The sequence below is a fragment of the Akebia trifoliata genome, chromosome 7 (genome assembly GCF_017979445.1).
Source record: "Akebia trifoliata isolate Shusen 1 chromosome 7, ASM1797944v1, whole genome shotgun sequence".
Classification (NCBI taxonomy): domain Eukaryota; kingdom Viridiplantae; phylum Streptophyta; class Magnoliopsida; order Ranunculales; family Lardizabalaceae; genus Akebia; species Akebia trifoliata.
The window spans coordinates 32176663-32283438 of NC_141381.1; the positions used below are offsets into that span (position 1 = coordinate 32176663).

General features: G+C 35.3%; 9 protein-coding genes, 1 non-coding gene and 1 pseudogene across 16 annotated transcripts; 8 read left to right on the forward strand and 3 right to left on the reverse strand.

Moving 5' to 3' along the window:
* The first annotated feature begins 12581 nt into the window (after window positions 1–12581).
* Window positions 12582–17307, forward strand: LOC147399129 (26S proteasome non-ATPase regulatory subunit 11 homolog). Of its 3 annotated transcripts, none has more exons than XM_086448569.1 (2): window positions 12582–12743; window positions 15850–17307. In XM_086448569.1, exon 2 carries the CDS (start codon window positions 15872–15874, stop codon window positions 17138–17140), a length of 1269 nt encoding a protein of 422 aa, XP_086304695.1. In that variant the 5' UTR covers window positions 12582–12743; window positions 15850–15871; the 3' UTR covers window positions 17141–17307. The 3 variants fall into 3 exon arrangements, with proteins under 3 accessions (XP_086304695.1, XP_086304696.1, XP_086304694.1); XM_086448570.1 differs by having other exon boundaries at window positions 12591–12743; window positions 15847–17307; XM_086448568.1 differs by lacking the exon at window positions 12582–12743 and adding an exon at window positions 13005–13024.
* Window positions 17308–18784: 1477 nt separating this feature from the next.
* Window positions 18785–27515, reverse strand: LOC147399130 (uncharacterized). 2 transcript variants are annotated; one of them, XM_086448572.1, is made up of 9 exons: window positions 27371–27510; window positions 26316–26431; window positions 22261–23798; window positions 21960–22050; window positions 21698–21855; window positions 21430–21481; window positions 20553–20635; window positions 20358–20451; window positions 18785–19694 (listed from the first exon to the last, which is right to left on the reverse strand). In XM_086448572.1, the coding sequence occupies exons 3-9, from the start codon at window positions 23785–23787 to the stop codon at window positions 18979–18981; spliced, it is 2721 nt and encodes a 906-aa protein (XP_086304698.1). In that variant the 5' UTR covers window positions 23788–23798; window positions 26316–26431; window positions 27371–27510; the 3' UTR covers window positions 18785–18978. The 2 variants fall into 2 exon arrangements, with proteins under 2 accessions (XP_086304698.1, XP_086304697.1); XM_086448571.1 differs by lacking the exon at window positions 26316–26431 and having other exon boundaries at window positions 27371–27515.
* On the reverse strand, window positions 27079–33325 carry TOC1 (CCT motif -containing response regulator protein). Of its 3 annotated transcripts, none has more exons than XM_086448576.1 (7): window positions 33045–33325; window positions 32449–32672; window positions 31019–31180; window positions 30813–30946; window positions 30533–30700; window positions 29388–29472; window positions 27079–28549 (listed from the first exon to the last, which is right to left on the reverse strand). In XM_086448576.1, the coding sequence occupies exons 2-7, from the start codon at window positions 32633–32635 to the stop codon at window positions 27609–27611; spliced, it is 1677 nt and encodes a 558-aa protein (XP_086304702.1). In that variant the 5' UTR covers window positions 32636–32672; window positions 33045–33325; the 3' UTR covers window positions 27079–27608. The 3 variants fall into 3 exon arrangements, with proteins under 3 accessions (XP_086304702.1, XP_086304701.1, XP_086304700.1); XM_086448575.1 differs by having other exon boundaries at window positions 32449–32701; XM_086448574.1 differs by having other exon boundaries at window positions 32449–32708.
* Window positions 33326–36681: 3356 nt separating this feature from the next.
* TRNAA-UGC (transfer RNA alanine (anticodon UGC)) lies at window positions 36682–36754 on the forward strand. Its single transcript has one exon. It is a non-coding gene; the product is annotated as a tRNA-Ala (tRNA).
* A 4504-nt stretch (window positions 36755–41258) lies between these two features.
* Window positions 41259–53197, forward strand: VIK (VH1-interacting kinase). The gene is made up of 11 exons (XM_086448577.1): window positions 41259–42014; window positions 48007–48081; window positions 48942–49058; window positions 50185–50279; window positions 50473–50593; window positions 50686–50765; window positions 51420–51479; window positions 51785–51906; window positions 52024–52109; window positions 52208–52323; window positions 52547–53197. The coding sequence occupies exons 1-11, from the start codon at window positions 41670–41672 to the stop codon at window positions 52671–52673; spliced, it is 1344 nt and encodes a 447-aa protein (XP_086304703.1). The 5' UTR covers window positions 41259–41669; the 3' UTR covers window positions 52674–53197.
* Window positions 53198–56144: 2947 nt separating this feature from the next.
* LOC147399134 (transmembrane emp24 domain-containing protein p24delta8-like) lies at window positions 56145–58436 on the forward strand. Its single transcript, XM_086448578.1, has 4 exons — window positions 56145–56394; window positions 57408–57617; window positions 58060–58136; window positions 58292–58436. Exons 1-4 carry the CDS (start codon window positions 56194–56196, stop codon window positions 58434–58436), a joined length of 633 nt encoding a protein of 210 aa, XP_086304704.1. The 5' UTR covers window positions 56145–56193.
* Window positions 58437–58518: 82 nt separating this feature from the next.
* Window positions 58519–60299, reverse strand: LOC147399135 (Tetratricopeptide repeat (TPR)-like superfamily protein). Its single transcript, XM_086449040.1, has one exon. The coding sequence runs from the start codon at window positions 60035–60037 to the stop codon at window positions 58649–58651; it is 1389 nt and encodes a 462-aa protein (XP_086305166.1). The 5' UTR covers window positions 60038–60299; the 3' UTR covers window positions 58519–58648.
* A 1574-nt stretch (window positions 60300–61873) lies between these two features.
* LOC147399136 (NEP1-interacting protein-like 2) lies at window positions 61874–65536 on the forward strand. Its single transcript, XM_086448580.1, has 5 exons — window positions 61874–62471; window positions 63666–63844; window positions 63947–64030; window positions 64957–65121; window positions 65260–65536. The coding sequence occupies exons 1-5, from the start codon at window positions 62243–62245 to the stop codon at window positions 65380–65382; spliced, it is 780 nt and encodes a 259-aa protein (XP_086304706.1). The 5' UTR covers window positions 61874–62242; the 3' UTR covers window positions 65383–65536.
* Window positions 65537–66808: 1272 nt separating this feature from the next.
* Window positions 66809–68785, forward strand: LOC147399137 (S-adenosyl-L-methionine-dependent methyltransferases superfamily protein). The gene is made up of 2 exons (XM_086448579.1): window positions 66809–67308; window positions 67404–68785. The coding sequence occupies exons 1-2, from the start codon at window positions 66953–66955 to the stop codon at window positions 68056–68058; spliced, it is 1011 nt and encodes a 336-aa protein (XP_086304705.1). The 5' UTR covers window positions 66809–66952; the 3' UTR covers window positions 68059–68785.
* A 9202-nt stretch (window positions 68786–77987) lies between these two features.
* Window positions 77988–84383, forward strand: LOC147399138 (phosphate transporter PHO1 homolog 3-like; annotated as a pseudogene). Its single transcript, XR_015180098.1, has 13 exons — window positions 77988–79013; window positions 80511–80859; window positions 80942–80990; window positions 81110–81181; window positions 81309–81438; window positions 81578–81698; window positions 81894–82152; window positions 82254–82358; window positions 82460–82504; window positions 82917–83066; window positions 83153–83431; window positions 83527–83663; window positions 83896–84383. The product of XR_015180098.1 is annotated as a phosphate transporter PHO1 homolog 3-like (transcript).
* Window positions 84384–95301: 10918 nt separating this feature from the next.
* LOC147399139 (phosphate transporter PHO1 homolog 3-like) lies at window positions 95302–102139 on the forward strand. Its single transcript, XM_086448585.1, has 13 exons — window positions 95302–95963; window positions 98452–98797; window positions 98880–98928; window positions 99045–99116; window positions 99217–99346; window positions 99499–99619; window positions 99812–100070; window positions 100157–100261; window positions 100361–100405; window positions 100835–100984; window positions 101072–101356; window positions 101456–101592; window positions 101862–102139. The coding sequence occupies exons 1-13, from the start codon at window positions 95354–95356 to the stop codon at window positions 101956–101958; spliced, it is 2406 nt and encodes an 801-aa protein (XP_086304711.1). The 5' UTR covers window positions 95302–95353; the 3' UTR covers window positions 101959–102139.
* Window positions 102140–106776: the final 4637 nt, after the last annotated feature.

The window sequence follows — 106776 nt, forward strand, 5'->3', positions numbered from 1 at the left end:
TGAATATATATTAAAGTACGAAATTTTCTTACTTTTATAAAAGGATAAGTTGAAAGATGAAAACCAACAACGATGATTTCGAACAATAAGATATAATAAAAATAATAGATTTTAAAAAGATTGAGGAATTCTCTAAAGATGTGAATACAAGTATTGTGAAATTTTAATATGATACACACAAATTTTTAAAATTTTTCCAAAATGTTGAATTTGAATTTTAGCCAAACCATTCTAGTATTGCATTTTTTGCTATTCTCTGATTTTTGGACCAAAATTTTAAATGAATTGCTAAAGCTATAATCCGAATGGTACATGAATAAATCCCGTAAAAAAAATTTTGGTCGTAAACTAAATTAGTAACTATGTCCACCACCATTGAGGTGTCAAAGGAAGGATTAAAAACCAGTACAATTGATAACCGTATTATTTTCATTGCAAATAAAGTTGTAGTTGGAAGTAGGATTAAATAATTTGATGGTAAGGTATCGAACCGCGAATCAATTCAATCTAAACCAGTTCGATTGATTCGTGTAATGCAGCAAACCAGACGAACTGCATTTGGCCTTATTTTTTTACATCTCCCTCATTATATTTGAGATATTCCCTTAAAATTTTAAAATGATAGCATACCCCTACCACCTTGGTCTTTATTAATAGAATGATGAAAAATGACTAAATACCCTCATCTTCAACTTAAAAATAAAAAGAATTTGATGTTTTTCTTCCTAAAATTTGCTCTCTTCAATCTCTTTCTTAACCTACTCATCACTTCAACCTTTAAATACCCTCATCTCTCTCTACCCCTACGAACTAGGTTCATTTTGAAGTAGCGAACCATGAATCGTGAATCCGAATTTGAACTAAGCGAACCCACAAATCGATAACATGGGTTGAGAGGATTCAATATATTGTGAGATTAGGGCTATAATAAAGCAAATCTTCGAATTGGGACTCACAATTCTGATAATATAGATTCAGAAGAACATTGAACCTTGAACGAGAATGGCATGTAGTCACTGGTACATATATACCCCTTCCCTCCCCTATTAATTAAGAACAAACAAGACTATCCATGGGATGAGTTCGAACCTCAAATTATAGCAAGTTAAAAATATCACGTGTGGATTATCAAACCCTCCAATTTGGTTACTTTTATGGATTGATTGCTAACTTTTCTTAGCTATCAAGAGAATAGAACAATTGAGTTGGTTGTAATTATTTCGTGGATTTTTTATACTAATGGCTTTAGGTGGAGTCACACCATATCCTTAGATAGGGGCCTTATTCCAAAAATTGGGAGCGACAACATGAGTTGTGTTGTTTTCCTCTTATTACATGCATTATTGATCTTCGATGTACACATCCAAAAGACTCTTGACAATATCAATTCATGATCCAATATTTTTACTCCGATTAGTATTTTTCATTAATTCTTTTAAAGTAGACACTTTTGAGTCTTCTTTTTTCCTAATCTTACCACTCGATTATGTATCGACATCATTACTTCTACTATTCTTATTCAATGAATATGTCGATTGTTTGATTACCCCCAACATTCAACAAACACTTGTAACACATGATATTCACCTCTCTCCATCCACATATAACTAGTGTGAAGGGTCACATCCTTGACCATCTTTCCATCTTCATTGTTTTATTGTCCTCAATGCTTCGACAATATATTAGACACTAATTTAAAAGACACAAACTATAATTGATGGCTTTTAACAAGGACTTTAATGTTTCCAGTGTGTGTAAAATGCGGGATGTTGATACGCCAGAAAATGGACTTTAATAAGGTTAAAAGCCCCCCCCCCCCCCCCCCCCCCCCAAACATTTTATTGAATATTTGAGATACCCCCTCCATGTGTTATCAACCACTAACATGTCCTATTGACTTTGGTCAGCTTCAATAGACTAACAAAAATGATCTGCATGGTGGTTCATTTCTCGAAGAGAAACACTTTCCTAACTAACTTAGTAAAGATTTGAGCCTTACCAAGGGTCGTTTTGGTCAAATAGACTATCACCTCAGCAATTTAATTTAAAAATAAAAAATAAAATTTTGAAATATATATATATTTTTAACTTGATCCAAGGTTTTGAAAATAGATGGCTACCAAACTCCCATGTAACTCCCAAACTTAAAATTGGAATTCAACCATGAAAAAAATTTTTTTTTTGGGTTTGTTTTTCAAAGTTCATAAAATTTTAATCCTTACAATCTTAAGCATTGGATCATGTTTTTGGAGGATATAAGTTGAGCCCAAAGAGTAAGGCTAGTAGGATTCTTTCTTGAGAACCTTCTGCATTACTATGAGTAATTCTTTGTGAGTGCACTGTTCGTATTCTTTGGGGCGATGATCAAGACAATGAATAACTCGACAAATTTACAATTAAAATAAAGGATATTGCATCCCTTGATTTATAGTGATCCTTTTATTTATAACTCACTTCCTAGTGTCACCTTTTAATTTGTGTCCTCATTTTTTTTTTTTTTTGTTGAGATTTGTTCTTCTTTTTTAAACATGTGAATTATAACTGTTTTAGTATATTCCTAATCTTGCTAAAGATTCTTCGGGATTTAAGGACACCCTCCCATGACTTAATAGAAAGAGCCAATGCGCGGTCGAGATGATGTTCTGCGCTTGGGTTCATCAATCTTCCCTATTTATCCATTCCTTTACTCATGTATGGGTTCCCTCCCTAGACCTTTGAGTCAGGATTTTTTCATTACCTTGACAACATTTTCTTATTCTTGCCTTTAAATATGAATCCCCTCCAAATTCAATCCATACTCACAAGAAAAATGCTAAAGTAATTATTATATTTTTTTTGTCCTAAGAGAGGAGCCAAATCAAGATACGTGTCCTAAGTTTAAAAATAATGGAGGGTATTTTAAATACTCCCCATATAGTGGAGGGGTGTGTCTATAAATCACCCAAATTTATATGGGCTTAGCCCCAACCACCAATGTTTCTGTTCTCAATTATTTCTTTATTATTATTTTTAAAGTATTTCTTTCATACTTCACTCACTGTTGGTCCCAAGTATAGTTTGCAATTCGGTGGATAGAAAAAAAATGGTATAGAAATAAATCGGATACAATTCGGAATAGTAATGTACCAATTTGATAAAAAATTCGGTGAAAAAATGCAGGACGGTAAAAATACGATACGAAAATAGTTCAAAAATAATTCGGATCCAATAATTTTTAAAACTTTCAAAATTTTGAATATATATAACATATGATAGGACCTAACAATTTTAATCTACTAATCAAATTATCAATATTTAAATTAAAAATATCTTAAGTAAACAAATAAATAATCAACAATCACATTCATCCAATAAAATATATATTTGCAATTAAAGATTTAATTTTAATCCATCTAATAATCAATGTAAATGAAAAGTATAAAATATGATATACTAATTAATGCCAAAATCATTATATCTCATGACCTAATTTAATTTTAAAAAAAAAATTCTTGTCGTTTCTAAAAAGTTATTAATGTGAAGTAGACGAAAATTTCACTGGACAATGGATGGCCAACGAGTAAACTCCACAGTAGGTCGGTAGGGGCGATTTTCCCTTCTCTTGAGTCTTGAGTTTTAAAGTGAGAATAGGGAAATATGACGTATTTTAATAAAATACTTACGGAATATACGTATAAATCATGATTTAGTCGTTGGGATTCAAAGATTTGCGAATTAATTTGAATTTTTGAATCCAACGGCAATTCTGATTCAGAAGAGTAATATACGTCTAATTTGTGTTAAATTCTCGAATCAATCGCGAAATTACTAACAAGGGCCAAAGTCCAAAACTTTAAACTTTGTCATCTCCTAACGTCAATCAATTCCTTACTTCATTTTATTAATAAAGCGAAATAAATATTTGAAAAAAAAGAGTGTAGGTATATTAATAAATAAGATTTAACAGATTAATTTCTTAATTGAAAAATAGGTATTAACGTAATCAATTTCTTATTGACCTCTAATTGGATTAGGAAAAAATATTAATGGACAATTTAATGAAAATAGAGATAAATTCTTGATGAGTGTTCTCTCAAAGAATATTTATTAGGAAATTTTAGCAAGAATAGGATTTCTCCCTTCAAAATCAAACACGAGGTTTCCTCTTATCAGGCTCATATAATTGCAACAAATAATAATGAAAAAAGAGTTTACTTCTTAGTTTTGTTTCGACACATAAATAAAAAAATAGATCTAATTAATTTCTTATTTTGTTCATACTTTATTTTACTCGAATTATTGTCTTTGGAACCGATTTGGAATACTTCAACCATCGATTTTTTATTTTTATTTTTTTCTGTCGTATTATTTGTAGCATTTTTTGAATGATATAATAAATAATTAAAACTTCCATCCAGTTCAACTCTTTGTAAAAATTGGTGACCTTTTAAATTTTTTCGAATTATTCCCAATTTATTCTTTTCCAAATAAACAAATAAAAAATACTTTCTACAATTAGCGGTAAAAATGCAAATTAACCCTATTTTTATAAATAAAAAAAATTATATCTCAATATTTCGTGAGAACATTTTTGTTAATCTTTCTTTACACTTGAAGAATTCACCATTAGACAATCATTAACCATTGTTTATTATCAATCAATAAGTTTGATTTTCACTCCTTTAGAGTTTTTGAACAAGAGTCTTCGTAACTCAATTAAGTAAGAGAGTTTGTGTGTGGCAGCATAAAGATGTGTTAATAGTGCAATCAATCATAAAAAAAAAAAAACATATATATATATATATATATATATATATATATATATATATTATATATATATATATATATTCTTGACTTTTAATTTGTTGTATGTTATTTTAGAATAAGAATTAAAATGTCTAATAAATATGTAAGTAGTATCCACATTTTAATTAATGTGTAGAAGTATCCAATAGGCTTAAATGTTTGATGAATATATATTAAAGTATGAAATTTTCTTAATTTATAAAAGGATAAGTTGAAAGATGAAAGCCAACAATGGTGATTTCAAACAATAAGATACAAAAATAATAAATTTTAAAAAGATTGAGGAGTTCTCTAAAGATGTGAATATGAGTACAGTGAAAATTTTAATATGTATACACACGAATTTTTTAAAGTTTTCTAAAATGTTAAATTCGAATTTTATCCGAACCATTCTCGTATTGCATTTTTTGCTATTCTCTGATTGTTGAACCAAAATTTTAAATGGATTGCTAAATCTATAATCAGAATGGTACATGAATTAAAGATTTTTTTAGTCGTGAACTGAATTGGTAACTATGTCCACTGCCATTGAGATGTCAAAGGAAGGATTAAAAACCAATACAATTGATAACCGTATTATTTTCATCACAAATAAAGTTGTAGTTGGAAGTAGGATTACCTAATCTATTGATTAGGTATCGAACCGTGAATCAATTCAATCTGAACTAGTTTGCTCTTGATTCGTGTAATGCAGCAAACGAAACGAATTGCATTTGGCCTTATTTTTTTACATCTCCTTCCACATGTTGATTATATTTGAGATATTCCCCTCAAATTTTAAAACGATAACATACCCCTTTCACCTTAGTCTTTATTAATAGAATGATGAAAAATGACCAAATACCCTCATCTTCAACCTAAAAATAAAAAGAGTTTGATGTCTTTCTTCCTAAAATTTGCCCTCTTCAATCTCTTTTTTAACCTACTCATCACTTCAACCTTCAAATACCCTATCTCTGTCTACCCCTACGAACTAGCTAGGTTCATTCTGAAGTAGTGAACCATGAATCGGGAACCCGAATTTGAACTAAGCGAACCCACAAATCGATAACATGGGTTGAGAAGATTCAATATATTGTGAGATTAGGGCTATAATAACGTAAATCTTCTAATTGGGACTCACAATTCTGACAATACAGATTGAGAAGAACATTGAACCTTGAACGAGAGTGGCATGTATTCATTGGTACACATCTACCCCCTTCTCTTCCCTATTAATCAAGAACAAACAAGACTATCTATGGGATGAATTCGAACCTCAAATTAGCGAGTTAAAAATATCATGAGTGGATTATCAAACCCTCCAATTTGGTTACTTTTATGGATTGATTACTAACTTTTCTCAACTATCAAGAGAACAGAAAAATTGAGTTGTAATTATTTCATGGATTTTTTATACTAATGGCCTTAAGTGGAGTCACACTATATCCTTAGATGGGGCCTTATTCCAAAAATTGGGGGCGACAACATGAGTCGTGTTGTTTTCCTCTTCTTATTTAACTTATTACATGCATTATTGATCTTCGATGTTCATGTCCAAAAGATTCTTGACAATATCAATAGATGATCCAATATTTTAATTCCGAATAGTATTTTTCATTAATTCTCTTAAACGTAGACACTTTTGCATCTTCTTTTCCTAATCTTACCATTCGATTATATCAACATCCTTATTTCTACTATTCCTATTCAATGAATATGTCGATTGTTTGATTACCCCAACATTCAACAAACACCTGTAACACATGATATTCACCTCTCCATCCACATGTTACTAGTGTTAAGGGTCACATCCTTGACCACTTTTCCATCTTCACTGTTTTATTGTCCTCAATGTTTCGACTATAGATTAGACAGTAATTTAAAATGCACAAACTATAATTAATAGCTTTTAATTCTTTTATTTCTCAAGCAACAAATATGCTAATACTAGGCTCATTTCCAAAAGAGTCGTGATAGTCTAATTCAAAAATTTTCACTCGGTTGATACTTGGTTGACATGACAAGTGCACAGAATCATAGATCTTTTTCTTCAGGATACACAAGGAAAAGATATCCCGAAGAAAAAGATCTATTGTTCTCCGTACTTGCCACGCCCACCGATTGAAAAAAAATTAATCAGATTATCATTAGTGTTTCCAAAATCTGCAAATCCTCCCAGCCATCTCTCTCTCTCTTAAATTGAGGTATTTTCATCAAGATAAAAATCTATGATTCACTTTGCACAATGCCACTTCAACGCAGTGTCGAAAGAAGTTAGTTTAGATCAGCTCTTCCAACCATTTCTAACCACTAAACCGTGTGTGTGTGTGAGAGAGAGAGAGTCCTCTTTGCTGAGGATGTTATGATTACGAAAAAAAATCAATTTCTTGAAAATATATTTTATCAAAAAATGATTGTCAATGTTTGGTTGCACCTAGAACAAATGTGAAAGGGAGAATTGGTTCTTAATTTCCAGTGATGAGGCAATTGTGAAGAATAACATTAATTATTTTCCGGGAAGTCAAACATGAGAATGTTCTCTCATCAGGAATAATCAAAATCATTTTTCTCGTGAAATCAATTGTACAAAGCCTAGGATCTTTACCAGCTTAAATCTACTTAGTTTATTACATCAATCATATTGACTACGTCATATTTACTTTATATATATATAGGGTCCCGTTCGCCACCCTTAGTTTTACCACACACTTTAACAAACGCGTTTTGTCTTACATGGGTTAGAAGTTTCAGAATGAGCTGATTTTTGGTGATGATCTCTATGGTGAGGAGATCATCCTCACGAAAAATCAGCTCATTCCAAAACTTCTAACCCCATCAAAATTGATTTACAAAAAATGGACGGTCCACGATTTTTCAACGTGTAAAACATGGGGCTAAACATTCGGAATGGGCTGATTTTTGGGGAGGATGATCTTCTAATCATAGAGATCATCCTCACCAAAAATCAGCTCATTCCAAAACTTCTAACCCATGTAGGACAAAAAACATTTGTTAAAGTGTGTGGTAAAACTTAGGGTGCTGAACATTTCCCATCTATATATATATATATATATATATAGGGGGGCGTTCAATGGCCAACTTTTTGGCAAACTTTTTGGCAAAACATTTTTCAAAACATGAGTTAGAGGTTTTGGAATGAGCTGATTTTTGGTGAGGATGATCTCTACGGTGAGGAGATCATCCTCACCAAAAATCAGCCCATTCCAAAACTTCTAACCCATGTTTACAAGCTGAAAAATCGTGGACCGTCAATTTTTTGTAAACTGTTTTTTGATGGGGTTAGAAGTTTTGGAATGCGCTGATTTTTGGTGAGGATGATCTCCTCACTGTAGAGATCATCCTCACCAAAAATCAGCCCATTCCAAAAGCTCTAACCCATTTTTTGAAAAATGTTTTGCCAAAAAGTTTGCTAAAAAGTTTGCCCTTGAACGCTACCCATATATATATATATATATATATATATATATATATATATATATATATATATATATATATGGGTGGGTAATTTTGACAAAATCCTACCTAACCTTCTAGACAAAGTTTTGTCTTATATGATTAAAAAATTGGGAATGGACTGATTTTTTGTGAGAGTAATCTCTATAGTGAGTAAATCATCCTCACAAAAAATCTATCAACTCTAAAATTCCTAACCCCAAGAAAAATGATTACAAACTAACAGTAAAAAATTGATGATTCATAATTTTTCAACTTATAAATTAGGGTTAAAATTTTCAGAATTAACTGATATTTTGTGATGATGATTTTCTCACTATAGAGATCATCCTCACAAAAAATCAGCTCATTCCAAAACTTCTAATCCCATAAAAAATGATTTACAAAAAATGGACGGTCCACGATTTTTCAACTTGAAAAACATGGGGCTAGAAATTTCAGAATAGGCTGATTTTTTGTGAGGAGGATCTTCTAACCGTATAGATCATCCTCACCAAAAATCAGCCCATTCCAAAACTTCTAACCCCATCACAAATGCTTTACAAAAAATGGACGGTCCATGATTTTTCAACTTGTAAACATGGGATTAGAAGATTTGGAATGGACTGATTTTTGGTGAGGATGATCATCCTCACCAAAAGTCAGCCCATTCCAAAACTTCTAACCCATGCAAGACAAAAATGATTAGGCAAATTGTTGGATGCCCAAAGGGTCGGACTCATCTATCTATATAAGTCATGTTGGAGTAATAGAAAAATTGACATCATTTGGGATATTGGTGTATACATAACTATAGATACTTTTCACTCGTGTCTTGATGAAAAGCATATTTGGTTATATAGACACATCCACGTCACCAATGTTTAAAATTATGTTAATTTCGATGTTACTTTAACATTTTCCTATTGAAATTGACATCATTTCAGACATTGGTGTGCACAAAATCATAGATGCTTCCCACTCATCTTGATGAAAAGGATCTATGATTCTTTAGACACATCCACGTCAGCAATGTCTGAAATAATGTCAATTTCAATGTTACTTCAGCATTTTCTTATATATATAGACCAAAAAAATGCCATGTGGGGTTGGGGGGGACTCTTTCAAGTCGTTCCACCGACTCGATGATAAGCTGAAATTCCCCCGCGATCATAGATGTAGTTTTGACCCCCACTATACATGTTGATGCACCCCACCTACCATTTAATTTCTCAACACTTGACATTTCTTAGCACGTTTTGTGTCGCTTCTGTTTGATATTTTAATGAACCGGCCCCACAAACAGGCCAACATGTTCGGCAGCACACCATGAGCAGTTTTACCTTGTGCGCCATCCCTTATAGAATATATTACATTAGAACAAATCAGATTGTTTGGAGTAAATTTGGCCTTCCGATCTAGACATAAAACATTGATTATTAGAATTTTTAAGATACGCGTCTGTTAGCTATTGATTTGACAGCTTAACAGCAAATCTAATGCAAGAAAAACTGTCAGATAAATTAAGGTGGGTGAGATTTGGCAGCTAAAGACTCCTAATTCACGGGTGCCACCCAGATTTCATCTACATGAGAAAAAGTTTGGCCCAAATCTCAGAGATCTACTCTTTGATGGGTTTAAGGGATGATCCTTATATAACTTTTGGAATTAAATCATTGATAATAGATACTCTAAGAGTCCGACTAGTCTTACAAAGTTGGTAACGATTTCACCCTTACTAAGGGTCCTTGGACTCATCTTGTGGGGTTCAAAAATATGATCCAATGCTTCAGGGTTGTAGAGAACAAAATGCTATGAACTTTGGAAAAAAAATTAATTTTCACCATTGATTTTCAATTTTAAGTTTGGGAGTTGTGTGGAAATTCGGCAGTGGTCGATTTTCAAAATCTTAGATCAAGTTCAAAAAAAATATTTTTTTAATTTCTTTTTTCTGGATAAGAGTTTTTCGATGTAACTTAGAGGGTTGTGGTGTTGGATTGCTGATGTGGTAATCCATTTGAGAAATGACCCTTTGCTTGCTTAAAATCTTACTATGTAGGTAAGGAAAGTGTTTGGCACACTCTCTTTCAAGGACTAGAATCACCCATCAATCTGATATTTAGCAAGTCCGCATGGGTATTGTGGGTATTTGTGAGTCAGTTTGGCCGCATTAGTGAGCCAAGTGAAATTTATGGACTCACATGGTGAGACTTAATATGGGCTTTTAAGCACATTAAGTCTCACACTTTTGGTTTTGCCATCTGCCTAATCATCAATTCCACAGTTAAGCATGGTACCTATCTTTTTATTTATTATTTATTATTATTATTTATTTATTTTTATTATAGTTAAATTACATTTGAAGTCTTAGAAAATACCCAAAAAATGCAATGTACAATATAGGGTTTGATTTGTCGTTATAGGCCAGGTTCTGAATGTTATCATATCCGTTGTGAAATTATTCACATTCTTCCTCATCATTCACCTTATAATGTGATGGTTTCACTTTGACTTTGTGATCTCCGCAATCCTTTCAATGTCTAGTCAGTGGTGCACCAACGAGGTTGTGACAATCTTCCCACTAAATAGAAAGAGTCATCCTCGACTTTAAAACCATTTGTAACATTCCCAGACCACAATAATACAATTTTGTCAATTTTAATTCAAAGCTCGCACGGATTAAAAATATGTTGTACCATGTAAGGTCTGATTTGTCTTTATAGCTCAAGTTTTAAATGTTTTTCTATCTGATGTGGAACTAATCACTCTCCTTCCTGCTATTCCACCTCACAACCTAACAGTTCCACTTCGACCCTTAGTCTTCGTAGTCATTTCCACCTCTAGTCAATGGTGCATCGATAAGGCTGTGACAAAAAAATGTGTTAAATCACATCATGATTATATTAACAAAGTTTGGTTTGAAAAAAAAAAATTATGAGGGCTTCAATTTTAATTCATATTATTTATTATTTTTTTGTTGTTGTAAAAAATTGAATTTCACTTGGGGAATATGTAAATGATGGTTTCGAGATTCTATTAAAATTCATTATCTTCAACCTCTCTAAAAATAATTCTTGTTCTAGACATCTGCACATTGGAGAAATAAATGGGTTTGGTTTGGACCAATCCAGAACCTAAATAGACCTAGGCCTGTCAATGGGTAGACGAAATCCGAATTCGTATACGAAAAATTTGATATTATCCAAAAATTTCATATTTGAATTCAGATATTACGATATCAAATCTGATAATATCCAATCAGAATAACATATGTTATATTATATTAGTTACTGATTATAAAAATAATATATAATGAGAGAGTTGCTATTAGCAGTCCAACTTTTACTTATTACACCCTAATTAAAAATAAAGAAAACAAGTGAATGGGTGAATAGAAGTAAAAGTAAGCTCTCTATTATCTATTTATTATTATTATTATTATTATTATTATTTTGAATTTAAGATTTTATACGAGACTAATCAATATTGTAAACAACTATTAAAATTGTTAAGTTATAATGTTTTGAAATGTTGAGATTATATTTTGCCACAAAACTTCGTAATATTAGAAGAATGTTTTTTTTAATATCATTATTTGGGTGCGATAGATAATTTAAGAAATTAGGGTGTAATAAATAAAAGTTGGTGTGCCAATTGCAGCTATTTATTGTAAATGAAAGAATCTTCTTCCTCAACACGTTTCTTCTCTCTACATTGCTTCAAGGTTTTGGAATTTGGGGGTGAGGAGAAAACTATTATCTCCATCATCTTCTTCAGTAATGGCGAGGTCGACCTATCAACCCATTTCAAGGTAAGTCCTCTCTCTCTCTCCATTGTATCATAATACTCCACTTTATCAACAAAACTATTCGGATATAGTTGTTTCTAAATCGATAAGTATACATAATAACAAAGTTAGGGTTTGGGAATAGTTCGACAAGAGAAAGCTTTGAAAAAAAATGGCAAAAGTTGAGAAAACATCCGATAAATAAAAAGTAAAAATAATTGTTTTAAGTATAAAAAAATTTATATATTATATATAAAATAAAAATAATATGTAAAAAATTCGAAAAACAAAAAATAATCCGTGATCTTTTAAAAATAAATCAAGACTAAATCACAATTAATAATTATTTTTCGAAAAATCCAATTTTTTTCAAGAACTTCATGATTTAAAAAAAAAAATCATGACTTAATCGATAATTATTAAAATCATGATTTAATCACGAATTTTTTAATAAATCGTAGATTGTTGTCACTATTGTTTGATACTCTAATAATCTATTGTGAAATTTATTCGGATCGATTCCGGATCAGGCTGACCCGCTCCCTACAAGGGCGTGAATCTCGAAGAAAGGACTATAATCCTATATCGCTCAGTTAGTACTTCGCCTTGCCTTGCACCTAAAGAAAGAGACAAGAAAGAAGGCTTCACTTAAAGCTCCCCTCTCTCTCTCTCTCTCGGTCGGTGACCTCGAAACCTACACTAGAGATTTCTCTCGATCTCGATCTCGCCTTCTTAGGTATGTTCTTCGAGTGCTTCCCCACTCTCCTAATCCCCAATCTTTGTTGATGTATTATGCTTTTTTGGTTAGGGTTTTAGATTTCATCCCAACAAAGTTTTATAAATTTCATTCGTTTTTATAGATTTCGTCAGAACTGGTGCACTTTCTTTTAAGTTTCTGCGTCGATCTGTTATCTCTGTTTTGTTCTCTTTAATCGATTCAAATTTCATGTACGCTGTTTAATTTGTGAGATTTATAGCTTTCGATATGATATTGGAATTGTATTGTAATTCACCTAGGTGAGTTGATTTCTAGGGTTAAGTTTATCGCTTGATCTGGAGTTTGATGTCTTGGTTTTTGTTGTTGTTTTGTTTGAGAAGATTAGGGTTTTCAATCTCAGATCTTTAAAATATTCGTTAGAGTACTTGTATGATAAATAATCCATCTAAATTTATGTTTAAACATCTCGTGAAAATGGTATATATCTCGTTTTAAGCTTTCTGGCATGGTTTCAAAACTCGTCGGAGACTGAGATGTATCACGGTAGTTGTCTAATTATCGCCCAGCAAGGAGACGGATGGACAAGTCAATGTATGGGATCAGATTTAAAACCCACGTTCATTTTTCTCATTATTGAACAAGATGTTTCAAATGTATCGGAAAACTCGTCCGAGACGACTTGGTCAATGTCAAAACGAGTTTTAAAACCATGCTTTCTGGGCACGGATTCTCTTGAATCCCTTGCTGCACGTAAGAATCTTTTGGTTGCCTATGTTGTGTGTTTAACCTTACAGTCTTTGTATTAAATGTACATTAGCTGAAAAAAGAATACAGAAATTTAAAAAAAAATGCTTAGGTAAATTTCATGTATAGTGATTTCTAGAGTGGTTTTTGGTCCGAAGCCTAGATGAACGCTGTTTTGACAGGAGTTGAGAAGTTTTGTCGAACTGTGATAAATCCTTATCTATCGTTTCTAGATAGAATTGAATGGAGATATAAGGTTTGTTCAGCTGGCCCTAGATATTTGGAGAAGGGCTTTAATGATGATACTGAAAATTTAGATGGTAAATTTATGTTAGCATTTGTTTGATGTGGATTGACATGATGTCCAACACGACCCTTTTAGAAATTGACGTGTCCTTGCAACACAAGAACTCTACCTAGTTATTTTGTAATGAAATTCTCTTTTCATAATGCTTTTGTAAGTTAATTGCTTGACCATGTATTATTACTGAACATGATTTAGTTAAAGCTGCAATTGAAGCATGCCCAATGTAAGATATTTCAGGAACTTAATATCTTTACTTTGTATGTTTTCTATTTGAATGCTCATTTTCATTAGCTAGCTTCTCTCGGCGATCTCACTGTTGTGTAATTGAAGCATGCCATAATAAGATGTTTGTGGAGTTTGAATACGTATATTCACCTAATTTCTATGTTCTATTAGCAGATAGATAGTATATACATGTATTCGTGTCTTCTCAATGTGAGTGATCAGGATAGGTGGGAATGGACGAGGACAAAGGACATGAGATTCTCTGTAAAATCTTTTCATATATTACTCATCCCTTTGCAGATCGAACCTTCTCGGGAACCATTTTTGTCCAATTCAGTTCCTTCTAAAGTTCATTTTTTATGTGGTTGGCTTTTCTTGGTAAAATTCTAACATTAGATAATTTGATTATTCGGGGGTGGATTACGCCTAACTGTTGTCCGTTGTGTATGAAAGATGGGGAGTCAGTCGATCATATTTTTATCCATTGTTCCTTTTCTCATAATATTTGGTATATTTTCTGGGTTATTTCGTATTCAGTGGGTATTTTGTAAGTTCTCCTCGTTGGTTGAAGGGTGGGCCAATATTGATTTCTCTCACAAAAAAAGATTCCTTTGGGTTATGCTTCCGTCGGCTATTGCTTGGGGGGTGTGGACCGAGGAATAATAGGATTTTCAAAGCAAGATGAATAGTGCTCGTGACAGCTACTGGAGATTTTGGGTTTGTTGTTCTTTGGGCCAACAGAATTTAGATTTCAAAGGGACTACTTTTGATGACTTTGTCTTTAGATGGAGTTCTATTTGTAATCTTTGATGCTTTAGTTTTTGCTTTTTCTTTGTGTTGCTTCTCTTTTGTATAGCTCTTTGTGAGGCTTTCTCGGCCTCTTGTATTCTTTTTCCCCTCTTTTTCAATATATTATACTTATCAAAAAAAAAGTATATACATGTATTCAAGATTGTTTTATGAATGACTGTTCTGCATTTGTCACATAAAAACCTTGTTTCTCACTTGAAGAGAAAAGGAGAGCAAAAACTTGAATGCTTGAAAATTTTCTATCTTTTTTTTTTGTTTGTTTGAGGGAGGGGGGTATTGACAAGTATTTTAGGGTTTCCTGGTCCTCATGACTTCAGGTTAATTTTCCAGTTTAATCCATAGCTGGTCGATTCATACAGAGAAGATTTCTGTATATTTCTCTCTCTCTCTCTCTCTATATATATATATATATTAGGGTCTCTATCTATCTATCTCTTGCTCCGTAGTCTATTCTCCTGTGGATCTCTCTCTCTCTCTCTCTTGACAAATCCTTTCTTCCATCTCCAGCAATTTGGGATAGGCCCCCAACTTCATAAGAAGGGGTCAAGGATGAAGGAGAATCCATTGAGTCCCTAACTCAGCTCCTTTGAACCCTTTGTCTCATGAGTCCTTATGAACTCAATGTCTTCTCTTTCAGACCCTTCATCTCCTTTGAATTTCATTTCCATAATTTGCTAGTTCTGTCAGCTGGGTCAATCAAAGATTCTGTAATTACCTGATTGAATTATTTGGTCTCACTTGTTATCAATGGGATCAGGGATATACTTCCAGCAAGAAATATATTGAAGGGTTGATGTTGGCCTAGCCAAAAATCAAAGTTTGTCAGAAACTTGGTCTAAAATTCCTGAAAAATTAGCTCCTCTAGTAGATATTAATGGGATTTGTGAACCTGTTTCTGGGTCTCTACTTTGTGGGAACAATATCTTTTATGGTGCCATTATTCCTACTTCTGCAGCTATATATTTGCACTTTTATCATATATATGTTGTATTTATGATTTTTTTATATATCAATTATTTGATTATTTTCATTTAGCAGGATTTCAGATTTGATAGTAGCCATGTCTTCATCATATCTCCCAGCGACAACGGATTCAATAGCACAGGCTCTGGAAGCCAAGGACCCCTCTGAGTCCATCTCTATGCTTTACCGTATACTTGAAAATCCCTCATCTTCTTCAGAAGCCCTACGCATAAAAGAACAGGCCATCTCCAATCTTTCAGACCTTCTGAGAGAGGAGAAGAGGGCTGAGGAGCTTCGAAGCCTTCTGACTCAGTTGAGGCCCTTCTTTAACTTGGTCCCTAAGGCTAAAACTGCGAAGATCGTACGGGGGATAATTGATGCTGTAGCCAAGATTCCTGAAACAGATGAGCTCCAGATATCCCTTTGCAAAGAAATGGTGGAGTGGACCCGTGCAGAGAAGCGTACATTTCTCAGACAGCGAGTCGAGGCAAGGCTCGCTGCTCTTTTGATGGAAAACAAGCAGTATTCAGAGGCCTTGACCCTTCTTTCTGGCCTAATCAAGGAAGTGAGGAGATTAGATGACAAGCTTCTTCTTGTGGACATAGACTTGTTAGAAAGCAAGCTTCATTTCTCCCTGAGAAACCTACCCAAGGCAAAAGCTGCGCTGACAGCTGCAAGAACTGCTGCAAACGCTATTTATGTGCCTCCTGCCCAACAGGGAACTATAGATTTGCAGAGTGGAATTCTCCATGCAGAAGAGAAGGATTATAAGACCGCCTACAGCTATTTCTTTGAAGCATTTGAAGCCTTCAATGCTCTAGAAGATCCCCGTGCCGTCTTCAGTCTCAAGTACATGTTATTGTGCAAAATCATGGTAAATCAGCCTGATGATGTGGCAGGGATAATATCTTCCAAAGCAGGCTTGCACTATGTGGGACCAGAACTCGATGCTATGAAAGCTGTTGCCGACGCTCACTCAAAAAGATCCTTAAAGTTTTTTGAGACTGCCCTTCGAGATTACAAGGCCCAGTTAGAGGACGACCCAATTGTCCACAGGCACCTCTCTTCTCTATATGACACTCTCTTGGAGCAGAACCTCTGCAGGTTGATCGAGCCTTTCTCAAGGGTTGAGATCGCTCATGTGGCCGAGCTGATTGAACTGCCTGTTGATCATGTGGAGAAGAAGCTATCTCAGATGATTCTGGACAAGAAGTTTGCTGGGACCTTAGATCAGGGTGCCGGGTGCCTCATCATCTTCGATGATCCCAAAGCTGATGCAATCTTCCCAGCGACGTTGGAAACAATTTCCAACATTGGCAAGGTTGTCGATAGCCTCTACATGAGGTCTGCCAGGATAATGGCATAAGTTTTTGTTGGCAGCCTAGCTCCAACACTTCTTGGCGTGGTTTCTTTGCATACTAGGTTTCACTTTGATTTGGTTTATGGAACAGACGTTAGATGTAAGTTGTTGCAGGTAACAGCTGAGGAACTTTTAAGTTAAATCGGATTATTTGATGATTGATATGCCCTTAATTCCTGTCATAACCCACTGGTTTATTTAAAACCCCTTCATGTTTAGGAGGCTATAAGGGTCTCCAAAGTTTGTGTTTTGTTATAAAATTGAAGTGCCAAAATATTTTAGGCTGGGCAATCAAATTTCGATACCACCATCATAATGTATGGAGCTATATCGCTAAAATTTGTTCTGGGAGATCTGTTTCGCCATCCAATATTGCTGGAAACCATGTTGTCCAATATTTTTGAATATTTGGAGTGGTTAAAATTGTTTCTTTGTCACCACAACCCCACAACCAACATTGACAGAAGTTCATTTGGTGTGCCAAAAGCGGTTGATGGCTTGGTGCACTTCTCTATTTAGTGAGAAACTCAACTCCCCATCTCGCTTGATCTCTTCCATCACCACTCGTGGAAATAGGAAGGCTAATAATCCTGGTCCATGGTACCTTCTGAAGTTCAAGAAATATATTGAATGGATTTTATTTTCGTGATCTTGGGTTCATTATCCATAATAATAGACAACTTGAAGAGGAGGGTGCTTATATGATTGGATGGTTACGGTGGAGTTGTGCTTATGGACTGAAACATGCAAAGCAAAACTGGAGAAAAAAACAGGAAAAAAGAGAATAATAATTTTTTATTTATTTAAAGTAACAATGGAACACCAGAGTTAGCCCTCAGGCTTACATCCTAAACCCCACCTGGAACAAAGTTGTCAAAGAAAAAGCCCTTTGAATTCTAAGAATAAACTTGCACAAAAAGAATTGAAAAATCTATAACGTCAATAATAATCTAATGCAATCCTAACCCTAACTCTCCTTGACAGATCTGACAATGCCATCCTACGAAAAGGGAAAACCCTAAGAAATACAATAGGGGAGGAAGAGATCACTGCCACATAGCGATAGTGTATGAAGTTTACACATCTCCACCAACAATGTTCTCCCAGCTAAATACAAAATCCTATAATCAAATTCATCTAAATGTGTCAAATATATAGAAAATGAAAGAATAACAGAGAATGTGCATTTGAATTATACCCGAAGATCATGACGAGGTTACCGAAAATATTTTCTTCTTTTTTGCTAGATACCCCCATGAACATATTTCCATAATAGTATTCATTAGTACCTTTTTCATAACACACTTTAATTAGCAAAAGACATAACCTAAAGAGGAATTATCTAAACAATTATGTTGATGTTATATTTTTGGCATTAGTATCTGAGTTAATATAATACAACCAAGGAATGGCTTAATGCTTTGGGCACATATGAGATGATACACTGGTCTAGTCCTGCAGACGTTTAAAAGGCTTTCAGTAGGGAAGGTTAGTTTCTGGGACACATTACGAAAACAGTCTGCAACACACTTTTATCAAAGGATTTCTTTTTTTCTTTTTTGAAAGGCTTGGTTTTCATCACCATCATCATCAAAGACTTATTCCAAAAATCTGGGGTGGGTTGAACAAATCCAATTCCTCCATTCAATCGTATCGAAAGCCATGTCGTCTATTAACATAAAATGATTTAGCTTGTAATTTACAATGGAGTCGGGCAACTTTCTCATTTACAATACTAAACCAGCTCAATGGCTTCTCCCAGCATTCTATTTCGCCCGGGCTCTCTCTCTCTCTCTCTCTTTCTCTTTCTTCGGAACTATATCGTACATTAATTACATAAAATTCTATGTATAATCTCTGAAGAGATTGGTTTGGCGGCTAAGCCGGAGTGGCAACCCAAAATTTTGGTATGTCCTTATCTCGCCACCCTGTCCTGCCGTCACAAACACCAGACCCCACGCTGTTGCTGGAGTGCCATTACTCACACCACTGCTATTACCACTATCGAACGACAAAGATGATGATGAAGATGAATTGTCCGAAGAGGAAATAGAAGCCGAATCTCCATACTTGAAAGAAGTACTTGCAGAACTAAACGAGGTGCTATCGCTGATGCCTGAGTCAGTACGAGATGCATTAGCGAGCTCCTCCTCTGGACAGGTATCCATTCTCTCTAATAAGACATTCTTCCTTGGTAAAGGTGGTAAATTTTTCTTATTGTTGATGCTTCTCATGAAGGCATCTTCAAGTGTTGGAGGAGGCCCAGGAGAAGGTTGAGGTTGCGGATTGGAACGTTTAGAGTGTCTCTTAGATTGCAGTAGTGGTAAGAGTGGTGGCTCACACTTGATGCTACCAGGCCAAGGTATTGCAACCGACACGTCTTTACATTGGAAGTGTTCATGAGATCGAGTAGTAATCAAACCTTTGCTTTTTCCACCACCCACATTTCGGATCTCGTCACGCTTCCATATGTATACTTGAGAATCCTCACTAGCGCATACAACATATTTTCCATCTGAAGTAAATGAAGCTGATATTTGGCTGCTGGTGTTCCGGAAACCTGTCGACCAACAGCAAACCCAACATTTAGCAAACGTATTCGTCAACAAAAAAGAATCCCTCCAATCATTAACTTGTTTTTTTTCTGTTAACCAACCAACCACTCCAAAAGATCTATCTTTTGGAGAGGAGGAGAACTATGAATATAAGAGGGTCACAAGAATTAACTTGGGCATGACAAACCTGAGAGTGGAGGAAAATATAATCTCAAACACTCCCCCTCACCCATAAGGGTGCAAAGAATCGAACATGTGACCTATACAAACCTAGTGCTCTGATACCATGTTAACCAACCAACTACTCCAAAAGACCGATTTGTTGGAGAGATGGAGAGCCATGAATATAAGAGTGTAAGGGGGCGTAACTCTGGTATGACACACCCGAGAGTGGAGGAAAATATACACTCAACGTTTTTGCAGAACAATATCAAAGATCAGACGCTTGACATAAGTCATCTGATATGTGAATATGGGTTTGCTATTTCACTGATTTGGTGGAGATGGAAGTGTGAGTCTTGGGGTAGCTACGCTACACTCTCTACCTCCCATGTCACAGATTCACTGATCAGGAGAAGGCGGTATTGGTAGAAGAATTTGGCTACAAGTAGTACTGTCTACCAACAGGTACTGTAAGATTTGGTCCAAAAGATTTACTCTAGTGATACCTGTGAATTTATGAATGACATCAGAACCATCGAAAATCCGTATCCGCGAATCAGCAGAGGTAATTAACACCTCAGAAGGATTCTCTGGTTTAAACTGTTTGAAGAAAAATTAGTCAGCTTAAGTAGTATGCATAAGTGTTCTAACTACAAAAAGAATCAAAATATAATTGCAACGGTTAAAAGAATTTATTTCACCTGAAAGCCTGTAATCTTTTTTTTCGCATGTGACTTACTTCTTTTCTGAACATCTATCTGACCTTTATGATGTAGCTTGCAGTCTGACTCACCATAAAAAAATGGATGTAAGTATAGATTTTATGCATTTGTAAGATTGGTAGAATATGGAGAGTTGGGTCCAAAATTCCAATAGTCTATGAGATTTCCTGTTGGATATTTTTCCGAATATAAACTGTGTGGTTTGGTTTTGGTTTCTTATGTGGAAAGTTGGGAATCTTATGTAAAAGGTTTAGTCCCATGTTGTTCAAGATTTAGTTCCACATTGTTCAAGAATGAGAATGTGGGAGAGCCAATAACAGGGACTCAATTAAGAAATGAGTCTTATTACAAGACACTTTTAGAGTAATGATTCAACCCTTTGGGGTAGTGAAACCGTGTGTCATGCAAAAGGGTGATCATCACCAAATCATTACTCTTAAAGTGTCTCATAATAAGACCTTAATTGAATCCCACTTGCTAGCTCTCCCACATTCTCATTCTTGAGCAATGTGGGACTAAACCTATTACATAGGATTCCTAACTTTCCACTTAAGAAACAAAAACCGAGACCAAACCACACATTTTATATTTTGAAAAATATCGAATATTTCCTAGAGCAATAACAACCCACTTGGATTTATTTAACCATCAATGCCAGATTTGCTTGAATCGGCCGAAAAAAAGACCATATTTTCTGTAAATGTTGATAGCACATAAGAAATGTGCGACGTAGGTGAATGGAAAGCCTTTTTTAAGACTTGAACTATGTGATGGTGATGCTACTACTCAGAAGGGATACAATGAGATAAAAATAAAAACCAGCAAACTTCAATCATGAGTAATGAAGATTTCATACCAGATATGTTGTACAAACGGCAACTCCCTTTATGTGAACCAACTAATGCACCCTTCAATGACAAAAAATGGTCCATCACCAAATTGATTAAAATCATGTTTATGAACTGTTTAAAGTTGAATCATGTTCTCGTAAACTTGCTTAGTCGAAGAACTCAACTCGAAGATTTGGGTAGACTCATTCAGTTTTACTTAAAGGGTTCTTAAATTCAGACAAGTAATTGAGTTTTTCAACCAAAAACTGAACTGTAAAATCAACGTAGCTAGACCTGGCCATCAGGAGTGTAGCAAACAGCAGTGACCATTTCATGCAGATCGGTCCAATCCACAACTTGCCTATCTGGTATACTCCATATGCGAACTTTGGCGTCAAGTGAACCACTGATGAAATAACTATCATCTATTGGGTTGAACTGTATACAAGTTACTGCCCAACCAAACCCAAAAAACAAAAAAAGCACGAGTAGGTAAGTAATGAGGTATGACATGAACATCGAGTTAGCTTAGTAATGACATGGTGAGGCGTCTCACCATAGTCATTGTGTGCAAACAACTTTAAACATGTTTTGCTTTCCATGTCCCATAATCTAACAGTTTTGTCCATTGAAGAGGAAAGCAATTGCTGCAAATACATAGAAATTAGTTACTAAATTGGCCTACAAAAGCCTCTAATCAAATACATCCTCAACACGTCAACAAAAAAAAAATTGAAATTTATTTCTCCAATGAAGGATTGATGATATTCTTTATTTTTATTGCTTTCGTGATTTGATTAAGGGTTTCGTGCTCAAGTAAGTTTTTTTTTTAATAAAAGGAACCTCGAAGATCTGACCTGAGATTTGGACCAAGAGAGGTCTAAGACATCATCAAGATGACCTTGGAAAGAGCACACGGGTTTGTCCATAAGTGAGAAAACAGTCTCTGGCACGACAACATAGTCAGGGATAGAGCTTCCTTTTCTATTGTTTGAAGAAACCTTTCCCCTTCTCTTTCTCTCTGAAGATCGCAATTGAGTCTCGGAGAGAGGTGGACGATCAGAAGAATTGTTCGCCATGGGGTGAAGTGGGGTTGAATTTGCTTCCTCCTGCGGTCTAGACGACAAGACATCACAATCAACAACTTCCCATATATGAATTATGCGATCTTCTCCCGCACTTGCAAGGTATCGAGCATCAAAACTGAATCTAATACTCCAAATTGATCCTTGGTGAGCTTGAATTTCTTGGCACATATATAGACCAGTGAGCTCTTTATAGGATTTCCCGTGCTGATGGACTTTCGTCCATTTGGATGAAGAATTCATGCTGGATTGCTGCGGCATTAATGATTGATGATCCCTCTCCCTATCAACGATGAACCCATTTATAGAACTTGCAACACCCTTTATGTTCTTCAACCAACCAACACCCTTTCTCTTGCTCGATCTAAAGCTCTTACAAGAAGAAGCATCCGAAGAAACCATCTTTTTCTCACTATCTTCAATGTTGTTATCATGAACTCTAGCCACATTTTCTCGACGCATCAACTCCATAACAATGGGGGAATGACCGACACTCTTCTCAAATTCCTCTATCGTTAGTTTCTTCCCGGTTTGAAGATCACTAAGTTCATTCCATATTCCATTTTCGTTGACCTCGCTGACCATGAATTCTTTACCGGTGTCCAAATTTTTTATCAAACATGATGCATCAGAATTGTCATTGGTAGACAACGACAACATCCGTTCTTCCGTGGCATCAAGGGACCCATTTCCAGATTTTGTTTGAAAGGGCTTGATGGTATTAGCCCGTAATCTCAAATTCCGATTACGCGATGAGGTTGGTACCGAGGATGATCTGGTGAGTTGTTCCCTTTTATGTTTGGCATCTATAGAAGCAGTTGATATGCATCCTTCTGATCTAGATCGAACAATCGTAGTCAGAGGTAAGGGTGGCGGTGAAGGTGAAGGCGATGGCGAAGAAGGTTTTTTCTTTGATTCTTCTTTAGAAGCCGAGATCAAGACTGGTATCTTTGAAGGGGTTCGCTTGAATTCGGCACTTGTGAGCCTTTGAAGCTCCTTATCCACCGACAAGCCCATACCTTGGAGGAGACGTTGGCGGCGATCCTTGATGGACCCGGGCTCGGCCATCCAGATATTGTAGTCGTCCGATATTGAACCCGATGTTGACACAAAGGAGTTGTGGAACTCCACAGGGGGAGCAGAGATGGCGGAAGCAAAAGACATGCGACTGTCATCGTAATCTTCGTCATCATCGGATCCCGAGGAGGCCATGTGGATGGTGACAGCAGAGGAGATCCGATCCCTCGATTCGAAGAATTCGTCATCATCCCCTAATCCGTCCCAATTCATCATCATCATTCTCCTGCTTTCTGCCATTCTTGAATATTAGTTAGAACTCAGAATCAGAGGAAGAGAATTACAAATTTGAATTTCTGAGTTTTGTTTTGTGGGAGAGAAGTAAACGGCGGGAAAATGGTACAACGGTCAAAAAGAAGAGAAAGATAACGAGAATAACGGTTTGTTTTTTGTGGTATGAAATTGTTAAACTCAGAGACGTTATTAGCCAATGGAGAGAGAAAAAGTCCAATTTCTCTGTTTCTCATCGTCTTTGCTTTACGCATCAGAACAATGACTAATGGATACCCAATTTAAACCCGAATTAAGATCCGAACTATTTTCGGTTTTCTTTTAAGAGAACTGCTATTGGCACCTCAACTTTTACTTATCTCTCTCATTGAAGATTCAAACAGACTCTTCAAATAGTACAAAGGTTTCACTCAAATTATAATCTCAACGTTATAAAACGCTATAACACTATGTTCAAATAAAGTATTTGTTTACAATCATATAAAATCCTAAACCCAAAAAATTAGAAATCTTATAAAAATAAAAATAAAAGAGAGAGAGAGAGAGAGAGAGAGAGAATTCTATTGATACACTGACTTTTACTTATTCTCAGTCATCCACTTATTTTCTTTATTTTTAATTGGAGTGTAAAAAGTAAAAGTTGGGGTGCCAATAGCAGCTCCCTTTTCTTATTGCCAGCTCTTAGATCCGAATCCTATCCACATCTCTCTATCTGATCTTGAGTCGTGGTGGAGTAACCTCAAGATTGGACCTCATATCCCACATCACATCTTGACGTGAAAGTGAATAGGAAGCATAAAAGCTTTTTCACTCGTGTATCTGGGGGAAATTATTTATGATTTCCCTACACTTTCACATCACTCGTGTATCTGGGGGGAAATTATTTATGATTTCCCTACACTTTCACGTCAGGGGTGTGCGCGATGTGAGGTCCAATCTTGAGGTCATTATTCATCTCATAATCATCAAGATCCATCTCCTTTACTTACTAAAAAGATTGCTATGTCCGCTCCAGATTTTGCTATTGTCACCCCTAAAAACACCCTTTCTATTAATAGAAAGGTGAGTTATTCTTCTCTGACTTTGTAAATTTTTGCCACATCTCATCAACTAGGCACGTATGCATGATTTCTTCTGTTTTTTTTTTCCTAGGCAAACAATGGATCAGCAGAGGTGAATGTGGCTTCTTCACTGGGATTTGAACCTAGGTAGTGGGATCAACACTCCCCAAGCCTTCTCAAATTATACGGCAGCCAATCACGGTTTTAAATCTCGTCCGATACATTTTGGTAGCGTGCATCAACGAGACAGATAGACAAGTCAAACGTATCGGATGAGATTTAAAGCCATATGTCATTTTTCTCATTGTTGAATGAGACAACTCAACCGTATCAGAAAACTGGTCCGAGAAGACTGTCTAGTTCATGGACGAGATGAGACATCAAAACAGTTTTAAAACCATGCTGTCAATGGGTGCATTTAAGCCCCGCACAATTTATCATGGACCAGGCTATGGTTGTGTATTTAAACCCAATTGGTTATTGGGCTGTGCCAGAACCAATTCACATTTGGGGCCTATATATGATCTCCCTCTCTCTGTGGTCATGCTGCTTATTGGCAAATAACATATATGAACAATCCATAATCTTGCTTTCATTGGTGTGAAGCAATAGACACAGGAAATTGATGTTGGGGTGAGATGGTTCTTGATGTCTAGGTTGAGAATGTTTAGGTTTTTTAGGTGAGCAAGAGAAGAGCCAGCGAATCCACCAATGTACGTGAAAAGGCAGAGATGACCTCTTGAAAATCTATGTAAGTTTATGAGGTAATCTACAATAAGAGGGTTATGGGGATGTGGGTTTTAGATCATTGTAATTAAGAATGGTGAAGATAATGAAATTTCTGCAACTTTTTGTAATAAAAGTTATGTTCTTGCAAAGATATTGAAGCTCTGTCTCTCTCTCTCTCTCTCTGGATAAAACAATTTAAGAAACCTTAACAATCAGAAATCTGAGTTGATTAATGACCTCTCTCTCTCTCTCTTTCTTAATTCTTTTTTGCCCTTTTGTTTCAATCCACTATGTAGACTCTTTTCCCTCTCTTCTCTTGCTCCCTTACTTTTCATTTCTTGCTGTCAGTTGCAGTGACCCCACAACTCAAGTCGGCACAATATGTCCAGCCTTACAAGTAATAATCTTTGAGAAATATGGGGAAGTTTGATCTTCCCCACTTTTTTGCATCTGTGATATCTAATCTCACTTCACACTTAGCATCAAGTAGTTTGGAAAGTCAAACTCAGAAAAAAGGGAGACGAGAGAAACTCTGAAAGAAGTCCATCTGTAGGTTTAATAACAGAATATCCTCGCATACAGTTATCCACATTGATAGACAAGGGCGAAAGCAAAGGAGCGAAAGAAATCAAAATCAGGGCAGTGGAAGCATTTAGCATGCTACGATGGATATCATTGCAAGAGAAAAGATGAATTTTTTTTTTTCAAAGCTGACACAATAAATATCACCTTTGCTTGGGACTCCCTAACTTTCTGCATAGTTCAGAGAAGAAAGGCATCTATGATGAGAACTGTGATATGGAGCTTCTTGGTCTTCTGCTACCCACAGGAGGGGCTTATTATGGCTGCAAAAAATAGAAAATATAATAATAAGGCCTGGACTAAACCTCGTTCATACAATTGTCAAACAAACAGGTTGACCTGGTACACCTGCCATGTTGCCTCACCAATGGACCATCTCTTGGACAGGCCATAGCCCTGGATGATCTGTGAACCAAAGCCCATAGCACTTGTGATCATCCAATCAAGCAACAATTTAGGACTCACCCTCCAAGTGGTAGCCCACCAATTAGACTGTCTGAATTGACAACTTATACCACCGAAACGAATAGTTGTCGACCGTGTCATTTATATCTAAATGATATAAGATGTCCAGTAGGACTAACCACTTCAGCAATACCATAGAATCAAAAAAAAATCTTTCCAGGACCATAGAGGATTGGATTGCAACAAACACAACTTTCCATGTCGAAGAAAAATGGGATCTCCTGTACCATGGTTACTTTGGTTACTGAAATAAGGTCTCTTTGAAAAGTAATGTGTGGGAACACATTTTTTCTGTTGTAAATGCATAGCAGTGGAGGCAACTTTTTTCTGATAAGTGAATTGTGGCAACTGGTAAGACATATTTTCATACCAGACCATTTTCTTTGATAACAGACTTTTTCCCATGATACACCTTTTGTATATTAAATATTCTATGCAATCAAAAGATAAAATTGTACATTTTTACTAAATTGAAATATTAAAGAATGGGACATTGTGAAGAGAGCATAACAATTGAAGAAATGTTCTTATTAAATACTATCATAATGTTTTTATTAAACATAAAAGGGTAAGGTCCAACAGCTAGAGGCACAACATTTGATACAAGTCAACCAGATACACATACTATCATGATATGGAAGTCAGAGAATGGGAAGTATTTCAAAATTGCAGAATTCAATGGCATGACCTATTATAAACAAGCATTCACTCTATTTAGAGAACTAAAAGATACATACCAGGTCGATGCCTTTCATTCCTCATCCTAGTGTCCATCAAGTTGCCTCGACTCCTTTTGATAGATGTCATTGAAAGGGCATGTCGCAATGGATTGACAGAAATGAGCTAATGAGAAACCCACTACAAAAGATTGCAACTAATAACAACAACTATAAGAAGCAATGGTGGGTGAGATTTCCCAATAACCAATGCCTGCACATTGATATCCTTGAAGTATAATCCTTGATAGTAGAATCCCTAGATCAGGTCCTCGTCCTCTTCCTCCTCTACTTCGTCGTCATCAAAATCATCAACAGTGACAGGCTGCCCGCTAAGATCAACATCTACACCATTGATCTGCCTCACAAACTGGCCTCGCACACGAGGCCTCCTCTCAGCAAGTCGCTTCCTTTTGATGTATCTGATCTTCTTGTCGAAACATCGGTCTTTCCGCTTCTGCCTAAACTTGATCAATGCCGCTTCTCTTCTTTCAACTCGACCAGGCTTAACTTCCGTGGAAGATGGGCTTGCAATTGATGGCCGCCACATGTGGGTCGCATGCATTTGTCTTGGTTGCATACATACATTGGCATGGTAATAAGGGAAGGATGTCATCACAGGCACATGAGGACATTGTGGGAGAGAATTGTACTGATGCAGCATAGTCGAAGTAGCATGCTTTGGCATATCATGCAGGTTCCCCTGATACAGTTTAGCTGATGAAGGCATCACAACTTGATTCATCATCCCTGGAAAATAATAGGGCAAAGGAGTGAGTGCTGGGGCACCCGAAACATTAACTTGAGCCTCGTTGCTTGGATGCAACGGTACTGTAGAAAGTTGTTCCTCTTTTGAGTTCCTTCCTTGTGGAAACTCCAATGGCATGGAAGTAGTATGAGACCTCTTGGTGTATGTAGTGTCAGGGCCATTGTCACTGCTAGGAAAACCACTGTGATTTTCACAGTGAGGGTATTCCCATGCTTCTCTAGTTTCATGTCTCTGAACATCAATATCTGCTTGTTTACACCATGCCAGAAGTTTCTTTCCTCTTTCCAAGTGTTCTGACTTGGCAGCGTTTTCATCTACACAGCCAACACCTTCATAGTTGCTTTGGGGGATGCTTGATTTAACATATGTAATGAAGGCTGATGATTCACCAATCTTTAGTTTGCTTTTCTTTGGAAATGAAGATATTTGTCCTGAAAACAACATTGGTAGTAAATTACTTACTTATTTTTCCAGATGGAGGGAGCAAGAGGGAACAATTTATTGTTTTGTTTTTTTGTTATTAATAGTTATAAGATGTCATTCATAGAAATGAATCAACACAATCGAGAGGAGGTGAAGACCATCCAAAAAGTACTAAAGATACAAAGAGAACAGGAAAAACACAAGAAATAGCAACAAGCACCACCGATCAGGGGCGGAGCAAGTAAGGAGCTGGTGGGGGCAATTGCCCCCACAGAACTTTGAGACACCCCTATATTTTCAAATAATTACATGCCCCATTTGTCCCCACTCCCTCACCTCTATATCCCCATTTGCCCCCACACCCTCACCTCCCTCCAATTTCTGCCCCCCCCCCCCCCCCCCCTTTCAATTTTTTGTTGATGACATTGCCTCTTGACCAGGCCTTCTCATATACTAATTGGAAATGACCTAAATATCCTTTTCTTCAACTTCTGACCAAAAACCTCTGAATTTCTCTCTAAAACCATTCATCTTCAAGTTCTTCAACTATACAACTAACCATAGTTTGCCCCCACTACAAGAAAATCCTGGCTCCGCCCCTGCCACCGACAACATCTACTCATCAAAACAAACCACCTCTATATGAAATCTTCAAAAAAGAATTCCCCAAATTCCAGAAAGCTTTTTAAAAAATAGTTTCTCAAAAGATAGCTATTTTGTTTTTTATCATTTTCTTTTCAAAATTTAAGAAGGGGGAAAAGAACTGGAAGCCTTTAAAAGCTGGAGATGTCACCTAAAACATACAATTAAGTAGAAACTGGTGCCGAAACATAAAGAATTGCTCACCCATTTGCTCAGTAGGGTTTGACACATCAGGACGACATTCGGACAAACACCTGAGAGGTGGTTCTACAGACACAGCAACACTCGGCTGAAATGAAGACAGATCACACATAAAGTTGTCATTATAAGTTGCAACATCAAATAATAAAGATAAGCTTCAGGAAGTCACCAAACAGCATGTTTTTACATTTCACATCGGCACCAGGTATCTGTTACCAAACGTTTCATGACTAAGGATTAACACAGGTTTATAGCTATGTGAATAGATCTTTCTGCCAGTGACATTCCTTGGCCTACATAAACAAGCTGAACTAAAACAAAAATATTTTGGAAGAAAACAGATGGGGAGCATATTGATGCTCCACACTCAGGTCAAGAGGGGTTTCCTTTGTAAGAACCTATGTGATAGCACTGGGATCACTAAAATATATTGACCTTGTATTTCATGCACATGGTGCATTTGTTCATCAATAAGACGATTTTCATCAATACATCATTTCCTGTATTGCTCATGGTCCATAACTAACTTCAATAGGATATTCTGACCATCCAACCATTTTTTGTTTTCTTCTGACCATTTACGACGACTTAATTGATAGTTCCAAAATATGCCCAATCAGACAAACTCTATGGTGTACCAATTGGACAAGTCATATTGAAAAAGCACAAGTGGTAGAGGTAGCATATTTATTATAACATAAAACTGAAGCCATAACACCATATCTCATTCGGTTCAAAACAATCCTAAAAATGGGCATGTTACAGAATGGTTAACCTGATTAAGGTGAACTACAAGGCTATGAAGGAATTTACGGGTTCAAAACAAAGTTGTATTATAAAAACTTATGGACCACTTCTTTAATTTGCATCTTCAACAGATTGTTCAAGATGATCAATCATGAAAGATCCAATTCGGTCGTTATGGGTCATTGGACTAGCTTATTTGGTTATTGATTCACACTCATTCTGTTCAAGTATTAGGAATCTAATTTCTAATTAAAGACCTTTATTTAGCTTATTTGTTAGAGACCGCATTGGATCGCGAAATCAATCAACAAGTTGGCGCAATCATAATGAGTAACTAAAACTTCTAAGCAGAGATCTCATTGATTAAAAAGACACAAACCTCATTTCCAAACCATACTTACCTCATCTTCCCATTGTTTTGAGGTGCTTGGTTCTGGAACAGTGCTTCTCCAGGACTTGTCATCTGTGTCATCAGAGAATAGAGTTGTGCTGTTTGTATTTGCATCACTAGGGTCTGAAGCGACCAGATCATAGTCACAATTCAAGACGATCTTATCCGCCAGTCCAAGCTGCCAAAGTAAATGACAATGGAAGTGACTCTCCTGAAATTCCTTTAGAAGCCACTCTAAAGCAGCTAAGTGTCAATAGAAGAATAAATCACTTGGGCCAAGAAATACAAACCATGCGCCTTCTTCTCCACATGTGAGTCCACAAGTTTAATAGCTCATTGGTACGTAATGGCTTCACAAGGTAATCCGCTGCTCCAAGTCTCAAGCACTTGACGACAACAGAAACATCATCTTGAGCAGACATCACTGAGCAAAACACAAGGATTAAAAGAATGAGAAACAATCAAATAAATAAACAAAATAAGAAAAGTAGCTTACTGATGATGGGAATGCGCTGCAATTCTTTATCCCGCATAATGTACTTCAACATCTTCAAGCCTTTGGTTATTGGAAGGTCAACTTCGGACAGTATGATATCGATATCAGGACCCTCTGCATTAAGTGCATCAATCACCTGTCTGGGTGTCCTCACTGAAGTTACTGTAAGGTAATGGACGCTCAATGTTAGTAAGAAACCACATCTTGCACTTCAAGTGAGAAAGTCTCCCATACAATGACAAAAAAAATATAGAAGCTTTCTTGGTAGAGTTTACTGATGCACTCGTAAAAGGTACTAAATGGTAATTGAAGCATTTTTTACATAAAACACATTTGAACAAAATACTAAAGGAAACCACAAAAAATTGTGATTTATGTTAGTTACTAAATATTCATCTTTTTTACATTAGAATAATAGCCTAACATACATATATTTCCTAAACAATAACTTGAACGCAAACAGCCAAAAGGCTTAGTAAGAAGAATCATACTTCCAATATAATTATGAATGTGAATATGTATCGGCATTCTGAATGAAGATCAAGGTCTTAATTTGAGGTGTGTATTGGCATTCTTCATGAAGATAAAGCTTTTTAACTGTGATATCTCTAGCATATTTAGAACATCATCACAAAGTCATCATCACCATCATCCCATACCCCCTGCATGACTCCTATTTTGCCATTCTAAGAATGGCATCAATAGGAGATTAAACAACATAAAGTCAAATATAGATAGTTTGGGTTCGCTTCTAATGAATTGTATATCATTACCTTTCAAGATATAGGTGGTTTACCAGTATATCCACAAGGATTTTCTCTGTGTTTTTCCCCCACTAGAGGTCCTCAAAACTTAATTCCTGTTTGGACAGACTACAAAAAATAGATGGCACCATAGTGCACCCCTCCCCCCCCCCCCCCCCCCAAAAAAAAAAAAAAAAACAAAAGACACAAATTGCACTATTCAGAGATCATCTACATCCAATTGAGGCCCTGATGACTTTACATATTTGCTTCTTTATCTTCTATCTCTATTTTGGTGTCGCCCATTCGGGTGGGATGAGAATGAATTTCAAAAATTGAAATAGGTAGAAAAAAAATTAATGAATAGTGCCCCCTACCAATCTAACTTAGGGCATTTTGTGGGTGGTATTAAACATCATCTTCAAAATATAGGGTATCCAAATCACATCTGGCACACAGTGGAGAACCTCCTTAAAAGATCTCACATGAATTTCCATCTTTGAATCCAATCTACTATAAACTACATGTGTGTACACAAGAATTTCCCAAAAAAAATAAAAATAAATTGCTAATTCCATGTTAACCAAGAACACAAACCCATAAAAGAATAAATGAGGAAATACTCTCCACAACACTACAACAACAAACAAATTGAAAACTCCTAAATTGCTTTAGTAAAAACAATACCTTCATAGGAGCATTTGCAAAGAAGAGCAAAAACTTCTTCAGAGCTTTTAAGGCCATTATCACACAGCAGAATCTTCACTTTACTGCGATCGAGAAAGGGCATATTAGTGCCGCCACCACCATCTTTTCCATGAAGACTCTCCTCGTTATTTTCCATCGCAATTCGATCAAATCCAAATCCTCTCATCACATCACTGTCCCCATTCGTTATCTCGCCATGACCTCTAATTACCAAATTACTCACCAAATCAATCTAGAAACTGAAGCTGACCATTAGTAAACAACCCAAAAGCTTAGATCTACTTAAAAAATTAAAGTTCAATCATTTCTAGAATAATTCTCCCTTCTGTAATTTGAAGATGGAGTGAATTAGGGTTTCGTCCTCTACAGAATCAATCACAGTCTCCATTAATAGATCAAACTCGAAGATATTTCCTCAAAGAATCTAATTTTACAGACAATAAAGAAACCAAAAAATAAAAACAAATAAGCGAAGGGTATCAATCTACGCACAGCGCGCATGTTAGCTATAGTTATCCATAACTAGCAAATAAATTCCGATTTCCAGTTTTCAATCTATCTAACTATCAACAAACCTTCCTACTTCAAGGAAACGGCACACGATAGCATCAAGATCAGAGACTAGAAGCGGAGGCGAGGCTAAATGGTAATATTTGGATCATTGGTGAGATGCTCACATTAGCACCATAAAGCTGATCTGTAATCTCACTCAATAACTCTCGTCTAGTTGGAGAGCAGTCCACGCAGAAAAGGCTGGAACGAAGACCCTTTTTGCTGTGTTGTCTCCACTTCCACGAAATTTATTTTTATTTATTTAATTATTTCGTAAAATTTGTGCTCTTCGCTAACGTGAACCACGTTGTCCAGTGTTTTACCAGAGCCAACCTTTCAAGTTTCAACTATGTAACAGGTCAGATTAAACACCAACCGTCGGATCAATCGATCGAGATTAAGCGGTGCATGTTAGATAGATTTCCACAGACATCACGGAAATGACACACGAGTGAGAGGCACGACGGACAAAGTAAGTAAAAAAAGTACACCCGTGTCAATGGCCGTGTCTTTTAACATTGAGTGACAAGTGATAGAGAAGAAGCCACGTAATGCCTTAGATGTCTCTGCAAAAGATTTAAGCATACGTGGCGTAAGAACGATCAATCAATAAATATCTTAGATTGTGAAACGGATCTGATTGGCCCCAATAAAATCGCTCGCTTGTGCGTATTATAAAACGGAAACGGATTAGTCCCATTTAGAAATCGTTCTGGAATAAAGTCAAAGTAAACAGAAAGAGACTGTAACCTTACTGGTCTGGTGCAGCCACGAAGGCTTGTTCCTCCACCGCTTTCTTTCTTGTTCTTCTTCCTTATCAGAGGTCGATTCAACAGCTTCAATGACCTCCAACTCGGCCTTCAACTCATGAAATTAAGAAAACTCGGAGCAACTCGTTCACGTGTTCATAGGTGGAGTCCAAACTAATAGGTCCAAATGCATTTGGATAATGACACGTACCCCCAAAAATATTTAAATAATTAACTATTTAGATATTTTGTGGATTTTTGAGCTACAATGAGACAAATTTGATTCACTTATTAGCTTCTTTTTGGGACTTTGCGGGATCATTATTATACTCGTGTTCACTTGTTTAGGAAGAAGAGTCATGCAGAGGTGACATACGAGTTACTGTGATTCTCACAATTCTGATATGGAGTTGCATACATAACCGGAGATGATTTTTACTCATATTATGAGAAAATACATTTATGATTATGTGCACATCCCATGTTAGACTTGCGAGAATTGCAGTATCATAGGAAGAATTGAGGTGAACGTAGGGTGACAACGGGTCAGCTTCACATTGCTACCTAGTCATGGAAAATTGATTTCGAGGCACTATTGGATACTAATTTTAATTTTATGATGCCTTAAAATTATATTGTAACACAAATAGTATTAGAAGAGCATAAGATAGGACTTTTATAGTGTTTGCAACCTCTAATGACAGTAGAGGTCCTAAAGACTTAACCTTGAGACACAATTCATTTTTGGAAATTGATGTATTTGGGCCTCTAGACCACTCGACTAATCTTCGAGGAGGCACGTGTGGTTCCTTTCCTTACATACATCAAGTCATTTTTGGGATAAATCCTTCAAGTTGGTCCCTAAAGGGGGATTTGAATGCTAAACCTTCACTTCCTGAAATTGATGAGTGGTCTTGACCATCTAATCAACCTCAGAGGTTAAACTTGAGACATCTCATGATTAGTCATAATATCTATAAAATGAAATAATTGGTCATCATCCGAATAAAAATAAATCACATTACAATAATCTACACACGCTTCTGTAATCTTTACGAATTACCCATTTGTCGGACGAATACCTATTAGGCATCCCAAGAGGACTCGATTCTTATTAGGTCCTAAGATGACTGTCTAGAACTGAATTGAAAAATGGTCACATCCAAGTTGGTAGATCCATAACCACCTAATCAATTTCAGATACATGAGTTAATCGAGTAACCATTGACGTCACTAGCTTAAGAGTCGAGAGCGAGCAACATTGTCCAAACCGACATCATGGTAAAAAATGATTCTGCAATCCAATCTTGCCAATGAGAATAGCCAAATTTGTATGATCCACTCAAATGCATCTTGATTATCGACATTCGTTGATGTCATCCTTAGTTAGCCCCATCATGACCATAACAACAAGCTTAAAGAAGATGGGGGGCATGTCATATGATATGAAGCCTTTCTTTGTTTGGAGTTGTGACACTATACGACGTAGGGTTGGCAATGGGTCGGCTAATATTTGTTTACTTGAATCATCCAACCCAATTTATTCAAGTATGGGTACGGTTTTTTTTATTTGGTTAAGAATTCTGGTAAAATTAAATTATCCATAATTATTTTGTCTAATTTTTTTCCAACTATGGATATGTGTCCTATCTGATCTAAATATCATTTTATCCAAATTTAAAACACTAAATCACTATAAGATATATGTGTAACTCAAAATTAAGGTTCTTTCATCCACCTCACGATAAGGTATACATATCCGACTCTGATATTTGCTTGAAATTTGTGTAAAAATTAGATATGGATATCTTTAAAAAAAATTTGGATAAATAATTGAATTTGAGTATCCTTAGCAAAGTTGGGTAAAAAGTCTTATATGGATATTCAAAGCTACAATTAGATACGAATATGAATATATACTTCATCCAACCCACAATATGCTCTTGGAATAATTAATCTTATTGAATTCATCATCTAAAGCATGCCCATTTAACATTCTACTAAATAGGGGTAAGTTTTTAGAAAAAAAGGGGAAGACAATTCTATACGGAATTTGTAACATGAATATGCTTTAACATAATTATTTCTAAGAGTATGGAGAGGTAGTTGACATTTGCAACTAACTAAATAAAAAATATTATGATCTTCAATCTTGACAATCAGTAATTAGTGCCAATTAAATTGTGATGGTTAAGGATAAATCTTGAGGCACCAAAGATTGCTCAAATGTTTATCCCACCACGTCCCATTAGAATTTTCAATGTTAATAAGGTATATGAGTTATTGCGACACTGACAAACAAAAAAAATCCATTGTTATTGCTCTCATGAAAAAAATTCTTTCTTAATTACCTCCCATGTGGACAAAATCTTGGCTTCACCCGTCCCACCACATAACATTATTTAACAAAAAAAATTATTGACACGCCATGAACTCTAAGGGTGGGTCAGAGTGGAAACAAAATTTCAAATTTTGTTTGTTTATATGGAATGCCCAAAAAAAAATTTTAAAATTTTTAGAGATGCCCCTAAAAATTCAAGGGCCTTTAAAGTTTGTTGGCGTGTCAATAAAATTTCCCTATCTAACATCAGATAAAACTAATCCTTTTGTACTTACTAGCACCTTGGATTCACGTTGGTCGTCCCTTACATATAGGAGTCGGCCTGGATTAACATTGAAATTGACATCGTTTGGGACATTGGAATGCACAAAACCACTCATATCTCGATGAAAAAATCTTTGGTTCTATAGACACACCCACCTCTGCAATGTCTGAAATGATGTCAATTTCAATGTTCCTTCACCATTTTCCAAAGTATAATTCCTTCAAAGATTTGGGATACACTGAATGCGTGTTGACGATTACGAAAAAAATTAATTATAAAATAGCTTTCTATTATCACATCAAACAGGGGATGTAGCTCACATGGTAGAGCGCTCGCTTTGCATGCGAGAGGTACGGGGTTCGATACCCCGCATCTCCAGTTTTCGGAAATTTCACAGCCCACCAAACTCGTCCTCTGTCCCATTTCCTCATTTTTTCATTGTTATATACGCATTCTCCTTAAAGTTGCCAAAATTATCTTCCAATCCTTATTTGGTTTTTTTACTTCTTTTAAAAATCTTCTTCAATAAAATCTTTATTAATAATTTCAAAATACTATTATTAAAAAAATATATTATTATTATGAGTCCTGGTAATATGACTCACCAAGTGGCATACTTATGCTCGGGAACTGTAGATTTGTATACCTCAGGATACACGGCTTTCTTAGGATACACTTTTTTTTGGCAAAATGCAATCATGTATCTTGAGATATAAAGTTCTACGGTTTTTGAATTTGTCATGTCAGGGAGTCGATTGAGTATGCCACCTAACGAGTCATATCATCACGACTCTATTATTATTATTATTATTATTATTTCTTATTTCTTATTTCTTAATTAAAAAAATCAGGTGTCCCCTGTAACTTTTGACTTTGGCTAAGTCAATAATAAAAAAAGTCAAAATCATATACACCCATGAGCTAGATAGTTATTTTTATTTCTTATCCTTTTAGGCATCGAGTTACATTCTCTTTCTAGGCCATTGATTGACAAACATTTGACCAACAAAAGTCAAATCAGTGAATTCCTAGGGGTTGGGGAGATGGCTAAGACCACGTCTCAAGAAACGGTGGTCTTGAGTTAGAATCCCTCCTAAGGGCCAGTCTCAAGGATTTATCCCATAATTAAATTACTTTGTGCATGGACGGGGAGGGGATTGCACATGCCTTTAGTATTGGTTGAATTAGTTTTTTTTTCATTATAAATCCAAATATTCTATTTTTTTCTTTCCTTCGTCCATGTTAAATCTTTTGGTGCATTTAACATATTCATGGCCTACACCAACCTACATTCATTGAATAGTTCCATGTGATTGATTAGGAAAGAGAAGAACAAGAGAAGGTTTTGGGAGAAATTGAACACATGGAATTTGGAGTACAAAAGTCAAGGGTTTTTACAAGGTGATGAATTGAAGATGAGATTAAATATGTTAAAATTTATAATTTAACATAAAGGTTAATAACTTGAAGATGAAAGATTTTACCTTCGTCTTCAATCTTAATATGTCATCTACTTCAACCATGAAACCACAAAGAGCAGCATAGGATTTTTGGAGAATGAATTTTTGGGTAGAAAAATCAAGGGTTTTATACAATACATTGATGATGTAATGAAAATAAGGTTGAATAAGTTAAAAATAGTTTCCCTATAGTTTAACTACTCAAAGAGGACAACTTTAGGTTGAGGTTGTAGACGAGCATTTTGGTCACTTTACATTAGTTTGATAGTGACTTCGACAAAACCTTGAAGATGGATTTTTGTGTAGAAAAATCAAGGGTTTTATATTATACATGGAAGATGATGTAATCAAAATGAGGTTGAATAAGTTAAAAAGTTTCCCAATACTTTAACAACCCGAAGATGATGGTTTTATGTTGAGGTTGTAGACAAGCATTTAGGTCACTTTAAGCTTAGTTTGATAGTCCCTTCGACAAATTCTAGGTCAAGGGGGCACACCATCAGATTGAAAACACAAGGGTATCTCTAATATTGTCCAAAAGATAGAGATAGGTAAATCGCTCTTTAATTTATCCATTTTGATTCTGATACAAATGTTTTGGACAATGGGAATCAATTAATTATCTAATTTTAGGAAAGTTTTTTTTCCCTTCATTTTTTACTTTTCTATTCAAAGAACTTAACCCACTTATGGAATGACAACCTAACTTGTACAAGGTTTGAGGAGTCTTGGGATGTAGTCATCAAAAATTGATTATGAATATAATGAATCTAAAGTGGTTCTTTATTAGTTTCCATGGGTGAGTTTTGGTCGGGCTTGGTTATGCCTTAATCCAGTCCTAAAGAATGTTGTATCTTAGTCCTATCTTTTACATCTATCAGGGCAAATTTGGTTATGCCCTAATCCGACTCCAATGAGTTTGGGTTGGGCTTGGATTGATTTTTGGACCAAGCATTTCTCAAAATCATTTGGAGTCAATTTGATATAGTTTGTCATCAAAATATGATTCAATCTCCTACCTTTGTTGAGTAAAAGTTAGAAAAGAGAGTGAACTTGTTATTTTATAATATATTTGTATTATTTTTTATTGTGAAATTATATATTTAACCATACGTAATAGGTTCATGATCAACCTCAAGGGGTTGGCCTAGTGGCAAGTTGAGCCTTGATAAGCTCCTCATGAAGGATAGATCAAGTGCTGTCAATTAAATTGTGAAACAAGGATTGTCAACTATCCTGACCCAACATAATATATGTATATAAAATAGGGTTGCAACCTAGGGTAAACCCAAGTAGCAAAACCTTCAACCATATCATAGGACCTAAGTTCATGAACCCAAGCTCAACTCGAGCTTGATATTCTAAAATTGGATTGATTTTTGGTTTGCTCAAGTTAGGTAATTTTAGACGATTTACTCGGGTTGGGGGAATTGGGCTCATTGAATAATCAAAATTTTATTTTGATTAGTAAATAAGTTCATATTTTATATTTTAAAAAAAAGATATACAACATGAAAAATAAAACTACTACTAATTAAATTTGCATACAACCCTCAAATCCATCATTGAGAGAATATATAAACAAACCATACTAAACCAAAGTTCACACTAATATAAACTAATTGTCCAAGAAGTCATAATAATAAGATGAAATAAATAAAAAAAATCGATAATTAATATATATATTAGTATATAGCATCGGGTTCTAGTTGAGTTGGGTTGCTTGTACCCTCAACTCGAATTGAAATTGAGTTGAGATATTATAATCCAAGCTCAACTCATCTTCCACATAACTTGACTTAGGCTCACCCGTCAATCAGGTTGAGTTCAGGCCAACCAGCCCAGGTTGCAGCCCTAATATAAAATATACTAACATGCCATGCTCAACATTGTTAGTCCTTAATCTGGCTTGGCTTTAATGGATTGGATTTTTTTTAAACCTAACCTCCCTTGATTAAACCAAATTAGTCGACCAACGGCCCAATGGACGCCTTTATTTCACTAATAGCATTCTTGAACAGGTAGGGGTGTGAAATAAATACAAAAAGTCATGTGTCATATTGTGAAGAGCGTTCTACCAAAATTTTGAAACAGGAGGCCTGCTTTCATACTTAAAGTCGTCCCACGAGTTGATGACGCATTGACCATTTTAAATCTCCGCATACTTGGTGCGCTACCATAGTTTGGCATCACTCGTAAGGTACATGGTCACCATCATGACCTTCGCATCCTTGGGAAAGAATTAGTTGTTAGGTTGGGCCCTTTTATGTTTAGGTGTAGTTTCGTCAAGATCGATGTAATTGAGCTTGCTTCTGATGAAACTCTATCGGCTGATGAAACTAGATTTTAAGCCAACTTCCTCAGACTCTCTTTCACTAGTAGCATTCTTGATTCTTGAACATCACAAATTTTCAGTAAAAATTAGACATGCATTAATGTTAAGTGGGGGACTAGATAATCACCTCTTACTTTATTGCTCCCTTTCATCCTAATTTTTTTGCTTTATTTTTCCCCAAGTCTCATAAATCTTTTGTATTCTCTTTCAATCATTTATTAGTATATGTTTTCCAAGGCAAAGATGATTTCTTTAAAAAGTACCTAAACATTACTTTAATTTTATGGGACCATCATTAATATAGGAGAAGTGAAGTAGTGATCTTGCACTTGCACTTTCTATCAATCTACCAGACCATAATTTTTTCTTGTCCTTCCTCGATCAACCTTCACAACAACCAAAAGCATTATGATTTCAAATCGGACCGACTAGTTGCACACAACTAGTAGTTGGTTTGCACACCAACCTTGAAAAATAACATTATTTTATATCTCTATTTTAACCTACTAATTACACTTCATTCTTGATAACAGTTAAGATTCAAATATTCACCTTCTCGTGATTTCATCTTCTCTGCTTATGTAAATGGTAAACATGCTTGTTGTAACAAGTATTTCTTACAAAAATTATTGAACCAATAATAATTAATATGGGCATAGTTAAAGAAAAAAGAACAAAAACAAAAAAATCTAAGAGATGCAATATTTTAATTTTAATTTTGAGTATAATCATCTAAATGGAGTGTAAATGAAAAATTTTAAGTTAGGAAGTGCAATTGGTAGTGAGTGGTGTGCAACTAGTCGTTTCCTTTCAAAAAATCTCTCGTACAAAAGGAAGATTCATTTGATTATTGTTCGTTACTTTTAAGAGTGCTCCACGTGATTCCATAAATACGGAGAGGAGAGAACATGTATTTATAGTCAACATCTCATGAATCGGTCAGTTGTATTCTGAGTTGAGTTGGATCGTCCCTTAAAGAATCATGTAAACCGAGTCACTTAACACGCGTACCGAGTCATTTGCTATTTGCTAAACGCCGAAAACTTAATTAAACCTGAAAGGACACTGTAGCAGACAAACAAGGAGAGAGGGAGAGAGAATCATATTCGGTAATCGGTGGTGGAAAAGAAAGTAGAGGAGTCAGGTGTCAGGAGGAGTCTCCAAAAATATAGACAGCGTGTTACCTCTTTACATCTGTCTGTCCATACTCACTTGATCTCTCCATCTTTCCTGTCTAAATCATTATCAGACACAAATAGATAAGCTAGTCTCTCTTTTCTTTTAACAGATTTAATTAACAAAACAAAGAAGAGGACGAATTTCGTATTCAAGAGTGACAGATTCACACATAGATCGAAGAACAATAGACCTAAAAGAGAATCTCTCAGAAGTCAGAAGTCAGAATTCAGATCAGACTTCTCTATTAGGATCCGATCTTATACGATCGAATCAGCTTTAGATCAGATCTGTCATCTGTACAGATCTGCTTGGGGAACTCATGAGTGGAAAGGAAGGAAACTCGGAGGAATCTGGTGGGAGCGGATCGTCGTCGTCAGCAGCAGTAGCAGCGTCGGCGACTCAGGCAAACTCGCCCGGAGTGAAGGAGAAGCAGAAGGAGAAAGCGAGAGTGAGTAGAACGTCGTTGATTCTCTGGCACGCCCACCAGAACGATGCCGTTGCCGTACGGAAGCTTCTGGAAGAAGACCGCGATCTCGTTCATGCCAAGGATTACGATAAGAGGACTCCACTTCACGTCGCTTCGCTTCACGGTTGGATCGATGTTGCCAAATGCCTTATTGAAGCTGGCGCCGATGTCAACGCTATGGATCGCTGGAACAACACTGTAATTCTCCCTTCTCTTCTCGCTTTGTGTGTCCTTTTTTGGTCTAATTTGGTAATTAATAGCCTTTTCTATCTTATTAGTTTGTAATTGGAACCTCTAGATGTTGCAATTATCAATTTCGTGTGCCAGGCATAGGATGGAATTCAATTGCGTGTTCAATAGCTCATAATCAGCTTTCTTGTTATTAGAGTAATGAATAATTGAATATTGTATCCACTTTACGCCTTTTTCAATTATGAACCAATCTGGAAAAAGAATTACATAAACTTCATTGTTAACTGAGTGTGACTTGTTGTCCTGTTTAACTAGTGGGGCTTGTATATTGTTGTGGGTGAGTGTGACTTGTTGAAGTTCTGGAATGGAGGAATTCTGCACATGAGTGAGAAACGAAGAGAGAAAGAGGGGAGAGTTGAAGTGCTGAAGATATTTAAGATTGTACTCGTTGAGTTAGTAAGCATTGATCTTAAGATTATCAAGGACAGTAGGCCAACTATGATAGGAAAAACGGTTAGGATAGCTAGCTTAGGAAGAATTCTTACTTTGGACAATTCGATTCTTCGTGGTTGGATTACGCCTAATTTTTGTCTATGCTTGAGAGATGAGGAATCTGTTAATCAAACTATATTCATTGTCCTTTCTCCTAAGGCATTTGGTTGATTTTTCTTACTTGCTTTCAAATTAATCGGGTTCTAACTCAAGCTTTCTTTGTGCTTTAGAATGGTTGGGCTTTTAATGGTTTCTCTCTTAAAGAAAGACATTTGCGGACTATTCTTTCCTTAGTCATTGCTTGGGGACTTTGGAAAGAGAGAAATAATAAAGAGTTCCAGAGAAAGGAAAGTATCTCTCGCCCAGTGATCATAGAGATTTTGGGCTTGCTTTACTTTAGGTCGAAGTTGAAAAATGATTTCCTGAGAGCATCTTTTGAGGATTTTGTGTTCAGATTGGATTTTTTTTTTCTTCTGAGAAGTATAATATATATTGAAAAGAGGGCATGGAAATGTACAAGGAGGCCGAGAAATCCTCACAGAAAAGAAAAAGAAAAGAAAAAGGAAAACTATAGCCTCAGTGATTGCATAAAGAGTTCAATCTAAAAACAAAATTGTCAAAGGTGATCCTCGTGAACTCAATGTTCTGTTTTGACTATAAGTATAGAAGGCCCAAGATCTCCAAGAAACCTGCGTAAAAACTACTAGTCTTACGGTTGAACACCCTGTTATTTCTCTCGTTCCAGATCCCCCACGCAATAGTTGAAGGAAGTATAACCCACAAAAGTCATTTTCTGGTGTGGAAAGCATTACTGGTCCACCCTTCTAACAACGATGAGAACTTACGAGGAAAGACCCAATTAATACCAAAAAGCCCAAGAAAAGTTGACCACATATTATAAGGAAATGAACAATGAATTAAGATGTGATCGACAGATTCCCCGTCCCTCAAACAAAGGGGACAACAATTAAGAGTGATCCAATCATGAGCAATCAGATTATCCAACGTAAGAATCCTTCCGAGGGAGGCCAACCAAACAAAAAAAGAAATTTTAGATGGAACTGACCTGGACCAAATGATGGATCCCGATAGGGGTCGCTCTACAACCGGAGTAAGCCACTGAAAGAAAGACCTGACCGAGAATCTCAAATCCTTAGCCCAAATCCATTCCCACCTATCCTGTTCGCAGTCGTTAAGGTGAAACGTATGTAGGAGATCAAGGAAAGATGTTACCTTAGTTAGCTCCCAATCATTAAAGTTTCTCCTGAACCCCAAATTCCAAGAAGGATTGGACTCATTACCAATCAAACATTATTGAATTGAGTGGTTCTTCTAAAGAGAACAAGCGTAAAAAGACGGAAATTGAGTAGCCAGAGGCAAAGTGCCGCACCAGCTGTCTTCCCAAAATTTAATTTTGTCCCTCGAACCTGCTTTGAACCTAATCCCTCTCTCGAAATCCTCGCTCACTCTAAGAATCCCTTTCCAAACACTACATCCATACAGATCATTAGCCTCACCGCTATACCATCCTAACCTCCTCTCCCCGTACTTGGCCATAATGACCTTCCTCCAAAGACTCCATTTCTCCTCGCCAAACCTCCAAAGCCATTTTCCTAAAAGCACTCTATTAGCTACTCTAAGACCTTTAAGGCTCAGTCCCCCATACTTCTTACGCATGCAAATCACCTTCCATCTGACCAAATGGTACTTTCTCCTACCGTTCCTATCATTCCACAAGAAATTCCTCATGGGCCTTTCCAATCTTATCTTAACGGACCTCGGTAGAGTAAATAACGAGAGAAAGTAAACCGGGATGCTCAATAAGGTGCTTTTGATTAAGGTTACTTTCCTTCCTTTCGACAGATAGTTGGCCTTCCACATACTCAACCTCTTCTCCAATCTCTCGACCACCCCATCCCAAATTTTGATACTATTATAGGGTGGTCCCAAAGGAAGGCCCAGGTAAGATGTGGGCAAGGAGTTGTACCCACAACCCAAAATTGTGGCCAACAAATGAATATCATGCACCTCTCCTACTCTAAAAAACTTGTTTTTCTGCAAATTAATGTGTAATCCTGACATTGCCTCATAACAACACAATAAAACGCGAAGCACCTTCACCTGGTCTCTCGAGTGCTCCAAAAAAATTAGTGTATCATCCGCAAATTGTAAGTGAGAAATCAGAGGTCCGCCATTCACCCTAAACCCCGACAACTTACCTAACTCAACCGCTCTTCTAAATAATCTGCCCAGGGCTTCTACTATAATAAGGAACAAGAAAGGAGATAAAGAATCCCCTTCTCTCAACCCTCTCGAGCCCCTGAAGAAACCAGGTGGACTCCCGTTGACAAGAATCGAAAAAGTCACCGTTGTGACACATTTCATAATCCAATTGATCCAATTCTTCCCAAAACCCATCTTCCCCATCATGTACTCTAAGAAATCCCAATTCACATGATCATAAGCCTTTTGTAAGTCAATTTTCCCTATCAATCCCTTTTTCCTGGTCTTCAACCTATAATCCAGACATTCATTGGCCATCAAAACTCCATCTCGAATTTGTCTACCCCTGATGAAAGCCCCTTGCTAGTCCTCAATCAAACTAGGGAGAACTGTTTTCAACCTCGTAGTTAGCAATTTTGATATTATCTTATACACCGAGCTCACCAAACTAATTGGTCTGAAATCTCCTATCTTATCTGCCTGGGCTTTCTTAGGGATTAAAACCACGAAAATACTATTTAAGCCATAGTCTAAACACTTCTTATCTTGAAATTCCTTGACGACCTCCATGAAATCTTTCGAAACAACATCCTAGCAATGCTTGAAGAATTCTATATTAAATCTATTTGGCCCCGGTGCCTTAACCCACTCATTGAGAATAGGATTGATTTAACCTCCTCCTCCCTATTTGCCTCTCCAACCACTCCTTCTTCGTCTGATTCAAGGACTTGAAATCTAGATTCTCCGGACGTGGTCTTAAGGGTTCCTTCTCCTTGTACAGGTCTTCGTAAAAACTCGTCACCCCGTCCCTAATTTCATCTTCTCCAACCCTCAAGAAATCGTTGATGTAAAGTTTGTCGAGTTGATTACTTCTATGGAAATTGGCAACTTTGTGGAAGAATTTAGTATTATTGTCCCCTTCTTTCAACCATTTGACCCTCGATTTTTGTTTCCAACTTATCTCCTCCATAAGTGCCACTCTTTGGAATTCCGGTTTTAACTCCACTCTATTACTTCTTTCCTCAAGACTCAAATACCTTTCTTCCTCTTTTTTGTCCAAGGTTTCAATCTCTCTTAGAATCTCCTTTTTTTTTTCCCCATCTATGCTCCCCAACACCTCTTTATTCCACTTATTCAACTTGTCTTTAAAACATTTGAGCTTCTCCTTGAACACAGAACCCGGGTTTCCCCTAGATGGGCATTCATTCCACCAAATCCTGATTAGATCTAAGAAGTTGGGTTGGACCAACCACATGTTTTCGAATCTGAAGGGGAGAGGGTGTTGTCTAGGGTAGCTTGCTTCCAGAAAGATAGGAGTATGGTCAGAAACTGGGTTGGGACTGGCCAATTGAACCACATTTTGAAATTTATCCTCCCACGCATTGTCTACCAAAAACCTATCTGGTCTGGACATCGTAGGGTTACCTTGGTTGTTAGACCACGTGAATCGTCTACCCAGAAGAGGGAAATCCATTAAACAATGTCTACCTATAAAATCGTTGAAATTTCTCATCCCCTTAGATATGATAGATCCCCTATTCTTCTCATACGTCAATCTAGTGACATTAAAATCCCCACCCAGCACCCAAGGATCCTCCCAATAACCTGCAACATCGTCAAGTTCCTCCCAAAATTGCAATCTCTTATTACTGATGGTTGGGCTGTAAATCCCTGAGAACACCCATTGAAAATCTTCATTCTGGAGCCTGCACAAAATAGAAATCGAAAATGCCCCTACTAAACTGTTTGTCACTTGGATCCTTTCTTTATTCCAAATCATAAGAATCCGACCGGCGGAGCCTAAACCAAGAAGGGCTAACCAATGGGATTCTCTTTGTGATGTGTAACTCTCTTTGGGGTTTGGCTGTTCTTTGTTTTCTTCTTTTTTGGGGGCCATCTTAGTTTGCTTTGCACATTATCTCCTCTCTTTAAAATATATATATATATATATTATTACACTTATAAAAAAAAACGATTAGGATAGTTTGTTGTTTGCTATTTATTAATAGACAACTTTCTTCTTTTGGGTAATGTTCCCATCAGGCAATATGTGGGCATTATAAAAAAGGGCAATACGAGTCTGGTGTTTAGCATTTTGGGATTGGTAGAGAATAACATTCTCTCTCTGGAAGAGTGGCACAAGATGTTAGGAGGTTGCATTAACATCAATGTCCATCCGAACGACCTAGGTGTGAAGGCACCCAAGTGCCCCTAGGTTTTAAAGCTCCCTTAGAACCTCAATGAGTGCCAAGTGACTGATGGGGAAAGTAGTTGATATTTGTGAATGATATAATCAGGTGATCAACCCAACAATTATGATCATTATAAAGTTTAGCTAGGGTAATGAAAATGACTTTCAGAAGTTTGGATAGGATCTAGGGGAATATGAAGAAGTCGTATTTATATAAGTCCCATGAGGGAGGCTTGAATTGAATTCTAAATTCAGAGTGAAAATTTGTGATTAGTTCTGTGACCTTGTCCTCAATTTGGTGAAACTCCAGCATTCATCATTTATTGCAGGAATACTCGTTTCAGTCCATGGTTCTGGTGGAATCTACACCTAGCCCGGATTTAAGCCAGATTGCTAGAAGAACCACCTGAGGAGGACACAAGGCTGGGAAATTTGAAGCGTGGGCCTTTATAATTGTAATAGGATAAATATTGGTGCAAGAAAGAAGGATAAAATAGGTTTTAGGAGGTTATTTGGTTTAGAGAATCTTCTTCAGCCAATGCATTCAGGACTGCACGTCGTTAGGGGAATAAAGTTATAAGTTGCTTTAATACATGGAATGCTGTTGTTGTGCTCAAAACTTTGAAGAACATGGAAGGGGATGAAATTGGTCAATGTGGCCTATAGCCAAAATGGTATATATTTTTTCCTTTTGATTGACTTGTTTGTGCTGCATGCTTTTTTTTTTTTTTGAAAACCTGTTTCATAATTTGATTCCCCCCCCCCCCCCCCCCCCCCCCCCCCCCCCCGCTTCTCTCTCTCTTTGTGTATAGCTTTTCACTCCATTCTTTCTAACTTTCTTTGGGATTAATGTTGTTTTTTTTTCTTACCTGGAATGAGGTTTGGGAATTTTATCCCAAAATTTATCCACCACTTCACCAGAGACTTTGAAACTTTTACATTTAAAATTCTTTTACATGTTTAGTTTAATTCTTTGGGACAAAGCTTTGATGATATTATGTTCAGTTTACTTTTGCCTAGTCTTTATTTTGTCTTCATCATCTTGAGTTGCAATAATTTGGCCTTTCATTTAATCTGGTTTCCTGTTGACAGCCCTTAGCAGATGCAGAAGGAGCTAAAAAACCTAGCATGATCGAGTTGTTGAGATCGCATGGTGGCTTGTCTAATGTAAGTTCAGGATTTCTACCAATAATGTGATCTGGGTTGTGGTAGTGATTTCTACCAGCTTTTGGACAGCTAGTGGCTTCTTTACTAATCATAGTAGTGGAACTGATTTTCAGAATTTTTATGATTCGACCACATAGAAAATACTTTTTTGTGTTCTGATTCTTGCTGATATTAAAAAAACATGTGGATATTCTTATTCTTTTCTCCAAACTTCTCCGATATTCGCGCAAGTAGAAAGTTGGCTTGATGGTCTACCACCCTATAAAAAGCCAAATTGGTTTCCTGATATCTTTATTTTTTGTCTTAATCTTTGTTCCATTACTTTTTCCCATAATTTCATATGGTGTGACTCATAAGTTCGATGCCCAATAATGCAACTTTTTTGTGTCATGTTCTTATATGGAAGTTCTATAATATTTCTTCTTGATTCATCCAATATCTTAAAAACCTTACTTCTTTTGATTTCCTTTGCTTTTTTCCCCTTGCAACTTTTTCTTTTGTAAACAAGCTTTTGATCTAGTGATGCAAATGAATTAATGACCCATCTGAAAGTTTCCCATTAGATCAGACCCATAAAATCACTACCCCAACTAGATGATACATAGTTGTAGATTCAAACTGAAGTGACATCATTTCATCTAATTTTTTTATTTTCTATAATTGTGGGTTACACATATTAGGATTCCATTTTTATTAAATATGCAGTTTCATTATTCCCCGTCAGCTTCTTGTCTATTTTACTTAAATAGATGTATCATTTCACACTGGTTGTTGCTGTTGGTCTGCTTGATATTAACACAATGCCAACTCAAATTTGCCTTCTTGTTTTTGGGCCTTAAATCCAAGTGTTCCTTCTGCAGGGAAAAAATGGCAGCCATTTTGAACCGAAGCCAGTTCCACCCCCTCTTCCGAACAAGTGTGACTGGGAAATTGACCCTGCCGAACTGGATTTTTCAAATTTTAGTTTGATTGGAAAGGTGAGCTTTTTATTTGTCAACTAATATAATTTTCGTAGTGGATGGTAGGAACCAGAATATAGAAACTCTCTGCGGAATTTTATTGTATGAATGGGGTGATCTGTATGCTTGAAGTCTGATATTTGGCTGATTTATTAGAATTGAAAATGGTGGCCTTGTTACTGGACTGATACTTTGGATTTCTGTTTCTATACTCCTTGTCACTGGATTCAAGAAGAGTATGTGGTATTTGATGTTTTATAATCATATATACCTTCAATTGCCGACCCCTATTTTTGGTATAAGGTTTTGATCATGATGATGAATGCCTTCCATTCTCTTAAAATCTGTCTTGTAATTCTGTTGTTACATGATACGTGTCTTTCATACCTTTTATTACTTTCATATATGTCATCTTTCATGCTACTTGAAGGAGTAACTGTTTGATCCCTTTCCATAGTGATTTTGTTCGGTGTGTGTAATGATAAACTGAAGTACAAGTGTTGGGGCCTTTTCGGGATGCCATAACACATGGAAAAAAAAAAGGTTTTTACTAAGTTGGTGCCATCATTGATTGGATGTCTCTTTCCATGGGTAGGAACTACAAGGCACCAATAGAAGGCTCTCCAAATGGACAGACCAAAGTATGTGCAAATAGGAAATAAGTGCCACCAACATTTTAAAGTAATCAATAAGAAAATTTATGAACATGCCCCGTTAATACATCATGTGATAGAGCTTTCCTCACTTTAGTTTATTCGAAGTATATGATAATTAGATAAATTTATTTAATATCACTAATTAGTTATCCCATTGGGATGGCACAGATTATTATAATAGTTACTACAGCTTGCAAGAATGGGTTGCTATCATTTTGATTTTATTTTAATTATGTTTTACCCTCTTTTTGATTAGGTTTGTATTTTGGGATTTCTCGTCTCTTTTCTAATGAAATTTTAACTTATCAAAATTTTATTTTATATTAATTATATTCAGATCATTTTATTTGTCTAGTTAATTTATTTATGCTGGTTGAAATCTGATCTCTGCAACAAGCCATAACTAATGAATGTATTATATTAACTGTATGTTTGGTTACTTCATCTCCAAGGTTTGCTTTTATTATTGTTAATATATATGCTTGTAGGGATCTTTCGGAGAGATTTTGAAAGCTAGTTGGCGCGGAACTCCTGTAGCTGTCAAACGCATTCTTCCTTCTCTTTCAGATGATAGATTGGTGATGTAAGACCCTTTATATGTGCTGCACTGCCTATTTCCCAGATGTTTCTTTTTTTCATTGTGTAGTTTTGTACTTCTCATTTTATGGTCATACAGAGCCTTCACAATTGTGCACTCTATGTATAAGTAAAATTGCAAAGAATGTGAGAATATTTGTTGGGTCTATTAGAAACTAAAACTAGTTCTTGTGATTCAGTCAGGACTTCAGGCACGAGGTCAATTTGCTAGTGAAGCTGCGCCACCCCAATATTGTACAATTCCTTGGAGCAGTCACTGAGAAGAAACCTCTAATGTTAATCACTGAGTACCTACGAGGGGTATTATGAATGCCTAAGTCTCATTTGGTGGTCGAACTCTTTATTGGACTCACCTTCTTAAAATAACTGGATATGTTTGTGTGCTATTTTAGGGTGATCTCCATCAGCACCTCAAGGAAAAGGGTTCTCTTAATCCATCAACGGCAATTAACTTTGCATTAGATATTGCCAGGTACTCAAGTTTGTAAATTACTTCTACTTAAGCATTCTGGATACTGCCTGCATCTAAAACTGGTCCATCAATTGTTCACATTAGGGGATTTAGTATGACACACATTCATCCAGATAATTAGGAGGAAAATCATTATCAGAAGGAAACAGATATGATAGGAATGATTTATTATTTTGAAATATTTCTTCTTCTTTATTTATTTTTAATTTTTTTAATAGCTTTCTCCCCTCTATTCCTTGCAATGTATAATATCTAAGTATTTGAGGCCAACTTGACAGGCCCAAAATCCAATACGAGTCAAGGTGAATAAGTATTTCATCAGTCCTTGGGCATTCTTAAGTGTGGCAGATGTCTATCATCCAATACACTATGTACACCAAGGAAAAATATCAGGAGAATATATACATATATCTGGAGAAAATGTCATTTTTTAAAATGTATAAGAGCTTGATGCATGATATAAGTGTTATGCCTACTTGCTTTTTGCTAAGCTGGTTAGATACATATAAAAAAACTGTCTGGAGGGAATTTATTAAAGACTGGGAATCAGCAAGTTAGCGATATGTAGCCTTAAAATGAATAAAAGGTTACCCTTTAGGCTAACTTAATCAAATTGATGTCCATGCTGATTGTAGTTTGATCTTATGTGGACAGAGGCATGGCTTATCTCCATAATGAACCAAATGTCATAATTCACCGGGACCTAAAACCAAGGTGAGTTCAATTGGTAAATGTCGGAAACTGTATTGCTTATATTGACTTTAGTTTTGCTCTGAACTTTTTTTTTGGATTCTAGTTTAGTGGCTTATAATTTACTTATAGAGGAAAATGATCTCTCTTCCATGGAGGTTGTTGAGTGGATCAAGATTAACTTTTGTGACAGTTTATATCCATCTTTACAAACAGTTATGTCTTGATTTTGTTTATTTAAATCATCAATAATATGATGTGGACAGCATCCACATCCTGTATTATTTGGGAATAATTGGGGTTGTGCTGAATTTGATAAAAATTATCAGGAATGTTCTCTTGGTCAACTCCAGCGCAGACCATTTGAAGGTTGGAGACTTTGGATTGAGCAAGCTCATCAAGGTTCAAAATTCTCATGATGTGTACAAAATGACTGGAGAGACTGGAAGTTGTGAGTATATCTTTCAAGCTTTTTTGTTTTTTTGTTTTGTTTTTGTGTGTTAGGGAAATGAGATATTTACATACTTAAAACTTATTCTCCTTTGTTCCCCATGGAATGAAACATAAGACCGGTATATGGCTCCTGAAGTATTCAAGCATCGGAGATATGATAAGAAGGTTGATGTTTTCTCTTTTGCTATGATATTATACGAGGTAATTTTTTTTGCTTAAGTAATAATTATCTGTTGGAAATCAGAGAGATATATTTGTGTCTTGTTTTCTAATTCATGGCTACTGAACATTTTGTATAGATGCTTGAGGGCGATCCACCATTATCAAATCATGAACCTTATGAAGCAGCAAAATATGTGGCAGATGGACATAGACCCACATTTCGTGCAAAAGGTTACGTCCAAGAACTGAGAGAGTAAGTCAACTCTAAATGTTGTGTTTTTGAAGGAAAAATAAATTGTTGCTGATTTACGTCAAGGCCACAACATTCATGTCCATCGTGGATTTTGTTTGATATATATTGAAACTCTTAATAAGATGATCATGTAAACTTCGTGGAAATTGTGTCAGATTTCCCATTTAGTATCTTTTGGTTGTGAACAACTGTATTCTCATTTTATATGTATTGGATGTTTTAGGCTGACAGAGCAATGTTGGGCTGCCGATATGAACCATAGGCCTTCATTTCTGGAGATCCTCAAGAGGCTCGAAAAAATAAAGGAAAGCCGACCAACAGATCATCACTGGAACATCTTCAACACATAATAGTCGAGAGCCATGACTAGGTTCAACCTGTAAATAGTGCTTTCCCCCAGCATTATCTCCTTCACTCATTACAGGATTAGGCACAGATGGTTGTGAAGACACTCCAGTAATTTCTGAGATTCTGACTTCTGTTTGTGATGGGTTCTCTGTTGTAGCTGTTGTTTATTTAAGAATGGATTTTACGCCCCAAAGTGCTTTATGCCGTATTCCAAGGTCAGATCAAGAGGTTCATCGTCACCAACTTATTTAAATGTTTGATCTAACTATGGTTCCATTCTCCGCATTATATTTGATTCATGTTCAAGTGGTCATCATAAGCTGGAATGGACACCGTTCGGGGTTGCCCATTATTTATAATTTTATATAGCTGTCTCTAACACTGAAAGAGTTGGTATTTCAGTTACAAATTCTCTTTTTTTTTTTTTTTTCCTTTGGGGTTAATGTTTGAATTGTTTGATGCTGTATAAGATTCTGACTATTTCGCATTGTATGGAATTTCATTGAGAATAGTTGCTCTGGGTTTAGCATACTTGTTTTGGGTAATTTTTTGATGTTGTAAAATTCATTCACAGAGAGTTTGTCAATGGTGTGTCGTATGGCTCACCAATCAGTTCTTACACCCCGAGAAGCTTGTGAAAGATCAGAAGGTTCAATTTTCTTTTGACATTTGAGATTTTTTTTCGAGTGGTACTTGATATCGGAATGTTTATTAGAGGTAATGCTTTTAATTAAGGGAAAATTAATTAAAGGACTCTGGTGGAGGGATTTATTTCTAAGTAGTCCCTAAGTTTTGCTCGCTAGTTTGATGGGAAATTTAGTAAATTTTTTATTTCTTAATGGTCCCTCATTATTGGCAAACTCACTGCATTTCCATTTTTTATTTATTGTCAAATTTGATGTTTTTTTATTTAGTGTTGAGTTCATATATTTTATTGTTGAACTCACCACTATTTACTATTGAGTTCACCACTCTTTATTTATTGTCGAAGTCGATGCTTTTTACTTACTGTCGCATTCATCATTTTTCAAATAAAAAGTAGTACATTCAACATTGGTGAAATCCGCCCATTTTCAATTTTTGATTTTTTTATATTAAAATACATGGAAGATTGATTAAAAACATGAGATAACGACTTCTTTAGATGTTTTCAACCCAAAAGAACCATTCTTGATCGATTTTTATCTAAAAAAAAAGAAAAGAAAAAGTTGAAAAAATTCTAGTTTTTTACATACATCTTCAAAATGTTTGAAAAAAATCTTTGAAAATGGTTTTTTTTTTTTCTTTTTAAATCCTTCCAATGGAATAGAGTCTCCGAAATCCGATTGAGATATTAAAAAAAAAAAATTAGATAAAAATGATGAGTTTGAATGATTAGGACATTCAATCGTGAAAAATGTGTGAGATGACATCCATTGTTAAGAAAAGAAAAGTTTTAATGGACTATTAAGAGAACCCCTCAAAACTTAGGGACTATTTAGAAAAAAGTCCATCCACCAAGGGGTAAGGTGACACTGATTAATAGTACGTTGTCTAGTTTACCCATTTACTTCTTTTCTCTCTTCTCGATGCCCAAATCGATGGAGACCTGCATTGAAAAACTTATGATTTTTTTTTTGTTTTTGGTGAAATGATAAGAGGAGAGGTAGAAAAAGAATTGGAAGAAGAGGAAGTGCAAGACTAAAGAGATTTATTGTTAATTCTTTTTACAAAGTCCTTGTAAGGTCAACAAATTCATGCCCAACATTTTCCATTTGGTCATTTTTTATTCCGACCAAAACATCCTTTTTCAATTGGCATGTCTCGTTAGGGAGGATTCTCACTTTAGACAAGGGAAGAGAATACTCTTATTCATTACTCTTTTTCATGAGGTATTTGGTGTTCTTTTCTATCCTTTATTTATATGAGTTGGGTTCTCTCCAATAATTTTTATTTTTTTTCTAAAAAGGTGAGGTTATAATATCTTTTTTAACAAGAAGAGGCATTTGTAGTCTATAAAAAAAATGAGCACATGGTCTATACGAAAATTGGACTAATGTTCTTTTGGGCTAAGTTAAATAAGGAGTTTTTTGAGGTTTTCTTTGAAGATTTTGTGTTAAGATGGGATAGTTTGTGTAACTCTTAGTATGGTTTCTTTGATTGTTGTTTCTCTTTGATTTTCGTTTGTATTTCATGTTTGTTGATGTTGTCCTTGCATTTTGGTTTTTTGTTTTGAGGACTATCTCGGTCTCCTTTGTACTCTTTCTCGTTTTACTTAATTATAAAATCTTTATAATTCTAGAGGTTTTTATTGATTAGAACATAAGAAATATGGGTAATTCTAATTATCTTATCTAGATCCACTCTTTGAATTGTATTAAAGGGTTATCTTCAAACATAATTACTGATTCACAGAATTAAAGGGTTTTCTAGAAGAGGTTAGGGGGTTAAAAATAATTTACCTTAAACTTGAAATGAGGGCATTTAGGTCATTTTCTGTTAGTCTTCCCCAAAGTTGAAATTGTCAAATATTCACCCAAATTTAGAGGGGTTTATATAAATAACCCAACTAAAAATAAAATTACAAAAAAGAAGAACAAGAGATAACGGTTATATTTAATTTACTATAAAAACGACCAATACTTATAACCGTAAGTGTCAGGATCCTATACTCCAGGAATCCACGCAACTACAGTGCTACTGATTTGGTTTAAGACATGCGTAACCGATTTGGTGCCAATTGATATGCTGTTTTTTTTTCTTCTTACGTGACATACAAAAGAGAATGGAAGTCTCTTACTTCAAAATACGAGTTTCAATCTCGAACTCTTGCACGTTATATGGCTACTCAACTTCAATCTCATTTATATGCCTAAAGTTACATGATATCGTTTCACTTTTTAATTTTGATTAATGCAGGAGTGACCTCAGTGGGTGACATATTGTCGTGGAGACACACGCATGTCCATAGATGCATTTTCTGGAGATATGCTTAAATGCATCTATGGACATGAACGTTATCATGTTAAAGATGTCTTCGTGTGTCTCCACTGAAATCACTCCGACACGACTCTTTTATTTTTTTGGTAAGCCTATTTTTAATGAGTTGTTGTTGGCGAAATGTAAACCCAGGTCTCTGATATCATCACTCAAAAATTTCATCAACTAAACAAGTTGACACCTGCATTAACCCTAAAACTTTCGGTTCGGTCCCACTAAATTTCAGCATGATTGATGATCTTACCTTTAAATGGTAGAAAATTATCAGATTCGGTTATTTCTGGTGTGTAGTAGGCCCACAAAAATGTGGGCCACAAGAGGGTGTTATGTGGCTTGTCAAAGAGACATGTTGTATATCTATCTATCCAACTCCTTGGAGCATAGGATTCTACTCCCAAATATAACGTATAACTTCTCTTCTTCGAATTCAATTTTCTCTTATTCGTCTTTTTCTGTCTGAAACAGAGTTGCAGAGTGCACCATTAAAGCTAAAATCTCTCTCTCACTTTAATACTAATTTTTTCATCTAAGATTTTCTAAACAATGAAAATATTTGGGGTTATTCTTATAATGTTTGGGTTTCTCTCTGCTTTAACTCAATCCTTCCTTCTGGAACTTCAATCCGGTCAAACCAAATGTATCTCAGAAGAAATCAAGATCAAAGCTGTATCAGTTGGGAAATACAGTGTCGTTAATCCAAACGAGGGTCATCCGCTGCCCAAAACGCATAAACTTGTCGTTTCGGTAAGAAATATGAAAACCCAACCCTTATATTTCATTTTAGTTCTTGATTTTGTTCTGAGATTCTTAGGGGTTTCTATCTTGGGGAAATTACCAAAGAAGTAGAGAAAATTATCAAATTTTCTGTTTCGGCACACTGTTCATTTTAATTAGACAAAGGCAAATTACCAATTTTGAAATTAAAATTGTTCTTAAATAAAAAAACAGATATAAATTATTAAAAAACCTCTTAGTGTTTTGGTATTATACATCACATTTTTTAGAAGGGCATGCTGTAATTAAACTTGGATTTTTTTGGGGAAATTCCCAAAATGGTAAAAATAATTTTGAAATTTCCATTTCAGTGATTTTAATTTGGATGATGGTAAATTTCCATTTCCACTTTATTTATAAAATAATAATGGTTTTTTCACATTTTAAGTGTAAAAAGATAGAGAGATCACAGATATTTAGTCTAAAAGTGACAATCTCAGTAATAAAAATTAAAGAGATACTTACAAAAAAATGATCAACTTTTGACGAATTTATGATTCCAGCTCACTGTTCATATTAATTACCAAAACGTGAACAATAACTTTTTAGAGTTACTATTTCGCAGGTTTAAAGTGACAATTTCACTTTGAACCTGTGAAATTGTCACTTAAAATCTGCGAAATAGTCACTTCGTTCTGATTTTTTTTTATAACAAAAACGTGATTGTTCACGTTTTGGTAATTAAAATGAAAAGAGCCGGAATCTTAAATAACTCATTTTCAGCTCATGAAATAGTAGTTCTCCCAAAATTAAAACATGAGGTAGCGATATCCTGACATAATAAACCAGGTATTTTAAAGTAAAGTATCGTTTGATATTAACGGCGAGATTGCTTGTATTAATTCCAAAAGTGGCGCATGTTTTGGGAATTAAAATGAACAATGTACCAGAATGAGAAATTTTCCATATTAAGCGCATGAAATGGTAATTTACCCATCTTTATATGATAGATAGAGTAATTTTGGTGATTAATTGAATTTCAGGTTACTTATAATCATGGTAAAAAATTACACTATGCTGATCATGTGGAATCCGGGCAATTTTCTTTTGATGCATCTGAGACCGGTATATATTTGGCTTGCTTTCATGTTCCTCCCAATAAACTGTCATTAACAATAACCATTGATCTTGATTGGAGGATTGGTGCTGCTGCTAATGATTGGCCCGAGTTTGCTAAGAAAGAGCAGATCGATGTAAGCAATTGTTCACTAGAAATTGTTTACTTTTGTTCTCCTAATTGCTTACTCATTTAAAAAAAAAAAAAAAAAAACAACGTAGTTATGTTGGAAAAGATGATGGTGACTGATTGACCCTTTTATTGATAAAGTGTTCGATAATTGTTATGGAATGGGAATGACATTGAATTTGATGAATCCTAACTTGGACTCATGATTGTAATCGTTTTGTACTACGAACAATATAAACCTTGAATGTGTTGTGGACTTGCCGTTTAGTTTTGTGGATGTATAGATGATATTAATATGGGTTTTGGTGATTTATTATTGTAGTTTAATGGGAAATTAAGTGATATAGTGTGATAATCTTAGTAGGAACAATTGCACAGTCGTAACCTTAGCTCGATCTGCTGACTATGATTCTAACTATTCCTTATGTTATTTTTTTTGTCTTGTTAAGAGAATGAAACTACTTCTGGAGAGGTTGGAGTATGATATTAAGTCCATTCATGAAGAGATGCTCGATCTCCGTGAAAGGTACGCATGCGCACACACACATGAAAAGAAAAGAAAAGAAAAAAGAAAAAGAAAAGAAAAAAGAATCATTTTTGTTCATGTTGTATATTGAGATGTTGCATTCGGTCTAAATGTACTTTAATTTTACTTTTCCGATTATTTTATGGGTGTTTCAGGGAAGATGAAATGCTGGAGTTGAACCGATCAACCAATTCTGGTATGGCCTGGTTAGGATTCTTTTCATTCATCGTCTGCTCATCAGTAGCAGGTTTACAGCTATGGCATTTGAAGATTTTCTTTGAGAGGAAGAAACTCTTGTAGTTTTCAACAGTTAATGTAATTTTCTCTAGTAATAATATACTTCTTAGAAAAAAATTAATTAAAAGTTAACGAAAGTCGATCAGAGAAAGCAAGAAGATTTATATAATTTAATTGATGTTGAGTGTCACAATTTTCTTGATTTTGCATTTATGTATATTTGGGTTTTTGAGGGGGCAGGGGTGAGAACCCATCCTCTCTATTCTTTCATTCAGTCAGTCTACTATGTTGAAACCATCAGCCGAACTAGAATAAGCCTCCATGTTCTTAATCATGCTCCCAAGAACCTTGTAAATCTCCCTCTTCAAAGGGTGTTTCTTATCCGCAGCGACAAACTCATGAATCCCACTTTCCACCTCAATCGAACTAGAACCTGGAGACCTTCGATGCTTTATCTGAGTTCTCACGATCATCTTCTCATCCCACATGCCTACAGCAGCATAAGCGTTGGACATGGTTACATCATCACCAACATAACTAGGATCCAACTCAAGTAAACGTTTTCGAACATTAGTTCCAATCTCAATGTTGCTTTGGAGACTACATGCACCAAGCAATGTGCGCCACACAACTGCATTTGGCCTGATTGGCATGTCCATTATAAAGGCGTACGCCTCTTTTAGAAGCCCGGCTCGACACAAGAGATCAACCATGCATCCGTAGTGAGAAATTCGTGGCTTCAAGCCATACATCTTGCTCATGCTCTCCAAATGATGTTTGCCTTCTTCCACCAGCCCTGCATGGCTACAAGCCACTAAAACACCAATGAATGTGACCTCATTAGGGATTATCAAACGACTTGTTCGATCTTCATTCTCGTTCTTATCTTTCATTTTGGCGAAAATTTCAAGAGCTTCTTCAGCTCTTCCATGCACTGCATACCCCACAATCATGGAAGTCCATGTCGTGACATCTCTTCGGTGTACCTTATCAAAAATGTCCCGGGCAGTTCTAATGTCCCCGCATTTTGCGTACATGTTTATGAGAGCATTGTTAAGGCATAAATCTGCTTCAAATCCCTTTTTACGATGAACGTAAAAATGAATCCATTCTCCCATTTCTAATGCACCAAGATCCGCACACGCAGATAAGGCTACTGTAACAGTAACCCGATCCGGATCCACGCTCTCCATTTGCATTTTTCTAAAGAGTTCGAGAGCTTTACTAGGTTTCCCATTATCGACGTAGGCAGAAATCAAGGCAGTCCAACAGACAACATTTTTGGAGAGGACTTCATCAAACATGCGGTGAGCGTCTTCAAGATGTCCCATTGCGGAATACATGTTTATCATAGTTGTCTGCAAGAAAATTACGCGTTTGAAGCCAATTTTCATGATGAAAGCATGAGTCTGCTTGCCTTCTATTGAGGATGATCTCATGGTACATGCCTTGAGGACAAGAAGGATTGAGTAGCTATTGATGGACCAAGCACCTCTTCTCCATAAATTTCGAAAGAGTAACAGAGCTTTGGTGCTGGACTTGGATTTTATGTGTCCTTTAAGAATTGTGTTTGGTTTTAGTGGTCTGAGATGAGTATGGAAATGGGTTCTAAGTTGGGTAATTGGTAGTAAATGGGTCAAAGGGTTTCTGTTTAGATATCTCATAATAGACAAACAGTTGGGTGGTTTCTGTCTAGAAATTTGAATTCTAGCAGTTATTCACCTCAACCCAATGACATTTTAAAAATGTGTGTGCACATGGGCCGAAGCGCGTTAAAGGTGGTTTTGTTCAAGAAGGCTGAAGCCGGGCAACCTGATATGCATCGACACCGATTTTAAGAGATGACCCCAATTTATTGCTTGATGAGTATTTGAGGTCTGGAAATGTAGATGGGAGGTATAAGCAAGCATTGGTGCTGTTTTGTGAGACATGGACCCATGTTAGATGTCGACCTGGTAGCATTGGTGTTATTTATCACACCACAATTAAGAAATTTTTTTGCTCATAGAATATGGGATCAACCAATCATATGAGTCTGCGTGTATTGAATGTCATCCCCAATTTACAAAATTACCCTTGCTATGCTTGACGTCAGTTGTTTATCCCGATGAAATAATCTATGGTTCTAGCACATGCCACGTCAGGGAACGTGTGTTAGAAGGGGAGTCAAAAAATCATTATTCAATTCTAAATCTAAAAAATAGAAATCCAGCAAAAGAGAGAGAGAGAGAGAGAGAGAGAGAGAGAGAGAGAGGTTCTATTGGCACCCTAACTTTCACTTATTCTCAAATTTTCACTTATTTTCTTTATTTTTAATTCGTGTCTAGTAAGTAAATGTTGGGATGACCATGAAGCTCTCATAATTTATCCTTCAAAATTTGTATACCAAAAAATGAGAGTAAAACATTTTATAATCAACACCATCAAACCCCCCAAAACTCGGGCCAAGTTAGAAATGGGCCATTTTAGGTTTGATAGATGTGCATGGTTGGATGTGACCTTAGTCACATGGTTTTCAATAAGAGTGCAACTTGATTCGGTTTGTGGTCAAAATTGGAATCGAACTGGCATAGGTCGATTCCACTTAATAAGAATCAGAACCGAACCAAATTCCATTGGAATCGAATCAACTCAAACCGATCTAAAGTCTCTTTGGTTTGATTTAGTTCTATGAGTTGCCAATATTCTATAAATTGTAAGTAACATTTTTAATGAAAAAATAAATATATAATAAACATAAATTTTCATAAAATAAATAACTAATCTATCCATTAAAAACCATTAGTTTATCCATAACAGATCATTAATTTATGTCATAACTTCTAAAATAATTCATAATCATTAATATATATATACATACGGGTGGCGTTATTATGACTAATATTGCGACACACCGTTTGTCTTATATGGGCAAAAATGTTAGGAATGGGCTGATTTTTTGTGAGGATGATCTCTGTGATGAGGGGATCATCCTGGCAAAAAATCATCCCATTCCAAAACTTCTAACCCCATCAAAATTGATTTACAAAAATTGGACGGTCTACAATTTTTCAACTTGTAAACATGGGGCTAGAAGTTTCATAATGAGCTGATTTTTGGCAAGGATGATCTCCTCACTATAGAGATCATCCTCACAAAAAATCAGCCCATTCCAAATATTTTTTTCCATATAAGACAAAACGGTGTGTCGCAATGTGAGTCGTAATAGGGGTATATGGAACCCGACCCCATACGGGTGGCATTATTACGACCCTTATTACGACTCATATTACGATACACCGTGTGTCTTATATGGGCAAAAATGTTAGGAATGATCTTATATGGGGTAGCTAGTAAAATAACTATTATTCTCGCACGTGTATATGGTCCAGTCCTTTCGAGTGTCATTGTTGTCTGCCTAATTTTGTTGGCTTGGCTTCCCCCCTCCACACGCAAAGTCGCAAACTATACTCCAAAAATTAAAAAAAAAGAAGGTAGAAATTAAAGATAGGTCTTTGCGGTCATTGGTCATTGTCGCAAGATTTATTTCTCTCTGTGACTGTGTGATTTTTTATTTTTAAATTAACGAAAATGCACTATTCTTTCATTCCAAAGCTATCGCCTTCTTTCCGTTTTCGCTTCCTTTGTCTTCTCTATCTAGAAGACGATTGACTCTAGAATTCAGATTATAAACGTTTCCTTTCCTCTAGAAACCCTAATTTTCAGTTTTTATTTCACTATCTGACGACAAATTACGCCCAAAATCTACAGAAATCCGATCCTTACTTTTTGTCTTCAATGATCTTTGCCACCGACACGAAGAAATTAAGTTAATTTATCAGATCGAAGAAAAATTAGGGTTAAGGTTTCTACCATTATTATTATTATTAATGGAGGTGGTCCGTTATTGTTCCTGTACTGGGGGTTCAGGCGTTTGTAGTTCGTGCGGAAGAACACTGCGAGGTTCGAGCAGAGGTTCATCATCTCGTGCGCCTTTGGCGATGATGCCTGGTAGAGATGAAGGAGAATTCGAAGGCCAAGAGATTGGGATTTATTACTATATTCTGAGATTGATGGCTGGAATTCTTTCTGGAGCTCTTACAGGGCTGTTTGCACTAGGTAATTTATTTTTCTCTTATGATCTGCTTTAATTCGTTGTAGATTTTATTGAAAATTCTTATTAATTTTCGTGTTGGATTCCACTTAATTTGAATAATTCTGTACTGAAAATTCATAATAGTTTTGCAAATCATAGTGATGATGTGCTATTTATTGAGTTCTTGAAGAAATTTCGTGTTTACGGGTTTAATTTTATTGTCAATATTTTCATTCCTTAATAAAGCTTTTTCTGCATTGTTTGTGCGGATTTTATTCTGCTTTGACACAACTAAGTTCCTGTATTATCCTAATCATCACGTTATGAATCCATATGGGTCTATTTTAGTTTTAAGTGCACTAGTTTCTAGTTAAGGGTGAAAGGCGCAAAGGGCTCCTGGTGCCTGAAGCCCAAGGCGAGGGGCACACCTAAGTGAAGCAAAGCACCAAAAAAAAAAAAAAAATTCAATAATGAAAGGCGGATGGTAGATAAAGCAGTACATTCCAATATGTATCGACTCATAAATTCTGATATTTTGAACAATGACTAGGCCATTAATGGGAGGGTTCGGGCCAAGCTTGGTTGAGCCTAACCCAGTCCTAGAGAGATAAGCTCTACCTTAGTCAAGCCTTATACACCCTTATTGGGCCTAAGGGGACTAAGCTTGGGCCAATAAAAATGACAAAATACAAAATTCAACACTTTTTATAGTAAATAATTATACTTTCCAAATAATGCTTTTAAAAACAAAATGTAAATATGTGAATCAAATATGAAATAGGTGTCTTATTTAAACAAAATACATTAGTTTATTTAGTTTTTATTGAGGCGTGCGCCTGGTGTGCTTTGTGCCTTGACTGAGGCGTAGTGAAGATGTATGCCTTGGTGCACCTTAATTACACTGCTTCACCTCACATGTATCAAGGTGGCTTTGGTTTGCCCTGCCTTGAGGTGCACTAAGGCGTTCCCCTTGACTCAAAATCGATACTTGCAGAGGGTAAATTATGAAGTGTTGGATTTGAACTTCGTGGTTAGTATTCAAAATTATATAAGGCAGTGGAAGCCAAAACTATGGGCTATGAGGTCTTAACCGTGATGCGTGTGCGATTTATGAGTATTTTTACATATTGTTTGTTGAGTTCTTTATGGGGATGATATATTTTGTTTCAAAATTAAAATGTTGCTTTTCTCATTCTTACTTTATATGTCTTGTACAGCTGGAGCTTTTGCAGGGGCAGTCACTGGTGCATTAGCAGGTCGGGCTTCTAACAGTGGTATCCTTCGTGGATCCGGATTGGGAGCTGTTGCTGGAGCTGTCCTCTCTGTTGAGATTTTGGAGGCTTCTCGTGCATATTGGTGCTCGGAGCAATCTGGCTCTCGGAGCTCATCATCCATGGTTAGTGCTTAGTGAAGTTACGGAAAAACTCTTGTTCTCTTGTACCTTTCTGATAGTACTAATACTCAGCTTTGCATCTCTACCTTCTGTATTGCTTTCCAGGCAGACTTCATGGCAGAGCTCCTCCATGGGCGATTGGTACGGGAACGATTTGTGTCCACAATGTTTACAGACTACCGTTGGCAGGTTACTTCTATATTCTTGCTCGAAACTGTCATATACCAATATAAAAACAATCTTTTATTGGTCCACCTTTAAACCTGCTCTCTTTCTTTTCTGTCATACTAAAGAGAGAACTTAACCTTAACCTAACCTTTTCTTAATGTGATTGTTTGACTAATTTTATATCTTCACCCCTCCCTACGTGTCTCTTTTATTCTTTCCCTGTTTTTCATCATATCCTGTTGAAGAGACTGAATTTACTTTCACAGCATTGGGTCAGGCAAATTGTAATGAAAAATATAGTAATTTTTTGGTACTGTAGACATAATTCATAATTCTCACATTGAAAGAAATTGTTACAATGTTCATTGGATTTAAATGAAAAGCTCGGCAAATATTGTGTCCAGATTCATTCTTTGATTACTGTGAATAAATTCGCCTCAGACGCGGTTGTTCTCTACATGAGGCTATGATACCCTCATTATTATGGTTGTTTCATTTACGGATCTTCATACCCCAGATGACTCATTTAGGGTTGGTTTTATGTAAATTCTTCCATAAGCATATTGCTGGTTATTAATGGTGAGATCTTTCTTATTGTTTGTGCAGTCTGCATGGCAGTATCTGTTAGCCATTTCTTTTTCTTATCCCCATCCAATAATTATTTAACTTGCTTCATTCTGCTTTTTTCCGTGTTCTATTAAATTAATGAACAGGCCACATTGGTTTTTGTTAATATTTCTATAGGAATATGGGGTGTCCTTACATGTTGGTCTTGGTTTTCTAGGTTTTAGGTGGCTTTTCCTCAATTTTCTCTTCTGCATGGTTGCTTTGTAGAGACATTAACAAATAGATGACCAAATGGGGTGTTTAAATTTTGGAGGGTTGATGGCAGAGTAAAGCTTATTCTTGATATCTGACATTTTGATGAATGGTGTTGACATGCACAGTTGAGCATTGCCAACATAAGTTATGATGAAATAAGTGATGTCTACGGTGAAGTTGCATCCAAAGGGTTGTCATTGGAATCATTGAACAAACTATCATGCCATGTGATCACAGATGAAAACAAGAAAGGTTGCAGTGATAGTATCTGCTGCACGATCTGTTTGCAGGTCCGCCTTTCACATTTTTAGTAAAATTGTCGTTACATCTCGAAGATTCAAGATTCTCTAACCCCAGATATTTGGGATAGGGGATTAATTGTTACTAATATTTTGTTCTTTTTCCCTTAATTATGATCTTACTTGTAGGATATGGAAGTAGGGGAAACCGTGAGGAGCTTGCGTCGGTGCCACCACATATTTCACTTGACGTGTGTGGACAAGTGGCTTGTCAGACATGGCTCGTGCCCTGTATGCAGACAGAATGTATAGTGTCGCAGGCTCTGGTTTTATGTACAGAAATGAGCCTGCACAGGTATATATGCACTTTGGTAATTCTAGCTTCATTGTTTCAATTAGTGGTGTAAACATTTTGTACAATATGCGTGATAACATATTGCTTGATATATTTGATTTACTTGTGTCTTATGGACGACTTACTTCCTATTATTTGATTGAGGAAGGTGTGTGTCCGGGAAATAAATGAGTATCAAAATGAATTTTTAATATTTACAAGTAAGTTTTATCCCGAAGGTTGGGATTCTTCCCATACATTCTATTCAAAGCCATGTCTTCTATTATTGAGAGAGAGAGAGAGAGAGAGAGAGAGAGAGAGAGTCATAACTGAGGGTTGAGAATTTATGAAATAGTCGTGATAATCTGATTACCTCACATGGCATACTCAATCGACTCTCTTGATGTGACTAGTTTGGGAGCCGTAGATCTATATGGCTCAGGATACATGGTTCCCTCCTGAGGCATGCATATCTATGGTTCCCAAACTTTGCACATTAAAGGAGTCGATTGAGTATGTCACCTAGGGTAGTCAGATTATCACGAGTCTTTAAGAAATATCACTAATTAGTAAATGAAAGTAAAAACAAGGGTACTTGAGACATATCCCTCCAAAGCTTTGGTGAATGTTGGAGTCCATGACATACGCCATGGATAGTAGTCATTTCCAATTACTAACAAAATGACCAAAATACCCTTGCCTTTTACTTACGGAAAAAAAATCCAACTTTTTAAAATCCTTTTCAATTACTAACAAAATGATCAAAATACCCTTGTCTTTTACTAACGAAAAAAAAAATCCAACTTTTTAAAATCCCTCTCTTCAACCTTGGAGTGATAAAAGTTTTTTCACTGAGAAAAAATAAATTAATAAAGGATTCTTAAACAGATCAATTATTTTATCCTAAGTCAATTACAAGAGACTTGTTCTCCACATGATTTAATTAATTAATCAATTGATTCTCTCTCTGTTTTTAGATTTTTTACTCAACGACAACTTACCATAAGGGTTTAAGAGGGTCCTCCTGCAGACAATGTAATTAATTAATCAATTGTATCCGTCCTTTCATCATATAAATAAAAGGAATAAAATTAATTAGATTTTTACCCTTCGAATTAATGGTTGAACACTAAGGATTTTTATTTTTCATATTAGCAAGTTTCAAGAATTTTTGTCAAAAAAGAAAATCCTAAAGGTAAAGAGACTGAAGACAATGTTTAATGATTATTATTTTTATTAAAACAATTTGTTTAAAAAAAGAAAAAGAAAAAGAAAAAAAAATAAACGTTTTTGACAAGTTGACTAAGATGTGGGGTGTTTTAGGTTATTTTCTAAAAGTCTCCATTAGAAGACCGAGGTCAAGAAATGTGTGTAAGTGGTTACCATGTAGGGTGAATTGTTTTCTGTTCTTTTCTTTTCTTTTGGTAACTGTAATCTGCCGGTAGTACTCTGTAGGATCTCCATTCTCAAATGAAGAACAAAATACAGAGATCGAAATCGAATACCAAATAAATAGCAATAATCAGCTCCAGAAAGGAAAAAAAAAAAATGGCGTCTCCTTCTCTTTCTTCAAAGGTTGTAGTTATTCGAATGCCAGTACTTTTAGCTTCTGTAGCTGCAGCAACTCTCTTTCTCTTCTTTATCTTCCTTCTTTTCTCCTCCCCCTCCCCTCCTCCCTGCAACTGCCCCACCACCACCACCACCACCACCACCACCAACAACAACAACAACCAACATTTCAAGAGATCCAAAGAAGATCAAATCAGCCCAACCTCTGAAGACATCACTTGGTGGAAACATCAAATAGAACAAAACGAACTCCACGATTACATCGAAACCCGCAATCTACTCCGTAAGGGAATCAACCCTCGCACTCGTTCTCAACAACTCCAAGATCTCCTTCAGTACGTATACCTCAATTTCTTTGGTTTTCAGATCTAGGGTATAATTTTAATTTCAATTTCAATTTCCCAAAATTTCATTTTTGTCAAAATTTCAGATTCAAGGGCATTTCACACTACGAAGGACCTGAATCATCTAACCACACAACTATCCCTTGCCCAGGAGAATTACTCGTCGAGGAACACCACAGTAACTACGGAGAACCCTGGGCTGGAGGTCGTGATGTCTTCGAATTCCTCGCCGAGTCATCCAAACTCGCCCCTGATTCACTCGTCCTCGAGATTGGATGTGGCACTCTCCGTGTCGGCCTACATTTTATTCGGTACTTGAATTCTCAACACTTCCATTGTTTAGAACGGGACGAGCTTTCTTTAATTGCTGCATTTAGGTACGAACTCCCGTCTCAAGGTCTCTTACATAAGCGCCCTTTGATTTTAAAAGGCGAAGATATGGATTTCAGTAGGTTTGGATCTGGAATTGTGTATGATTTGATTTACGCCAGTGCTGTTTTCTTACATATGCCGGATAACCTTGTTTGGATTGGATTAGAGAGATTAACAGCTAGATTGAAACCTTATGATGGGCGGATCTTTGTTTCACATAATATCAAATTCTGTTCGAGATTGGGAGGAGAAGAATGCACGAAGAGACTCGCAAGTTTGGGTCTTGAGTATGTTGGAAAACACACTCATGATAGCTTGCTCTTTAACCACTACGAGATTTGGTTTGAATTTAGGCGTTCTAAGGCTTAGGGATATTGGAATTTATTCTTTTTGGATGCAAATTATGGTGATAACGAAGAATGGGTGGAAGCCTGATGTAGCTTTTTTACTATATGTTTGTTATGTCGCTAAACACTACATTTTGGTTCAAATTTAGGTGTTCTAAGGCTTAGGGTTGTCGGAAATTATTCTTTTGGGATGCATTTATATGATTTGAAGAATGAGTAGAAGCCTGATGTAGCTAACTATGTGTTTGTTATGTTGTAACACACACCTTTTTTATACAAAAAATTTAGGTGTTCAATGGCTTAGGGTAGTCAGAATTTATTCCTTTTGGATGCAATTATGGTGATTCTGAAGAATGGGTGGAAGTACTTTGTGCTTGTTATTATGTTGCAACAAACCCTTTTTTGGGAGAAGTTAGGAGGCTTAATTGTTCCACCAATATCTCAATGGTTCCCTTTGAGGGATTCACCACTTAACACAAAGACGTGATAGCTTTGTTTGATGTTTTGAGCATCTCACGCTGGAATCGCCTCTTTTGTTCGTAAATACTAGTTGTGGCATTTTGTTCTTCTGTAATTATTATGTTGTTCAATACTACATTTCATTTGCCAAGCAATTGCTCAGTTGGATAACCTAATCCTGCACATTGGAATGGTTTGTCTTTATGTTTGATTTTGGTTTTGGCTGTATGGTTTGGTCTGTTTTGATCTCAACTATGAGTTCTTTGGGTGCTGGCTATTATTTTTCTTCATGTCTGTTGTTGATTTAATTTATCATAGTATATTTCTCAATGTAATCTAGGACTTCATGGCTTCAGCTTTAACTCTTCTTTATTAGTTACTCATTTGACATGTTCTCCACAATTGTTCATTGGATGCTCATTGGTTACATATTCGATTTAGTTTTACATGGTGGATATTTAATTTAGGAAAAATTTCCAAAAAATTACAGGTATTTTCATTTATTACCAAAATTCATTACCGGTACTTTTAGTTTCCCAAAATGTCCTTATTCCCTATGACAATTGCTGAAAATGCTATAAAAAACTAGTGAAAAGGCTCTCAACTTTCATGTTTAATGAAATGAATGACGGGTGATGTGACATGTTCTAATTAAGAATCATCTGATTTCTAGATACGCATTAGACTTTAAATTAAATAAAAAATAACAAAAAACCCTTAAACCTTATGAAAACTACAGATTTGCCATAAAAAGTTACTTAAAGCAATTATTTCTACTCACATTTATCAAAACATTTGACAATAATGTAATATGGTGGTTGGATTGTGAACTATCAATTTTATCGAGGTACCTATTTTTTTTTTTTTTGTCTTCATTTAAAAAATTAGTAACAAAATTTGAAGCATATTCTGAGCAATGTAAGTTGTAGATATGTTTAAAAATGATCTCGATCGAACGCTTGAAAATTATGTCAAAGCAACATACTTTGTCAATACTTAAAGCAAAGTATGTTAACGCTATGTGATAAACTTGGCAACACTTTAAGAATGATATATCAACAACAAGTGTTCACAGACCATTCGGAAATAAACAATTGAAAGAATGCTTACTTTCCGTATTTGCCTACATTTTATTCGGTACTTGAATTCTCATCATGTCCTTTGTTTAGAACGCGGCAGGCTTTCTTTAATTGTTGCATTTAGATATGAACTCCCGTCTCATGGTCTCTTGCATAAGCGCCCTTTGATTTTAAAAGGCAAAGATATGGATTTCAATAGATTTGGATCTGGAATTGCGTATGATTTGATTTACGCGAGTGTTGTTTTCTTACATATGCCAGATAAGCTTGTTTAGATTGGATTAGAGAGATTAACAACTAGATTGAAACCTTACGACGGGCGGATCTTTGTTTCACATAATATCAAATTCTGTTCGAGATTGGGAGGAGAGGAATGTACGAAGTGGCTCTCAAGTTTGAGTATTGAGTATATTGGAAAACACACTCATTATGGCTTGCTCTTTGACCACTATGAGATTTGGTTTGAATTTAGGCATTCTAAGGCTTAGGGATGTTGGAATTTATTATTTTTCAGACACAATTATGATGATTTTGAAGAATGGGGTGGAAGCCTGATGTAGCTTAATATGTGTTTCTTATATTGCTACACATTACTTTTTTGTTCGAATTTAGGCGTTCTAAGGCCAAGGGTTGTTGGACTTTTTTCTTTTGGGATACATTTATGGTGATTCCGAAGAATGGGTGGAAGGTGGATGTAGCTTACTGTGTGCTTATTATGTTGTAACACACTCCTTTTTGGTTCGAATTTAGGCATTCAATGGCTTAGGGTAGTCGGAATTTATTCTTTTTGGATGCAATTATGGTGATTCTGAAGAATGGATGGAAGCTGGATGTGGCGTACCATGCCGCGACGCAGCCCTTTTTGTGAGAAGTTTGGAGTCTTAATTGTTCTATCGATAATTCAAAGTGTGTGTAATTTATTTTCTAAGGGACTCACCACTTAGCAAAAAAGATGAGATAGCTTTCTTTGATGTTTTGAGCATCACACACTGGAATCACCTGTTCTGTTCGTAAACACTAGTAGTAGCCCTGTGTTCTTTTGTAATTATTTTGTTGTTGAATACTACACTTTATTTGCCAAGCAATTGTTCAGATGGATTACCTAATCCTACACCTTGGAATGGTTTGTCTTCATGTTTAGATTTTGGGTTTGGCAATATGATTTGGTTTGTTCAATTCTCAAACAATGTTGTTAAATAACATATGCGACCATGTGCCATATGCCATTACACAAGTGCTGTTCACATATGCCATTTCGCACATTGGATATGCGGTGGCATATGCTGCAAGGGAAAAAAAAAGAGAGGAAAAAAATGCAGAAAATGTTTAAATCTCAATTCTTGAGTAGCTCACTTTTTCTTTTAATTTTTGAGAGTTGAGAGTTGAGAGAGAGAGAGAGAGTGACTTGGGTTGAGACTTAAACTTCGAGAGTAATAGTGTAGAGGAGAGATTAGAGAATATTTATAATTATGTGTGAATGTATTAGAAAATGTAATGAGATTTAAGAGTTGGAGGCTTTGTGAGAGTAAGAAAGAGATTAGAAGGTAGAAGATATGTTGTAAAAGAAGTATTTGGGGGGGAGGTCGAAGGGGGATATTTATAAGAGAAAAAAGAGTTTAAGTTAAAAAAAAGAAAAAAAAAAAGAAAGAAAATATGTGCCCAAATATGACCATTGGATAGTACAATATGCCACATCACATATTGTAGCATGCCATCCACTACAAAAATAGGCCATTGCATATTGTGCAATGACATATTTTGGGTGTATGTGATGACATCATATGCAATTGCATATGCGAGAATATGCGATTGCATTTGACAACACTGATCTCAACTAATCTCTTGTCGATTTAACTTATAATAGTACATTTCTCAATGTGATCTAGGACTTCATGGCTTCAGTTTTAACTCCTCTTTATTAGTTACACAAGTGACTTGTTCATCGGATGCTTCTTAGTTACATATTTGATTTAGTTTTACATGGTGTATATTTAATTTAATAGTTCAGTGATTAAGAATCAATCGATTAAAAATCGACACTTTTTTATTTAGTTCATGCTGTCTTCTTCAACAAGTGGTTGAAAAGGGCTTATGGACATGACATGTTACAGCTGTTGCTGAAGTTTTGAGATAAAAAGCTTTGATGATGAGGAGATTAAGGGTATGTTTGGTAACACTTCTGAAGTCTGAAGTCTGAAGTCTGAAATCTGAAGTCTGAAGTCTGAAATCTGAAATCTGGAATCTTGTTCTGGAAAAGTTGTTTGTTTATAATTTATAAGAGCTTCTGGTTACAAACAGAATTTTAAAACATAATGATCATTTTGACAATATTACCCTTCTGTAATTATAATAAATTGTTAACCAAAACATGCATAATGATGGTAATTTTCAAATTGAATTCTCATTCAAAATACAAAAACAAATCATTTATATATAAATAATATAATTTTTTTTTCCAATTTTCTTTTTTCGTCTCTCTCATTTTATATTATCTCTCTCTCCAATTTATCAAAACCAAGAAAATACAAGAACCAAGTAAAACTCAATAACCAATTAAACAAATCATACACTCTAAAGAGTCCATCCAATGACCAAGGAAACAACTCATACACCCTAAAGAGTCCACCTAAGGACTAAGGAAACAACTCATACACCTAACAAAACCTATCCATCTCTCTTTCTTTCTCTCTCTCTCTCTATTCGTCTAATGACCCAACTTTATGCAAGAAGAAAAACAAAAAAGATAGAAGGAAAGATAAAGAGAAGATGAAGAGAGAAATAAGGAAAGACGTTGAAAATGGTTGATTTCTCCATAATGGGTTCGGTTGGTTATTTGAGATTTTAGGATTTTTGTTGAAGTTTTGATTTTTTATTTGGTTGTTTGTTAAAGTTTTGATTTTGGGTTTTTGTTAAAGTTTTGATTTTTGATTTGGTTGTTTGTTGAAGTTTTGATTTTGAGATTTTCTCAATATGAGATTGACATGCTATTAATCGATCAAGGAATAACAATAGAGTAGTAGATACACATACCTTTGTAGATCTTGAAAGCCGAGTTGGACATGAAGGAGATGTAGAAGAGAAAGGAGAGGTAAGGGTTTAAAGATTTTTACAAAAGAGGGATAAGTGATGGAAATAATTATTTTGAGGAGGGTATTTTAGGTATAAAATATTTTTTTCAATTTCAGAACTTCGTCCAGCAACTTTTTATGGCTGATTTTTTTCGACTGAAAATGTCTTCTTGTTCTTAAATCTGAAAATAAACAAACAAGATTAAGACATCTGAAGTCTGAATTTTAATGGTGGACCACCTCCATTCAGACTTCAGAAGTGTTACCAAACACACACTAAAACTAATAAAATAGAGCTGCTGATATTATGAATTTTTTTTTATATATGTTGTCTCGATCTTGATCGAGATGGGTTGGTAATCCTTAGAAAATTAATCCCTTTCAGATGGTTTGATGCTTTAGCATTTATAATAAAAATAAAACAAGATGGGTCATCCCTTTGAAAACGAAGGGGTATCATCTCTATCTCAAATAAAAATTTTGTTAGGGTGGAAACTTGTGCTTCTAAAGCTCCCTTGCATGGATTTCGCTTACATTATGCCAGTGAACTTAAACAAGTTTATAGATCTCATAAACTCTTCTTCCATTTTCTATAAAGCTAACATGTATTTGATCCAAACACCATACACTCTCATGTCTTTGAAAACCAAGCCTTCAATAAACTGGCCCATATCCTTGTTTTGACTTTTGACCAACTATTTAAGTCCAATTACTCTTTACCTAGCCCAAATTAGTCTTCTTTTCAAGCAGAAGGCCTGGCTCCTTTGTCCATATGATTCAGACCATGGTCTACAAGTGTAAAACAATAAAAAAAAAAAAAAATCCATAATTGTTTATAGGTATATGTAAGAGAGCTACTATTGCCACATCAATTTTGTTAATGCCACACCACTTTCTATGTATATCACCAAAGAATTGCTCACAGTTGGTGTGGCGATAGCAACTCTCTATATGTAATCCTTATCTGTAAGAGCCTTTGAATCTCTCAGGATCATGGTGCATAGGTGGTCATTCCCAATTTTAAGGCCAATGTAGATCTTGCCTTTATGCTGATTCATGCATCTGCAACACCTTGTCTTTGGCACCTGGCCACTGTCAATTAAAGTCAGGAGTCAAGCTAAATAATTACAAATATTTTTTTTGGTGTTGCTTTCTCGGCTATGTAATCTTTACCTAGCTTAATTTTATAATGAGTTTGAAAAGGTAAGATATGGAGAGTAATACTAATGCTGGACTGACTTTCGACACTGGGTTAATGTGGAGGTATATACTTCATCATAGATGCTTTTCACTTGTATCGCTAGGAAATCATCTATGGTTCTGTGCACACCTCCACTTTGTAACATAGTCGTAGGGTCATGCGAAGTCACTCCTGCATTACACACTGGGGGTTAGCTAAGATGGTAAGGAGAGACTTGGTATACCCCCCAGGTTTTAACTTGGAGTCTTTATATGTCCTTTTACTGATATAAATATTTAAATGGTGTTATATAACAGGGTGTTGGATGGGGGTGACACTCATGGATAAATTCTGATGATAAGGTTGTCCCATGGGTTGGATAAAACTCAATGGATTATGGTCAATCTGTTAGACTCAGAGATATCCTGCTCAAAAAAAAAAAAAAAAGAGAAGGCACTCTAACATTATTCTATCTATGACCTTACCACTATAATTTGATTAGTTGCTAAATTTATAATAAGTACACATCATTTAATTATAATATCACACCATAAATGAAATTATCAACGCCTTATATGCTGTGTTTAGTTCCACATTAAACACTTATTGTCTTGTTTCTATCTTTATAGGCTCCTGGGTCTCTCTATTCCTGGTCAATTGGTTTTGAGTTAGACCTTCAAATTTATCATGGTATCATAACATGTCTTTCTCTCTTTTATGTCATTTAGTTCATATCTCTGCGTGTTTTGGCCTAGTCTGACCTATACGTACGAGGGTGTGTTTAGTTTAATTTCAAATTAAACACTCAATGCCTTGTCTCTCTCACTTATTGCTAATTGATTTTGAGTTAAACCCCCAAATTTATCAGATTTCAATGATGGAAAATAAGGTTTTTTTTTTTTTTTTTTTCAGCTTGAAAACCTCTTAATTAAAGTGGTCAAGCTTTTTAATCGTGGTGTGTAGATATATGTATATATTACATAGAAGAACCGGACTCATAGTTTTTCTATAATGATGGGCGCCTGTCAGATATTGTGGAATCCACGTCCGTACCCTTCAGTTGATTTGATCCTGTCAACACGTGACATATTGCTTTGACAAACATTTTTATCTGCTTTATATGTCTCAAGATTAGATATGTTTTAATGTTCTTTATCATATTATATCAAGTTTTTAGAGCGACGTTGTTCAAGATGGGAGTTCTAATTTGGACTTCTTCTCTCTCTTTCTCTCTTGAAAGCCAATAACAAAAATCGTAAGAGAATTGGTTGCTCAAGTCTCCAGGTTTATGTTGATGATGTCGAGGATCAATAATAATTAATCTACCTATAACTATCACAAGAAATAAAAAAATTACTATCACAAAGATTTGAGGGTAGATCGCGCTGTTAAAAGAATCGTGTTCTACACTCCTCTTAGTCTAAAGTCAACTCTTACATGATTAAAAATGGGAGGGTTGATATCTCTTTTTATTGTTTGGGTCTTCATCTTCATCTCACTCTTATACCATCTTAAATTGAATATTTCTTCTAATTGATGTATTCGACCTTTCTGAAATACATCTAAACAATCTTAATTTGACTTTTGATTAATTTATAACCTATTAGTCCTAATCCTATATCTTTTTTTTATTGGGTTTGTTAATTTTTTGTACTTCTCCTTCTCATCAACATCTTAATCATGTATGAAATACTCAATTTATTAATTTGATATTCTTTTTGATTATTCAACATTTAGTTTCTTAAAGCATAGGTAGTCTTATAGCCGGATAGTTTTAAATTTTTCTTTAATTTAATTGACACGTAACACTCAATAAATTTGTATTTCCACTTCAACTAACAATTTGATTTATGCACAATATTATATTGGATCTCTCTATCTTATGTATAATACATCTGAGAGGACCCAATTTCCTTATATGTGAATTATAGTAAAATTTTTGACGAAAATGTAGGGGCTTGAAATTAATTTAAGAAAAAATTATTTAAAAAACCATGGAGAGGGATTTTTTTTTTTTAAATAATCATTAGTTTTTGGATTGTCTTTTAATAGTCCATTTAATAAATTTTACTTTCCTTAGCAGTCTTTCGACCTCATCTACCAAAATTTTCACGATTGAATGTCTTAATCATTCTAACTCAGTATTTTTATTTTTAAAAAATTGATTTTTGACATCTCAATTGAATTTCAGAAATTTCATTATGTTAGAAAGGATTTAGGAAGGAAGAAGAAGTCATTTTCAAGGGATTTTTTTTTTTCTTAATTTTTAACGAAAAATTGATCAAGAACGATTCTTTTGAGTTGAAATCATCTAAACAGCTCATTATCTCAAGTTTTTAGTCAATCATTTCATGTATTTTATTCGAAAAAAAATTAAATAATTGAAAATGAGAGGATTTTACTAGTCTCGAGCTATCGTAAAAAAATTTAAGCATTATTTTAAGATGAGTTCCTTCACGAGGGTCTTTAAATAATTTTTTTTAAATTTAAAATACCTCTAACGAGGAGGGTTCCTTCAAAATTTTGAATCCGGTTCAAAGTTGTACGACTGGTTAAAAAGTAGGAGCAGGCCACCTAATTTTTCAATTTTTTTCTTGGTACATTGGAAGTCTCAAAGTTTGGTATTGGCCGAGATGGAATGATTCCCAGACAATTTCTCTGTTTGAGTCTGACCAAATTAGGTGCTTGAACCAGCTCCAACTCCAAGAAACTTTTTCAAAACACCCTAAATTTACTGGATGACTAGAAATTTTTTAAGAAGATTTATATTTGAGTTTCCTTCTTATACTCCCGAAGTCAGAATGCAAAACCACTTCCATGCTATACTCATCGTTAATCACTTCCTACTAATATTGGACTCCAAGTTTGATTTAGAGACAGAAATTTGTTGTACTCAAAACAGAAAAAGTTTGATGTTAACATCCTTGTAATGTCTTATGTGATTTTTGGTTGATTTATTTCTAAGTATAACTTGATTGGTGATATTAAATTAGTACACATTTGAGTGGTTGAAAATCTGACAATCAAGGAATGATTAGGAATATGACAAGTGGAGGTCTTGAGTTTTGAATCCCATTTAAGAAGACACCGTTAGAGATTTATCCCTTAAATTACGTGGAAAAAAATGTGGATTAGTCGAGTTTTCTAAGACGGTCATATAAATTCATTTATAAAAAAAGAAAAAAATGAAAATAGACATGAATGTAAAGGTATGCAATTCTATTTAAATTTAAATTTATATTTTGATAAATTAAAATTAACTTCAACATCAGAGTAGAATTTATAAGGGTCCCGTTCGCCACCCTTAGTTTTACCACACACTTTAACAAACGCGTTTTGTCTTACATGGGTTAGAAGTTTCGGAATGAGCTGATTTTTGGTGAGGATGATCTCTATGGTGAGGAGATCATCCTCACCAAAAATCAGCTCATTCCAAAACCTCTAACCCCATCAAAATTGATTTACAAAAAATGGACGGTCCACGATTTTTCAACGTGTAAACATGGGGCTAAACATTTTGGAATGGGCTGATTTTTGGGGAGGATGATCTTCTAATCATAGAGATCATCCTCACCAAAAATCAACTCATTCCAAAACTTCTAACCCATGTAGGACAAAAAACGTTTGTTAAAGTGTGTGGTAAAACTTAGGGTGCTGAACATTTCCCATTTATAAGTGTTCTATTAAGGTTAGTCAAACATCGAAAAGAGAAGACGATGGGATGATCTTCATCGTACATTCAATGCATCTCGAGGTTTAGAAGATGATTTTACCCCTCCACCCAACAACCACCCCCCCCCACACACACAACTAACATGTTAGTTATAAGAGTCGTGATGGAGTACCATTGAAATTGACATTGGTGTAGTGCATATAACTGTAGAGGTTTTTGACTCGTATCTTGATGAAAGGCATTTCATCCACCTCAACAATGTCCCAAACGATGTCAAAGAAGGTGACACAAATGACATGCTTTTCCGCAAGATACGAGTAAAAAAGCATCTACGGTTATGTGAACGCAACCACATCATTTGTGTCCCCAGTGTCCCTTGTTTGTGTCACTCTAGGATCAGTGCAATTTCATTGTTAATTCAGCATTTTTCATGTTATAAACATAAAAAAAACAAAAAACAAAAGGAATAAAACGATAAATTAAACAATTGTTTTAGGAAAATGCTGGAATGACACACTGCGATTCTCACAAGTCTGACGTGGGATGTGCACATAACAATAGATGTTTCCTCATAGTACGAGTAAAAATCATCTACGGTTTTATATGCATGTCCACGTCAGAATTGTGAGAAATCACAGTAAATCGTGTGTCACCCCAGCAATCTAGAATTAAACTTGTGTTTCTCAAACCAACCCATCTAGCCGCATTTGATTCACCATGTTTGGTGGTGTTAGATAAGATTCAACGTTTATTAGTCCAGTCTTTGAAAGGGTCTGTCTCTCTTACTCTATATTTAACTCTATATGAGCAACTCTCTCACCAGCTTTTCTTTCTTTCTACACCCTCTCCATCTTCCTCCTCATTTGCCTTTAACATCAACAAATAAATTATAAACCAGAAAAGATCTATCTATCTATCGATCGATCAAGATGAAGTTCGGGAAAGAACTCGCATCTCAAATGGTTCCCGAATGGCAAGAAGCCTACATGGATTATGGCTACCTCAAATCACTACTCAAAGAAATCCATCGTGTCAAACTAAGAACCAAACCAGCCGCAACTCCTAGAGGCTTAGCGCGAAAAATGACGATGTACCGAGCCTTCAGTGGCATAACCCAAAGATACAACAGCTTCAAGAGTCCTCATCATCATGGCCATGCAGGAGGAGGAGGAGGAGGAGATCTTGAAGACCAAGTCATACTTGTTAATGCAGTACAACATGAAGGATCAGATAGTGACTTATATGAAACTAAGTTCCTCATGACAGCCGATATGGGAGGTGAATACGAACTTGTCTTCTTTAGGAGATTAGATGATGAGTTCAATAAGGTTAATAAGTTTTATAAGGAAAAGATGGAAGAGGTGATGAAGGAAGCTCAATTGTTAAACAAACAAATGGATGCTTTGATTGCGTTTCGAATCAAGGTCGAGAATCCCGATGGGAGTTTCGATTGGGCGATCGAGATGACTCGTCTTGCTTCCGATGTTGCCTCTTCTCCTAATCGTGCTAAAATCTCCGGTAAAAGTCTCTATTCTCTAATTGTTTCACCATCTCAGTTTTTAAAACTCGACCGAGTTGAGTTGACTCCTTATTTGACTCATCCAAGACGACTTGACTCGAGTCAAGTTTTAAAGCTTACTTTTAATAATTTTTATATTTGACAATTGCTATTGCCACACTCACTAGCTATGTGCAATTCTTTGGTGATTTAAAAAACATGAATCAGCATGGCATTAGTAAAATTTGGTGTGGCAATAGTAGCTCTCATTATTATAATGAGAAGTTCTAGTTCCAAACAATTAAGAAAGAATTAGCTCATCATATACAGGGAAACTCTTTAGTAAAAAATGGTGTGACAATGGAATCTCTTTTAAGTAATTTGGTCCAAAAAGTACAGATCAAAGTAGCTTAGTGGTCTTAATAGTTAATTTATTTATCAGCCACACCCTGCATTTATCCTTTTTTAAATTTTGAGGACACGTGGGTATTTTTGGGTGCGGAGTAGGTAGGTCTTAAATAGTTTAACCTATTTTTCAGCTGCCCCCTCTTTTTCATTATTTTATTTCAGAGGACATTTAGCTCTTTGCTGGGTGCACAGAATGGATAGGCCACCTACTACTTAGGGGAACAATCTACCCTACCTACTTAGATGAACATTGAATTTTTTTATTTAATTTTTAAAAGAGTTATTTTTCATCATGAATTTTAATTTGAATTGTGCTGGAGTGACCTTAAGATTGTATCTCATATCACACATCCTGACTTGAAACAATGTAGGAACCATAGATGCTTTTTTACTTGTATCTTGATGAAAAGCATATGTGGTCTCCACACACTCGAGGTATAACCTTGAGGTCACTTCAGCATTATTCTTTTAATTTTAGATCAATCCCAAAATAAATTGTTTTTTGAAAAAAAAAAGGTTGGATCTTAGTTTTTCAATGAAATTAAGAGGGCTGTTGGTGTTGGATTTGCTAATTTGGTAATCTGGTCGAGCAAAACCCTTAGTAAGACTTAAAATCTTTATCAAGTTAGTAAGGAAAATATTCTCTACATGAAAAAGGGTAAGATTTTCTGTCACATATCTCCAGGAAAAGAAATCAACGATGATCATAGCCATTCAGTCCACCACATCACTTAGACATTTGAAATTGAAGTCATAAATAAGAAACTTTTTTCAATCTTCCAAAAGAATGTGATAGGTGGAAAATTTTGCATGGGTTTACTTCAAGATTGATATATATTTTTTTTTATATCTGATCTAAACCATGAACTCTAGAAGACTGAGGTGTCATTTGCGACGAATGATTTACTATTGCTTGGTAACCATTGGACTACCGCAAATCATTTTCTAAAATTTCTTCAGAATTTAAGTGATCCATGCAAATCATTTGCATTGTGTAACCAAGCTCCAATAAAATTGATTTTAGAAAATTATTTGCATTTGCAAATGATTTGCAGCGTACGAAACAGGGCCTAAGAATCAAACTGACACACATTATCACAAATTTGTAGGAGGGGTGCATATGGATGCAATAGAAGAGATCGAGCAGAACAACGAAGAAAATTCAGAAGATTTGAGTGACGATAAGGGTGTCAATGACACCAAACCTATGAACAATAATGCTTATGAAAAGAAACCGAAAAATAGCCAGGCCACCAGACCAGCTCCCTTGGAAATCCTTAACCGTGTGCAGATCAACAATACACTCGAAACTCCACGATCAACCACAAAAGGCATCCTTAAAGCTAACAAGAACAATCCGTTGAGTTTCAAAAAAGAGAACTTAATGAAAGTTGAAGAGCAACTGAAGCGAGCGTTTATTGCATTCTATCAGAAGCTTGGACTTCTAAAGAGTTATAGGTAACATACATTGCGTGGCATGATTCTTCAACATATCTTCAAGTTCTTTGTGTGCCTTATTTGCTCTCTTTTGATGAATCAGCTTTCTAAATCTTTTGGCATTTTCCAAGATCATGAAGAAATATGACAAGGTCGGTATATATGACTTAAATATCGCTTTTTGCACTTAAAAGAGTTTATATTGAATTGGCAGCCTTAGCACAAATAATTAATGGTCTTTTTATTTTTATTTATTTTTTCATTTATGAAGATCGCTTCAAGAAATGCATCAAGAGCATACTTAAAAATGGTAGATAACTCCTACCTCGGCAACTCCGATGAGGTAAGCTTTTGCATATTAATAATTTTAATTATGAGCAACATATAAGATCATATTTGTTGTTGGGGTGGGGGTTGGGGGTTGTTGTTGTTGAGTAATTAGCTCTGATTCTGATTTTGCCTTTTCACAGATTACTAAGTTCATGGACAGGGTGGAGACTACCTTTATCAAACACATTGCGAATGCAAACCGCGGCAAAGGCATGGCAATCTAGAGACCAAAAGCACAGAGGGAAAGACATAGAATATCATTTTCCTTGGGTAAGATATGTGCCAAATAGAATCTACCATTTAGATCATCAAATGATATAGGAGAATGGGTTTTGATTTGCATTCCCATCCCATTTGATCGAATATTTGTTTTAAGGATTAGTCGAATGTGTTTGTTGTTATATTTCAGGATTCTTTTCTGGTTGCACAACAGCTCTCCTAGTGGCCCTTATATTGATCATGCGTGCTCGAGACATCATGGGAAAGGAGGGCAGTACTCAGTATATGGTAACCATGTTTCCTCTTTATAGGTAAGTCAGGACATAGATGATTGACATTCAAAATCTGTTCTGTTTCTGTTTCTTCACTCAATCTTAGAAAAAGAAAAGGTGGTTATTAGTTCAACTGTTGGCTAATTTGCAAACAAGAACTAAGCCTTTAGTCCATAATTTTCTTTCTTTATTTTCCCCCTTAACTAACAAGATATCTCAAAACTTTCCTTGTAGCTTATTTGGATTTATCGTCCTACATATGCTCATGTATGGTGCTAATATATATGCCTGGAGGCGTTACAGAGTAAATTATTCATTTATATTTGGTTTCAAGCAAGGGACAGAGTTGGGTTACAGAGAAGTCTTTCACCTCAGTACCGGCCTAGCAACACTTGGAATGGCTAGTATTCTTTCAAATCTGGACATGGAGATGGACACAAAAACCAAAGATTACAAAGCATTCACAGAATTAGTCCCTCTGGGATTAGTTTGTGTAAGATACCAATACTTAGCCAAATTATTCTCTCTCTCTCTCTCTCTCTCTATCGCCAAATTATATATAGATTCATCTAGTAATTTATGTCTTTTTTGTAGATTGTACTTCTCATCACATTCTGCCCATTTAATATCATTTATCGCTCAAGCCGTTTCTTCCTACTCCGATGTTTATACCATTGTATTTGTGCGCCCCTCTACAAGGTAAAGGATGAATGAAATGAATTTCTACAAAAAATTGTTGGAAAATTCGCACTTAATTAGACAAGTTTATTGATCTTTATTCGTTTGTTTTTTATTCACAGGTCACCCTACCAGATTTTTTATTGGCGGACCAGCTAACTACTCAGGTTTGACTCTGTGGCTCATTCTAAGTTTCTTTATATAGAGGAAAAAGTACAAAAGTAACTTGTGTTGTGTAAATGTCTTATATTCTGTTGGCGGTGCGCAGAGTTGCGAGGGTGCAATGTTACGAAAAGGGCATTTGTCGTAATATTTTCTTAAGGGTGTTTTCTATTTTATCGGAAAAAAGACACCTTTCAGCATCTCCTGATTTTATAAATAGAGATTTATAGGGCTGTAAAACTAAAAAGAAAATAGTAATTGTTCTAGTTCTGATCCGTCGACATAGGCACACTGCCGAACCACATAAATCCTTGTGTTTGTGCTATTTTTGTTGATTCATTTTTTCTCAAAACTTGTAGGTAAGGTGGGACTAAATCCTCAACATACTAAGAAGACTTGTTTATTCTTATGTTTCAGGTGCAGGCCCTTAGGAGTCTTGAGTTCTACATCTGCTACTATGGTTGGGGCGACTTTCGACATAGACAGACCACTTGCAAGGATCACCCCGTGTATGGCACTTTCTATTTTATCATAGCTACAATTCCGTATTGGTTCCGCTTTCTTCAGGTTGGTTCTTTTTTTTTCCTATTTGCTTACCACTAACCTCGCTATTGATGTGTTCACACTCATGATAATAGTCCGTTGTGTTGTAGTGTATCTGACGCTTGTATGAAGAGAAAGATCCAATGCAGGGATATAATGGATTGAAATACATGTCGACAATTGTGGCCGTCCTTATGAGGACTGCTTACAGTCGGAGCAATGCAAATGGTTGGAAGATTATGGCATGGATCACCTCAGCTATTGCAGCAATCGTAAGTACATATTGGGATATTGTTATTGATTGGGGGCTCCTACAGAGGAACTCGAAGAATCGTTGGTTGAGGGATAAGCTCCTTGTCTCACAAAAGAGTGTATACTTCGGAGCAATTGTAAGTTTTATGAATATAATCTCAACCATAAAAAAAATTGTGGTTCTGATATCCTAGAATCTAACAACTTAACATCAAATTCATGAAAAATGTAGGTCTTGAATGTTCTTTTGAGATTTGCCTGGCTGCAGACTGTGTTGAACATTGACATTTCTTCCCTACATCCTCAAGCCTTAATTGCAATTGTTTCCAGCCTAGAGATCATTCGTCGTGGCATTTGGAATTTCTTTAGGTAAGCTAAGGACTTAAAAGTTTCAACTTGGTATCAAAGTGATCGGACCAATAAGATTCACTTCTGCATTCAACTTGGAACAAGTTAGTGCGGAGTTGTATCAATTTCAGTATTGGGTTTAATCACAAATTGAAACAATATTAGTTTCTTTGGGTAAGGATATAGTTTATAAATCTGTACTACACATAACTTTGTTGTTCTGACGAGAATTGAACCGATAATAATTGATTAGGTTGGGGAACGAGCACTTGAACAATGTCGGAAAGTATCGTGCATTCAAGTCAGTGCCACTCCCCTTCAACTACGAGGAGGAGGAAGACAAAGACGAATAGGCATCCTCCCAAGTATACAAGGGCAGAGAGAGAGTTAGTTGGTGATACTACAATTGTTTTTCTGTAGATAGTACATTTAGTTGGTGCCACCATCGTCAATCGAATGAATAAGCTAAAGAACTCAACAAGGGAAAAACTGGGCGATTGAGCTTTGGCAATGGTTTGCATAGTACTGGTGCCTCATCGAGCTGTCACCATCACAAGCCTCCCAAGAGCTCTCTATTGGTGTGGGATTAACTTTCATTCATGTTTTGGTTGTATTGTATATTAATTCCTTTATTAGAATTTCTAAGGACATGGTTATACTAAAATTATCGATTTGTCGATAAAATTAGACTACTCCTTGCCTATGTAAATTGCAATAATATTGAGTTTTTTAGTGACCAGATTGAAATTAAGTTTTAAAGTCCGTGAGTAAGAAGTTGGCCAGTAAAGTGGCATAATACCCAAACAAAAACGAAACATAAACACCAAAAGTTACACATATTAAAATTGTCAAAGGAGATAGAAGTGTTCGACCTAATTTCAGGAAATTACGTTAAGCTTATGAACCAATGAAATGGTGGTCTGTGTATAGAAAAATAAACGTGAAATTGAAGCAAGAAAATGGTTAAAAAAAAAAATTTCTGCAATTTTCATACCCCTAGCAAATCATTTTTTCTATTTTCAATCGCATGACATGCTGCTATTGGTTCATCAGCTTAACACTCATTTTCTTAACATAAAACAGATCTTTATTCAAAGTTGAAGGGATATTCTTGGAAAGGAGAAGAAAAAAAGTAATATACTTTAAAATTGTACGTGCGATTCCTTTATCTTAAAATCTTTACTATCATCTTTTATCTTTACCTTTACTATTATAATGAGAGGAGGTGCAATAGAAGTGATTCACCACCAAAATTTGGATCTCACGGATGCCCCCACCTTTACATTTAAACTTAATATAATCAATGTCATTTTGGACAAAAATCAAGAAAATTGCAATCCACAATCCTATAATCACATTGGTTAATTTTCAATATTATAAAAATATATATTTTTTACTTTGTAATCTCGAAAACCCTTGAATTAATATTTTAAATTATAAATAAACCCTTTTGATACATGTGCGTTTGCACATACCACCTTCTAGTTGTTATTGGAAACCCACAAATACCTGGACGTTCATATTTAGAGAGTTGCTATTGGCTCACCAATGTTTACTTATTACACCCCAATTTCTTAAATCACTTATCATACCCTTATTAAATAAAACACACCATTGATGCAAAAGTTTGATTGAAGTTATTACCTCAACATGACGAAGCATTATAGTGACTATCTTGCTGAAAGGAGCAAAGCCTACGAGATTGTCACTTTAAAACTTCGAAATTGTCACTTTAAAACCTCTGATATTGTATCGTATGTTTTGGTAATTAAAATGAACGTTTTTTGTAAATATCTCTAAAGAAATCAATTTAAAATCATGCGTCATGCGTCACTTTTCAATGCCATCCTATCTTGCCTGACTCCGACTCCCAAATCAAATCTCACTAAAGGGTCTCCTTCTTTGCAATATTTCACTCCCTTATCAACCAAGATTAGTCTCAAATATTTTTCATTGCAACTCACAAGAATATATATGAAATTTGGGAAAGAGTTCATGTTGCAAATGCTGCCTGAAAGGCAAGACGCCTACATGGATTACTACCATCTCAAGATCATACTGAAAGACATCCACAGCTTTAAATAAGAAGCAAATAACCAACAAGCTTAAAGCAAAGGATGACACTATGTAGAGCCTTCAGCGGTTTACTTCAAAAGACACAAAAACAGCAATAATGGTAAGGCTCCTCAAAAAGAGTAAAGAGTGTGAGTGTGTGTGTGTGTGTGGGGGGGGGGGGGGGGTTTGACATTGAGGACCAAGTGATACTAGTGAATCTGGTGCAACCCAAGGGATCCATAGGGCATTATGAGACTATATGGTCCTCGTGTCAGCGAATGAAGGAGGCAAAAACGATCTTGTGTTCTTTAGAAGGTTGGACGAGGAGTTCAACAAGGTGAATAAGTTTTACAAGACTAAGGTGGAGGAGGTGATGAAGGAGGCTGCATTGCTGAACAAACAAATGGATGCATTGATCACGTTTCAGATCATGGTGGATGAATATTTGTAAATAATGTTGATTCGTGGAGTATTTGTATATATATAGGGTCAGGTTCAAACGACAACCATTTCAACACACATATAGACAACGTGTTTTGTCTTATATGGGCAAAAATGTTTGGAATGGGCTGATTTTTTGTGAGGATGATCTCTGTGGTGAGGAGATCATCCTTGCCAAAAATCAGCTCATTATGAAATTTCTAGACCGTCCAATTTTTATTGAAAAATTATAGACCGTCCAATTTTTGTAAATCAATTTTGATGGGGTTACAAGTTTTGGAATGGGATGATTTTTTGCCAGGATGATCCCCTCATCACAGAGATCATCCTCACAAAAAATCAGTCCATTCCAAACATTTTTGCCCATATAAGACAAACACGTTGTCTATATGTGTGTTGCAGGAACCCGACCCATATATATATATATATTGGGTGGTTCTTTTGACAAAATCCTAGACAATATTTTAGACAAAGTATTTTGTCTTATATGTCTTATATGGTTTGACATTGAGGACCAAGTGATACTAGTGAATCTAGTGCAATCCAAGGGATCCATAGGGCATTATGAGACTATATGGTCCTCGTGTCAGCGAATGAAGGAGGCAAAAACGATCTTGTGTTCTTTATAAGGTTGGACGAGGAGTTCAACAAGGTGAATAAGTTTTACAAGACTAAGGTGGAGGAGGTGATGAAGGAGGCGGCATTGCTGAACAAACAAATGGATGCATTGATCATGTTTCAGATCATGGTGGATGAATATTTGTAAATAATGTTGATTCGTGGAGTATTTGTGCATATATATATATATATATATATATATATATATATATATATATATATATATATATATATATATATATATATATATCGGGTGGTTCTTTTGACAAAATCCTAGACAATATTTTAGACAAAGCATTTTGTCTTATATGAGTTAAAAAGTTCAGAATGAGCTGATTTTTTGTGAGGATGATCTCTATGGTGAGAAAATCATTATCACAAAAGATCAGCCAATTATAAAATTTCTAACCCTAGTTTATATGATGAAGAATCGTAAATCGTCAATTTTTATCGTTAGTTTGTAACCACTTTTTATGGGGTTAGAAGTTTCAGAATTGGTTGATTTTTTGTAAGGATGATCTACTAACTATAGAGATCATCCTCACAAAAAATCAGTCCATTCCGAAACTTTTTAGTCGTATAAGACAAAATTTTGTCTAGAATATTGTCTAGGATTTTGTCAAAAGAACACCACCCATATTATATATACTGACAATCCACGGTTCTTCAACTTATAGACTGGGGTTAGAAGTTTCAGATTTGACTGATTTTTTTGGTGAGTATGATCTCTTCATCATGATGAAAAAATCAGCCCATTCCAAAACTTTTAACCCTTATAGATAATACACTTTGACTAGGACTTTGGCAACTGAATGTTACTCTATATATTTGTTAACGTACTAGATCCGGGGATATTAATATTGTCCAACATTTTTTTCCAATAATACCCTTCATCATTTTGTCTTTTAGTGAAAAAGACACGGGTGTATTTTGTTATTTTTTCAAGATACCATTATCAAGAATATCCAACCTTTTTAATGTACTTGATCATGTCATGCTGCCTGAGGTCTAACATATAACCCAAAATAACCTTTAGTCAACAATGTAGGTTGACATGATTTCTTTGATCCCAAAGTTTTGAGATAAGCCTTTGATGATGAGAAGATTAAAGTTAATAAAATAGAGCTGAACATATTATGTAATTTTTTTTTTAATGTTTTTCGACAAAGATGGGTTGGTATTCCTCAAAAAACTAATCCCTTTCAGAAACTTGTATCCATCTCCGTGTCTCATCTGTCGTTGGCATGACAGTGGGCACATTTTGGGTAAATCCATCAAATTAAGATTTATAATAATAACGTAATGAGATATGTCATCCCTTTGACTAAAAAAGTGGTGGTATCATCTCAATCTCAAATAATAAAGATTTTGATAGGGTGGAAACTTCAGCTTCTAAAGCTTCTAGGTCTATCGATTAATCTCTCGCTGGTCTTTCAAGTTCTAGGTGTATCTATTTGTTCAACTTAGCCTTCTATTCAAGTGCAAGGCCTGGCTCTTTTGTCCATGTGATTCAGCCCAGAATCCATTTTATGTATAAAAAACGAAAAAAAGAAAAATGAAAAGTCTTCATTGTATATAGGAATATGTAGTCCAAAGCTCTCTATATCAAAGAAATCACGCTCATCGTGGTCAATATATATACTTCAACACTCTAAAACGAGTGATTTTTTATTTATTTTGCTCACAGATTCTTCAGTGTGTGCCACGTCAAGCACATCATGGGTAGTTTTGTAACTAACTAACAATGATATTTTTGTAACTAATAGCGATAGTTTTGTAAATTAGGGATGCCATTCACTATACGTGGTTCATGTGATTGGTGGATGCCGGAGAGTTCGTGGGAACAAAATTTCCGTACTTTGATTTTGTCTGCCCTTTGAGACTCTTAAGATTAAAGTATTATTTCACACACTATGTGTTGTGAAAGTTTCTTTGGCACGATTTTAATTGACAATTTTTATAATTAAGGCTGTGATATGACCACGCCACTATAATATTACTATTTCCCAAATTTATAATAGCTAACACATCATCCTACGTATTTTGGTGTTTAAAGACACTCGTTTTATTTTTAATTTGACGACACATTCATGCACTTTGGGTCTTCATGACAGATTAACATGAAATGTCAAAACTTTGATTTTTCCCGGAAACCAATCGTGGTCAACTTTTAAGGTAAATGTTTTTACCCTTAACCTCAACTTGAAGATTATATCTCCTCCAACCATCAAACCCGAGAACAATTTGAAATTGGATAAGGTTGAAGACCATAGGTTTTGGGGAACGGAAATGATGGATATTTTCCATAAGATTGAATCTGATGGGTTTTTTAAATTTTTTTTTTATATTTTATGTTAGAGATTGAAAAAAATGGGTTATGGGAAAAGAATGAAGTGTGACAAATTAAAAAAAAAAGGTGTTCGAGAAAAGAACGAAGTGTTCAAGAATTTGAAAAGGATATTTTAATCATTTAATGCTAAAGTTAGGTATCTCTAATTTTCACAAAAATCCACAGGCATGACTCAAAAGAGTCAAGTTAGACTTACTAACTTCGTAAAATTATAAGGGTTGTTGAGCACACATGGATATCCATCACCCATATCTCTTGGATTTCATGAAAAAAAAAAAAAAAAACTTTTTGATCCATGTCTAGGTGTTGAAAGTTGACAGCTAGTGAACTCCTAAAATTAAAATTAAAATTTAATTGTAAAAAGATAATTTTTTTCTCTCGAAATTCTTAGAATTTCATCCTCTACAACTTGTGGCATTGGACCATGTGTTTGGATGTCATCATAAGGTGATGCGGTCATAAAACTTAATAGGAAAATTATTATTTTTATCTCAAAATCATCTTTGAGGTTCTTGATCATTGTTCACATTTTAAATAGATGGGAGGTTTTTTTATTTATTTATGATGGGTAGTTATATTGTATAGGAGTTGTAAATTACAACATACCTTTTTAATTTTTATAAGCCACTCGTGAAAATAAAGCCCCGTTTCTTTGAATTTTTTATGTTTGAGTTTCGAGAATAAGAGCATTAATCAATGTATTGTCAACAATACTATTTGATTAAGAGATAGGATCCATAATGGTGCCCCTTTTTTATAAGAGTCATTCTATTTGCACCCACTTTTGACTAATTGCACCCATTTACTTCTCCACATTCCACTCCGAAATGTGTTTGAGATAGGTGCAACTAGCTATATCGGTGTGTGCAAATAGAGCGACTCATCCTATAATCAATGGCCATGCAATTAGATGCTTTATTAGGTAAGTAATATTCAAAGTAATTGTCAATACTGATGGTCATATATATCTGGTGATGTGGAATCCACGTCCGTACCTTTACCTCTCATTTGATCCACTGAACACGACAGGTTGGTCAACCTTGTCGACTTCTTTATGTGTCGGGATTTGTGAGGTTGTTAAATCTTTTATCATATTATATCAAGATTTATTTATCAGATGGAGATTGGTCAACATGGGAGTCCTTTATTTGGACTTGGTCACACATATCACACTCTTTTGAAAGCCAACAGAAAAGAACCATATTACAAAGATACCCAAATTTCGAGGTTTATGTTTTTTTTTTTTTTTTTTTTTTATTCTTGAAAAGTGTTTTAAGTTTTATATATATATATATAGTAACTAAAAAAACAAATATAGAGTACAGTCTTCTCCATTATTTGGAATATAGTAAATCTTATATTATTGAAAAAGAGTCCGACTAGCCTTACTAACATAAATAAGATAAGAAAAGATCCTACTAAACCTCATCTACCATCAGATGATCTTGAGATTTATAAATCAAATCCTCAAAATTTGTAATCAATCTCGAGATCTTATTTTATGCATCTCGTTATCTTTTAGACGGTGAATGAGGCTTGGTAAGTTATTTTTCTCACTATCTTAGTAAGAAAATGATTTCTCTATTGAAAAAAATATTTATCTATTTTTACTATCTCCCTGCACATTTTTTTTATTTTTATTTATTTATTCCTCTCACTCTCTCTCTCTCTCTGAATGAGAATGCTGGAGTGATATTAAAATTGACATCACTTCACACATTGCTGATGTCAAGGTGCAGAGAGAACCATAGATGTTTTTCAATGGTATCTCGATGAAAAAAATCTATGGTTATGTACACACATCAAATGTGTGAAACAATGTCAATTTTAACATCATTCTACCATTATTCTTAAGGATTTTAACTTGAAAATTTATTTTAATTGGAGATATAAGCCGCATTCATTGAAGGTGTCTGCTAAACAATTTTAATAAACTTTTTCTAATTTTCATCTCATCAATATCTTTTTATATGCTATGCTCAATTCATTAATTTGATATTTTTTTATTGTCCAACATTTAGTTTCATAAAAGATAGTTGGATTTACCACTGTCTAATTTAAAAAATTTTCATTTAAATTTAATTGACACATGACCCAACCTTCCTTATATGTGGAGCTATAATACAAATACTAATATTGGATTGATACAAGCAGAGACACAAGGGTGACACAAATGTCGTGGTGGCGCACACATGATCGTAGATGCATTTTATTGGTATCTCGCAAAAAAGCATCTACGGTTACATGCGCACCACCACGTCATTGTGTCACCCCTATGTCCCACTTTCTGTCACCCCAGCACGATTCACAAATAAAAAATGATGGTTTATACTTTATATAAACTTTAAAACTAGTTTCGAGAAACAAGAAAAGAAATATAATATAAAAATTGGGTAAGATGTATGTGACATAATTGAAGACAAAAGTAAAGATACAATTGATGTATAGAAAGTTGCAATTGGCACCCCAACTTTTACTTATTACACTCTTATTAAAAATAAAGAAAATAAGTAAATTGTTAAGAATAAGTATAGGTTGAGGTGCTAATAGAAGCTCTCTCTCTCATTTTTTTTTTCTAGATTTCTACATTTTGGGTTTAATATTTTATATGAGCCTAATCATAATTTTTAACAACTACTGAAATTATTTGGACAAATGTTATAATGTTTGGTATTGTTGAACTAATAATTTGAGCCAAACCTTAGTGAGATTTGAATGGTGTGTTTTAATCTTTATTGGAGTGTAATAAATAATTTAAGAAATTGGGGTGCAATAAGTAAAAGTGGGGTGTCAATAGCAGCACTCTTGATGTATTAGGATTTCTCCTAGGAATTCATTTCTTAAGGAATAATCCCTAGTAATATAATTTCATCTCAAAATGTATGTTTGATTTTGAGCCTCAAATACAGTTTGAAGCTAATATTTTCCATCAACGGATGTGAGAAATTAAATTTTTTGTAGAAGGAGAACACCCTTTTTCGGAGTCATCTTTATCAAAAGAGTCGCGATATTCCCATTTACAAAATTACCGTCATTAACTAGGCTGCATATGTCATGTAGTGGAGAGCTTGTGAGCATATGTGAAGAAAAAAGTTCTATGAAAATGTCAAAACACAAAATGAGTGGCGAAAAAGTCCCGAGAAAAAAAAAATTTAGGAAAATTTCTAGTTCAAGACTTAATGGTGCATTCTCCTTCAAAATCAGATTTGTTGGACCCCGTAAAAGTCCTTATGGTAGTTGTTGTATTCCTTTGTACGACATTTTAAATATATATATGTAACATAAAATTCAAAAAACAGAAAGATTTTTCAACAAAATTTTAAAGTTGACGGAGACCACCTGATTATTTAATTTTTTGTGGAAGATTCCAAATTTCCAAAGTCTCAAACATTAGGCTGAGCTGGAATGATTCCTAGCTAGGAGAATTCCTGCCCGAGTGTCTAACTACAAAACACTTATTTCAACTCACTACGACTGTGAGTAACTACCGCTTCTACACACCCTAAATTTACCTGATTAAAATCTAAACTTACTTGGTAATGACTAGACCTTGAGAACAATTTATCAATTCCTCAACCCCGGGGGTGGCTCAATGGAAATTTCGGATCTAATAAGTGGTGAGAGTTCATAATTTGTGAGTTCGATACCTAGCTAGTATGAGCAGTATTTCCTCAGGACTACCTGCAAGGGTGCACCCTCACTTATCTAATGCATGTGAATTGCAGGTGTTGCACGTGCCCAAGGGAAGGACCCATATGCCTTCACTCTGGTCCTGACTCTTCTGATTCTCCTAGTCATATGTAAGCTTGGACACCCCATCATAAAAAAAAAAGAAAAATTAAAAATTACTAATTCTTCGTCATCATCCCACTTAAATTCTCATGACTCCGAGTTCTATTCGGAGAGAAATTTATTGTATTCTAAACACAAAAAGTTTTATGTCAATCCTTGTAATGTCTTATGAATTACTTTTTGAGCATATAACTCAATGAATGGATCTTTTGGTTGATTTATACAGAAGCATTGGACTTGATTGGTGATTTTAAATCGGTAAATTTGATTCTTTTTCATGATTTGTTTTGATTTTTTATTCAAATCTAATTTTTTCTATAGATTTTTTTGTTTGTTTGTAGATATTGGTAAGAGATGTTTTGAAAATCCTTGGGATAATGTACCCAATAATACAAAAAAAAACAAAAAAAAAATTTCACAAGGAAGAAGAGACATTTTCTTCTTCACTCTTATTCTTATGATTATTTCAACTCAGTGAGTAACTATTGATGGAGTCAAGAACCAAAATCTTATGGAAACTACCTGAGTTCAGTTGATTCAACTGAGTTTCAAGCAGTGTCCAACTGGATTTTTAATATTTATGGACAGTTTATTAAGAACCAAGATGTAATAAGGGACCATCCGATTTTTATAAGAGTCATGCTAGGGTGATATTCGATTTACTGTGGTTTTTACATTTTTGATGTGGAGGAGCACACATAATCGTAGATGATGTTTCCTCACATCATCTACGGTTATGTGTGTGGTCAAAAAATGTAAAAATTGCAGTAAATGTCATTCCAACATTGACAAATGAATTTTGAACTCAACCTAACAATCGGACTCAAAAAACTCATTGACGTGTCATGCGCAAAGAACTATAGATTCTTTCACTCGAGATGCACAATTGTAGATGGCAGGTTGGTTGTGTATCTCGAGGGATAGAATCTACGATTTTTTGCCCATGTCGTGTCAGTGAGTTTTGAGTCCTCCTGTCAGGTTGAGTTCAAAAATCATCACTCTTCCACCATTAGTATTTGAGTCGTGATAAAATGACTTGTTAGGTGGTATACTAAATGGACTAACTGACGTGACAAGTTTGGAATCGTAAATCTATATGCCTCGGTATATACGATAAAAAAATGTATCTCGAGGGAGCCATGTATATCTAGGGGGAAAGATCTACGGTTCTGGAACTTGTCCAAATCAGTGAGTCAATCGAGTATGCCACCTGGCATGTCATTTTAAAAGGACTCTTTTGTGTTTTTATAAATGTTCTGGTTAACGTGTGACCTAAGCGCATAGGTTCAAAATGTACTTGGGATATTTTTAGTCAAATTTTTTCATAAGTATGACTCCCCCTCAGCCATATTTTTAGTCAAATCGTTGATTTTTTTCCTTGGTATAGACAACTACACGTATTTATGGGGATGGGCAGGTTGGGTATCTTGAGGAAGAAATCTACTGTTCAAACACATACTACGTCAGGAGAGAGTGTCAAATGGAGGAGTCTGAAAATCACGACTCATGTTTCATAGGGCAGATTTGGTACAAAAATCAGACCCCAAGGTCTAGAACAGAGATTTGCTGTTTGAAATTTACGTGTTAATTAAGCTGATGAGTTAATAGCATGGTCTCATGTGTATTGGAAAAAAAAAGAACAGTGATTGGTCAGTGGCTATAAAATTTCTAGAGGTTTAAATGCTTGAATTTTATTTGCTTTTCCGTAACACGTGGTGCCATATCATTAGTTCATCAACTTATCTGACGTTCGTGTCATATGAACAGAATCATAATAGATGTTTTTATTTGCTTTTCCGTAACACGTGGTGCCATATCATTAGTTCATCAACTTATCTGACGTTCGTGTCATATGAACAGAATCATAATAGATGTTTTTATTTGCTTTTCCGTAACACGTGTTGCCATATCATTAGTTCTTCAACTTATCTGATGTGATCATAGAATTTTTTTTTCTTGTGTAGAGAGCTTATAACGAGAGGGTCAGGTTATCACGATTCACGACTCTTAACTCAAACAAACATCCAACGAGGCAAGGAAAAGATCATGAGAGGATCTTCATTGTTCGTTCTACGTATCTAGAGGTATAGAAGATGATTTTAGTTATAAGTTTTAGTATATATATAATCACTGCCTCATTCCCAAGTAATATAAACAATCCAAAATGAAGAAAACGATAAAGTAGACCAATGGAAAACAACACCTATCTTTATTAACGCGTTTGATTTCTCCATGTTGAAGTTATTAGAGAATATTCAACATTTAATAATCCATTGTTTATTTGAAAGTGTCTGCCTCTCACTCTTATATATATATATTTAATTCTCTATGATTAATTCTCTCATAATCAGTTTGTTCTTTCTACAACCTCTCCATCTTACTCTCTCCTTTTTTATCCTTTAACATCTCAACAAAGAAATTACACCAGAAGAGATCTATCAATCGATCGATCGAGATGAAGTTCGGGAAAGAACTCTCGTCTCAAATGGTGCCCGAATGGCAAGAAGCCTACATGGATTACAACTATCTCAAAACACTACTCAAAGATATCCATCGTTTCAAACAAAGAACCAGACCAGCCTTAACACCGAGTGGCTTAACGCGATCGATGTCAAGGTACCGAGCCTTCAGTGGTCTAATCCAAAGATCCAACAGCCATCATCATGGCCATGGCCATGGCCATGCAGGAGGAGGAGGAGGAGACATTGAAGACCAAGTCATACTAGTTAATGCAGTACAACATGAAGGATCAGATAGTAACTTATATGAAACTAAGTTCCTCATGTCGGCCGATCGGGGAGGCGAATATGAACTCGTGTACTTCAGGAGATTAGATGATGAGTTCAATAAGGTTAATAAGTTTTATAAGGAAAAGATGGAAGAGGTGATGAAGGAGGCTGAATTGTTGAACGAACAAATGGATGCTTTGATTGCGTTTCGGATCAAGGTCGACAATCCTGATGGAAGTTTCGATTGGGCGGTTGAGATGACTCGTCTTGCTTCCAACATCTCTTCTTCTTCGGCCGCGCTCTCGGCTTCTTCTCCTACAGAACCTATAGTCTCCGGTAAGTCTCTTTTTTTTGACCCACATTGGGCCAACTACTCCACCTAAAACTCAACCAAGTTAGTTGGCTAGGCTCATAGAAATTATGAAACTAACTCTCCGAGTCAATTCGGAAATGGGTTGGGTAGAATCAGAAACTAGACCGAGTTATTCCGCATTATAAAATAATTTTTGAAGAACAAAACATACATATTTTAGAGGAACCCTTTCTTGACTAAGATAGTGAGGAAAAAGACCATACTAAGCTTCATTCACCACTCTAATGACCTTGAGATGCGAAGCAAAAGATCTCAAGATTTGTAACGAATCTCAAAGACTTGTTTTACAAATCTCAAGGTCTATGATGGTGGATGAGGCTTTGTAGACCTTTTTTTTCCATACTATGTTAGTAAGGCTAGTCGGACTCAATATTTTATTTGTTCTAAAATTAAAATATGTTTTTAAATAGATATGGATTTAAGTCAGAGTTTTAAGACTTGATATGTTTTAAAGTGTTCTTCAAGAAATGAAAACCGTTTCAGGAAATTGGTCAATTAGTAAGATCCTTTTAATGGTTTAATATAATATAATGAGATATTTTACTTTTACACCAACTTATAATACCATTAGATGGTAAATAATGTCTCTCTATCAACCTGTTGGTAGCACATGAGGTCTTAATGGTTAACCCTATTTCTGAGCCATACAATGCATTTATCCATTTTTTTAAAGGAAAATGCTGGAATGACATAAACAGAGACACAAAGGTGACAAAAATGATGTGCTGGCGTGCACATAACCGTAGATACTTTTTACTTGTATCTCAAGGAAAAGCATCAACGGTTACGTGCCGCGCCACCATAAGTTTTTGTCACACTTGTGTCTCCCTTTGTGTCACCCCAGCACAGCTCTTTTTTTTTTTTTTTTTTGAGTATACGTAGGTTAGGTATTGTTGGAGTTATTTTTTTTTTTTACAATCCTCGTGTCGTGAGTGCTTGCCATGTTAAGCATATAAGGGTAGTTTTGTAACTAAAAAGAATATTTTTGTAAATTACGAATGCATTCAATACACGTGGGTAGATGTGATTGGTGGATCTCAGATTTTTGTGAGCGAAAAAAAAATTTGTATTGTTGGTTGCGGAATGCGTAGGTCTACAAGGTCTTAGTCTAACCTATTTCTCACCTGTCCCATCGTTTTCATTAATTATTGGGAAAATTACTTAAAGGACCCTTAGGGAGGGACTTCTTTATAAATAGTCCTGAAGTTTTCGACAGTAGATTAGTAGACATTTAGTAAACTTTTCCTTTCTAAATGGTCCGGACCTCATCTCACCTGTATAAGATATTTGAAATATCCAAATTATTATTTTCTCATTTTTTTCACATAGTTAGATTTTTCAACGGCAATTGTGATTATTGATCATGAATGACAAATAGAGAATAATATTCTCTTAATATTGAACATCTAGGTGTACTTTATTTATTTATTTTGATAATTTATAAATAAAAAATTGAAAAATGAAGTTGAGATTAAATTTTTTTTATGATTACATCGTAACTTTTGATTTGCAACCAAGTATCAAAAATTGAAAAAATGAAAAAAAAAATTAAAAATTAAAAATTAAAAGTAAAAAATCTGATTTGCATTACAGCGTCGAGTTCACTACTTTTTATTTAATTATTGTCGAGTAGCTCGACAATAATTAAATAAAAAAATGATGAACTCGACACTAAGTTAAAAAGTGGTTTGAATTATTGTCGAGTTTGACACTAAGTTAAAAAGTATCAAAATTGGAAAAATAGAATAATAATAAAAAATGAAAAATCTGACTTGCATTCGAGTGTCGAGTTCACCACTTTTTATTTAATTATTGTCGAGTTCGGCACTAAATTAAAAAGTTGTAAATTCATCAATTAGTGTCGAGTAGCTCGACAATAATTAAATAAAAAATGGTGAACTCAACACTAAGTTAACAAGTGGTTTGAATTGAAAGAGTTGATAGGGACTATAAAAACTATAATAGAATTTAGTAGAGATTTGTTATTTAAGCTATTATATGATAAAATACAGTTACTTGTCCTCAAAAATAAAAAATTATTTGGAAGAAAACAATAGAAAAACGTGACAAGAATTGGGCGGGGCAATACTAAGCTTCTTAAATTTAAACATCCCATCCTGTTAGTTTCTTTTATATAAAAATTAAAATAAAAATAAAAAACCCATAAATTCATGAGAAAGGGATGATCATAACCATCTTTCATCATCATCATCACCGATGCCTTATCCCAAACATTGGTATCGGCAAATGAATCATTTCTTACCAATATTCACCTCTATTTAGAACACCATCTTATGTCAAAGCTTGTATGTGTCTTCAATATGGATGTTTGCCCATTGTTCTATGGATGTTTATTTGTTGTTTTTCAATATGAATGAAACTGATATTAAGAATTAATGCATAGGTCTTTGCTCTTAGCCTATAATTTCACACATTATCACAAATTTGTAGGAGGGGCGCATATGGATTCAATAGAAGAGATCGAACAGAATAATGAAGAAAATTCAGAAGATTCGAGTGATGATAAGGGTGTCAATGACCCCAAACGTATCAATAATGTTTATGAAGAGAAACCGAAAAACAGGAAGGCCACCAGACCAGCTCCCCTGGAAATCCTTAGCCGTGTGAAGATCAACAATACACTTGAAACTCCACGATCAACCATAAGAAGCATCCTCAAAGTTAACAAGGACAATAGATTAAGTTTCAGAAAAGAGAACTTAATGAAAGTTGAAGACCAACTGAAACAAGCATTTATTGCATTCTATCATAAGCTTGGACTTCTAAAGAGTTACAGGTAACATACATTACATTTACATGATTTTTCAACATATCTTCAAATATTTTTGTGCCTTATTTGCCTTCTTTTGGTGAACCAGCTTTGTAAATCTTTTGGCATTTTCCAAGATCATGAAGAAATATGACAAGGTTAGTATAAAGGACTTAAACATCACTTTTCACTCTTAAGAGTTTATGTTGAATTGGTAGCCTTAGAAAAAATAATTGATTTTGTTTTAATTTTCTTATTTTTTCCATTTATGCAGACCACTTCAAGAAGTGCATCAAGAGCATACTTAAAAATGGTAGATAACTCTGACCTCGGCAACTCTGATGAGGTAAGCTTTCACATATTCATAATTCTAGTTATGAACAACATATAAGATCATATATATTTTTTCCAAGTAATTAGTTCTGATTCTGATTTTGCCTTCACAGGTTACTAAATTCATGGAGAGGGTGGAGGCTACCTTTATCAAACACTTTGCGAATGCAAACCGCAGCAAAGGCATGAGAATCTTGAGACCAAAAGCGAAGAGGGAAAGACATAGAATATCATTTTCCTTGGGTAAGATATATATCAAGTAGAATCCAAAGTATAGATCATCAATTGATATAAGAGAATAAAAAATTACCAAAAAAAAATGCTTTGACTGTAAACTTGTTTTAAGGATTTTATCAAACTGATTTTAGTTGAATCTTTTTGTGGTTATATTTCAGGATTCTTTTCTGGTTGCACAACAGCCCTCCTAGTGGCCCTCATATTGATCATGCGTGCTCGACACATCATGGGAAAGGATGGCAGTACTCAGTATATGGTAACCATGTTTCCTCTCTATAGGTAAGTCAGGACATAATTCGCCGACAAATGATCGACATTTCAAATCTGTTTTGTTCCTTCACTTAATCTTAGAAAAACAAAAGGCGGTATTAGTTCGACTTTGGCTAATTTGCAAACATGAACTGAGCCTTTAGTCCTTAACTAGTTTTTTTTTTCCTCTTAATTAACACAATATCTCAAACTTCCTTGCAGCTTATTTGGATTTATCGTCCTACATATGCTCATGTATGGTGCTAATATATACGTCTGGAGGCGTTACAGAGTAAATTATTCATTTATATTTGGTTTCAAGCGAGGGTCGGAGTTGGGCTACAGAGAAGTCTTTCTCCTCAGTACCGGCCTTGCAACACTTGGAATGGCTTGTATTCTTTCAAATCTGGACATGGAGATGGACTCAAAAACCCAAGCTTACTCAGCATTCACTGAAGTACTCCCTCTGGGATTAGTTTGTGTAAGATACCAATAATTAGACAAATTATTCTCCACCTCTACAAATTATATATAGACTCAGTTACTAATTTATCTTGTTTTTTGCAGATTGTACTTCTCATAACATTCTGCCCATTCAATATAATTTATCGCTCAAGCCGTTTCTTCCTACTCCAATGTTTATACCATTGTTTTTGTGCCCCGCTCTACAAGGTAAAGAATGAATTAAGTTAATTTCTACAAAAAAATGGAAGAGAAATCAGCACTTAAGACAGGTTTATTGATCTTTGTTTGTTTGTTATTTCATCACAGGTCACCCTACCAGATTTTTTCATGGGAGACCAGCTAACTAGTCAGGTTTGTCTCCATGAATCAGGCTAAGTTTCTTTATATAGATGAACAATTAAGTATAAAAGTAACTTGTATTGTGTAAATTTGTTCGATTCTGTTGGCGGTATGCAGAGTTGCGAGGGGGAAGAGTTCCTAAAAGGGCAATTGTGTAATATTTTCATAAGTTTTTTTTTTATTTTTTTGAGGGTTTGCATTTCATGAGAGATAGACATGTTTTATCAACTCCCGGTTTTATAAATAGAAATCTCTAGGGCTGGAAAACTAAAAAGAAAATAGTGATTATTCTTGTTCGGATCTGTGGACGTAGGCACATTGCCGAACGACATAAATCCTTGTGTTTGTGCAATTTTTGTCATCTTTGCTGTTTCATTTTTTCTCAAAACTTGTAGGTAATGTGGGACTAGATCCTCAACATACTAAGAGGTCATTTTTCAGGTGCAAGCCCTTAGGAGTCTTGAGTTTTACATCTGCTACTATGGTTGGGGCGACTTTCGACATAGGCAGACCACTTGCAAGGATAACGCTGTGTATGTCACTTTTAATTTCATCATAGCTACAATTCCGTACTGGTTCCGCTTTCTTCAGGTTGGTCCTTTTTTTCTCCATATTTTATTACCATTAACCTCCCTATTGATGTGTTCACACTCATGATATTAGTTCATTCTGTTGTAGTGTCTCAGGCGCTTGTATGAAGAGAAAGATCCAATGCAGGGATATAATGGATTGAAATACATGTCGACAATTGTGGCTGTGGCTATGAGGACTGCTTACACTCAGACCAATAGGCATTCAAATGTTTGGTTGGTGATGGCATGGATCACCTCAGCCATTGCAGCGATCGTGAGTACATATTGGGATATTGTTATTGACTGGGGGCTCCTACAGAGGCACTCGAAGAATCGTTGGTTGAGAGATAAGCTCATTGTCCCACAAAAGAGAGCATATTTCGGAGCGATGGTGAGTTTTATGAAAATAAGCTTGACAATAAATAAAAATATTGGCGTTTCTGATGTCCTAAAATCTAACGACTTAACGTCAAATTCATGAAAAATGCAGATCTTGAATGTTCTTTTGAGATTTGCCTGGCTTCAGACTGTGTTGAACATTAAAATTTCCTCCCTACATCCTCAAGCCTTAGTTGCAATTGTTTCCAGCCTGGAGATCATTCGTCGTGGCATTTGGAATTTCTTCAGGTAAGCTAAGGACTTAAAATTTTCAACTTGGTATCAAAGTGATCGAACCGATAAGATTCACTTCTGCATTCAACTTGGAACAAGTTAGTGCGGAGTTGTATCAATTTTGGTCTTGGGTTTAATCACAAATTGGAACAGTATTACTTTTTTGGGGCATGCCACATTTATTGCCTATTTCCCCAAATAGGCGATAATGATATAGTTTATAAATCTGTACTATAAATAATTTTGTTGTTCTGACGAGAATTGAACTGATAATAATTGATTAGGTTGGAGAACGAGCACTTGAACAACGTTGGGAAGTATCGTGCATTCAAGTCAGTGCCACTCCCCTTCAACTACGAGGAGGAAGACAAAGACGATTAGGCATCCACCCCAACATACATGACTAGAGAGAATTTAGTTGGTGATACTACAATTGTCTTTCTGTGATAGTAGAATTAGTTGGTGCCACCAATTGTGTTAATTCATTTATAAGAATTTCTAAGGAGATGGTTATACTAATAATATCGATTTGTCGATAAAATTATACTCCACCTCATCTATGTAAATTGAAATAATAATGAGTTTTCTTACTGACACATTTATGAAAATTAAGCTTTAAAATACCTGATTAAGAAGTTGCCCGAGAGGAAGGAAAATTAAAGAGTGTCATTTTCAAGAAATTCAATGCAATCCCGTTTTCCAACTTTGGGCTCAAGAAGGAACCATCATGCAGGTGCCATAAAGAAACAAAAAACATGCACACAAAGACAGATTTAATGTGGTTCGGCAATGTGCCTACATCCACATGGGAGAAGGAGAGAGTTTTTCTTATTGTTCTTGCTCTTGAATGAGCCTCAAAATACATGGAGACAATTAACCAAAACAGGGAACAACTTTCCTAATACAACTTGGACAGCAAGAGTCCACAACGTGTATAGTAAGAGTCCTCAAGTAATATATATTCTCAAAGATCAAGTTCCCAATTTTTTAAGATTCTCAAGATAAGTTTCCAATACTTTCTTTCTTCCTTCTGCACCAACATACCAGATAACAGTTAGTGATAATATATACTTTGATTTCCACCTGCATCCAGTTAATGATCTTATTGGAAAAAGAAAAAAAAAAGATTACCATTCAAATACGTGGCATGCACATAGATTAATAGATTTCTTCCTCGGGATGCCTAACTACACATCCCCATAAATATGTGTAATTGTGTCTCCCGAGAAAAAATCTATGGTTCTATGCACATGTCACATTAGTATAATAGAGTGGGAGTAAAAAAATCACTGACTCCATTGAAATCATATTTATATATTTTTTACTTTCTTTATACTCACTATTTTTAGTACTATTCTCCCTCTTTTTTAAGGATTGAGAATGTTGGGGTGACATTAAAATTGACATCGTTTCACACATTCTTGACGTCAAGGTGCACGTAGAACCATAGATGTTTTTCAATGTTATCTCGATGACAAGCATCTATGGTTATGTACACACATACAATGTGTGATACGATGTCAATTTTAATGTTACTCTAACTGTAGACATGAGATTTTCTTTGAAAACTTAATTTATATTTGGATTTTGAGTCACCATCATTCTTTTTGAAAATGGGTGTTAAATGATAAATAGACCTTATCGTAGACCCATGGTCCTAATGGAAGTCATACGGCCGGCCTTTATTTTAAATTTTTAAAATGTTGGTCCTTAAGTCCATTGACGTTTTTCATTTATAACAAATATGTTTTTGTGAACCCTTTTTAAGTAAGGCCCGGTGTCTACACTAGCATTATTTTTAAGGATTTTAACTTGAATATTTATTGTAATTAGAGATACAATCGGCCTTCATTGAATGTGTCTAGTAAACGATTTTAATCAATTTTTTCTAAATTTATCACTTATTCACTACGTGAAAATTGGAAAATTCGACAAAAAAAATTGATGGGCCAAGACTCACGAATTTTAGAAACTGAATTGTGATGGCCTAGGACCGTCAAAATTCTTGATGTTCCTAGATTTTACGGCATAGAACTGTAGAATTTCTCCCATCCTTCATTAATTTGATAGTTTCTATCCGTCGAAAAAAAAATTTGACAATGAAAAATTCTACACCAATTTGACCTCTTGGTCCGTCGAATTTTATGAAATTTGACAGCCCAAGGCCGTCAAATTTGAGCTTTTTTCACATTGTGATTAGTCTTACTCCTATATATATTTATTTTTTAGTTCATTTGTTTTCTAATTTTCATCACATCAATATCTTTTTATATACTATGTTCAATATATTAATTTATATATTTGATATTTCTTGATCGTCCAATATTTAGTTTCATAAATTTAATTGACACACGACTGCTTACCATCCATGGCAATATTTCACTCTATCTCTCTCCATCTTATACATGTTTAAATGTAATAGATGTGAGATTACCTAGCTTTCCTTATATGTGACCAATAATACAAATAAACAATAATGGTTTATGCTTTATATAAGCTTCAAAACTAGTTTCGAGCAATAAGAAGAGAAATCTAATGTAGAAATTGGGTAAGATGTATGTGATAGAATTGTAGATATCCAATCTACATATAATAGTTTGTTAGGAACGCATTTGACAGTTTACTTGTTATTTGGCGTGACACCGTAAATATTGAAGTAACATCGGAATTGACATCTGTAGACACGCAAATTTGATCGGGTCTTCAACACAAAATGCCCCAAAAATCGTAAAAATTGAAATGGGCCCCAAGGTCCAAATCTTCAAAATCCAATATATTTTGTTATTTTCTTTCAAGACCCTACTCACGTGGTCCATGGACCTAAATTCCTCATCCCCCTTCTACACTCTTCAACCTAACCCAACATAAGCTCAAATCCATCCTTATTCAACCCATCACCTAAGCCCATTCAACTCAGCCCTATCTATTACTATACCCAAACCCTACCTATAACCTAAGTCCAACCATTCCTCAATCCAACAGTATGCCTACCCAATCCATTACCTAAACCTAATCCATTACCTAACCCAACATCACAACCAATCAATATGATCATCAATGTGGGACACATGTTACAACCTCAACTTACCTCCCTCATCCAACTACCTACCCCTATCACTTTTCTCTAAACATTATCTACCCACACATCAACCCATCAACTTTTCTCTAAAAAATTTATTTACCCACACTTTCCACCCATACCTCTTCTTAACCTACCCTCATCATTATCTACAAAACCTATCTTTACAATTTAAACCCACACCCCTTCTCTCAAATCAAACACTCATCCTCTCCAATCAACTCATCTAAAATATCTAATCTCCACACATCTTAACACATGTCATCATCTCTCTCACTTTCCCAAAATCTAATCAACCACCCTCTTACACCTCCATTCTCTTAAATCAAACATTACTCCCCTTCCCTTACTAAATAGTCAACCTATCAATCACCCTCTTACACCTTCATTCTCTCAATCAAACACTACTCATTCTCCTTCACTTAACACTGAACCCAAATACCATTTGAGTTACAAATAACTCATTTAATTCTCCTTACACAAATGCCCTTCCATCATCTTCAATTTACACACACCCATCTCACAAACCCCTAATCATTCTACTCCTTTTCATCAATTCATCCCATTTTACCCTTAAAATAATCCTCAAAACTTTATGAAATCCCCTCATCCTCAACACAATTCTAACATAATGAAAATTTAAGAAAAATAGAAAAATCCTATATCTCCCAAAAATACTCTTTCAACTTTCTCTCAACTCTAAACTCTCTCTCAAGCAAGTCAAGAAAAGTTAAGAAAGCATCTCCTTTGAAGGTCAAAAAGAGTCAACCTAAGAATAAGGTGGGTCTTGGACAAAAAAAAAACAAGTATCCCCCTTCTCTCCCCTCCTATTTACCCTCTTCTACTTCTCCCCCTTTTTTTATACCTATGCACACACCACAAAAAACTTGAGCCATCGAAGGACCCATTTTTCAATAAGGGTGTCATCAATGGTTTGAACCAACATTAAAGTCCCTCACACTCGATGCACATATCAAATCTTTCCGACTTTTTTTTTGTTTATTTTCAAAAATCGAATCCGATGTTACCACCAATGGTAAATGGAGTAGGGTGTCTAACACCTTCCCTACTCCCTAACGTAGACCCCCTTATCTAGATCAAAGGTTTGACCAATGTATCTTATCCGTACGAGAGTTACTAGATGCAAAAAATAAAAATAAAAATGAATTTTTAAAAAGATACATCACGGGTGACCAATCACACCCTTTTCCAAAAAGAATGGTGGCAATTCCAAAAATCTCCAAAGTGATTGAGATATTCAAAAATAAAGATTCTCGTGTTTATAACATCATTTCAAACATTGTTAATGTGGATGTGCGCACATAACCATAGATGCTTTCATCGAGATACGAGTAAGAAGCATATATGGTTCTGTGCACACCAATGTGTGAAACAACATCAAGTGCAATGTTACTCTAGCACATATAATAAAAAATAAAGATGCAATTGATATAGAGAGAATTGTTATTGGCACCCCCACTTTTACTTATTAGACCTCAATTTTTTTTTTTTTTTGGATTTCTACATTTTGGGTTTGAGATTTTATTTGAGTTTAATCATAATTGTTAACAACTAGTGAAATTCTTTAGACGAATGTTATAATGTTTTGTATTGTTGAACTAATAATTAAAGTCAAATCTTTTGTGATAAATGCTTGAATGATGTGTTTTAATCTTTATTGGAGTGTTATATATAATTTAAGAAAGAAACGTGATGAATGCACAGTCTGGGTACGCAACTGACATGGCAAGGCCCAGAACCATAGGTTATTTTCATCGGGATAGATAGGAAAAAGATGTGCGGTTATGTGCCTTTGCCACATCATCCGTGTACCAAGACTACGTGTATTCATCATTATTGTTTAAAAAATTGGGGTGTAATATATTTGTAACATAAATTTTTTTTTAAAAATATGATTTTTCTAGTTGATGGAGACCACCTATTTTTTAATTTTTTGTGGAACATTCCAAATTTTCAAGTCTCAAACATACGATTGAGATGGAATGATTCCTCGCTAGGAGAGACCATTAATGCTGGAGTAACCTCAGTGGGGGACACACGAGCAAAATGCATCTACTAACATGCACATTCCACCACATCAAGATGTCGCACTGAGGTCA

What these genes read in the sequence shown, in the direction of transcription:
- VIK (XM_086448577.1), top strand. Translation starts at nt 41,670, where the DNA reads ATGAGTGGAAAGGAAGGAAACTCGGAGGAATCTGGTGGGAGCGGATCG. An exon ending in TGGATCGCTGGAACAACACT is followed by an intron (nt 42,015 to 48,006) that starts GTAATTCTCCCT and finishes TCCTGTTGACAG; the next exon opens with CCCTTAGCAGATGCAGAAGG. An exon ending in TCAGATGATAGATTGGTGAT is followed by an intron (nt 50,280 to 50,472) that starts GTAAGACCCTTT and finishes CTTGTGATTCAG; the next exon opens with TCAGGACTTCAGGCACGAGG.
- LOC147399129 (XM_086448569.1), top strand. Translation starts at nt 15,872, where the DNA reads ATGTCTTCATCATATCTCCCAGCGACAACGGATTCAATAGCACAGGCT.
- LOC147399137 (XM_086448579.1), top strand. Translation starts at nt 66,953, where the DNA reads ATGGCGTCTCCTTCTCTTTCTTCAAAGGTTGTAGTTATTCGAATGCCA. An exon ending in CAACTCCAAGATCTCCTTCA is followed by an intron (nt 67,309 to 67,403) that starts GTACGTATACCT and finishes TCAAAATTTCAG; the next exon opens with ATTCAAGGGCATTTCACACT.
- LOC147399139 (XM_086448585.1), top strand. Translation starts at nt 95,354, where the DNA reads ATGAAGTTCGGGAAAGAACTCTCGTCTCAAATGGTGCCCGAATGGCAA. An exon ending in TAGAATATCATTTTCCTTGG is followed by an intron (nt 99,347 to 99,498) that starts GTAAGATATATA and finishes GTTATATTTCAG; the next exon opens with GATTCTTTTCTGGTTGCACA. An exon ending in ACTGGTTCCGCTTTCTTCAG is followed by an intron (nt 100,985 to 101,071) that starts GTTGGTCCTTTT and finishes ATTCTGTTGTAG; the next exon opens with TGTCTCAGGCGCTTGTATGA.
- LOC147399134 (XM_086448578.1), top strand. Translation starts at nt 56,194, where the DNA reads ATGAAAATATTTGGGGTTATTCTTATAATGTTTGGGTTTCTCTCTGCT. An exon ending in CGCATAAACTTGTCGTTTCG is followed by an intron (nt 56,395 to 57,407) that starts GTAAGAAATATG and finishes ATTGAATTTCAG; the next exon opens with GTTACTTATAATCATGGTAA. An exon ending in ATGCTCGATCTCCGTGAAAG is followed by an intron (nt 58,137 to 58,291) that starts GTACGCATGCGC and finishes TGGGTGTTTCAG; the next exon opens with GGAAGATGAAATGCTGGAGT.
- LOC147399130 (XM_086448571.1), bottom strand. Translation starts at nt 27,440, where the DNA reads ATGACATCTATCAAAAGGAGTCGAGGCAACTTGATGGACACTAGGATG. An exon ending in GTTTGCACACAATGACTATG is followed by an intron (nt 21,856 to 21,959) that starts GTGAGACGCCTC and finishes TTGGTTGGGCAG; the next exon opens with TAACTTGTATACAGTTCAAC. An exon ending in TGTCATTCATAAATTCACAG is followed by an intron (nt 19,695 to 20,357) that starts GTATCACTAGAG and finishes GTTGGTCGACAG; the next exon opens with GTTTCCGGAACACCAGCAGC.
- LOC147399135 (XM_086449040.1), bottom strand. Translation starts at nt 60,037, where the DNA reads ATGAGATATCTAAACAGAAACCCTTTGACCCATTTACTACCAATTACC.
- LOC147399136 (XM_086448580.1), top strand. Translation starts at nt 62,243, where the DNA reads ATGGAGGTGGTCCGTTATTGTTCCTGTACTGGGGGTTCAGGCGTTTGT. An exon ending in CTCGGAGCTCATCATCCATG is followed by an intron (nt 63,845 to 63,946) that starts GTTAGTGCTTAG and finishes ATTGCTTTCCAG; the next exon opens with GCAGACTTCATGGCAGAGCT. An exon ending in TTACAGACTACCGTTGGCAG is followed by an intron (nt 64,031 to 64,956) that starts GTTACTTCTATA and finishes TGACATGCACAG; the next exon opens with TTGAGCATTGCCAACATAAG.
- TOC1 (XM_086448576.1), bottom strand. Translation starts at nt 32,635, where the DNA reads ATGAGAGGATTTGGATTTGATCGAATTGCGATGGAAAATAACGAGGAG. An exon ending in CAAAACAATGGGAAGATGAG is followed by an intron (nt 29,473 to 30,532) that starts GTAAGTATGGTT and finishes TCTTCATTTCAG; the next exon opens with CCGAGTGTTGCTGTGTCTGT. An exon ending in AAACCCTACTGAGCAAATGG is followed by an intron (nt 28,550 to 29,387) that starts GTGAGCAATTCT and finishes TGTTGTTTTCAG; the next exon opens with GACAAATATCTTCATTTCCA.